Genomic DNA, 144,179 nt, shown 5'->3' with positions numbered 1-144,179 from the left:
TCACACCAATCTATCACAAATCTTGCAATTAACACTATGTCAATAGTCACGCCACCTCAAGGTCGTGCCACTCTAGACATAAGTGATACGTATTAATTTCCTCACTCATCCCACACTATGTTAGGGGCACACCATCCCTGTAGCATCACTTACCCAGGATCGTCTCATCCCTGGTCATATGTGTGAGGAACCACAATCACATCACAATCACAATCATTACAAATCTTACAATTAACACTATGCCAAGGCCACGCCACAACTGACATAAGTGATACGGTTAATTGCCTCACTCATCCCACACTATGCTAGGGGCACGCCGTCCTTGTAGCATCACTTACCCAAGGGTCGTCTCATCCCTGGTCATATGTGTGAGGAACCACAATCACATTCACAATCCACACAAATCTTACAATAACCTTATGCCAAGGCCACGCCACATCTAACATAAGTGATACGTGTTAATTGGCTCACTCATCTCACACTATGTCAGGGGCACGCCATCCCTGTAGCATCACTTACCCAAGGGTCGTCTCATCCCTAGTCATTAGTGTGAGAAACCACAATCACATCATATTCATATTCAATACAACATCCCATCTCATAACTCAAATTCCATATTACATACAGATAAGTCCACACAATACAATGATTCACATACCCCTCAAACAATTCACCATGAATACACATCTATAACAATAATATTTATAAATTAATATAAAACCCAATTAATTCACCAATTTAATACAATATTAAATCAAATAGTAAAACCCCCAATTTTTCCAAAACCTAACTCACATGCACTTTTCTACAATTTCGTTCTCTCTCCCAGATCATCATTTTCACAAATTAAATATATATTTCTAATCCTCAATACATACAGAATCTAATGGGATCATCAATTCCTCAAACAGAAACAATTATAAAATTACCCATAATTCTAAAGGACACTTTCTCTACCCAATTTTCTCATGTAACTTTACATATAAATCTCCCTTTTTTTCCCGTACCTCGATAAAAAGTAGCTGAAACTAGAGCAGGATCTGGTTGGTCTCCTCCTCTGGGTTCCCCTCGGTCTTCAGAGAATGTAGAAGGAAAAGAAGTCAAAACTGAAAGAAGTCAGAACTGAAAGGTGTTCTTTTTGGGAGTGCTAGAGCACTTTATTTATAGGCATCAGGAGTGGCCGGAATGGCCCGTTTCAAATCCGGAATGGCCCGTTCTGGACTCTTACGTTATGTGTGAAGTTCACAACCAGAACGACCCGTTCTCAAACCAGAACAACCCGTTCTGGGGTTGCATTTAACCCATAACGACCATATTTGGAACGGATCATTCCCAACTAGGGTTATAGGCCTTTTTGGTGGTTTGAAACGCCCTGTTCCAATTTGGAAACGCCCCGTTTTCATCTAAAATTTGTGGACAATTTTTGTATTTGGGAACAGCCAGTTCCAGTTTGGGAACGACCATTCTAGGCTACTAAATCACCCTCATGTTAGTAGTTTGGAAATGTCCGTTCCAATCTGGGAGCGACCCGTTCTGGGCTACTACATAACCCTTATTGGGCTTTAGGCCTTCGCACAATCCTTGAAAATTGGGCTGTTACAATTTCTACTAAAAGAGAGAAGTATATTTTATATTATTAATCTATTTTATATGAGCTTTTTTTAAAATATAAAACATGGATTTTAATTAGTATTTTGATTAATTGACATGGAATGTATATTTATGAAAATATATTTTTATTAAGAGTTATGTGTATGTTATTTATTAAAAAGGAGGAAATATATTTTAATTATTTTAATTGTTTTATGAGAAGGCAAGAAAGGATGTTGTGGTCATTTGTTAATGTAACGTAGTAAGTTATTTCAGAAGGCCCAAAAGTCCAATATGGTGATTTAGTAGCTCAGAACAGGCCGTTCCCAATCTGGAACCGGCGGTTCCAAACTACTAAATTGACCTGTAAATCATAGTTGAGAATGGATTGTTCTGGATGGAGTACGAGCCATTTTGAATGGAGTACGGGGCATTCTGGAGGGAGTACGTGCCATTCTGGATGGAGAACGAGCCGTTCTGGATGGAGAATAGGCCGTTCTGGATGAGTCCTAGAACGGGCTGTTCTGGTTTTAGAACGGGTCGTTTTGCATGTGATTTTTTACACATGATGAAGGGGTGCAGAACGGGCCGTTCCAGATTTGAAACGGGCCATTCTGGCCACTCTTGAACCTCTATAAATAGGCATTGAGGGGGGGAGAAAAGGGGAACTTAGAGATAAGTTTTAAAGAGAAGGACTCTGGGCCAGGAAGCTTGCTTTTGGAAGATGGAGGTTCCCGGGCTGAGCTTCGGAAGGAAATTCCACTTTTTCTCAGCTCTTGGCAATGCTGAGCGAATCTTCAAGTTAGGGAAGCTTCATGCATTATTTTCCTTGAAAATGGTTAAGTTGTTAGGTGTGGATTGAGTTAAAAAGTTGGGTTTTGTTGTTTGAAAGAGAAGAGATGATTGATTTAAATTATTAGTTGCATGTGGTTGTTCTTGTGTTTCAGAAGTTGTTTATAACGTGGTTAAGTTGCTAAGTTGCTTGATGAAGATAAGTTGAGTAGTTGTTGACTTACGTTGTTTATATGTTGTGTATTTGGTCAAATTAAGTGGTTTTTATGTTGTTAATTGTTGAATTATTAATAAGTTGAGATGTATAACTTGAAGTAGTTCATTATTGTAAAGTTGATATTGTGTTGACTATAGTTGTTTAAATTAAGTAGTATAAAGATGTCTATCGCTGTAAAGTTGAAAATTGTCTATCATTGTAAGATGTCTATTGTTGTATTGTTGTAAGTTGCCTATTGTTGTAAGATGTCTATAGTTGTATTGTTGTAAGTTGCCTATTGTTATAAGATGTCTATATTTGTATTGTTGTAAGTTACCTATTGTTGTAAGATGTCTATAGTTGTATTGTTGTAAGTTGCCTATTGTTGTAAGATGTCTATAGTTGTATTGTTGTAAGCAACTTATAGTTGTTAAGATTTCTATTGCTATAAAGTTGTTAAGATGCCTATTGCTGTAAAGTTGTTAAGATGCCTATTGTCGTAAAGTTGTAAAGCTGCCTATTGTTGTAAAGTTGGAAAGTTGGGGACATATGGTGAAGATATATATCCTATGTTGAGATACATAGTACTAAGGTGATAAGTTGAAAGTTGTTTTAAAGTTGAATCCCTTAGTACTGTGTGGGCAACATGGAAGTAGTCGATCCATGTCATGGTTGAATGACCAATTTGAGTAAGGTATCTAGTTAGAGATGTAGTCTTTGACTAGGTACTGGAGGGTGCGTGATGGAATCATGCCTAGGAAGGCAAGAGATGACAATCTAAAAGATCCAAGAGGAATGGGTTAGACAAGGAGGTTTGGGCCAGTCAAGGCCCAATGGGCCCGATGGGCTTGGAAGGCCCAAGTTGAGTGTCTCATGGGCCATATCTTGTGTTAGCTATTTTCTTTTATGTCTTGTATATATCATATTAGTGTAGGTTTCATATATTTTGGGTCTTGTATTTTGACCATTTTGGATAATATTTTAGGCTATAGGCTTATTGGGCCTAGTTTTGGGCTTCGTGGGCCTTTGGGCTTTTGGTACCCAATTTTGGGCTCATTTTCATTCTTGTAATTTTTCCTTTCCATTGTATTTGATTGACCATTGTAATTAGGTCATTAGAATAGGATTATGCAAGGATTACTTAAATAGGTAAATTAGATTAAAGTAGGTTTAATTTGGAAGTCATTTAAGTTACATTTGAGTCACATGTTTAGCACCATGGGTGGCTGAACATGTGCCATTCAAATTAACCCTAAATAACTCTCAAATCAAACCAAAATGCACCTTGGTACCTAAATTTTCGGAGTAGCACATGGGAGCCAAAATTTGAATTCAAATTTCAAGTTTGAATTCAAATTTTGGGCGCCACATGTAGCCTTTGATTTAGGCGCCCAAAGAGTGCACATTCGGAACCCTACTTAAGTCATTCTTCTACACTTTGTAATCACTTTTGAATATATTGAATTTCTGATTGAATCTTCAGAAATTCTTCAAGAGTCACCGAGTTTAGAGAGAGAGCAAGAGAGTGCCTTCAAACACCATAGGAATTCCTTAATTCCTTCTCTTTGAAGTGAGCAATCCTTTGCTCTTTAAACTTGGATGCTTCCATCCAAGGATTTGCCTCATTCCATCCGTGTTTCTTCATCCTTCTTTGGTTCATCACTTCGGTCCATATCTCCTTTGAAGAAGATCCGAGCCTAAGGAGAAGCTAAGGAGAGGTTCATCCATCACTTCTCCCTCCTTCTCCATCAGTGCGTGGTACTTGGAGGACACTGGATGGGCTAACTCCATATGTGGATTGGTGATGCTAGCCAAGGCCGTGGCAGACTCATACCCAAACCCTTCTGTCCTAACAGTAGTACTGGACCTCTGAGTCTAAGTGGCACACCTGAGCAATCACCTATTGTTGTCTATACCTGGTTCTCTTCAGAGTTTCTAACGCTGTTCTATACCTGACCTGGTTGAGATAGGTCAAACTAGGGATTCGGTAGGGTTTATGCCACCTAGACTGCTCAACCTCAGTTGTTGGAGATCTCCTAGTTGTATATGCGTGACGACACATTAGTTGATGTTGCATGGGTTGTTGTATTCAAGTTGTATATAATTTTGTATGAATGAGGATAGTTGAGCTATTGTGATAAATACTATGTGATTGTGTTGTGATGAGTTGTTGATCACTAGGACTAAAGGAGAAGTTTTTGAAGTTTCTCATCCCATTGTGCGGATTGAGATAGTTGTGGTGCTCTAAGAGCCCAATTTGTTTAAAAACCCTCCTTGGAAAGTTATTCCTTGGAGTGGATGATCTTTTGTTCTCCTCTAGGACTTGGTTGGTCCCGTGTGTGGGCAAGGTCGAGGCACACATGTATGAAGCGACCACGGTATAAGGGCCAGGCCGAGCTATACCGATTACAAGTGGCCAATTTGAATAAAGTGCGATGTGTTGAAAATGTTGTTGCTAGTAAATGATATTGTATATCTATTGTTGTAGATGGTGTGTTGCTTTAAGTTGCAAGTTGAAAGTAGAATTCTATTACTATTTATTATATGTTGATGCTATTTTTTTTATGTTTATTGTTGTGAGCTTACCCTAGTGTATTTTCCCTATGTGGTTGGGACTGCGATGACCACCCCTTGGTATGCGAGCAAAATAAGATAGGTGCTTTGCTGGAATGGGTGAGCTTCGAGACTCAGGAGGAAGGCTTAACACTGTAATTAGTTGATTGGTAGCTTTTGACTACCTAGTTGTTGTATAGGGTATTATTTCCCTACTTTCAGTTATATATATTATGAGACTTTTTAGTTGTGTATTCTCATTATATATATAATTGTTTAATAGTGAGATTTTATTTTTATACTTGTATTTGGACGCTATAGACAGTGTGAGACCTGGCGGGTCATTACACTTTTATGGTATCAGAGTAGGTCGAGCCTAGTGGAAACTCTGTGGGGGTGATCTCATTAGGCTTCCGTTGTGTAGTTCTTTGTGTTGTGTTGATAAGTTGTTGAGTGATGTGTTGGTTGTTCATTGGAGTTGGGTGATAGAAAGTATAAGGTAAATTTGATATATTTGCCTTTAGTCGATATTGACATGATCTTAGGGATGGATTGATTGTCTGTCAATTAGATTCTTATAGATTGTGCCAATAGGGAGTTGGTGAGAGCTAGCTAAGTTAAAGTTTTGTTGAAGGATGGAGCAGAGTGTTGTATGTCGTTTATTGTTGTGAATGTGGAAAATGAGAAGATTGTATGTTGTTTGGTTATATGTGAGTTTAGGAACTCATATGGAGTAAGAATGTTGAGAATCCATAGTTGGATTGGAGAAATTGTTCATTTGGAGTTTTGATGATTTCGATGCGTTTGATGAATGCATGTTGAATTTGACTTTGTTTTTGAGTTGTAGAGAGCCTATGCAATGTTTTTTTTTCTTCTCTTTGTTGCATGTGGCTGGTTTTACATACCTAATTTTCAGGTTTGGAGTACGTCGGGCACAAGGTGGGTGCTCTAAGCGTGGAGACTCTTATGAGTTTTTGTTCTAAGGACGTCAAGCGCGAGCTGAGCGCGCCGAGCGTGAATGAGTTTTAGAATTCTCGGGTTGGGATTAGGCCGGACGCGCTCAGGCTGCACAGGGCGTGAACATGTTTATTTGTGATAGTTGAAATGATGCTTCGACATGTTTAAAGTTGAAGTTTTAGATCATGTATGTATGATATATGATGTATGTTGAGGTGTGATTCATATGTATGCTTGGTAATGATATATATGAATGTTTAAATATGATATAACATGTGTATTTGTTCATATGGGTATGATTGTTAATCATGATGGTGGGCAGACCATGTATGATGTGTGATGCATAATTGCATGTGATGCCTTATGGCATGAGTCTAGCCTAGGACTTAAGGAGAGGAAAAATATTTTCAAACTGGAAGAGCTCACATAGAGTCTCTTGAGAGTGGTGCTTGGATAGGCCATTGATATATGAGAGTGGTGCTCAGGTAGGCCACTGGATTTGGGAGAGTGGTGCTCAGGTAGGCCACTAGGTTAGGTGAGTCTCCTCTAAGTCCTTAGCTAGTGTTGGAGCGGAGTTTGAGGTCGAGTGTATCTCCATGGGATGCTTTTGTGTTGTTGGTGAAAACAAAGATGGAGGTAGCTGGTTGTGTGTAGATTGTAGACAGTTGAATAAATTGACTATCAAGAATAGATATCTGCTTCCTAGGATAGATGACTTGATGGATCAACTTAAAGGAGCATCGGTATTTTCGAAGATTGACTTAAGGTCAAGATATCACCAGATCAGGGTGAAGGAGGATGACATACCTAAGACTGCATTCGGGACTAGGTATGGTTAGTATGAGTACGTTGTGATGCTGTTTGGGGTGACCAATGCCCCGGCAGTGTTCATGGATTACATGAATAGAATCTTTCAGTCTTTCTTGGATAAATTTGTGGTGGTGTTCATTGATGACATCCTTATTTATTCAAGAACCCCGGAGGAACATGGAAAGCACTTGAGGTTGGTGTTGGAAATTTTGAAAGAAAAATAGTTGTATGCAAAGTTGTCAAAATGTGAATTCTAGTTGGAAGAGGTGAAGTTCTTGGGTCATATTATTTCAGCAGAAGGAATTACAGTTGATCCGGCTAAGGTGGAGTCGGTGTTACAGTGGGAATGCTCAAGAACTGTCACGGATATTCGAAGCTTTGTGGGTTTAGTGGGTTATTATAGGAAGTTTATTGAGGGATTCTCCAAAATAGTAATGCCTTTAACCTAGTTGACTAGAAAGGATCAACCTTTCATTTAGACAGATGTATATGAGTAGAGTTTTGAAGAATTAAAGAAGAGGTTGACTACTTCTCCTATGTTGGTGTTGCCTGATCCTAGTGAGGTGTGTTGTGATACTTCTCACCAGGGATTGGGATGTGTGTTGATGTAGAACTGGAGAGTAGTGACATATGCTTTAAGATAATTGAAGAACCATGAGAGGAATTATCCTACTCATGAATTGGAGTTGGCAGCTATTTTTTTTTGCCTTGAAGATAGGGAGGCACTATCTTTATGGTGTTAGGTTCAGCATCTTCAATGATCATAAGAGCCTGAAGTACTTGTTCGATCAGAAGGAGTTGAACATAAGGTAGAGACAGTGGATGGAATTTCTGAAAGATTATGACTTTTAGTTGATGTATCACCAAGGGAAAGCCAATGTAGTGGCGGATGCTCTTAGTAGGAAATTCATCCACATGTCTAGTTTGATGGTGAAAGAGTTGGAGCTGGTTGAGAAATTCAAAGATTTGAATCTCTATGTAGAGTTGGCTCAAGACCACAATAGATGTGGAATGACTACCATAGCTAGTGAGCTCTTGAAGCAAGTTGGGTTGAAGCAGTTGCAAGATCCGGAATTTTGAAGGATTCTTAGTTTGTTGGATACAGAGAAAGCAGTTGGCTTTGAGATGGGTAAAGATGGGATTTGAGGTCTAAGGGCAGAATTTGCCTACCTCAAGATTCTGAGTGAAAAAGACAGTTTTGGAGGATGTCCTACTACTGGTGGAGTTCACGTACAATAATAGCTTTCATGCTAGTATTGAGATTTGAAGCATTGCATGGTAGGAAATGTGGGACTCCTTTGTGTTGGTATCAAAGATGGTGAGTTGGTAGTTGCGGAGCTAGAGTTAGTTTTACAAACTATTGAGGAGGGAGAAGTTGATTCAAGAAAGGATAAGGTTTGCCTATAGTAGGTAGAAATCATAAGTTGATAGAAGGTAGAGAGGCCTTTGGGTTTTTTTGAGATGGAACACGTGTTCATGTTTTCTAGTTGGGAAAGTAGGTTTATGATCCAAGTCATGTGGTAGAGATGTATGAGGTGCAAGTTAGAGAGAACTTGACTTGTGAGAAGAGATCGGTAGCTGTGGTTGATCACAAGTTGAAGGAGCTTAGGGGCAAATCCATCAGCTTGGTGAAAGTTCTTTGGGATACAACTATTGGTGAATGACCTGGGAGATGGAGAGTTAGTTCAAGGAACGGTATCCATTTCGTTTTTCAGGTAAGCCTATTTTCGGGGACGAAAATTCCTGTTTGTTGGGGGGTATTGTAACGTAGTAAGTTATTTCAGAAGGCCCAAAAGCCCAATATGGGTGATTTAGTAGCTCAGAACGGGTCGTTCCCAATCTGGAACGGGCCGTTCCAAACTACTAAATTGACCTGTAAATCGTAGTTGAGAACGCAATGTTCTGGACGGAGTACATGCCATTTTGGATGGAGCACGGGGCGTTCTAGAGGGAGTACGAGCCGTTCTGGATAGAGAACGGGCTGTTTTGGATGAGTCCCAGAACGGACTGTTCTGGTTTCAGAACGAGCCGTTCTGCATGTGATCTTTTACACATGATGAAGGGGTGCAGAACGGGCCGTTCTAGATTCGTAACAGACCGTTCTGTCCACTCCTGAACCTTTATAAATAGGCGTTCAGGGGGGGAGAAAAGGGGAACTTAGAAAGAAGTTTTAGAGAGAAGTTTTAGAGAGAAGGACTCTGGGCCAGGAAGCTTACTTTTGGAAGATGGAGGTTCCCGGGTTGAGCTTCGAAAGGAAATTCCACTTCTTCTCAGCTCTTGGCAATGCTGAGCCAATCTTCAGGTTAGGGAAGCTTCATGCATTGTTTTCCTTGAAAATGGTTAAGTTGTTGGGTGTGGATTGAGTTGAAAAGTTGAGTTTTGTTGTTTGAAAGAAAAGAGATGATTGATTTAAATTATTAGTTGCATGTAGTTGTTCTTGTGTTTCAGAAGTTGTTTATAACGTGGTTAAGTTGCTAAGTTGCCTGATGAAGATGACTTGAGTAGTTGTTGACTTACGTTGTTTATATGTTGTGTATTTGGTGAAACTAAGTGGTTTTTATGTTGTTAATTGTTGAATTATTAATAAGTTGTGATGTATAACTTGAAGTAGTTCATTGTTGTAAATTTGATATTATGTTGACTGTAGTTGTTTAAATTAAGTAGTATAAAGATGTCTATTGCTGTAAAGTTCAAAATTGTCTATCGTTGTAAGATGTCTATTGTTGTATTGTTGTAAATTGCCTATTGTTGTAAGATGTCTATAGTTGTATTGTTGTAAGTTGCCTATTATTGTAAGATGTCTATAGTTGTATTGTTGTAAGTTGCCTATTGTTGTAAGATGTCTATAGTTGTATTGTTGTAAGCAACTTATAGTTGTTAAGAAGTCTATTACTGTAAAGTTGTTAACATGCCTATTGCTGTAAAGTTGTTAAGATGCCTATTGTCGTAAACTTGTAAAGTTTCCTATTATTGTAAAGTTGGAAAGTTGGGGACATATGGTGAAGATATATGTCCTATGTTGAGATACATAGTACTAAGGTGATAAGTTGAAAGTTGTTTTAAAGTTGAATCTCTTAGTACTGTGTGGGCAACATGTGTAGACACCCAATTTCGTTTAGGGGGCATACAAACAAAGAAATGGACGTCTATTATCAAGGAAAGGACTCCCAAAGCATGAAAATAACAAGATAGGACATCAGAGGGTCGAAAGTCCGAAACAACTAGTTTTAGTGGCTCGAAATGGGCTGTTTCAAAACTGGAACGGGCCGTTCCCAAATCTGGAACGGGTCGTTCCTAAATTGGAACGGGCCGTTCTGAGCCACCTAAAAGGCTTAAAGACTCTTGGTTGGAATGGGTCATTCTAGACCAGAACGGTCCATTCCAAACCAATCGAAAGGCCTAAAAAAACTTGGTCTGGACAAGCAGTTCCTAAACCAGAACGGGTCGTTCCAAACTGTTAAAAAGGCCTAAAAACCTAGTTTGGAATGGGTCATTCTAAGCAAGGGAATATAGTGTTAATCTCAACTCCGGAACGGGCCGTTCTCAGTTCAGAACGGGTCGTTCCCAGGTGCGTGATTAACACACAACATTCGGATCCAGAATGGGCCGTTCTAGATTCGGAACGGGCCATTCTGGCCACTTTCTAATGCCTATAAATAGACAGCTTGGGCACAGTTCTCAGGGCCATAAAATTTCGTCCAGAACTCCTTAGAGCTCGAAATTTCTCTCTCTCTCCCTCCTATTGTATTTCTTGAGATTTGTGAGGCATTTGTGTAGTGTGAAAGGTTGCCACAAAGCACCTAGAATTTCCATATTGGAAGATCTAACAAAGCTTGGTACGAGGTATTTCAATTAATCTTTTTCTCTCTCTTTTATTTCTTATCTTTAATAAGTATTGTTATAATAAAAGCGATCATGTAGATTTTTAGAGTCAATTGTTTAATTTAAATTTCAAGCATGTAAATAGTCACCAATAAAAGGAGATTTAATATTTATATTATTATTGTTTATAATGTTAACTTCGTCATACAGTACTGATTAAGGGCGTTGTAGGGGTGCTTAATACCTTCCCTACAAGTAACTGACCCCCGAACCCAATTATGGTTATAAAGGCCATTATTGGACCTTTAAAAACCTTTTCTTTTTCCAATGTTTTGAGTAAAACATTGGTGGCGACTCCATGAACCTATTTTCAAAATCATTAATTAAGGATTAGTCTAGTGTTAGGACATTCCTTAATTGATGAGATCTTCAAAAGGATGTCTAAACCATAGGTCGCGAGATTGGAAATTTTCGGGTTACGACCGATGGCAACTCTACTGGGGAAGTTTTAAGAGGGTCGGGCCCAAATAAATGATGAAGTTAATAAAATAAGAATAATAATTTAAATATTTTTCCCCTTTATGTTGTTTGTTTTCTTTGTTTGGCTCTGATATTTGTTTGCTTATTTAAATTCCACACTTGTTTGAAATAAAATTGTACTCAAACCTTTGCACACAAAAGTTTCCCCTACACCCGGGGGCATGAGGGTATTAAATATAGGGAGTGGTTGACGTATGACCGGCCCAAGTTTGGCCTTGGAGCCTGCGAGCCTTGTCAAAAATCACACTCAAGGTGATAACCGGTTACTCTAGCCCGAAATACTGCGACAGACCTTAGAATTTGCCAGGTGACAGTGATAGAGATACTGGGTCCCTATAATGGGGGCACCTTGGGGGCCTTAAGACCAGTGAGATTAGAACTTTCCTATATAATGCACTTTTCTTGTAGGGACAACAGATCAAAGATTTAAACATGACTATTCGCGGGTGTATGTTGATTGAGCATGTGTGTGTGCATTTGTTTGCATTATTTGTTCTAATAAGAGGATTAAATTTTTAAAACAAGCAAACTGATAATAAAAATATAAAAAAAAATAAAGAAATTTATACCCCTTTTGTACATTCTTAGGTCATCATATCATAGCATCATATAAGTAGTTTCCTTTCCAAAAAAAAAATATATGTATAATAGCTTTAAAATATATATATATATATATATATATATATATATATATATATTCGTATCATGCATCATATCTCATAGTTAATCAAAACATGATAAAGTTTAGGCAAAAAAAAACTGGCATGCATTCTAGGTTAAGATTAGGTAGTAGCAACATATAGAGAAAGTTAAGAAAAGTGAATGCTCTAATATACGACAAAGTCCAAATCGATTTTATAAAAAAAAATACTATGGTTGGGCCCTTGCTTTGATATGTTAATACTGTCAAAATCTATTTGAGCATTCATAAATAAACAAATCAATGAGACTGATATTTATTATTCTCAACTTTCTCTTCATTCTGCATTGCATTCATTTAGAACATATCCTTCTTGAAAAAAGAATAAATGAGAATAAAAAGAGAAATCAACCTATGTGCGTTAGTCGGAAGTAATGGAAAGTGAGCCATACATAAAGAGTTTAGGACAAAGAACTCCACAATCATCAAGATGCTAACTCTTGCCCTAAAAGGATAAAGCCGTGTCGTACAACCGTGAAATCCAAGCGGAATAGAACTTGAGGAGGATGAATCCCTCAAACACTGAGTCAAAATGAATAGAGCTTTCTTGAAAGATGATTTTAACAAGAGAGAAGCATTGCTTGTTAAGAAACTACTAGAATGAAAACCCGCAAAGGACATTCTAGGCAAAAAAAAAAGAGAGCAATGTTTGTTCGAGCTAAAAATCGAGAGACAGCTTGAATGTTCCTCTTGAGAAACAAGACTCCATAGAAAGCTCTATCATCGCTTATACCCATTCCTACATCTCAGGAAAGATATGGGTTGAGAACACCTTCATGAGAGAAGAAGCCAAAGGCCCTCCCTCTACACGAGATCTTCTGAAGCGCCACATCCAAGCAAGTGGAGGACTAGCTCTACAGTTAGATGACCTAGGCCTCTCTAAGGGGCAACCTCTTTCTTTTTCTTTGCGTACGAATCACGAACTCGGGGCATGCCCGGGCCCTCGAGCTACATTAAATGGGCACCTGTAGATTGAAAATTCTATTTTAATGCCATACATTTTTCTACTTCGTTTCTCTTCTCCCTCTTATCTACTCTAAGCCTCATTAACGAACCTTAAATGAACAAGTAGATTTGAAATAAGGACGTCATTAGAAACAATAGCTTAATGCGCGATAAGGAACCCAAAGATCAATCAAATTTGACATGACTTGTGGATAAAAGTCCAAATGAAATCAGTGCAAAGGGCATCCCCCTTTAATGAAGGAATGAAAAATGATCACAAATGTTGCAAAAAATAAAAGCCTGGCAGGAAACCCACTAAGGGGGTTGTGCAAAAATTAGGGCAAGGTCCGCTAGGAGACTCACAAACAAAAAGGGTAACCTAGGCAAAAGTAAGGATCGAAAAGGAAATGTCTGCTAGGAAACATATCTCAAGTTACCTAGGCAAAAGTTAGGACAAAACAACATCCCGAAATGAAAATCGAGAGGCAGTTCGGGAAGATCATTTCATCAATACGCAATCTCAAGTCATCCTTTAACTTTGAAAGAATACTAAGCTAACACGGAAAATGGTTTCCTTACCTTGAATGTGCTTATTCATCAGCCTAAACACTAGCCAACCTTGGCCAGCCGTTCTTCTAAAATCAACAACAACAAAAATCCTTTCAAAAACAAATCCTCTGAAAAATAAAAAATATCCCTTTCTTTCTCTTTTCTTGACCGACATGGAATTAAGATAGTATTGAGAGATACACGGGATATGCACAGTGAACAGTCGCAAGGAAAAGTTAGAGGTGTCCTAGAACAAAGTCTAGGTACACCTGATCTAAGAGCTAAAATATCATATCTAGTACAGGCTAGAAGGCCGAACTACACAAACCTTAAGAAGCAACACTTGGAATGAATTCGACAGGGCTAAAGGTTGACAATCCACACCATCGATTAATGCGCATAGATCAATTTCTTGAAAGTAAAAAAAATAAATTTGCATTTTAAGCATTAGCATAGGGACATCATTACATAGCATGCATATGGCACAAGGATGCACAAAAAGGGTATATATAAAAATAAAAAAATAAAAAAATAAAAAAATCTGATCCATTCCTGCCTTGCATTTTCATGTGCATCCATGCATCCATACTCACCATGGGGCATCCACAACCATCCATCAACAGTCAAACAATCAATCATCAATGAATCAAAAGGACTCTGCAACAGGCGCCTGGAGAGGCATCGTAATACTCAGCATTTACTCCTTTTCCCACCATCACAAGGGCACCACCTACTAGCAATCCTTGTCTTCATCAGACGTCCTCCCAAAGAAAAGGGGAAATCACATCATCAGCATCAGCAGGCAGCTTGGAGAGGCCAGGCATAATAATACTCAGCATTTACTCATTTGCCCACCATCCGAAAGGCACCACCTACCATCAATCCTTGTCTTCATCAGACGTCCTCCCAAAGAAAAGAGGCAATCACATCATCAGCATTAGCAGGCAGCCTGGAGAGGCCATGCATAACAATACTCAGCATTCAGCAAGCAGCCCAGAGAGGCCAAGCATAACAATACTCACTGTTCAACAGGCAGCCTGGAGAGGCCAGACATAATAATACTCACCGTTCAGCAGGCAGCCTGGAGAGGCCAGCCATAATAATACTCCCTCTTAAACAAGCTACAAATAAAGGGACACATTATCACAAGAGAAACAATGGAGCTTCTACTCGAAGACTGAAGATTAGGTGTACAGTTTGTCAACCTTGTTACCCAATAGAGTATGCAACCAATGCTCAACTGCTCTACATGGTGAGGATACGAGCAAATACACCTATCCAAGGGAAACAACGCAGAAGCGCTAAAGAGATAAAGAGAAGACCCAGACAAAATGTCTATGTCTTTACTTGCCTTTGGAAAAGCAACACATTATTATTCCAAAGGAAAAGTAAAGAGGGGCAGTTGTAGACACCTAATTTCACCTGGGGGGCATACAAACAAAGAAATAGACATCTATTATCAAGGAAAGGAACTCCCAAAGCAGGAAAATAACAAGACAGGAGATCAGAGGGCCGAAAGCCCAAAACAACTAGTTTTAGTGGCTCAGAACGAGCTGTTCTAAAACCGGAACGGGTCGTTCCCAAATCTGGAACGGGTCGTTCCTAAATTGGAACGGGTCGTTCTGAGCCACCTAAAAGGCTTAAAGACTCTTGGTTGGAACTGCCGTTCTAGACCAGAACGGGCCGTTCCAGAATAGAACGGGCCGTTCCAAACCAATCAAAAGGCCTAAAAAAACATGGTCTAGAACGGGTCGTTCCTAAACTAGAACGGGTCGTTCCAAACTGTTAAAAAGGCCTAAAAACCTAGTTTGGAATGGGCCATTCTAAGCAAGGGAAGATAGTGTTAATCTCAACTCCGGAACGGGCTGTTCTTAGTTTAGAACGGGTCATTCCCAGGTGCGTGATTAACACATAACGTTCGGATCCAGAATGGGCCGTTCCAGATTTGGAACGGGCCGTTCTGGCCACTTTCTGATGCCTATAAATAGAGACAGCTTGGGCACAGTTCTCAAGGCCACAAAATTTCATCCAGAACTCCTTAGAGCTCAAAATTTCTCTCACTCTCTCTCTCCCTTCTATTGTATTTCTTGAGATTTGTGAGGCATTTGTGTAGTGTGAAAGGTTGCCACAAAGCACCTAGAATTTCCATATTGGAAGATCTAACAAAATTTGCTACGAGGTATTTCAATCAATGTTCTTCTCTCTCTTTTATTTCTTATCTTTAATAAGTATTGTTATAATAAAAGCAATCATGTAGATATTTTAGAGTTAATTGTTTAATTTAAATTTCAAGCATGTAAATAGTCACAAATAAAAGAGGATTTAATATTTATATTATTATTTTTTATAATGTTAACTTCGTCATAGGGTACCGATTAAGGGCGTTGTAGGGGTACTTAATACCTTCCCTACACGAAACTGACCCTCAAATCCAATTCTGGTTATCAAGGCCATTATTGGACCTTAAAAAACCTTTTCTTTTTCCAATGTTTTGAGTAAAACATTGGTGGAGACTCCATGAACCCATTTTCAAAACCATTAATTAAGGATTAGTCTGGTGTCCGGGCATTCCTTAATTGATGAGATCTTTAAAAGGATATCTAAACCATAGGTCGCGAGATCAGAAATTTTCGGGTTGCGACAACATGTAAGTAGTCGATCCATGTCATGGTTGAATGACCAATTTGAGTAAGGTATCTAGTTAGAGATATAGTCTTTGACTAGGTACTAGAGGGTGCGTGGTACTTGGAGGACAGTGGGTGGGATAACTCCATATGTGGATTGGTGATGCTAGCCAAGGCCGTCGTAGGCTCATACCCAAACCCTTCTGTCCTGACAGTAGTACTGGACCTTCGAGTTTAAGTGGCACACCTGAGCAATCACCTATTATTGTCTATACCTGGTTCTCTTCGGAGTTCCTAACGCTATTCTATACCTGACCTTGTTGAAATAGGTCAAACGCTAGATTTAGTAGGGTTTATGCCACCTAGACTGCTCAACCTCAGTTGTTGGAGATCTCCTAGTTATATATACGTGACGACGCTTTAGTTGATGTTGCATGGGTTGTTGTATTCAAGTTGTATATAATTTTGTATGAATGAGTTGATAGTTGAGCTATTGTGATAAATACTATGTGATTGTGTTGTGATGAGTTGTTGATCACTAGGACTAGAGGAGAAGTTTTCGAAGTTGCTCATCCCATTGTGCAGATTGAGATAGTTGTGGTGCTCTGAGAGCCCAATGTTTTTAAAAACCCTCCTTGGAAAGTTGTTCCTTGGAGTGGATGATGTGTTGTTCTCCTCTAGGACTTGGTTGGTCCCGTGTGTGGGCAAGGTTGAGGCACACGTGTATGAAGCGACCACGGTATAAGGGCCAGGCCGAGGTATACCAATTACAAGCGGCCAATTTGAATAAAGTGCGATGTATTGAAAATGTTGTTGCTAGTAGATGATATTGTATATCTATTATTATAGATGTTGTGTTGCTTTAAGTTGCAAGTTGAAAGTAGAATTCTATTTCTGTCTATTATATGTTGATGCTATTTTTTTTATGTTTATTGTTGTGAGCTTACCCTAGCGTGTTTTCCCTATGTGGTTGGGACTGCGATGGCCATACCTTGGTATGCGAGCAGATCAGGATAGGTGCTCTGCTGGAATTGGGTGAGCTTCGAGACTCAGGAGGAGGGCTAACGTTATAATTAGTTGATTGGTAGCTTTTGACTACCTAGTTGTTGTATAGGGTATTATTTCCCTACTTTCAGTTATATATATTATGAGACTTTTTAGTTGTGTATTCTCATTATATATATAATTTTTTAGTAGTGAGATTTTATTTTTATACTTGTATTTGGACGCTATAGACAGTGTGAGACCTGGCGGGTCGTTACAGTTAATTATTGTATTATTATTATTATTTAAGTAAAAAAGGAGGTGTCAGAGTTAGTTTCTATGCTTTTTCATTCCTAACCATATTCATTCCCTTTTTACGCTCTCTAAAGACCAAGGAGAAGGAGATCAACTGGAGATTGTTGTCGCTTCATCTTTTGCTCATCTAGGTAAGGAGGAGTGGGAAACCTCACTTGTGTGAGAATATCTGTTGGGTAGTCAGATTGGCCTCAATCCCTTGCCTGATGTATGCGACACTTTATAAAAGTTTTCTATTTTTCTTTCGAATTATTTTTTTTGCATTCCTTGTGTGATTTTGAGTGTGAATATGCATTCAATTTTTAGAATAGATAAGTTTTGATATGAATTAAAGTGCTCTATCCTACGAAAACTAACAAATTTTGATGTTTTCTATTTTGACTTTTGAATTTTTTATTGTGTTCCCTGAGGATTACTAAGCATGAATGTATGTTTAATTTTGAGTTTGAACATGTTTTGATATGAATTAGAGTGCTATGTGGATTCCTACAGGAAACCTTATGAGAAATTGGCAACTTTTGAATGTTTTTTTTATTTTGGCTTATGAGTTTTCTGTTGTATTCCTTGATGATTACTGAGCATGAATGTATGTTTAATTCTGAGCTTGAATGTTTTGATATGAATTAGAGTGCCCTATGGGTTCCTATAGGAAATCCTATGAGAAATAGATAAATTTTGAATGATTTCTATTTTGGCTTCTGAGATTTCTTTTGTGTTCCCTGATGATTACTGAGCATGAATGAATGTTTAATTTTGAGTTTGAATATATTTTAATAGGGATTAGAGTGCTCTATAGGTTCCTACGGGAAACCCTACGAGAAATAGGCACAATATGTATGTTTTATGTTTTGATGTTTGAGTTTTCTGTTGTGTTCTTTGATGTTTGTTGAGTGTGAATATGTGTTTAATTTCAAAAACATATAAGTTTTAAGTCATGTTTGAAGGTGCTAATAGTGTTAGAACTGCCTTATTATTGTGTTAATGCAAGTGATATGTTTCTATGAGCATGATGAGGATGAGAATCTCTTATGTGACCTTGTGACTATGAGTATGAGAAATGTGAAATGTGAACAAGTGACATGAGACTTGATGTGATATGATAAGTGAAATGTTGAGTTCATGAGTTTGTGAATGTGTGACATGCATCATATGCATTTATGTGAAAGGGTACGATATGGAGTACATCGTTTGGAAGGCCCTCTTAGTGTGAAACATCTTAGATGAGTCTTAGGGGATAACGCGGTTTGGAAGGCCCAGTTCTATCCGTTTGTATGCATGGGACGTATCTTGTGCAGCTTCACTATCCCTACGAGACCCTAACAGTACAACCTTCTAGTTGAGAGTGCATAGTTAAGCTGGCATGTACTCCTAGACTACTCCAAGTATGTTGCCGAAGCAACATACCATGTGATATGTGATTATGAGACACGTGATTGACACCACATGCATGCATTTATGAGTCGATTCCATGACATCATTGCATGATAAATGAATGTGTATGTGATAATGATTGTGTATGTGTATTTTTTATATGTGATTATGCTTGTGACTTGTATTATGTTTTGTGTGTGTGTTGTCTAGCATTTATTTCTGCACCTGAACCTGAGTGAGATGTTTCTCACTCCCCTGTTGCCCTTTGTATGTGTTTAAATTGTGTTGCAGGTGATCATCAGCATGAGGATGTTGGTGATGAGGCTTAGGCTTCTATTAGGTGTGCTCTGATACGATATGTAACATCGGGGCATAGCTAGGCTTAGTTTAGGATTTCATTATTGTTATTTTGTTTCTGAAAAACCCATGTTTCATTTTCTTGAAATTCCACATTTGACCATGATTTACCTTTACAAATTTGAATTCTCTACTCTTATGTTAGTGGAACCATTGTTTTAATTCAAAAGATTTTATTTGCTCTGAGAATATGTTTTTTTAATTATTGTATATGTATGTTGGGGTAGAAGGTGTCACATAAGGCGCCATTCAATTGACGTAGTGGCTAAGGCGCCATTTAGTTGGTGCAAGTGCCTAAGGTGCCATTCAGTTCCGGGTAGTTGGCACAACTCTGGGATGCGCCACTCAATCATTGTATGTACCCTACATTCAGTATCACGCCCTACAACGATTAGTGTGCCTGGCATGCAGTGAATCACTGTGCATGGCGTGTATCAATCATTGTGCATAGCTTAGCCCTAAACCCTAAGCCCTAAATTTGTAAATGTAACATGTAAAATTTTATATGTTGATTAAACTTAAAAATTTGTAAAAAAAAATAGTATTTAATTCGATATTATAAATGTGCCAGAAAATGTTGAATATGTGTGTATATGATTTAGTTATTTAATTGTTAAATTGATGACAAAATTTTTTATAATTGAATGTGTATATTAAAAAAAATAAAACAATGAAATGATTAAAAAAATATTTAATGATTAATAAATTATATTTTATCAGAAATGTCTCATAGAAGAGTTAATTATGTCCAAAATAGTGACGAGGAGGAATACATTGTTAGGTTAGAGGAAGAACTAACACATGATTGACGCATGTCACGATGGAGAAGGGCTATGGTAGCTCAACAATTTGCTGAAGCTAGAGAACAAGAGTCATTGTCTCCATTGTCATCCTTAAATCCTAATCTTAGAGATGACAACGACGATGAGGCAACGATCTCATGTAACATTGGCCATCTTATTCCTGGACTTGTTAGTGTGGTCGAAGCTACCATAAGGAACAAACAGTTTGATAGTCCCTTACCAATGCAACAATTTTTGTCTAATATTGATTGAGCCGCAAACATGGTATTCAATACTAAGCCATGGCATTGTGCACTTCATTATGTGAAATCTAGAGGTTTGTTGCCATATTAAGTTTCATGTGTTTTAAATTTATTCATGTAATTAATATAATGGTTTGCATGTTTTATTAACATTATGGCTACCTGAAGTCAAGCCATTGATTTATATATACAATAATTTTGAAAGAGTTCCAATTATTGTTGCTTTTGTGGACTTTGTGACCCCAATTGGCAACGAAAATTTTACTATGACCTTGAAGGTATGATTAGCTCATTTGTTATACATTCAAAGATAGTATTTTATAAATAATTTAAAATATTTATTTCAGGACCCAACTTGAACGATTGGTGCTAGCTTACATTACAAAGCTAAGAAGAACCCACAATATGGGAATGACATTGTTATCGGTTGTGTGTTAGTTTTGAAACAGGTATTATTTGTTGAAAAATATGTTTTATATGTTATATATTTGATGAATTGATTTTTTCCCTTCAGATTGTGGTGTTTGTCCCAGCCCGTATCTGTGATCCTTACTTGTTGAACATAACCAAAAATAATGTACAACAAGTAGGTATAGCCCGTCACATTTAATTTATGAAGCGATGATTATTTTTTAACAATTGTATTTTACATTTTTTTACAGGTTATTCCGAAGGATATTTGATTCAATGAGAAAAAAATTATTGTATTTGAGTTTTAATTTGTTTTGTAATTTGGAAGACTGTAATTTTATATTTTATTTGGATTGCAAAATTTTAAATTGGACAACTTCATTATGTTTTATTGGTAGAATTGTGAACTTAATTTTGTTACATGTATTTTTTGTTGTTGTTCTTTTTATTTTGTTATTTATAATCGATATATGGTGCTTGTATTATTTTTGAACAATTAGTAGAGGTCATATTATTATTTTGGTGTCTGACATCTGCATATTATTGTATTTGTAATTAAATTAGTGGACCTCATATTATTTTATTATTTTAGTGTTCCACATTTGCATATAAATATAGGAGTATGTTTGTGTATTGGGTTTAGATACTTGAGAAAGAATAACCTTCCAACTTACTTCCTTTTCAACTTAAGATAGAAATATTGTAGGAGTTTCTTTGAAGTATGGTTTCATCAACGGTGTTTGCACTTGTGTTTCAAGATGTTCAGATATTTGAAACTATGTACGGTCTTGATTAAGTGATGCAATGCCATCATGTATAAAGATGATCAAACTAAACCAAGACATGAAACTTGTTTATTTGTTTAATGAGATACATAGGAGGCTGATCAAAGGGGATAGTTGTAGACACCTGATTTCGTATGGGATGCTTATATCAAGAAGAAGGCTAAATAAACTAGTACATAGGACCTAGAAAGCCCACACCAATGTGTAAATAGGCCCATGATACACTAAAGCACTAAAAGGAATGGATGGTAGTTTTAGTAGCCCAGAACGGGCCGTTCTGAATCACTAAAAAAGTCTAGAAACCCTAGGTCAGAATGGATGGTAGTTTTGATGTCAAAATGGCCTATTCTGGTGGATTTTTGTGCCTATAAATAGGAGGCTCGTACACAGTGCTCAAGGATAAAAAAATGGATAGAAAAAATTGTCTATTGAAGTCCTTATAGTTGGGATTTCTCTTTCTTTCTCTTTCTTTCTCTCTCTCTCTCTCTCTCTCTCTCTTTCTTATTCTCCTTATATTTCTTAAGAGTTGTGAGGTATATTGTAGTTGAAAGGTTGCCAAAAAGCGCCTCAAGACCACAAAATTCAAAACATTTATAAAAGGTCGTTCAAAAAAGTATTTTCATCAAATCCCTTCTTCTTTATTTACTTCTTCTATCATAAATAATATTATAACTAAATGCAATCATGTAGAAATGTTAGGGTGAATCGTGTAAATTTAAATTTAGGTATGTAAATAATCGTTAATAAAGGGAACCAAATGCTTAAATCATTATTCTTCATTACGTTAATTTCATCATGAGGGTACCAATTTAAGGTGTTGTAGGATGCTTAATACATTCTCTACACGTAACCGACCCTCAAGCCTAATTCGGGTTATAAAGGCCAAGTTAGCATTTTTCAAAAACTCTTTCCTTTTTTTGATGTTTTGAGTAAAACATCGTGGCCACTCCCACGAACTACTGTTCAAAATTATTAATTAAAGATTAGTCTGGATTCCGGGCATTCCTTAATTGATGAAAATTTGAAATTTGGAAGTGAACCATCTGTGGGCAAGATCAAAATTTTTTGGGTTTCAAAAATGGTAAATGCATCAGTCAAGTTCATTATGGTTTCCTAGTTAAATGTGAGGATGGTTGAAAGCACTATACTCCATATCCTTTGATCTATGATGAAGATGTGAAATTCATGTTTCGCAGGTTTGTAGAAGACCCGAATGAGTTGCTATTGAATTTGTTTGCTATATTTAAAGATGCGAAAACTCAAGAATTCCATATGTGGAACATGACTAGTTCATTTGAAAGAAAATTAAACTTGATGTAGCTTTCCATATCTGTTAACTGTCAATGTTTAGTTTGTTAAGTGACAATTTTTAGTTGAAGGACGTTTGTGTTGTGTGCTTCATTGTTTTTATTGTAACCTAGTGTGTAATAAAGTATTGTTGAACAATACTTAAGTGTTTGCTAAAGTTTAAAGTTATTGCGCTATTTTCCATGTAATATTGAAGTGTTAAAGTTTGAATAATAATGAAGTGTTTTATTGAGAAATATGATTATTGAGTTATTGATGGAAATTAAAAAATGTAAACACAAACCCTCAAGTATAGGAAATGTACGATCTAGATCGCACCAACATGTAGATCATCCTGATCTAGTGAGGTGCACTGTTCATGCATCATAATTTTTGTCTTGTTGTGACAGGGGAAACGAATGGTCTAGATCGCACCGAAAAAATAAATGGTGTAGATCGTCCCAATATGGTGAGGTGCACTATTCATGTATAAGATATTTATCTTCTAGTGACAGGGGAAACGAGCAGCCTAGATCGCACTGACAAAATAAATGGTGTAGATTATCTCGATCTAGTGAGGTGCATTGTTCATGCGTTAGATATTTGTCTTCTAGCGACAAAGGAAATGAATAGCCCAGATCGCACCTACAAAATAAATAATGTAGATCTTCCCCATGCGTAGTGATAGAAGAAATGAAAAATCCAGATCACACCGACAAAATAAATGGTGTACGTAGATTTCCCTGATTTGTGAGGTACATTGTTCATGCGTAAGATATTTGTCTTCTAGTGATAGGGGAAACGAATGGCTCAGATCGTACTGACAAAATTAACGGTGTAGATCATCCTGATCGATTAGGTGCATTGTTCATGTGTCAGATACTTGTCTTCTAGTGATAGGGGAAACAAATGGCCCAAATCACACCAACAAAATAAACGGTGTAGATCGTCCCAATCTGGTGAGGTGCACTATTCGTGCATTAGATATTTGTGTTCTTGTGACAAGGGAAACGAACGACCCAGACCGCACTAACAAAATCAACGATGTAGATCGTCCCGATCTGATGAGGTGCACTGTTCATCTTGTCTATAAATATACTAATGTCATTGAAAAGAATTCATGAACCTAGCTGTTTGTTTGTGTTTTGTGTTGCAATTTGTTGATTACTTGCTTTGTTTGTCATTTAGTTTTAGTTAAATTTCGTTTAAATAATGTCATACATTTGTCTAGTCTATTACAATGGTAGGGTTAATCAAACTATTGATGGTTGTTCTTTTGTGGGTCAAAAAAAAACAATACGTATTAATTGAGGTATTGATGTTGAATATTTAAAGAAAAAAATCATACCAAGTTAAAACTTAATGCTAATCAAATCATTTCAAAGATATAATGTAGATATATGTGTTTTCTCATAATCTTATTTCGTATGAAAGTGGTGATGTATCTGACGATGAAGATTTTTAGTGTACGTTTGATAACTTTGAGAGACAACTTCAAATGAATATGATTGAATTGTATGCTCATGTAGATGTGGTTGGATCATCTTCTTTTTATTGTCTTGATTTAAATGCTACAACACAAGCACCAGAATTAACCTATGACAATGATGGTGAAAGGTTCAATGAAACTCATGCAACCACTAGTCGTCATGACTTGAAACAAACAGGATCTCCACCAACAATTGACATTCTTATTTTACCACCGACAATTGTTCCACTGTTGCCACCAAGAAATCATCCTGACTCAAACATTGATTTTGTGACAAACTTGAGTGATGATGATATCAATCCTTACCAAGATGATGAAGTTGGCAATGTCAGTTCATCTGATACAGTCGATGAAAGAGACGCCAATGCCATCAATAATGTTATGGTGCAATCACCATATGAAGTTGAACCTCCCCAACCAACTAAAACAGGTTTATATATGGAACTAGTGTTGTAACAATTTATTTAAGTGCTTATTTAACATTGATTTTATTTCCATGTAAGCCCCTAAAACACTCCATTTTGGGTAGAAACACCACAATACAATTACATTGACTAGAGTCATCCTGATCAAGAGACTTGATATTGTGGTTTAGATGCCCCTGATTCTCAGAGAGTTGGCAACGAGTTGTATGTTGGGCTTCATTTTCATACAAAGAATGATGTGCAAATGGTTGTTAAACATTATTCTATGAATGCACATCAAACTTTTGTTGTGGTTGAGTCTGGGCCAAGAGTTTTGTCTATCAGATGCCCTAACAACAATGAAGGCTGTCCTCGAAAACTAAGGGCAATAATGTCAACTAAAATGAACAAAAAATGTGTTATAAAGAAATGGGGAGGCAGACACACATGCATTAACCCAATGCTCTCTCAAGATCACAATAAACTGGACTCTGAGTTTATATGTTGTTGTATATTAGGTAACATTTAATTATAGGTATGGTTATGGAAGATGTTTCCATATCGATTTCACTCATTCAAGAAAAAATTAATGGACAATTCAACTATAAGGTATCGTACTGAAAGGCATGGAAAGCCAAACAAAAGATAATTGAGAGAGTTTATGGTGACTGGAGTGAGTCGTATGATCTTCTGCCAAGGTGGTTAGACAAGATGGTTGAATGTTGTCCTGGGTCTGCGTATAAACTTAAAAAACAATAGAGTACCTGTCAAACAATGTAGTGGTTCCTAATTTTTGTCAATTATATTGGGTGTTTTGGACATTTAAACCAGCCTTTGATGCCTTCAACTACACAAAACCCATTATACAAATAAATGGGACATTCTTGTTTGACAAATATCGAGGCACACTACTAATCGCAACCACAGAAGATGGAAATTCTCGCATCTTACCACTTGCATTTGCTATAGTTGAAGGAGAAATACTTAGCGATTGGTCATGGTTTTTGTATAACATTCGTTGTTATGTTACGAGAAAGCAAGGTATTTGTTTAATAAGTGATCGACACCAAAGCATAAAGTCAACAGTGGCAAATGCAACCCAAGGGTGGCAACCACCTCACGCATACCATGTATACTGCATTCGCCATATTGCCAACAACTTTAACCATCGATTCAAGAATACAAAACTCAAAAAAGAACTCATCCACATAGGTACTAAAGGATTCGATTCTTTTGATAGCATTTAATGTTCAATTAACTTTGATAAACATGATTACATTAACTTTAAAATTTACAGGGTACACACGAGCAAGCATAGATTCGATAAAAAAAGGTTGGAAAGGTTCCATGAAGTGAACCCTGGAATTTTTCGTTGGATCGATAGCATTTTGTTAGAAAAATGGGCTCTCGCACATGATGAACAAGGTCGTTGATATGGACACATGAGCACAAATTTGTCTAAGGTTGTGAACAAGGTCCTAAAGGGTGCATGAAACTTGCCTATAACTGCGTTAGTTAAACGCACATATGCTAGGTTGGTGGAATACTTTGTTCAAAGGCTAGGTCAAGAAAATGCTGTACAATGGTTAAACATTATTGTCAAAAATTAATGGATGCTATAGAAATAAATGAAGAACAGACAACCTTTCATTTTGTTCGCAAGTATGATTATGAGTGTATAAGATTTGAAGTTGAAGAAGTTTTCGATCCAGTAACACAAATAGGTGGCAAGGTTTGCAATGTTTTTTTAAATGAACGAAAATGCGAGTGTGGTGCTTTTAAGGCATATAGATATCCATGTTCACATGCAATAACAGCTTGTGCGCATGTTTGTATAGATTCATTAACTTATGTAGATGTTGCGTATACTAACGAATACATCAAAGTGGCATATTCTGGACAATGGTACCCATTGGGAAGTCATGAAAATATTCAACCTAATCATGGACCTCGCATAGTACCAAAAGGGACGCCTTAAATCCACCCGCATCAAAAATGAAATGCATTGAATTGAATCACAACGGAGACAACATTGCGGACATTGTAGGTTTGAAGGACATAATAGAACTAATTATCCTAGGTTGGCTGAAGAACTTGTAAATAACTCATGAAAAGGTGCTATTTGGGTATCAATGGTCTTAAGTAATTAGTAGTTTTTATAAATATATTTAAATTGTACTTACATATATTCATTAATAATTATTAATTAATAGTAAAATTTGGTTAAAATATGGGTTATTATAAATATACAAAATAATAAGCATTTAGTACGTATTATTACTTATATATTTATTCAATTTATATTAACTAATTAGAATTTTAAAAATTTGTTTAAATAATGCTTGCATATATTTTTAATAATTACTAATGAAGAAAATAATATAATTAAAATATGGGTTATAATAAAGAGGGGGTTATAATTACACCGGTGTAATTTTTATTATGTATTAGACTACTCCATAACTTTATATTAAAATAAAATAAAATAATAATACTACTTAATAAATGACCACAATATCCTTCCTTTCCTTCACATAAAATAATTAATATACTTAAACATATTTCCTCCTTTTTAATAACTAACATAAGCATATTTCTAAATAAAATACATTCCATAAAAATACTTTTATATCACTAAAAATAATAATTACAAATAATGCTTTATAAAAAAATAGTGTTCATATAAATAATTAAATATTACTCCTTCCATTTTTTTCATAGTCGTTTAAGGTTTTGCACGAGACTTAAAGAAATGATTGATATTTTAGTTTTCAAAAATATTTATTACTTACTTTCCTATTATACCCTTTATTATTAATTTTTTTTTTTTTGCATTCAAGTCTTGAGACTGTTGATTTATGTACATTTATTATTGTTATGCACCTTTTGAAAAGTTCATGAATTAATGCATTAACTATTAGAATACACATGTGAACTGTAACCTACTCCATTTAATCATATTTGTCCATGAATGAATGCATTAATTATTAGAATACACATGTGAACAGTAACCTATTCCATTTAATCACATTGGTAGTTGGAGAAAAAAAAGGTAGACATTAGAAAAAAATAAACACATTATTAAGTAAAAATACATTAATTATCAAAGGTAAAAATGAAAAAAAAAATTAATAAGTAATTGATTTTAGTAAAATAATAATAAAAAAATACTGACAAAATAATTATAAAAAAAAACAGAAAAGTATCAAAAATCTCTTAATAAATATATTGAAATATTTAAATAATTTTTAAAATATTATTATTATAAAGTATAAAAATTGGGGTGTTCCATAAAACTTTTGTGGGTAGCATTTTATAAGTGGCACCTCTGATAGACCACTTTAACAAGTGGTGCATGGTAAACCATTAGTTTTCATCATAAGATTCATCTAAAGTAATAACTTATAATACACCTTATCACACTGGATAAAAATTTTCGAATTTTCTACTGAAATATTTTTTTTTCAATTACCCAAAAAAAACACGTGTTACGATGCACTAACGCAGCTGCATTTCACTTTCGGAATGGGTCATTCTGAAATCAGAACGGGCCGTTCTAGATGAAACAATAAGACATAAATAATGGATCAAAACGGGTCGTTCCAGATGAAAAAAAAACGCATGAAGAATGGATCAGAACGGCCCGTTCCAAAATCAGAACGACCCGTTACAGATTCAAAAATAACACATGACTAGTTAAACCAGAACGGGTCATTCTGAAGTCAGAACGGGCCGTTCTAACTATATATTTGTCATAAGACTTTTTTTAAGCAAAATAATATTTTTTATTCATTCAACTAAATTACATTTAAAATTTAAGTATAGTTTTTCAATTGATAATGCTTTTCTATTAGAATTAGAGGTTTACATTAATTATATGCGTAAATTTCTAATTCTAATTAGAAAATAATACCAAACATAATTTTCTATTATAAATATAATTTTCTCTCATTTAAATCATTGCAAAAATTTGTTAGTTTTAATTATATATCTCGACATTTTTGTCTTATAAAAATGATGTTACCAAATATTTTTAAATTTGATTTACATTAGTTTATTAATTACTTTTAAGGTGCATAGACTTTCGTGGTTTTGTTGCCAATGCCACAAACATTAGGCGTTCATTAAATGTCATGATGGAAGAACCTTGGAGGAGGCCGGATTGATGTAGCTTCCTTCAAGTCTTTCCCTAGATCTTTGGCTCCTAGAATCCTTCCAATGCTTGTGTAAGGCTCCAATGGAGGGAGGAACCTCACGGCCACCTTAAGATGGTGGGGAAACCTCTCAAGAATGCGCCACTCTTGGTGAAGGGATAAGCATTCTTCAACCCGCCACACTTGTCTTTGGAAAAGTGATAAGAGATTGGTTTTGCACAAAGAGGTTTAGGACCTTTGGGAGGAGAGAAATCTGATCTCTAATCTGAATACTCAAATCTCATTAATGCCAAAAGTGTTATACAAGTGAAAATTTGAGGCTATATAGGCGTGGCCACCTAGGGGTTAAGCTAGACTAGACCATGGTTCACTAGGAACCATGGTTGGGTCCGTCCAACTTAGGGAGCAAGAAAAAACTAGACCATGGTTCACTAAGAACCATGGTTGAGCCTTCCTAAACCGCCCTTGTGTAGGAGAGAAAGGAGGTCCAAGCATTTGGCCAAGTGTGCACCAATGTGAACACAAGGTGTGAACACAAAGATGTGGACGGTTTTGATTGGTTCCATTTAACTCCACCCGGTTTGAAAATGGTTCATTTGGTTTAGTTAGGTTCATTCAATGTGAATGGTACCTAGCTAAATCAAATCTATGAAAAATTAGGAGTTAAATGAGTCCAATATGTAAAACCTTTATCCTAAGGCCACATTTGGCTAAAATGCTAGGAGCACACTTTAGTCTTCTAATGCCACTCCTATGCCTACCTCTAAAAAGAAAAAGGTGCCTCCAAAATACAAAGGCAAAACAATCCTATACAAAGTCTACTATATACAATATATACAAGGTACAAGAAAACAACTATACAAGTATGTACAATGGAAACTTAAGAGACTAATAAGAGGAACTATAATCAATGCTCATGATGAGCAAAGGTCTTTGAAGCACCTCCTTTTTAGAAGTCTCCTCTAGCTTCCTAACCATGGACCTAGTTAAAGGCCCAATGGTCTTCATGGGTGAGCCTCCTTGGATCAACCTTCGCCTTTCTTGGTCTTACCTCTTCCAAATGGATCCTTGGGGATTAGATTTCCATCATACCCTCCCCCTTCGAAAGGATTTGTCCTCAAATCCCGTGGCCCTTCCACAAGGATAGCATCACCTACAAAAATAAGAAGCAAAGCATTAGTAATAAAATATGCATATAATACATGTGGAAAGTGCACCCTATGAGGAATCCCTTCTATAGTCCTACCAAGGGTTCTTAGACTTGGATGGATGGGTTCTCTAAGCATAAGAATAGGATCCTCACTATAGTGTAGTCTAAGTGTAAAACTAAATCCTAAAAATGTTAAAATACTAAAACTATAAGAAACTAGTGAAGTACTCCTACATACTAAGGTATCTTGCCTAAAGTACCCTATGTAGTAACCTAGGCTTCTACAAGAAAACAAAGTGAATATAATAAGGAAACTACCTAGACAACCCTTGATCATATTATATGTTAGATACATCATGGAAGAGGGTGTAAAGAGTTTAGAAAAGTCATAGAATCTAATTTGGTCTTGAAGGGAAGTAGTAAAATTAAGTTCAAAGAAGTTTGAACTTCCCTTAAGATCAAAAATAGAAAATAAAACACCTTGAGATGTATCTAATAAACAATATAAACCAAAAGTTGGGTGCTTTATTAGAACAACTAAAGAAAGAGAAGTCCTAAATAAACAATGGTTGTCTACTTTGGGCACCACCAAAGTAGTAGCATAAGAAGTAGAACTAGGTGAAATCCACTCCTTCTTCACAAGACTAAGAACTTGAGATCCTTTATTTTCAAAAATGTTTAGGTTGTGGATCTTAAGCTCTAAGGTTGTGGCAGCATTAGAAAAAGAGCTAAAATCTTTGTGAAGAAGAAAAGTCTTTTTGCAATCATTTTTAATAGAAAAGTGACTTTCCTTTATCACAAGATTTTTGGAGGAGACACTATCCTCCTTACTCTTTTCCAAGATTAGTGTCTTTTTAACATAGAGAAGGAAAAGAGTTTGTTCAACTAGAAGACATTGTTTTATTGAATGATTTCTTGAAAATTGACTTCTAGGAACAACTTCCTTGGAAGGGACACTTCCTTCCAACTCTATAAACTTTTCTTCCTCCTTTTCAAGACTTAGGAGGTTTTTATTTTCTAATTTTTCTTTTTCTAGTGGTCTATCCTTTGAATATGAGGATTGACCCTCCTTCTTGAAGTCCTTCCTAGGGTATGAGGTAGATTCCTTCCTAAGGCTAGGATTTCTCCTAAGTTGTTGCTCTACCCTCACACAAAGTTGAACTAGTTCATTTAGGTCTCTATAGGGTAGTAGTTCAACCTTGTCCCTAATTTCTAGGTTTAGACCACTTTGAAACCTAGCAATGGTGGTTCTCTCTTTTTCCCTAATTCCAGCCCTAAGCATAAGAAACTCCATTTTTTGCCTATATTCCTCCACACTAAGGTTCCTTTGTTGGAGTCTTTGGAGCTTGTCCATTAACTCCCTCTCAAAATAAGGAGGAATGTGCCTTCTCCTTAAGGCACTCCTAAGTTCATTCCAATATTTAATGGAGGGCTCTCTCATAATTTGTTTTTCTCTCATTAGGGAAGTCCACCAATGCATGGCACTCCCTTGAAAACTAAGGGTGGCCATGGGAACCCTTCTTTCTTCACTCACATTGTGGCAAGTGAAGAGTTGTTCAACCTTCATCTCCCAATCTAAGTAGTCATCAACATTGTCTTTTCCATGGAAGGAAGGAAGGTCAAACCTAGGTTCTCTAGAAGAGGTTGTTTCATGCCTAGGCCTATGATGCCTAGGAGGTCTTTGATAGAAGCCATCATCATGGTGACTACTATAAAACCCTTCACTTGAGGATGGGTGAGTGTGTGATTGATGACTATTGGACCTAGATGTTTCTTCTTCATGTTTATGCCTATGAGACCTAGAAGGCCTTTCACCATCATGTCTTTTGGGCTTGGAAGGTTCATGACCCTTATTGCCATGGGGTTTGCTAGTCTTACCCCCCACCACAAGCTTATTCAACAACTCTCTTATTGTTTCATTATTCTTTTCATTTTCTATTTCTTTTCTCCTAATATATTTCCTAAGTTCTCTAAGTTCATCTTTAGTGCTTTTATGACTCTTAGGAGAATGATGACCATGCACACTACTCTTATGAGAATGATCACTCATTTTTGCAAGAGAAAGGTTTTCAAAAATCTTAAGAATTTTGTAAATGAGTGATAAAGAGTTTCACAAAAGATTTTCTCTTTTTGGTGCAATACTAAGTACTTGGAGGTCTAAGTATACAAGTTGCACTATCAAGGGAGGTGAGCTACAAGGAGCCACTTAATAACCAAGCCTTTTCAAGTGGAAATTACTAAACCCCCTTATACCTTTCTTACAAAACAAATTTTTCACACAAACAAGTTAAGTAGTTGTGTGTGTGTGCACGTAACCCCTAGTAGGCAAATGAAGCCTTCTAAAACGAACTTAGTAGCTAAACAAGTAAAAATGAAAGCAAGTAAAGCATATACTAGTCGTAGGGTCCTAATGTGGAAGTCCAAGTGGCACTTGAAGCTTTTTGGGACACTTCCACAAGTCTAAACGAATTATGAAAGCAATAAAGCTAGGCGTGTCCTAATGGAAGCCCAAATGGCACTTAAAGCCTTTGGGGACCCTTCCACATGTACTAACCGAGTATATTAGACTTTATTTAGAACTATTTAGGAAGTGGTGGAACTTAAACAATGTTCCAAACAACCACTCCTAAATGTAGGTTTGTATACAATAGCAAAATTAAACAAAACTAACCCAAGGTAGGGTTAATGAGTTACAAGACAAGGAAACTAAACAAAACAAAATCTTCTTGAAGAATTTTCCACCAAGGGCAGCTAGGACAGGTTTGGAACAGCCTTGAAGTCAAGGGGAAGCTTCCCAAATTGGTCTCCACCAAGCCTTCACCAAGTTAGCCAAATCCGTCACTAATGGCTTCAAATCCGTCACTAGTTTTGTTTCCAAATCCGTCTCTAATTTGTGACCTAAAATGAAAACAAGTCTTGGCTGCAAAATAACAAACAAATTAGCCTATCCAAAGGTGTTTCACTCAGGTTGGGTGTACCTCAATCTCCTTCAAGTATAAACTCCTTTGAGATGATCCAATATGTCTCAATTAAGCCTTCCTTCCAAGTGTGATGGCTTGAAGAAAAATTATGTCTCACAAGGAATAGCAACCAAACAAGAGAGAATAGAGGCCAATGAATGAAAAATGAAAAGCACAATTTTGAAAAGGCTATACTCTAATAGGAATTAGTGTGACAAAACAAAGAGAGCCAAGAAGACACAAAGCAACAAATAAAGGCAAATTTCAAAGGCTAGCACACAAAGGATTAAACCTAAGAATGGCACTAGAATGGATTACAAAAATTAAAATAAAATTTGTGCAATTGTTTTGAAGGTTTAAAGGTCTTTTTCCAACCACTGGACAGCAAGCAAACCTCACAAAAATTCACACAAAAATTCAAGGCCAAGTGCTACAAAATTTGTTTAGTTTTCACTTTGATTTTTCTAGAATTTTTCTTTTGTTTTTTTTGTTTTTGTTTTTTTTTTCTTTCTATTTTTGTCTCTTTTCTTTCTTTCTTTTCTTTCAATACAGTGAGTAAGCACTTCAAACAGAGGCCAAACACAAATTCAAAGGTTTCCAAGTGGTGGAGAAAAGAAGAGAAAGAAGAGGAGAAATTCCAAGTGCACTTAGGCAAAATTTTCAGCACTTTTTAGTACTAGTTTTGTTCCATTTTGTCACTTCTTTTAGCACACTTAAAGAATGTTTTCTAGGCACTTCTTTCTCTGTTTTCTTTAATCAAAGCAAGCACAAGACACACAAAAGAATTTCTGGTCAACAATTGCTATGAAACTAATAGCAAAGAATTTCACAAAAATTGACTCTAGAACATGTTAGGTCTAATAACATGCATAGGAATTAATTTGTGAGCACTCTAAGAATGATTTTAACATGCAACCAGCAATGACACAACTCAAGTTCAGAGATTAATATTTCAAGATTCAAAAAGAAAAAGGGACTACACGGATTTAATGACAAGCAAGAACTACACATGACAACTAGGACAAAACTAGTAGATTACAAAAAGAAAAAGCATGCATTCTTGTTTCTTTCTTGAATTTTCTTTTAAGACCGAAACTTGTAGGGACACAAAAGAAAATAAAGACAATCCTAATTCATATAGAAAGACAAACAAAGAGTACCTACAGCACATACCAAGATTGATTCACAAGAATTATCAAAAATGAACCAAGAAAAGCAAGACAATGTGAGTGAATTCTATAGATTTATAAATGTGACACAAGAATCACTCCAAGAACATACCAAGACTCAAAAAAGGAAAAGAAGACAAGGAGAACAGCAACAAGACTCTACCAAGATGATTCAAGACATGCAAAAGAAAAGAAAGAAAGCAATGGAATCGGATTACTTGGAGACCTAGCTCTTGATACCAAATGATGGAAGAACCTTGGAGGAGGCCGGATTGATGTAGCTTCCTTCAAGTCTTTCCCTAGATCTTTGGCTCCTAGAATCCTTCCAATGCTTGTGTAAGGCTCCAATGGAGGGAGGAACCTCACGGCCACCTTAAGATGGTGGGGAAACCTCTCAAGAATGCGCCACTCTTGGTGAAGGGATAAGCATTCTTCAACCCGCCACACTTGTCTTTGGAAAAGTGATAAGAGATTGGTTTTGCACAAAGAGGTTTAGGACCTTTGGGAGGAGAGAAATCTGATCTCTAATCTGAATACTCAAATCTCATTAATGCCAAAAGTGTTATACAAGTGAAAATTTGAGGCTATATAGGCGTGGCCACCTAGGGGTTAAGCTAGACTAGACCATGGTTCACTAGGAACCATGGTTGGGTCCGTCCAACTTAGGGAGCAAGAAAAAACTAGACCATGGTTCACTAAGAACCATGGTTGAGCCTTCCTAAACCGCCCTTGTGTAGGAGAGAAAGGAGGTCCAAGCATTTGGCCAAGTGTGCACCAATGTGAACACAAGGTGTGAACACAAAGATGTGGACGGTTTTGATTGGTTCCATTTAACTCCACCCGGTTTGAAAATGGTTCATTTGGTTTAGTTAGGTTCATTCAATGTGAATGGTACCTAGCTAAATCAAATCTATGAAAAATTAGGAGTTAAATGAGTCCAATATGTAAAACCTTTATCCTAAGGCCACATTTGGCTAAAATGCTAGGAGCACACTTTAGTCTTCTAATGCCACTCCTATGCCTACCTCTAAAAAGAAAAAGGTGCCTCCAAAATACAAAGGCAAAACAATCCTATACAAAGTCTACTATATACAATATATACAAGGTACAAGAAAACAACTATACAAGTATGTACAATGGAAACTTAAGAGACTAATAAGAGGAACTATAATCAATGCTCATGATGAGCAAAGGTCTTTGAAGCACCTCCTCTTTAGAAGTCTCCTCTAGCTTCCTAACCATGGACCTAGTTAAAGGCCCAATGGTCTTCATGGGTGAGCCTCCTTGGATCAACCTTCGCCTTTCTTGGTCTTACCTCTTCCAAATGGATCCTTGGGGATTAGATTTCCATCATGTCACCTTCATCAATGACATCAAGCATCCTATGAATGAAGCCCAAACTAGGCCTAATAAGTTTAAAATCCAAAAAGTCTTATACTCAGACCCATAATACAAGACCAAACAATATAAACTCCTATACTACCAAAAATATGAGAAAGGTGGTCATCCATGTAAAGCCCAAGTAAAGAGAACCCTAGGCCCACCAAACCCATTGGGCTCGCTAAGCTTAGAAGCAGTGAAAAGTCGAAAGACCCATGAAGTCCAAAACTAGGTCTAATAAGCTTAAAACCCAAAAAGTCTTATACTAAGGCCCATAATACAAGACCAAACAATATAAATTCCTGTACTACCAAATATATGAGAAAGGTGGTTATCCATATAAAGCCCAAGTAAAGAGAATCCTAGGCCCACCAAACCCATTGGGCTCACTAAGCTCAGAAGCAATCAAAAATCAAAAGGCCCATGAAGACCAAAACTAGGCCCAATAAGCTTAAAACCCAATAAGTCTTATACTAAGACCCATAATACAAGACCAAACAATATAAACTCCTATACTACCAAATATATGAGAAAGGTGGTCATCTATATAAAGCCCAAGTAAAGAGAACCTTAGGCCTACCAAACTCATTGGGCTCACTAAGCTCAGAAGCAATCAAAAGTCAAAAGGCCCATGAAGCCCAAAACTAGGCCCAATAAGCTTAAAACCCAAAAAGTCTTATACTAAAGTCTTATACGAAGGCCCATAATACAAGACCAAACAATATAAACTCTTATACTACCAAATATATGAGAAAGGTAGTCATCCATGTAAAGCCTAAGTAAAGAGAACCTTAGGCCCACCAAACCCATTGGGCTGACTAAGCTCAAAAGCAATCAAAAGCCAAAAGGCCCATGAAGCCCAAAACTAGGTCCAATAAGCTTAAAACTCAAAAAGTCTTATACTAAGGCCCATAATACAAGACCAAACAATATAAACTCCTATACTACCAAATATATGAGAAAGGTGGTCATCCATGTAAAGCTCAAGTAAAGAGAACCTTAGGTCCACCAAACCCATTGGGCTCACTAAGCTCAGAAGTAAACAAAAGCCCAAAGGCCCATGAAGCCCAAAACTAGGCCAAATAAGCTTAAAACTCAAAAAGTCTTATACTAAGGCCCATAATACAAGACTAAACAGTATAAACTCATGGGCCCGTTTTAATCCATTATTCATGTGTTATTGTTTCATCTGGAACGGCCCGTTCTGATTTCAGAACGGCCCGTTCCGAAAGTGAATAGCAGCTGCGTCAGTGCATCGTAACACATGCTTTTTTTGGATAATTTAAAAAATAATAATAATTTCAGTAAAAAAATCGGAAATTTGGATCCAGTGTGATAAAGTGTATAATGGTCTATTAGTTTAGATGTATCTAAGGGTCAAAACTCATGGTGCACCCATGGACCACTTGTGCTAGTGATCCATCATAGAAGTTACCCATTTTATATGTGTACCTGCTTAAGGATACACTCGTAGTCTTCTTGGTAAGAAGGGCCGAACGGATACTTCAAACGGATTCTTCAGAGGGGGGAGGTACCTGCAAAAGGCACTCCAACGCTCAAGTCAGGATAAGCACGATATTCTAGGATAATTAATGAACAGTGACATACCTTGTTATGTGTGACCTATTTATAGCACCTGACATGGGCCTGAGCGTGATGGGCCCTCTAAGATATTTACCAAATTAGGTAATACGGTACTAATTGGTTGTTAGGCTTTAATCATGTACTGATGGAATCATGCCTAGGAAGGCAAGAGGTGACATATTGAAGGAGCCAAGAGGAGTTGGCTAGACATGAAGGTTTGGGCCAGTCAGGGCCCAATGGGCCTGATGGGCCTGGGAAGGCCCAAGTTGAACTTTTCATGGGCCATATTTTGTTATAGCTATTTTCATATGTTTTGTATACATCATGTTAGTATAGGTATCATATATTTTGGTCTTGTATTTTGGACCACATAGAGTAGCATTTTAGGTTTTAGGCTTGTTGGCCTAGTTTTGGGCTTCATGGGCTTTTGGGCTTTTGGTACCCAATATTGGGCTCATTTTCATTCTTGTAATTTTTCCTTTCCATTTTAATTGTTTGACCAATGTAATTAGGTCATTAGAATAGGAAAATACAAGGAATACTAAAGTATGCTAATTAGGTTAAACTAGGTTTAATTTGGAAGCCATTTAAGTTACATTTGACTCACATGTTTTGCACCATTGGTGGTTGAACATGTGACACTCAAATTAACCCTAAATGACTCTCAAATCAGACCTAAATGCACCTTGGTACCTAAATTTTCGGACTTACACATGTGCACCAAAGTTTGAATTCAAATTTCAAATTTGAATTCAAACTTTAGGCGCCAATTTGTGTAGCTTTGGTTTAGGTGCCTATGTGCTTCATTTCCGTGCATACTTAAGTCCTCCCTTCACATTTTTGTATTCACTTTTGAGAATAATGAAATTTGAGAGCTTATTCAGCCAAATTTCGTTCAAGAGTCACCATGAGAGAAAGCTTCACCTTAGGAACCCTTCTAGGATTTCCTCCTCTTTGAAGTGAGCTTTCCCTTGCACCTTAAGCTTGGATGCTTCCATCCAAGGCTTAAGCCTTATTCCAACCGAGAATCATCCTTCTTCAAGTGTTCTTAGCTGCGGATTCAAGTCTCCTTTGAAGAGATCCAAGCCTAGGCAAATCCAAGGAGAAGAACATCCTTCACTTCTCCTAGTATTTCCATCATTTTTGGTATCAAAGCAAGGTCTTCAAGGAGATAAGTTCTTGAGTTTTTGGTCCGATTGTTTTTGTGTTCTTTGTGTTCTAAGTGTCTTGTTTGAGTTTCTTTTCGGATCTACATGCTTTATATCATATTTTGTTCCATAGATCCATTGGTTGATTGTTCTTGAATTTCTTCCTCAATCAACTTGTTTAGGACCTATTAGCTTGTGCTTGTTTTTGATTTTAATTTTGAGTCTCTCCATTCCTAATATGTGTCCGTGATTGGACTGCATGCATTTCATTTAGATTTTGGTTTTTAATCCATGTTTTGTCTTAGTGTGTTTGTGTAGTCTTTATATGTCTTAAAATTCCTTGAATAGCATGTTGACCTAAATTTCTTTGTGTCTTGTTCATCAATTTGTTGCTCTCGGTTTGCTTATTGTTCTTGCCTCCTGTAGACCCCTAAAATTGTCCGGGTCGGAAATAAAGCTTGAAGACTCTTGAGGACTGATGGAAAGTCAGCCAGAAGGACTCATGGAAGGCCCTAGGAGGATTCTCTGTAGGTCTAGAGGTCTTGTAATAGCTCAAAATAAGGAAGTGGAGGGAATGAAGCCCAATACGGCCTCCCAAAAGTTCAGTACGGCCGTATTGAACATTTTGAACTACAATACGGCCGCACTGAACTCAATACGGCCGTATTGAAGTTTCTGAACTTCACTACGGCCGCACTGAACTCAATACGGCCGGATTGAAGTTCACTACGGCCGCACTGAACTCAATACGGCCGTATAGAGGTTTTTTGAACTTCAATACGGCCGTACTGAATTCAATACGGCCGTATTGTAGTTCAAAAACTCAATACGGGCCGTATTGACCCCCAGAGGCCGTACTGTGCCTTGTAGACCCCTAAAATTGTCCGGGTCGGAAATAAAGCTTGAAGACTCTCGAAGACTGAAGGATAATCAGCCAGAAGGACTCCTCGAAGGCCCTAGGAGGGTTCTCTGTAGGTCCAGAGGTCTTAGAATAGCTCAAAATAAAGAAGTGGAGGGAAAAAGCCCAATACGGCCGTACTGAACTCAATACGGCCGTATTGAAGCTTCAATACGGCCATACTGAAGTCAGTACGACCGTATTGACACTTCAATACGACCACTGCGAACTCAATACGGGCGTATTGAAATTTCTGACTTTCAATACGACCGTATTGAACTCCAATACGACCGTATTGAAGTTCAAAAATTTCAATACGGCCGTATTGGCCCTGCAGGCCGTACTGCGCCTGTTCCCTATAAATATGACGTCAATTGGACGTCATTTCACACTTTTTCACTCAGTTTTGACTCCCTCCTTGAGTATTCTGGGGTTTTTGAGCAGTGTTCTGCCCTAGAAATCTCTCTGGGAGTCGATCCGACGAAGTTCTGGAATTCCGAGCACTTAGCTTGGAGATTCGAACCTAGTCGAAGGGAAATCCTCCGGATTTCCATAGTCAAAAGTTTTTAGGAAGGAGCGAGCGAGCTTGTAGAGCGAGGGAACGCCAAAAAGCTTCCCAGTTTTACTCAATATATAAAAAGCACGCTTCAAGAGGTTTCTTCTTAAATCCTTCCTTTTACTGCTTTCTGTGTGCATACTTAAACTGTCATCATGTAGATAGTTAATTTATAATCGCTTATAATAAATAGGGGTAATTTAGTAATTTTATACTGTTATTTTAGAATATAATCTGTCATAGGGAACCCGAAAGGGGCGCTGTGGGGTGCTAACACCTTCCCCACGCGTAACCGACTCCCTTACCCAACTCTGGTTGTAATGGCCAAAGTTGATTTATAAAATCAATTGCCTTATCCTTTTTTCCAATGTTTTGAGTAAAATATTGGTGGCGACTCCACGAACCCTCCTTTTACGAAAACCACTAATCCATGGAGGGTCCCGCTTGGGATTAATATGGATTAGTGAGACTTTTAATAAAATTGCTCGTTTGACGAGGTCTCAGTTTGAGAATAAGTCATTCTAGCAATCCACATTCTTAAACAAATAAACGAGTCCAACCATCCTTCGCGAATGCCGAAAGCCCGTCTCGGGCCGGTGGCGACAGATGGCGACTCCACTGGGGAAGCTTCGAGAGTCAGTCCCATTTAGTGACAGACTATTTTTAACAAATAATAGTTAAAATTACTTTATTACCCCTTGCTTGTATAAAAACATGATTTATTATATGGCTTTAAATAACTGTTGTATGTTTAAATTCCGCAATTGTTTGAAATAAAATTGCACACAAACCTTTGCACACAACAGTTCCCTCTATACCCGGGGGCATGAGTGATTAACCATAGGGAGTGGATGTTAGTACGGCCGGTTGTCGAATGGGTCTATAGGTGCCCGTAGACCGTTGTCGGAAAACATCACTCAAGGTGATAACCATGAACTTGAGTCCGACGGTGCGTTGGAACTTTCCATCGACCTACGACGAGAGGAATTGGGTCCCTATAATGGGGGCACCTTGGGGGCCTTTGACCAAGTGAGAACAGTTAGATCCTCCTTGAATATGCACTTTTCTGCAGGAGACCCCTACCTCGTGATTCGCTCGTGACTGTTCGTGGATGAGTGAATTGTTTGTGCATTTTTATGTGACATTGTATGAGCATACATTTGCACCTTTTAAACGTACAACATTCTTTTTTAAATAAAAAGAATAAATAGAAATAAAGATCTTCTAGTACATGGTGTTAACATCTACCTTTATTGCATTCATATAGGTAGTTTCCCTTTTCACCCAAAAAATACAAAAAATATATAAAATAAAAAATACCCAAAAAAAGGAAAAAAGGGTTATTTATCCAAACCAAGCAATATCATGCATCATCTTAGGAACATCCTAAAAACATGATAATGCTTAGTTGAATAAACACTATGCATGCATATTCAACCTCATCATCTCATATCATGCATATAGATCATGGAGAGATCTAGGAGTCATTCATACATCTCTCCTAGTAATCCATTAATAAACATTAATAAAAAGAAAGGATTAAATCGATGCGTATGTTCAAAAATGGATCGCACGCCGTTCGTCATCAAGTGTAAGCCAACAACCGCGCCAAGCGAGCGCACATCAACTCCGTTGTTGGTAATCAAGACGAATAAAGGGGAAGGTCCGACACCATTAAGGATCACCGCTCCAAGACCTTTCCCCTACGAATCAAATAAGGCTGTGCCGAGGATATACGACATCCACTCTTCTGCCGACAGCGATATCTCCAACATCGCTGGACTTGGGGGCATGACTAGGAGTGGTAGGATCTACACTCCCGATGATCTTCATAACAAAGCCCCCAAGAATAAAGAAAAAGAAGAAAAGAAAACCGAGGAAAAAGAATCCGAGGAGGAGACTGACAAGCTGTTAAAATTTATCCGACAGAGCGAGTACTCCATCGTGGATCAACTTCATAGGACGCCAGCAAAGATTACGCTGTTGTCGTTGATCCTATGCTCCGAACCGCATCGGCAAGCTCTGTTGAAAGTCTTGAACGAGGCATACGTGTCGCACACTATCTCCCAAGACGAGTTTGAGGGGATTGTTAGTCACATCAAGGCTAATGATCACCTCACCTTCATCGATGAAGAAATCCCCACCGAGGGATCAAACCACAACAAGCCCTTGCACATCTCTATAAAGTGCAAGGAGTATCACATCGCTAAAGTCTTGGTAGATAATGAATCTTCCTTGAACGTAATGCCAAAAAGAACGCTCGAGCAAGTGGCAATCAAGGGAGTCCAAATGCGCCCGAGCAACATGATCGTTCGAGCTTTCGACGGCTCTAAAAGAGAAGTGGTGGGAGAAGTCAATCTTCCAATCCAAATTGGACCCACCGTCTTTAAATGTCGAATTCCAAGTGATGGATATTACTCCTGCATACAGCTGTCTCCTCGGCCGACCTTGGATTCATGATGCGAAAGCTGTACCCTCTACGCTCCACCAGAAAGTCAAGTTCATAGTGGGTGACAAACTGGTGACTGTACAAGCTGAAGATGACATACTCATCAGCAAGCCATCCAACATACCTTATGTGGAGGCAGCAGAGGAAGCTTTGGAAACCGCCTTCCAAGCATTGGAAATTGCCAATGTTGAAACGTTTCCCCGAGAAATGAAGAAGGTAGCTCATATGCTCATAAAGAACGGATACTTGCCAAGACAAGAATTAGGCAAGGACTCCCAAGGAATCCCGGAGCTACCCATTATCAAAGACAATCCGGGGAAACAAGGGTTAAGATACAACCCTAACAAAGATCAAAGGACGAAGAGGAACCAAGATCCTTCTCGACGTTCTTTAAGCCAGATCTTTAGGAAGGCTGGTTTACAAACGTCAAGGCCAGCTGTTGTCATCAAGTGTCCTTCTCCTTCCGATAGGGATGTATAGACTCAGTGACTATTAGAGATCACTCCTCGGGGACAGCCCGACCCCCGAGCCTCGATAGGGCACATGTTTCCATTATGATTATAATAAAATCATTCTTCATTAATTCTTTATTGCTTCTTTTCTCGCTTGCAATAAAATTCTAGACCACATTATTTTAACCCTGTTTGAATAAACATGAATGAGGTTAAAATCATCTTAAACCCACATCATTTTTATGTGGAAGTATGTGTGTCAACTTGGAGCACCTTTTCTTGGCCTCAATAAGTGCCATCATGGATAAAAGAAATCCTAAAGACAAAAAGCTCGGCAGGAAACCCAAAAAAGGGACTGCGCAAAAATAAGAGCAAAAGACCCGCTAGGAATCCCACAAAAGGGTGACCTAGGCAAAAGTTAGGGTTACAAAATGAAGACAAAAACCCGCTAGGAATCCCACGAAAAGGGTGACCTAGGCAAAAGTTAGGGTTACAAAATGAATACAAAAGCCCGCTAAGACATCACAAAAGGGTGTTTTAGGCAAAAGTTAGGGCCGTCAAAAAAAAAAAGAAAAAAAAAAAAAATAAATCCATGATGGTACCATCAATTGAATTCAACAAGGGACTCAAGAAAAGCTATCCAAGTTGTCAAAGCACAATCATTAATAACAAAGATGTGCTTAACCTCATAAGTGTTTAATCGAACGAGCCTAAACACATAAGCCTACCATGGCCAGCCATTCTTACAAAAACAAATTTATCAAAATAAAAATAAATCCCCTCTAAAACACAAACTTTTGAAAATATATATCCTTTCCTTCTTTTCTCTCTTGTCCCAACGATTTTTGAATAATCTAGTGGAAACATGGAGATATAGTGGTCAATAGGAGGGTTGACACATCTTCTAAAGAAAGGGAAGAATCACTTGGTTGATGACACCAAAATCAAATATGCATCATTCCTCGGTAACAGAAATCGGCAGAGCACAGTCCGTCTGGAGGAATGGCAAAATCCAAACACAAAAACGCATCGATTAATTCTTTTGAAAAAAGAATCAAATAGAATTAGGTGCATCATACTGCATACATGCATACAGATGATAGGTGTACTGGAAGATCACTTATTCTCTGTTTATTAAAAATACAAAAAATAATAAAAAATATAAATTTCAGAAAAAACAATGCGCCCGTACCATGTTCAGTACACCCATGCTAAAATCAGGGTTATGAACAAAATTTCAACTCAACATGGGCGTACTGAAATGGATGCGGCCGTATTGGCCATAAAGAAATTTTCAAAGACCTCGTCATGAGGCAACCACACAAAAATAGAAAAATAGAAAATTGCTTGTGTATGACAGCAGCAAACAAAATGCAAAGATTCAGAAAATCAACAGCGTCATACAGAATAACTGAGCCTGGAGAGGCTTGCCGAAAGAATACTCTCAGAATAACTGAGCCTGGAGAGGCTTGCCGAAAGAATACTCTCAGAATAACTGAGCCTGGAGAGGCTTGCCGAAAAAATACTCTCAGAATAACTGAGCCTGGAGAGGCTTGCCGAAAAAATACTCTCAGAATAACTGAGCCTGGAGAGGCTTGCCGAAAAAATACTCTCAGAATAACTGAGCCTGGAGAGGCTTGCCGAAAAAATACTCTCAGAATAACTGAGCCTGGAGAGGCTTGCCGAAAAAATACTCTCAGAATAACTGAGCCTGGAGAGGCTTGCCGAAAAAATACTCTCAGAATAACTGAGCCTGGAGAGGCTTGCCGAAAAAATACTCTCAGAATAACTGAGCCTGGAGAGGCTTGCCGAAAAAATACTCTCAGAATAACTGAGCCTGGAGAGGCTTGCTGAAATAATACTCTTTAAGAATAACTGAGCCTGGAGAGGCTCGCCAAAATAATACTCTCAAAATAATTGAGCCTGGAGAGGCTCGCCGAAATAATACTCTCTCATAAAAACTGAGATATTTCTGTACAGAAAAAGCCGAAAAACAACAAAAAAGGCAAAAATACAGAAAAAGCCAAAAAATGACGAAAAAAGGCAAACATACAGAAAAAGTCAAAAGTCGACAAAAAAGACAAAGATTTCACATCTTTCAGAATAACTGAGCCTGGAAAGGCTCGCCGAAATAATACTCTTTCAGAATAATTGAGCCTGGAGAGGCTTGGAGAAATAATACTTCATCAGAATAAATGAGCCTGGAGAGGCTCGCAGAAATAATACTCCCCAAAGGGAACCTCAGCTCACGAAGCCAATATCCAACAAGAGCTTTCAAAGCAAGATCGTCAAAATCTCCCAAAGGAAGTACGATCATCCAAGTAATATATCCAAGTCAAAGGACTTCAGACTTCCTCAGTGGAAAATAGCTCTCCGACTCAGGCATTGAGTGAGGCTAAGCCTGTAGAGGCTTCCTAAATAATACTCTCCCGATCAGACAGAATAATTGAGCCTGGAGAGGCTAGCCGAAATAATACTCTTTCATCATAACTAAAGCCTGGAGAGGCTCGCAGAAAAAATACTCCCTCAGAATAATTGAGCCTGGAGAGGCTCGCAGAAACAATACTCTTCCTTCAGAATAGTTGGGCCTAGAAAGGCTCGATTCCCCAGAGATATCTCAAGCTTACACTCACGGGCCAAATCCCCCAGCGAGAGCTATCAAAGCAAAATCGACGCAACCCCCAATGGAAGTGCGATCATCCAAACAGTATATACTAGTCAAAGGACTTAACACTTCCTCAGTGGAAGATAGCTCTCCGACTCAAAGCGCTGAGTGAGGCTAAGCCTGCAGAGGCTTCCTAAATAATACTCTGGGATACATAAGATCCCTCATTCCCCAATCGCCTACTCAGAGGCATCCCTGCAAAAGGAGGAAAATCAAAAAATAGATCAATAAATATTCCCCAAGCGGAATCCGGCACTCAGCCGAACACTGGACTTCAAATCCCCAGTCGCCTACTCAAGAGGCACTCCTTCAAAAAGGAAAACCCAAAAAAGAAATCAATAACAATTCCCCAAGTGGAATTTGGCTTTTCAGCCAATCATCAAACATCAAGATAATTCGCCTACTCAGAGGCACTTCCTTCAAAAAGCAAATATCATAAAAAGATCAATAAGTATTCCCCAAGTGGAATCCGGCTCTTAGCCAAACATCGAACGTCAAGCCGATACGCCTAACAGAAGAGGCTAATCACAACCAATGACAAAATCCCCTAGCGGATAACAGCCTACACAGAGGCTACAAAATCAGAAAATCAAAAAGAGTCACCCGAATAAGGATAACCGGGATACTCCACCAACGTCGAAAGGACGTCAGCCAATCATAAGGCACCGCTCACATCAGAAAGAGCATCTTTGTGTCTATACCCCAAGGAGTCAGAAATTCCTCAAGGGTACCAACAATGCAATGCAAGTTGGGACACAAGAACCTATGAGTAACTGCACATCCCCTAGACGGATCCCTGCGTTATCCAGCCCCTAGTGGCACAAAATCAAAAAACAACCGTCGAAGCAGCATCGTGGACTGTGGAGACAAAATCATCACAAATCCCTGGAAAGGAGATATTCACGCTACCCCGTCGTCACAAACACGGAGGTATGCAGCTTCCGGCTCGGACAATGAGCGAAGCTATCTCTGGAAAAAGGGTACTCACCGCCTACCGTTGTCATAAAGGTACTTAGCTTCCGGCTCGAACAAAGAGTGAAGCTAAGCCTGGAGAGACGGTACTTACAGCTTCCAGCTTGGGCAACAAGCAAAGCAAGGCCTGGAGAGGCAAAACTCATACTGCTCACCGTCGTCACAAAGGTGCTCAGCTTCCGGCTCGAACAAAGAGTGAAGTTAAGCCTGGAGAGACGGTACTCACAGCTTCCAGCTTGGGCAACAAGCAAAGCAAGGCCTGGAGAGGCAAAACTCACATCGCTCACCGTCGTCACAAAGGTACTTAGCTTCCGGCTCGAACAAAGAGTGAAGCTAAGCCTGGAGAGGCGGTACTCAACCATCAGCGTCATCAGAGGCGCGTTGATGTCCAGCTTCCGGCTCGGGCGTCGAGTGAAGTTGGCCTTGAAGAAGGTAAACTCAGCTGCCGAGGATGTCAGAAGCGCCGAGGTATGCACCCACCTGGAGAGGCTACTCAACATTTTCCCACCGGAAGACGCTACAAGTCAGAAGGTCGGCACAATACCCGGACAATTGGGTCAACTCCTTTACTTGTCAGCCGATACACCAAGAGGCCGTCCGACTAAGTAAAGGGGGGGCAGCTGTAGACCCCTAAAATTGTCCGGGTCGGAAATAAAGCTTGAAGACTCTCGAAGACTGAAGGATAATCAGCCAGAAGGACTCCTCGAAGGCCCTAGGAGGGTTCTCTGTAGGTCCAGAGGTCTTAGAATAGCTCAAAATAAAGAAGTGGAGGGAAAAAGCCCAATACGGCCGTACTGAACTCAATACGGCCGTATTGAAGCTTCAATACGGCCATACTGAAGTCAGTACGACCGTATTGACACTTCAATACGACCACTGCGAACTCAATACGGGCGTATTGAAATTTCTGACTTTCAATACGACCGTATTGAACTCCAATACGACCGTATTGAAGTTCAAAAATTTCAATACGGCCGTATTGGCCCTGCAGGCCGTACTGCGCCTGTTCCCTATAAATATGACGTCAATTGGACGTCATTTCACACTTTTTCACTCAGTTTTGACTCCCTCCTTGAGTATTCTGGGGTTTTTGAGCAGTGTTCTGCCCTAGAAATCTCTCTGGGAGTCGATCCGACGAAGTTCTGGAATTCCGAGCACTTAGCTTGGAGATTCGAACCTAGTCGAAGGGAAATCCTCCGGATTTCCATAGTCAAAAGTTTTTAGGAAGGAGCGAGCGAGCTTGTAGAGCGAGGGAACGCCAAAAAGCTTCCCAGTTTTACTCAATATATAAAAAGCACGCTTCAAGAGGTTTCTTCTTAAATCCTTCCTTTTACTGCTTTCTGTGTGCATACTTAAACTGTCATCATGTAGATAGTTAATTTATAATCGCTTATAATAAATAGGGGTAATTTAGTAATTTTATACTGTTATTTTAGAATATAATCTGTCATAGGGAACCCGAAAGGGGCGCTGTGGGGTGCTAACACCTTCCCCACGCGTAACCGACTCCCTTACCCAACTCTGGTTGTAATGGCCAAAGTTGATTTATAAAATCAATTGCCTTATCCTTTTTTCCAATGTTTTGAGTAAAATATTGGTGGCGACTCCACGAACCCTCCTTTTACGAAAACCACTAATCCATGGAGGGTCCCGCTTGGGATTAATATGGATTAGTGAGACTTTTAATAAAATTGCTCGTTTGACGAGGTCTCAGTTTGAGAATAAGTCATTCTAGCAATCCACATTCTTAAACAAATAAACGAGTCCAACCATCCTTCGCGAATGCCGAAAGCCCGTCTCGGGCCGGTGGCGACATGCCTCATCCCTATAAATATGACGTCAATTGGACGTCATTTGACACTTTTACACTGAGTTTTAACCCTCTTCTTGAGTATTCTGGGTTTTTTTGAGCAGTGCTCTGCCTAGAAATCACTCGGAGAGTTGATCCGACAAAGTTCTCGAGTTCTGAGCTTTTTGCTTGAGTCTCGAACTGAGTCGAAGGGAAATCCTCCGGATTTCCATAGTTAAAATTTTCTAGGAGGGAGCGAGCGGGCTTGTAGAGCGAGGGAACGCCAAAAAGCTTCCCAGTTTTACTTGAATATAAAAGCACGCTTCAAAGGTTTCTTCTTAAGACCTTCCTTTTACTGTTTTCTGTGTGTATATTTAACTGTCATCATGTAGATAGTTAAGTTATAATTGTTTAGAATAAATAGGGGTAATTTAGTAATTTCGCACTATTATTTTTAGAAATAATCTGTCATAGGGAACCCGAAAGGGACGCTGTGGGGTGCTAACACCTTCCCCACGCGTAACCGACTCCCTTACCCGACTCTGGTTGTCATGGCCGAAGTCGATTTTTGAATCGATTGCCTTAAACTTCTTTTTCCAATGTTTTGAGTAAAACATTGGTGGCGACTCCATGAACCCTTCCTTTTTATGAAAACCGCTAATCCATGGAGGGTCCTGCTTGGGATTAACATGGATTGGTGAGCCTTTTAATAAAATTGCTCGTTTGACAAGGTCTCAGTTTGAGAATAAGTCATTCTAGCAATCCATATTTTTAAACAAATAAAAGAGTCTAACCATCCATCGCGAATGCCGAAAGCCCGTTTTGGGCCGGTGGCGACAGATGGCGACTCCACTGGGGAAGCCTCGAGAGTCAGTCCCATTTAGTGACATATTATTTTTAACAAATAATAGTTAAAATTACTTCATTACCCCTCACTTGTATGATAAAATGTTTTATCTATGTGGCTTTTAATAACTGTTGTATGTTTAAATTCTCGCAATTGTTTGAAATAAAAATTGCACACAACAGTTCCCTCTATACCCGGGGGCATGAGTGGTAAGCCATAGGGAGTGGATGTTAGTACGGCCGGTTGTCGAATGGGTCTATAGGTGCCCGTAGACCGTTGTCGGAAAGCATCACTCAAGGTGATAACCATGAACTCGAGTCCGACAGTGCGTTGGAACTTTCCATCGACTTATGACGAGAGGAATTGGGTCCCTATAATGGGGGCACCTTGGGGGCCTCAGACCGGTGAGAACAGTTAGAACCACCTTGAATATGCACTTTTCTGCAGGATACCCCTACCTCGTGATTCGCTCGTGACTGTTCATGGATGAGTGAATTGTTTGTGCATTGATTATGTGAAATTGTTTGAGCATACATTGCATTTCTTTAAACATACAACATTCCTATTCTTTTAAAAATAAGAATAAATAGGAATAAGAATCTTCCATTATACGGTGTTAACATCTACCTTCATCACATTCATATAGGTAGTTTCCCTTTTCACCCAAAAAATACAAAAAATACCCAAAAGAAAAATAAAGAAAAATATTATTTATCCAAACCAAGCAATATCATGCATCATCTTAGGGACATCCTAAAAACATGATAATGCTTAGTTGAATAAACACAATGCATGCATATTCAACGTCATCATCTCATATCATGCATTCTTATCAAAGATCATGGAGGGATCTAGGTTTACATTTCATACATCCCTCCTAGTAAATCATTAATAAACATTAATAAAAAGAAAGAATTAATCGATGCGTATGTTCAAAGAATGGATCGCACGCCGTTCGTTATCAAGTGTAAGCCAACAACCGTGCCAAGCGAACACACGTCAACTTCGTTGTTGGTAATCAAGACGAACAAAGGGGAAGGTCCAACACCGTTAAGGATCACTACTCCAAGACCTTTTCCCTACAAATCAAATAAGGCTGTGCCATGGATATACGACATCCATTCTTCTGCCGACAGCGATATCTCTAACATCGCTGGACTTGGGGGCATAACTAGGAGTGGCAGGATCTACACTCCCGAAGATCTTCATGATAAAGCTCCCAAGAATAAAGGGAAAGAAAAAGAAGAGAAAACCGAGGAAAATAAAGAATCCGAGGAGGAGACAGATAAGCTGTTAAAATATATCCGACAGAGCGAGTACTCCATCGTGGATCAACTTCATAAGACGCCAGCAAAGATTACTCTGTTGTCGTTGATCCTATGCTCCGAACCGCATCGACAAGCTCTGTTGAAAGTCTTGAACGAGGCATACGTGTCGCACACTATCTCCCAAGACAAGTTTGAGGGGATTGTTAGTCACATCACGGCTAATGATCACCTCACTTTCACCGATGAAGAAATCCCCGCTGAGGGACCGAACCACAACAAGCCCTTGCACATCTCTGTAAAGTGCAAGGAGTATCACATCGCTAAAGTCTTGGTAGACAATGGATCTTCCTTGAATGTGATGCCAAAAAGAACGCTCGAGCAAGTGGCAATCAAGGGAATCCAAATGCGCCCGAGCAACATGATCGTTCGAGCTTCCGACGGTTCTAAAAGAGAAGTGGTGGGAGAAGTCAATCTCCCAATCCAAATTGGACCCACCATCTTCAACGTCGAATTTCAAGTGATGGACATTACTCCCGCATACAGCTGTCTCCTCGGCCGACCTTGGATTCATGATGCGAAAGCTGTTCCCTCTACGCTCCACCAGAAAGTCAAATTCATAGTGGATGACAAACTGGTGACCGTACAAGCTGAAGATGACATACTCATCAGCAAGCCATCCACCATACCTTATGTGGATGCAGCAGAGGAAGCTTTGGAAACCGCCTTCCAAGCATTGGAAATTGCCAATGTTGAGACGTTTCCCCGAGAAATGAAGAAGGTAGCCCATATGCTCACTAAGAACGGATACTTGCCAGGACAAGGATTAGGCAAGGATTCCCAAGGAATTCCCGAGCTACCCGTTATCAAGGATAATCCGGGGAAACAAGGGTTAGGATACAACCCTAATAAAGATCAAAGGACGAAGAGGAACCAAGATCCTTCTCGACGTTCTTTAAGCCAAATCTTTAGGAAGGCCGGTTCACAAGCGTCAAGGCCGGTCGTCGTCATCAAGTGCTCTTCTCCTTCCAATAGGGATGTATAGACCTGATGACTATTAGAGATTACTCCTCGGGGACAGCCCGACCCCCGAGCCTCGATAGGGCACATGTTTCCACTATGATTATAATAAAATCATTCTTTATTATTTCTTATTGCTTCTTTTCTTGCTTGTAATAAATATCTAGACCACATTATTTTAACCCTGTTTGAATAAGCATGAATGAGGTTAAAATTGTCTTAATAACAATAATCCCGCATCATTTTTATGTGGAAGTGTGTGTGACAACTTGGAGCACCTTCCCTTGGCCTCGACAAGTGCCATCATGGATAAAAAGAAATCCTTTAAAATAAAAGAAGCTCGGCAGGAAACCCAAAAAGGGGGCTGCGCAAAAATAAGAGCAAAAGACCCGCTAGGAATCCCACGAAAGGGTGACCTAGGCAAAAGTTAGGGTTGCAAAAATGAACAAAAACAAAAGTCCGCTAAAACGCCACAAAAGGGTGTTTTAGGCAAAAATCAGGACAATCAAAAAAACAAAAGAAATCCATGATGGTACCACGAGCCGAATTCAAGAAAGGTTCAAGGGAAGCTATCTAAGTTGTCAAAATCACAACGTCAATAAACAAAGATTTTCTTAACTTCATAAGTGTTTAATCAAACAAGCCTAAACACAATAAGCCTACCTTGGCCAGCCATTCTTACAAAAACCATTTTTCAAAATAAAAATAAAACCCCTCTAAAACACAAACTTCAGAACAAAAAATATCTTTCCTTTCTTTTCTCTCTTGTCCCAAACGATTTTAAGATAATCTAGTGGAAACATGGAGATATAGTGGTCAATAGGAGGGTTGACATGTCTTCTAAAGGAAGGGAAGAATCACTGGGTTGATGACACCCATCTCAATATAACACGCATCATTCCTCGGTTACAGAAGTCGGCAGCGCACAGTCCGTCTTGAGGAATGGCAGAATCCAAACAAAAAACGCATCGGTTAATTCTTTTGAAAGATAAATCAAATAGAATTAGGTGCATCATACATCACATACATGCATACAGATGATAGGTGTAATGGAAGATCACTTATTCTCTGTTTATTCAAAAAAAAAAAAAAAAATCAAACTTCAGAAAAAACAAATGCGCCCGTATCATGTTCAGTACACCCGTACTAAAAATAGGGTTATGAACAAATTTTCAACTCAATACGGGCGTACTGAAATGGATATGGCCGTATTAGCCACAAAGAAATTTTCAAAGACCTCTTCATGAGGCAATTGCATAAAATAGAAAAATAGAAAAATTGCTTGTGTATGACAACAATCAACAGAAAAAGCCAAAAACATCGATAAAAGGCAAAATACAGAAAAAGCCAAAAACGACAAAAAAGGCAAAAGATTTAGAAAATCAATCGTATCAAATAACTGAGCCTGGAGAGGCTTGCCGAAATAATACTCGTACAGAATAATTGAGCCTAGAGAGGCTTGCCGAAATAATACTCGTACAGAATAATTGAGCCTGGAGAGGCTTGCCGAAATAATACTCGTACAGAATAACTGAGCCTGGAGAGGCTTGCCGAAATAATACTCCCACAGAATAACTGAGCCTGGAGAGGCTTGCCGAAATAATACTCCTTCAGAATAACTGAGCCTGGAGAGGCTTGCCGAAATAATACTCCTTCAGAATAATTGAGCCTGGAGAGGCTCGCTGAAATAATACTCTCTCAGAATAATTGAGCTTGGAGAGGCTTGCAGAAACAATACTCCCTCTTAGAATAATTGAGCCTGGAGAGGCTCGCCGAAATAATACTCTCTCAGAATAACTGAGCCTGGAGAGGCTTGCCGAAATAATACTCCCAGAGATACCTCAGCTTAAGCTCATGGAACAAATCCCCAGCGAGAGCTATCAAAGCAAAATCGTCAAAATCCCCAATGGAAGCGCGATCATCCAAGCAAAATATTCAGTCAAAGGACTTGAAACTTCCTCAGTGGAAGATAGCTCTCTGACTCAAGCGCTGAGTGAGGCTAAGCCTGTAGAGGCTTCCTAAATAATACTCTGGGATACATAAGATCCCCAAATCCCCAGTCGCCTACTCAAGAGGCACCCCTACAAAAGAAGAAAAATAAAAAATATCAATAAATATTCCCCAAGCGGAATTCGGCATCCAGCCAAACACCGAATATCAAGATGATTTGCCTAACAGAAGAGGCCAGTCAAGAATTGAATGACAGAATCCCCCAGCGGATAACAGCCTACACAGAGGCTACAAAAATCAAAAAAATCAAAAGAGACACCCGAATAAGGACAACCGGGATACTCCACCAACGTCAAAGGACGTTAGCCAAACATAAGGCATCGCTCAATTCAAGAAGAGCATCTGTGTCTACACCCCAAGGAGTCAGAAATTCCCCATGGGTACCAATTATGCAAATGCAAATTGGGGCACAAGAACCTATGAATGACTGCACATCCCCTAGACGGATCCCTGCGTTATCCAGCCCTCAGTGGCACAAAATCAGAAAAAACATCGAAGCAAAATAGTGGACTGTGGAGACAAAAAAAATCATCTCAGATCCCTGGAGAGGGTAAACTCGCATTGTCGAAGTGATCAGAAGACACAGACGCAGACCCTGGAGAGGGCAAACTCAGTTGCCTAGGTCGTCAGAGACAACCGAAGCAAAGTCTGGAGAGACGGTACTCAAAGTCTGGAGAGACGGTACTCAGAGTCTGGAGAGACGATACTCAGAGTCTGGAGAGATGGTACTCAAAGTCTGGAGAGACGGTACTCAAAGTCTGGAGAGACGGTACTCAAAGTCTGGAGAGACGGTACTCAAAGTCTGGAGAGACGGTACTCAAAGTCTGGAGAGACGGTACTCAAAGTCTGGAGAGACGGTACTCAAAGTCTGGAGAGACGGTACTCAAAGTCTGGAGAGACGGTACTCAAAGTCTGGAGAGACGGTACTCAAAGTCTGGAGAGACGGTACTCAAAGTCTGGAGAGACGGTACTCAAAGTCTGGATAGACGGTACTCAAAGTCTGGAGAGACGGTACTCAGAGTCTGGAGAGACGGTACTCAGAGTCTAGAGAGACGGTACTCAGAGTCTGGAGAGACGGTACTCAAAGTCTGGAGAGACGGTACTCAAAGTCTGGAGAGACGGTACTCAAAGTCTGGAGAGACGGTACTCAAAGTCTGGAGAGACGGTACTCAAAGTCTGGAGAGACGGTACTCAAAGTCTGGAGAGACGGTACTCAAAGTCTGGAGAGACGGTACTCAAAGTCTGGAGAGACGGTACTCAAAGTCTGGAGAGACGGTACTCAAAGTCTGGAGAGACGGTACTCAGAGTCTGGAGAGACGGTACTCAGAGTCTGGAGAGACGGTACTCAGAGTCTGGAGAGACGGTACTCAAGGTCTGGAGAGACGGTACTCAAAGTCTGGAGAGACGGTACTCAAGGTCTGGAGAGACAGTACTCAACCATCAGCGTCGTCAGAGGCACGTTGGTGTTCAACTTCCGGCTCGGGCGTCGAGTGAAGTTGACCCTGGAGAGGGTAAACTTAGCTACCGAGGTTGTCAGAAGCGCCGAGGTATGCAACAACCTGGAGAGGCTACTCAACAATTTTCCACCGGAAGACGCTACAAGTCAGAAGGTTGGCACATCACCCGGACAATTGGGTCAACTCCTTTACTTGTCAGCCGGTAGACCAAAAGGTCATCCGACTAAGTAAAGGGGGGGCAGCTGTAGACCCCTAAAATTGTCCGGGTCGGAAATAAAGCTTGAAGACTCTTGAGGACTGAAGGAAAGTCAGCCAGAAGGACTCATGGAAGGCCCTAGGAGGATTCTCTGTAGGTCTAGAGGTCTTGTAATAGCTCAAAATAAGGAAGTGGAGGGAATGAAGCCTAATACGGCCTCCCAAAAGTTCAGTACGGCCGTATTGAACATTTTGAACTACAATACGGCCGCACTGAACTCAATACGGCCGTATTGAAGTTTCTGAACTTCACTACGGCCGCACTGAACTCAATACGGCCGTATTGAGGTTTTTTGAACTTCAATACGGCCGTACTGAATTCAATACAGCCGTATTGTAGTTCAAAAACTCAATACGGGCCGTATTGACCCCCAGAGGCCGTACTGCGCCTCATCCCTATAAATATGACGTCAATTGGACGTCATTTGACACTTTTACACTGAGTTTTAACCCTCTTCTTGAGTATTCTGGGTTTTTTTGAGCAGTGCTCTGCCTAGAAATCACTCGAAGAGTTGATCCGACAAAGTTCTCGAGTTCTGAGCTTTTTGCTTGAGTCTCGAACTGAGTCGAAGGGAAATCCTCCGGATTTCCATAGTTAAAATTTTCTAGGAGGGAGCGAGCGGGCTTGTAGAGTGAGGGAACGCCAAAAAGCTTCCCAGTTTTACTTGAATATAAAAGCACGCTTCAAAGGTTTCTTCTTAAGACCTTCCTTTTACTGTTTTCTGTGTGTATATTTAACTGTCATCATGTAGATAGTTAAGTTATAATTGTTTAGAATAAATAGGGGTAATTTAGTAATTTCGCACTATTATTTTTAGAAATAATCTGTCATAGGGAACCCGAAAGGGACGCTGTGGGGTGCTAACACCTTCCCCACGCGTAACCGACTCCCTTACCCGACTTTGGTTGTCATGGCCGAAGTCGATTTTTGAATCGATTGCCTTAAACTTCTTTTTCCAATGTTTTGAGTAAAACATTGGTGGCGACTCCATGAACCCTTCCTTTTTATGAAAACCGCTAATCCATGGAGGGTCCTGCTTGGGATTAACATGGATTGGTGAGCCTTTTAATAAAATTGCTCGTTTGACAAGGTCTCAGTTTGAGAATAAGTCATTCTAGCAATCCATATTTTTAAACAAATAAAAGAGTCTAACCATCCATCGCGAATGTCGAAAGCCCGTTTCGGGCCGGTGGCGACACCTCCTATATGTGCTTTTTCTTTTACCTTATTGTGTTCATAACTTGCTATTAGTTCTAGTAAGTTTCTTTAGAGTTAGGTTTCCATTGTGTCTTAAGTTTTCAAATCACATTTCCATTGAAAAATCTTATAAAAATTTTTGTGACTCAAAATTTCAAGTGGTTAATCTTACTTCTAGTGCACTATCTTTTGGATTCAAATTTTAAAAAGTAAATAGGCTGAAAACAGAGACAAAAACAGAGCCTAAATCAAAAGAAAAGTACAAAGATTCAAAGAAGAAAAGTGTACAAAAGAATCCAAGACAAAACCTAAAAACTAGTGCACTAGTTTCCTTGTTTTCACTTGAATTTTTGTCTAACTTGTAGTCACGGTTTCTATAGCTTGGAATCTTAGAAAAATTTGAAACAAAAGGAAAATATACTCTCTGGACTCTTAACTTGAATATAGAAAAAGAAAGAATTAAAAAAAAATTAGAGAAAGCATTTTAAAGTGAAAAAGCCGAGAGGTGTACATTGGTGAAAAATCACTTGATTCCTTGTTATTGTTTTGACTACTACTTGTGCTATAGTTATCCAATTGCTTTCAAATTTTTTTTGTTTTGTTCATCTACTCTAGTACCTATCTAGGAACATTCCTAACTGAGTGCTAGCTTTATTTGGAGTCTTATTTTCCAGTTTTACTTGTTGAACCTCTTTGAGTCTTGTCATATATACATATTACTCTTAACTTTTGGTATAAGCTTTCCAAATTGTGCTTTATTGCTTGTCTAGTTTTATTTCAATAATTTCCCTGTGCTGGAAGTGGCCTCAAATCCTTGCTCAAGGATCAAGCATTGCTCAACAAAGAGTAGGAAAAGTTTGGACACTAAGACCTAAAAATTTGACCTAATGTAGTGACCAAAACTTCTCCTAAACTTCCTTCACTTGAGTGACCATTCCTTTCACCTTGTGAGGCAGCCACCATTAACCTCTTTGTTGTGTTTCTTTTACAGGTCCAGTAGCATCATATTGAAAGATTAGTGGCGGATTAAGACACTTAAACAAGTGTTAGAAAAGTTGAACACAAAAACCGTCACTAAATTGGTCACCAAAACCGCCATTTATTGCTTTCTAGGCTAGTTTAAATTTTGCAATCTCTCTTGTATTTTAAAATCAATTTGTAAAGCTTGGAGGGAGTATTAAGAAGCTGGTCAGGTATATCTAACTCCTTGTTAGCATCCTCACGTGTAGTGCTAGTGGAAGTGGCTTGGAAATTTCATATGTTTCAAGCTTCCACTTAGGATATCCGACTAGTTGCTTACATTGTTTCCTTTAAGTTCTTTGTCTTTTAATTGCTTTATTTTGCTGCCTTGAAACGTCTAGACTTGTGTAGATTTACTTGCTCACGTTTAGTTTAGTCTCAAAAAAAACAAACAATTTGTGAAAAAGCATTCAAAATTTTTGTGAAAAGTTTTGGGGAATTGGAGATACCACAAAGGAGTTTAGTGATTTCCACTTGAAAAGGCTTGGTTATTAAGTGGCTCTTTGTAGCTCACCTCCCTTGATAGTGCAACTTGTACACTTAGACTTCCAAGTGTTATTTTCATTCCTAGAAAATACCAAAAACATTTTATAACTTTTTGCATAGCATATACAAAAAAAATTCTTTTGTTTAATCATGAGAAAATATTTCTCAAGTGGTAGTGAATTAAGCTCTCCAAAAGGTTTTTCACATTCTACTCAAAGGCTTAAATCACTAACACCTTGGACAAAGCAAGAAGCTTTAAAAAAAGAAAAAGAAAAACTTGAAAAAAAAGCACAAATTGCAATTTTAGAGGAAGAAATTCACATTATTAAACAAAAGAGAGAAAAACTTTTAGCAAAAGAAAAATTGAGAAAAACAAGAGAAAAAGAAAGAAAAAAGGCATTGCTCTTAGGGAAGAGTAAGGAGGAAAATAATTCCTCTAAAGGACTTGTGAGTGAAGAGAGTTGTTCTACCACTAAAAATCATTTACAAAATACTCTCTTCATAAATAAAGACCTTAACTCTTACCCTAATCTTACCACTAGTCATGAAGTAGAGATTCATGAACAAATCATTCTAAAGAAAAATGAATCTCAACTTCAAGATGTAGTGAAGAAGGAGTGGACTACATTTAGTTCCACTTCTTGTGCTACTTCCTTGGAGGTGCCCAAGGAAGATAGCCTTCCTCTCTTTAGGAATCCTTCTACCATAGTTGTTCTAATAAAGCACCCAAATTTTGGAATCTATTGTTTGATAGATACATCTTGTCATATTTCATATTCTATTTTTGATCTTATGGGAAGTTCATCCTTATTTGAACTTAATTTGCACCCTTCCCTACAAGACAAAAAATAGTTTATATGAGTTTTCAAGATTTTCCAAGACATTTTATCTACCAAACAATATGATTCAAAATTGTTTAGGACGTTTTCTAGTATTCTTTTCTTTGTATTTTAGGAAAAGCCTAGGCTACCATTTAGGGTATTTTAGGCAAGATATTGTAGTGTTTAAAAATCATTCTTTTCATTGTCTTAGTCATAGTGTTATTACATTCTTAGGTTTTACTTCTAGGTTATGCTTAGGAGAGGAGCCTATTTCTACTTTTAGGGAGTCTAATTTTGATAGTTTATTTTTTATTAGGCTAGATATAAGGACTCCTCTTAGGATCCATAATCCATTTTCTCATCATAAACATGTCACCTCTTATACATGGTTTGTTGTGTATGTAGGTGATGTTTCTTATTCCATGCATCCTCATGATTTGAGGACAAATCCTTTTCAAGAGGGAGGGGATGATGGAATCATGCCTAGGAAGGCAAGAGGTGACATATTGAAGGAGCCAAGAGGAGTTGGCTAGACATGAAGGTTTGGGCCAGTCAGGGCCCAATGTGTCTGATGGGCCTGGGAAGGCCCAAGTTGAACTTTTCATGGGCCATATTTTGTTATAGCTATTTTCATATGTTTTGTATACATCATGTTAGTATAGGTATCATATATTTTGGTCTTGTATTTTGGACCACATAGAGTAGCATTTTAGGTTTTAGGCTTGTTGGCCTAGTTTTGGGCTTCATGGGCTTTTGGGCTTTTGGTACCCAATATTGGGCTCATTTTCATTCTTGTAATTTTTCCTTTCCATTTTAATTGTTTGACCAATGTAATTAGGTCATTAGAATAGGAAAATACAAGGAATACTAAAGTATGCTAATTAGGTTAAACTAGGTTTAATTTGGAAGCCATTTAAGTTACATTTGAGTCACATGTTTTGCACCATTGGTGGCTGAACATGTGACACTCAAATTAACCCTAAATGACTCTCAAATCAGACCTAAATGCACCTTGGTACCTAAATTTTCGGACTTACACATGTGCACCAAAGTTTGAATTCAAATTTCAAATTTGAATTCAAACTTTAGGCGCCAATTTGTGTAGCTTTGGTTTAGGTGCCTATGTGCTTCATTTCCGTGCATACTTAAGTCCTCCCTTCACATTTTTGTATTCACTTTTGAGAATAATGAAATTTGAGAGCTTATTCAGCCAAATTTCGTTCAAGAGTCACCATGAGAGAAAGCTTCACCTTAGGAACCCTTCTAGGATTTCCTCCTCTTTGAAGTGAGCTTTCCCTTGCACCTTAAGCTTGGATGCTTCCATCCAAGGCTTAAGCCTTATTCCAACCGAGAATCATCCTTCTTCAAGTGTTCTTAGCTGCGGATTCAAGTCTCCTTTGAAGAGATCCAAGCCTAGGCAAATCCAAGGAGAAGAACATCCTTCACTTCTCCTAGTATTTCCATCATGTACTTACCTTTCTTAATTGTGATTACCGTTTAACTTGTTTAACCCTTCGGCAAGAGGCCGACCTGACTATTCAATACTAGTCGGAACGGCAAATGACCGAGCCGTCTAGTCCGTATACGACAGCTTGTATACTTCCGGTTTGATCTATGTCGGAACGGTACTTGACCAAGCCGACTCGATGAGTGATGATGGTCCATATTGGCATTAACCAGACTGATGTCGGTTCTCGGCCTCATGCCGAGCCGACGTTGATGGTAATGCTTGTACGTGGCTTACTATGCATGAGTGCCTGACGAAATGGCACGTGTTGGCCCACGTGACCGATACAGTCTCTCCGGTACACAAGCCCCCCAGCCTTTGAGGAGTGAAGCGACGCGAAAGGTTAATGAAATTAAAACAGGATTTTTCAGTTGGTGTCTTGAAGAAGAAGCTAAGGGTTACAACTGATGGTGGGATATGAAGGGTTGTAACCGTTGGGCATTTGATGGCGTACGCGAGAAGTTATGGTGGGAAGCGAAGGGATATAACCGTTGGTCATTAATGACGCATGCGAAGAGTTGCGCGCCCTAGACCGTTGGATCTAAATGATCCAACGGTAGGCACGAGGGGGTGTCTCTTCAGTTGCTTATTAAGAACGCCTATAAATAGATGTGTTGGGGGAAGGGTTTCCACATGCAAACTGACTAGCTGCTCCGAGCCGAAGTTATTTGAGAGCGTTTTGAGTACTCAACAGCAATTGGTCAAGTTCAACCATCAGGTACGTAATGGCTAATCTGGACATTGTTCATGTTGACTCCTCTGGGGACGAAGAGGAATCTAGGTTAAGGACGACGCCGAACCAGGAGGTAGCGTCGGCTTCAGCTTCGAATGGGGGCGATTTCGCAGAGTCGGCTTCGGGGTCCGATCGGTCGCAAAGTGGGAATGATTCGGCATCGGCTGTGGGTTCTGAAGATCAGCCGAGTCGGGGTGGGGAATCGTCAAGAATTTTTCCTCCCATATCGACTCCCGGGTATTCGTGGGTGCATGGTGAAGTTGGTAGTGTATACTCTCGGTATACGAGCAAGAAGTCTCTTGTGGACTTCGTATCAGCCATAAAGTTTTTAAACTTTCCCGAAGATGAAGAACCCTCTGCTGTCTTTTTCCAACCATGCCGAGGTGACGGGGCTTCAAATCCAGACTTCGTTTATTTGAATCAAGGATCGTCCAAATACTCATTCTTTTACGTGTATGATTATATGTTCCGGGATCTGAAGATATCCCTCCCTTTTGACAATTATTTCATGAGTATACTTCGGCTTCTTAATGTGGCGCCGAGTCAACTTCACCCGAACACCTGGGCCGCTATGCAAGGGTTTAGGCATTTGTGTCTAGCCCTCGGTCTCCAACCCACTCCACATCTATTCCTGCACTTCTATACGTCTCGGCCGACGAAGAAGGCTAAGTGGCTGTCGTTGATTCGTCACAATGATTGCTTGCTGCAACCTTTTACCACCTCGTACAAAAAATTTAAAGTGGGATTTATGAAGGTGATGATTCGGCCAGAACCAGGAAAAAAGTATTTCTTTGATGCCGAAGGGAATCCATTATTTCCCTTGTATTGGACCTGGAAGCCGCGCAAGTACGACACGGTTTCCAAATCGCGCATGTCCCCGGAGGAGAGAATGAGTCTAAGTTTTTTAGACAAACTACCTCGGCCTCTACCATGTCGTCCTCTGATTCGGTTGTTTGAATCGGCCGATGTAGTCGAGGAACTAATTGGTATAGTACCTTTCTTATTTACTTAAATTTGTGTGTTATCATTGATTTTGACTAATAATGTGCAGGTATAATGGCTGCCCACGGAGATGACGATCTAGACATTCGTAACCTGATCCGGAATCAATTGGCGGCGACTACTGGAAACAAGACTCCAGCCCCCATGGGTGGGAATCAAGCTACCGTCCAAGCTGGTGGGGTAGGGTCGTCGGCTCGGAAAAAGAAACCCACTCGGCCCCAACCTGAAAAAAGAAGGCCGGATGCAAGGGCCGAGGAAGAAAGTCGCCGGGCCAAACAACGCCGAGTGGCTAGCCCCCCTGTTCCAGAAGGTCTATCTTCGCCAAGTTTTTTGGCCGGGAACGTCAACGCTCAGGATTTCCTGAGTCAAGACTTAACTTCTGAAGCTGGCCAAGGGATGCTGAGTCGCATGAGCTCGGCTCAAAAATGGAGCTTCTTCTGCGAGTTCCAAGTGCGGGCCGTGGCAATGGCCCAAAGCATAGTTATGTAGCCGAACGGCGAGGCTGATGGGCTGCGCCGGCAGCTTGCTGAGTAGGAGAAGTCTCTTCAAGAGACGCTGGCGGCTTTAACAGACGCCCAAACATCCAACAGCAAGTACCAGGCTGAAATGGATCGCAGAGGGCGGGTTGCCGACGACTTGGCCTTGAAGGTTCAGCGTCTCGAACTTGCTTTGAAGACCGAGACCGACAAGGTTACTGCTCTAGGGAAGGGGTTGGATGCTGAGAAGACCGCTTTCGAGGCCTATAAGGAGAAAACGCGTGCCAAGGTCCTTAGCCAGCATCAGGCCGGCTTTGCCCAAGCGGCTCGACAAGCCTGTCATTTTGGCGACTTTCCACCAGACTTCCATCTTGACATGACGAAAGATTTCTTTCAAGGGAAGCTGGTGGACCTCACTTCTATTCCTACTGATCAACAAGCCGACGAGGAAGCTCCGGCTCGGGCGAACGAGCCAAATGAGGATGTTACAATTTAGGAGGAAGAAGCGCCTGAGGCTGGTCCGATTCCTGGCGAGGCAGAGGTAGTTTCTTAGGTTTTTGCGTTGTAATTCCGGGCCAATAGTGCCCATTTTTTTTTTTTTTTTTGTTGCTAGGCCGATAGTGCCTTTTAATAAATTCGATTTTTCTCTTCGTATACTGCTTTGAATTCTTTTCGCAATGTTCTTCTCATTGGCCGAGAGTCATCTCGGGTTAGAAAATCTAAAACTAAAGCCGCATCCTTGGCCGAGAGACATCTCGGGAGGGAAGACTTGTAGGATTAGAAGTCACACCCTTAGCCGAGAGACATCTCGGGAGGGAAGACTTGTAGGATTGAAAGTCACATCCTTGGCCGAGAGACATCTCGGGAGGGAAGACTTGTAGGATTGAAAGTCACATCCTTGGCCGAGAGACATCTCGGGAGGGAAGACTTGTAGGATTGAAAGTCACATCCTTGGCCGAGAGACATCTCGAGAGGGAAGACTTGTAGGATTGAAAGTCACATCCTTGGCCGAGAGACATCTTGGGAGGGAAGACTTGTAGGAACTTTAATGTTAAAAATGTATACTAAGTCAAAGATAATTGAACTGTGTTGTTATTAATTGGATGCCTCATTAAAAACCTTGTCGGCCAAAACCTCTTTTCACGATTTTCTAAGAGGAGAAAAGACCGGTTCAAGGAAAAGAGTGCATCATTATACATGGTTGAAATGTAAATACATGATGTTGATTCAACTGTAATATGTCTTCAAATGAGTAGAATTCCATGTCCGAGGAACGACCTTGCCGGACAGCTCTTCTAACTTGTACGCTCCATTGTTGAGGACATGCCGTATCCGGAAAGGGCCATCCCAGTTGGCTGATAGCTTCCCTTCTGAAGAGTTGCGTCTGGCTGACCTGGTTGCTCTCCATACAAGATTGCCTTCGTGAAATGTTCTCGGCTTAACACTTGAATTGAAACGGCGTGTCATGCGTTGTTTACATGCCTCGGCCATAATCTGTGCTTTTTCCTGTGCTTCATCAAGGACATCAAGCTCGGCTCGGAGCGAAGCATTGTTAGACTCCTCATGGAAGTGCTGTCTTCGGAATGATGGCTCTCCGACTTCAACCGGGATCATGGCGTCCGCGCCGTAAGTCAGGCGAAAGGGTGTCTCTTTTGTTGCTGAGTGTGGTGTACATCGATACGCCCAAAGGACCTCTGGCAACTCTTTGGCCCATGCCCCTTTTGCCGAACCGAGCCGTTTCTTTAATTCGGTGAGGATAACCTTATTGGCCGCTTCGGCCTGGCCGTTCGACTGGGGGTGCTCAACTGATGTAAACCTATGCCGGATGCCAAGGTTTTCAAGGAAAGAGTTGAACTTTTTGTCCGTGAATTGTAGGCCGTTATCCGAGATGATGGCATATGGGATGCCGAAACGGGTAACTATGTTCTTCCAGACAAATTTCTGGACATTAGCGGCGGAGATGCAGGCAAGCGGCTCGGCCTCAATCCACTTTGTGAAGTAATCGACAGCTACGAGGAGAAACTTAACTTGTCCCTTTGCCACCGGAAATGGGCCGAGTACATCAATGCCCCATAAAGTAAACGGCCATGGAGAGCTGATACTATGCAGTTCAGCGGCTGAGGCATGAATGAGGTTCCCGTATTTTTGGCACTGAACACATTTCTTGACAAAGTTGGCGCAGTCCCCCTTCAGAGTTGGCCAATAATAACCGGCCCGCAAGACTTTAGCTGCTAAGGTTCGTCCTCCGGAATGAGAGCCACAAATACCCTCATGGACTTCCCTCATCACGTAATCTGCTTGGTGACTATCTATGCATTTGAGCAGCGGGGTGGAGAACCCCCGTCTGTAGAGGTCCTCGGCTATCATGGAGTACCGAGCCGCCTGTGTTCGCAACTTCTTAGCTTCCAACGGGTCGGCCGGTACTTTGCCGTTAGTGATATAGTTCCGAATGGGTGTAGTCCATGAGGGTGATTCATCTATTGCCATGCACCCGGTTGTTACGCTTGGGGAGGGAACTTCAAGATGAATAGTGGTGCGCAGCTGTCCCGGCTTCCGGCTGCTGGCGAGCCGAGCTAACTGATCAGCTCGTTCATTGTTGTTACGCAAAACATGCCGAACCTGAACCTCGCTGAATTCATCCTTCAATCTCTGGAATAGATGATAGTATTGTAATAGGTTCGCATCTTTAACTTGGAAATTATCATTGACCTGCTCGGCCACTATCTTTGAGTCGGTCCAGCATATGACTCGCTTCACATCCATCTCGGTTGCCAACCGCATCCCAGCTAGTAGGGCCTCGTATTCCGCTTGGTTATTCGAGGCACGAAAACCGAACCGAAGGGACTGCTCAATTGTGACGCCTGAGGGACTAGCCAGTATCACTCCTGCTCCGCTGCCTTGGGCGTTAGAAAACCCATTGACATGCAAGGTCCATGGTTCGTCTTCAAAACGCCCCGACATGCAAGGTCCATCGCAACGCTAATTGAGCTGTCGGAGACCGCTAAGTATATGATTATGTCAAGGTTGGCAACTGGTTTGGAAAGGACTGGGGGTGTACTAAGGCGCTCCTTGAAATGTTGGAATGATGTTTCAGACTCCTGGGTCCATTGGAACCGCTCGGTCTTCTTGAGCAAAAGGAGGATGGGTCTAGCTATCTCAGCTAGGCAAGGAAGAAAGCGGGAGAGCGAAGTGAGCCGGCCTGCCAACTTCTGAACTTCTTTCAGGGTACTTGGGCTTTTCATGCTTAAAATGGCTTGGCACTTGTCGGGATTTGCTTCAATGCCACGACTAGACAGCATAAACCCTAAAAACTTGTCGCCTGAGACCCCGAATACGCACTTGTCGGGGTTGAGTCTCATTTGGTGGTGCCGAAGCGCGTGAAACACATCGGTCAAGTCCTGTGCGTGTACAGATACGCTACTTGACTTTACTACCATGTCATCAACGTACACCTCCATACATCGGCCAATGTGGTCGCTGAAAATTTTGTTCATCAACCGTTGGTAAGTGGCTCCGGCATTTTTCAGGCCGAAGGGCATAACTCGGTAACAGTAATTGGCTGTTTCGGTGATGAACGCCGTTTTCTCTTCATCTTGAGGGTGCATTCGGATTTGGTTATATCCGGAATATGCGTCAAGGAATGACAGGAATTTATGGCCAGATGCCCCATCGACGAGCCGATCAATGTTTGGTAGCGGATAGGCATCCTTCGGACAGACTTTGTTCAAATTAGTGTAGTCAGTACACATGCGCCATTTCCCATTCAGTTTCTTGACCATTACTACATTAGTTAGCCAAGTTGTGTAGTGTACCTCCCGGATGAACTTGGCTTCTAGCAACTTACTCACCTCGGCCTCTATTGCCGCCTTCCTGTCCTCTCCAGCCTTTCGACGCCGTTGAGCGATCGGTCTTGCTTCTTTGCTTATGGACAACTTGTGACAAAGGAAACTAGGATCAATGCCGGGCATGTCAGAGGGATGCCAAGCAAATAGGTCACTATTTTTGAGGATCACTTGGCTGACAGCCAATTGTTCCCGCTCGGACAAGTTGGCTCCTATATAAGTGACTTGTGACTCCAACACCCCTACTTGAATCGGTTGCTTGTCATCAACAGGCTCGACTCTTTCGTCCTGATCGATCCGGGGATCAAGGTCCACAGTCGAATGATGGGACACCGAGTGAACCCCACTCGGCCTCCTAGGTACCTCGTCTTTTATTCTTGGCAGTCGCAAACTAGCGAAGTAACACTCCTGCGCCGTCTTTTGGTCGGCATGAACTGTGACGACTCGTCCTGACTCGGCCGGAAATTTCATGGCCAAATGAGGGGTAGATACAACTGCTCCGAGCCGATTCAGGGATGGTCGTCCAAGGAGAATGTTGTAAGATGTGCTGGCGTGTACCACCACATATTTAACTGAAAACATCTCGGTATTCGGCGCCTTCAAATCCGAACCGAGTCGACAACTTGATGTATCCCTTGGTCTTGACCCGTTCGCCAGAGAACCCGACCAAGGGTTCATCATACGGAACTAGCTCGGACTCCGGGATGCCCAACTGTTGAACGTATTCCAGTAGAGGATGTCGGCCGAACTTCCTTGGTCGACCAGCGTCTTGCGTACAATACAATTGTGAATTTCGACGCTGATTACCATTGGATCATCCTGGTCCGGATCGATGCCTTTAAAATCAGCTTCTGTGAAAGTTATAGTGGGAAGGCGGTGACGAGCGGATTCGATGGCATGAACATGCCGGACAGCTCGCAGGTGTCTTTTTTGTGCAGATGAAGACGAGCCACCTCCAGCGAATCCCCCGGCAATGGTATTGATGACTCGCCGAGGCTGTGCCGAAGGCTCATCCTCTCTTCTATCTCTAGACCGACTACGTTCTCTGCGAGAACGTGTTTCTGTCCTTTGTTCGAGTTGGTCGCGTCTCCGTGACCGATCTTCGTATCTCGATCGGTTTGGACGCTCAACGAAACCTTGCAGCTGTCCCTGTTTGACTAAATCTTCAATCTTATCCTTCAGAGCCAAACAATCATCAGTTGAATGCCCACGGTTGCGATGATATCTGCATGACTTGGTCGTATCGGCCCGGGGAGGGGTTGATGCTCGTTTTGGGATGACCAGTATATCCGAGGCCAGTGCTTGTTCTAATACTCTTGACCGGCTAGTATTGAGGGGCGTGTATTGTGAGTACCTTGGTCCCCGAGGAGGCTTCTCGCGGGGAACCAACTCTTTCGGTCGACTCCGAAAACTCGGCTCGGCCAGCTTGTCAGGTTTTGTTGACACTTCTACTCGGGCTTGGTTCCGGAACTCGGCCAATTCCTCCATCTGCATGTACTTGTCGGCTCGCCGATGCAAATCATCCATGTCTGTAGGGGGTTTCTTACAAATGCTGTTGGCAAAAGGCCCTGGCTTCAAGGCAGTGGTAAGGTGGTGTAGAGCTACAGCAGGGTTTAAGTCTCGAATTTCGAGCGCCGCTTTGTTGAATCGGCTCATGAATGTCCGAAGAGATTCCTTCTTCTCCTGACGAATGCTGATTAGTGCCAACGAGGTCAATTGGTGAGGCCGACTGGTAGCAAATTGAATTGTGAACTGGGAAGCTAACGTACTGAACGAATCAATCGAGTTGGCCGGAAGCCGAGTAAACCAACTCAGTGCTCGTCCCTTTAAGGATGTTGGGAAGATTCGGCATAGAGCAGCATCATCGTTTGTGCTTAGATTAACTTGAGTCAAGAACACATCCACGTGTTCGTCTGGATCGGTAGTGCCATCATACTTGTCTAAGGGCAAAGACTTCCAATGGTCAAGGAGTGCCATCTGCATGATGTTCGGGGTAAAAGGATGCCGATGTGCTTCGGCCGGCAAAGGCTGGACCGGTCGGCCGACCGAAGCATACGCAGCTGGAGCGGCGACAGAGGTGTGGGGAAGAGAAGTGTGAGGGCCCTGCGAGCGGAACGACCCCTGTGTGTGAGTTGTCTCAGATGGTTTCCATGTGGGATCCCGGTATTGATTTTTCAGCGCAGCATTCTCTTCTCTCAATGCAGCCATCTCGGCAGCATCTCTCTCTCGCTGTTGTTTCATGGCGATCATTTCTTCCTTCATCTGGCGCACCATATCGGTCAAGTTTGTCTCCTCAACCGTCTCGGCCCCGGACTGATGCTCGTCTTCAAACTGTTGCCCTTCAAAATTAGTATTCCTTGTCTTTACCATGATTCTTTTACTCGTAAACTTTCAGTGCTTCTGCAATGCTATCGGTTCGGCCCCACGGTGGGCGCCAAAATGTACCTGCTTAAGGATACACTCGTAGTCTTCTGGGTAAGAAGGGCCGAACGAATACTTCAAACGGATTCTTCAGAGGGGGGAGGTACCTGCAAAAGGCACTCCAACGCTCAAGTCAGGATAAGCACGATATTCTAAGATAATTAATGAACAGTGACATACCTTGTTATGTGTGACCTATTTATAGCACCTGACATGGGCCTGAGCGTGATGGGCCCTCTCAGATATTTACCAAATTAGGTAATACGGTACTAATTGGTTGTTAGGCTTTAATCATGTACTTACCTTTCTTAATTGTGATTACCGTTATAACTTGTTTAACCCTTCGGCAAGAGGCCGAGCTGACTATTCAATACTAGTCGGAACGACAAATGACCGAGTCGTCTAGTCCGTATACGGCAGCTTGTATACTTCCGGTTTGATCTATGTCGAAACGGTACTTGACCAAGCCGACTCGATGAGTGATAATGGTCCATATTGACATTAACCAGACTGATGTCGGTTCTCGGCCTCATGCCGAGCCGACGTTGATGGTAATGCTTGTACGTGGCTTACTATGCATGAGTGCCTGACGAAATGGCACGTGTTGGCCCACGTGACCGATACGGTCTCTCCGGTACAATATACATAATGTATTGACCCATCACCTTCAGACGTGGGCAGTGAATATGTAGGTAAACAAAAAGCGTCAGGGGGACATTTTCTATTTGAGTGATTCTACGCTATCCAAATCGTCATTCGAATCATTAAAATATTAATATTTTTAATAATTTTTTTATAAAATAATTATTTAATTTAATATTTTATAATTTAAATTATTATTTTAATCATTCAAAATGAATTTCGGCACAATCATTTTTCTTTCTATTCCCAAAATAGTCCCATCATTCACAAAATGTTGGGTACAAACTAAAGAAAAAATGTTCGGGTGTGGGAAGTTATTTGTTTAATTTTTATATATATATTAATAGTAAATATTGTTTATAAATATTTTGTTTATTGCTAATGATTTTTTTTGTTCGTCCCTAGAGTATCGAGGGCCGATAAGATAGTTGAGCCCAAGATTTAACACGACTACATACACAAGCAAGATTCGAACCCTGACCTTGCTTAAGCGTAGATCAACCCTACCGTTGAACAACACGTTTTGGGTTATTATTATTATTATTTTTTTTGAATACTTATAAATGTATTTTATATAAATTTATCATTTTATAAATCTGTTAATTTAATTTGGTTATTCTTTGTTATTTTTAATAAAAAAAGTATTATTTTATATTACAGGTTGGTGCAAATCAAATATCATCCGTTGCTCTTTTGAGATTTGTATTTCAAAATGAGGTTAGTTACAATATTTAATTTTAAAATATTTTTTTATTTCTTCATATTTTTTAAGTTGTAAAAAATTTGTAAGATGAATATTTGTGACAATGATTCTTTTATTATTTAGTAATTCACGTGTTAAATTGTGTATTTAGTTGATTACTTTATGCGTAGGAATAATGAAATATTTATAATTTTGTATTGTTTTAGTATTTAATATTATGATTTGGAAAAGTTTATTTTATTTTTTTAATTTTTTATTTATACTCTAAAGTATTATATTAGATGCATTTAATTAGTATAGTGGTTGAAGTTAATTCAAGGAAAATCAATTGTGTTATTATTTTTTAATTAGATAATTAAATTTCTTGTGATGTATTAATAATGCTTTAATTTGTGTTTAAATTAAATTTATAAATGAAAATATTTAAAGTTAAGTTAATTAATTTATTTTAAAATTTTAATTTAATTTATTATTTAGAATTAATTAATTTATATTTTTAAAGTCACATTAATAAATGTTATTGTGATGGAAGAGCATGGACCAAGAGTCCAACCACTAGAGCAATAGCTAGAAGACTACTTGAAGATTTGACTACTTCAGAGCTTAGTGGGCCTAATGGGCTTGGTGGGCCTAAGGTGCTTTTCACTTGGGCTTTACTTGAATGATCACCACTTTATTACATATTAGTAGTGTAGAAATTTACATTGTTTTAGTCTTGTATTATGGATCCTAAATTAGGATTTTGGGCTTTAGGCTTATTGGGTCTAGTTTTGGGCTTCATGGACCTTTGGGCTTTTGATACCCAATATTGGGCTCATTTTCATTCTTGTAATTTTTCCCTTTCATTGTATTTGATTGGTCATTGTATTTAGGCCATTAGAATAGGTTTATTCAAAGAAGTCATTAATAGGTGCATTAGGGTTAATTTACATGTTATTTAAGAGTCATTTGGAGTGAATTTGAGTCACATGGATTAGCATGGTGATGACCGACCATGTGCTGCCCAAATTCAAATCCAAATTACCCTTAAATTACATGAAGATATAGCATGATCCGGATTAGGCACATGGCTCACCAAATTTGAAATTCAAATTCAATTTTGAATTTTAAATTTGGCGCCAATATTGCTTGCCACGGATTGGTGCACCCTTAGTCATTTCCGTGCCTATAAATGCCTTTCATTACATTGTATTCTCACTTTTGAAATCAATGAGAATTTTTTGAAAAACCATTCAGCCAAATTGTCCCTCAAAGGTCACCGAGAGCCACACTTAGAATTAGGAAAAACCTATCTCATTTCCTACTTTTGAAAGTGATATTTCCTTTGCTTCTTGAGTTAGGGTGCTTCCTTCTCTAGTCTAGAAGTCTCAAGTCATCCATCCGAGTCTCTTATGCTTCATTCAATCGGTTCCAACTTCAAAGAAGACGATCTTGTGCTTGGTGAAGACTATGAGAGGCAATCCGTCCACTTCTTCATAGATTTCACCATCATTTTTGGTATCTAGAGCATGGTGACTTCTTTGAGATAAGTACATCATTTTGACCGATTGAAATTCTGTGTTCATGTGTTTAATTTGTCACAATTGAGTTTCCTTGTGGATCTACATTTTTCTTGAAATCAAATTCTCTATAGATCCAATTATTGATTGCATTTTGGTTTCAATCCGCAATCAATAGTGTCTAGGATTCAACTTGTGCCATTTCTTCTTTGATTTGAGTCATTCATTTTCTTGCTTATGTTGTTTCGGTCATTTGGAGTCATATGCATGTGTAGTCTTTTGATTTTTGAATCTTGAGTTTTGTCTAGTCATATGCATTGCTTAAAATGTCAAAATAATTCAAGATGTGCTTGTAATGTGTTGCTGAAAAATTTGAATTAAAATTTTGTTGAGTTTGGCCGAGACTCATTTCTACTAGATGTGCCTTGCTTGTGTGCTTTTATTTTACATCCTTGAGTTCATGTTCACTATTAGATCATTGGTGAACTCCTAGAGTTAGGTTTCCATTGTGTTTAAGAGTTTTCAAATTTTAAATTCCATTGAAAATCTTGCTTCCATAATTGTTACTTTGAATTTTAAAGTGATAAACCTAATTCTAGTGCATGATTGATTTTGGATCTAAATTCTGGAAAATTGGTTGATGAAGAGAAAAATACAGAGTAAACACTTCAAAATACTTTAAAAAAAAAAGTGCAAAAGGATCCAAAACATAATATTGAAAACTAGTAGATCTGAATTGTATTCATTTATTTTGAGGAATTTTGGTGTAAAAGGCAATTTAATTTCTCTGGAAATACATTTAAAATCCAAAAAAAAAAAATTAAAAAAAAGAAGAAGAAAACAAAAACAAAAGGAAAAGCCGATAATAGGAAAAAAAAAACCAAAAGTCAAGTGAATAATCTACTAGCTTTGCCTAAATTCTTTGGTGATTGATTCCATTTATTTTTAGTTTTGTTAATCCATTCTAGTGCTTATCTAGGAACATTCCACTTGAGTGCTAGCCTTCATTGGAGTCTTAATTTTTAGTTTTAATTTCTTGGTTTTCTTTGAGTCTTGTTTAAACACTTGAATTCTTCTAATTTTGGTATAAGCTTTCTAAAATTGTGTTTTTGTTGCTTTTCACTTGGGCTTTACTTGAATGATCACCACTTTATTGCATATTAGTAGTGTAGGAATTTACATTGTTTTGGTCTTGTATTATGGATCCTAAATTAGGACTTTTGCGCTTTAGGCTTATTGGGCCTAGTTTTGGGCTTCATGGGCCTTTGGGCTTTTGATACTCAATATTGGGCTCATTTTCATTCTTGTAATTTTTCCCTTTCATTGTATTTGATTGGCCATTGTATTTAGGTCATTAGAATAGGTTTATTCAAAGAAGTCATTAATAGGTGCATTAGGGTTAATCTACATGTTATTTAAGAGTCATTTGGAGTGAATTTGAGTCACATGGATTAGCATGGTGATGACCGGCCATGTGCTGCCCAAATTCAAATCCGAATTACCCTTAAATTACATGAAGATATAGCATGATCCGGACTAGGCACATGGCTCACCAAATTTGAAATTCAAATTCAATTTTAAATTTTAAATTTGGCGCCAATATTGCTTGCCACGGATTGGTGCACCCTTAGTCATTTCCGTGCCTATAAATGCCTTTCATTACATTGTATTCTCACTTTTGAAATCAATGAGAATTTTCTGAAAAACCATTCAGCCAAATTCTCCCTCAAAGGTCACCTAGAGCCACACTTAGAACTAGGAAAAACCTATCTGATTTCCTACTTTTGAAAGTGAGCTTTCCTATGCTTCTTGAGCTAGGGTGCTTCCTTCTCTAGTCTAGAAGTCTCAAGTCATCCATCCCTGATGGCATCCTTACTTGCATGGACATGAGATGATGGACAAGGAAGAGGACACCTACTCCAAGGATCAAGTTCTTCAAAGGCGGCACAAGGTTTTAGGGTGGATGATGATGGAATGGACGAAAATGGAGGTTGGGTAGAAGGTGTTTGAGGAAATGCTTGAGAAGGGTACTCTAGGGTTGGATCACTTCATGATGATGAAGGCCACTTCTAGGGTTGTTTCTCTCAAGGTGGAGATGGGAGGGAGGTGGCCGAATTAGCCAAGGGTGACTAAGGAAAGATATAAAGGCACAAAAGGCTCTCTTTATATTCAATATCCAAAGTATTTACAAGGTGTGGTGCCTAGGATATTTATAGGAGTGGGGGGCATCTAGGGTTGCATTTAAGGTGCCAAATGCACACCAAATGAAACCCAAATTAACCCTAGATGCAACTTAGTGGACAAGGATGGAATCTTTGGGTTTAGTTAGGCTACATCTAGGTGCATGATAAGACCATGCAACCTTTGCCCTCCACTTGGGCCTAAGCCTTTCTAAGTCCAAAAATAGGTCCAAACACCCCCAAAAATGTGTCTAGCTCCCTAATTAAATACCTTAGCCCAAAATTAAAAACCTATGATCTAAAACACCCCATAATACAAGGGTAAAATGGAAAATACAAAAGAAAATAAATCTTATGACTAGGATACCCCAAAATACAAGGGTAAAATAGGAAATTAAAGACAAGGGCAAAAATAGGAATAAAAATAAAGGCTATAAAAACTTAGGAGCTAAGGCCCAAAAGTAGGCTTACTCCTCCTATGGTTTTTCAACACTAACCCATTCATCTTGCCTCCTTCAATATATCACCTCTTGGACTTCTTGGCCTTAGTGTTATTCCATCATTCCCTCCCTCTTGAAAAGGATTTGACCTCAAATCAAGAGGTTCCTCATGGTGGGCATTATGACCAACAAAAACATAAAAATAAGCATTAGAGGTAATAATATATGATAGAAATGGAAAATGTATCCTAAGAGGAGTTCTACTAAAAATGCTAAAAAGATTGTCTAAATTAAAAGGACTAGACTCTCTAATGCAAAAGATAGGATCCTCCCCATGGTGAAGTCTAGATGTATGACCAAAACCTAAAAAGGTAAAAAGACTAAAACTATAGCACACTAATGCATTAGTCCTAAAAACTAAAATATCTTGTTGGAGGTACCTGTCGCCACCGGCCCGAAACGGGCTTTCGGCATTCGCGAAGGATGGTTGGACTCTTTTATTTGTTTAAAAATATGGATTGCTAGAATGACTTATTCTCAAACTGAGACCTTGTCAAACGAGCAATTTTATTAAAAGGCTCACCAATCCATGTTAATCCCAAGCGGGACCCTCCATGGATTAGCGGTTTTCATAAAAAGGAAGGGTTCGTGGAGTCGCCACCAATGTTTTACTCAAAACATTGGAAAAAGAAGTTTAAGGCAATCGATTCAAAAATCGACTTCGGCCATGACAACCAGAGTCGGGTAAGGGAGTTGGTTACGCGTGGGGAAGGTGTTAGCACCCCACAGCGCCCCTTTCGGGTTCCCTATGACAGATTATTTAAAAATAATAGTGCAAAATTACTAAATTACCCCTATTTATTCTAAGCAATTATAAATTAACTATCTACATGATGACAGTTTAAATATGTACACACAGAAAGCGGTAAAAGAAGGGACTTTAATGATATAAACCTTTGAAGCGTGCTTTCTTATATATCTTGACAGAAATTGGGAAGCGTTTTGGCGTTCCCTCCCTCTACAAGACCGCTCGCTCCCTCCTATAAAATTTTAACTATGGAAATCCGGAGGATTTCCCTTCGACTAGGTTTGAGACTCAAGCAAATGGCTCGTGACTCAAGAACTTCGTCGGATCAACTCTCCGAGTGGTTTCTAGGCAGAGCACTGCTCAAAAAAACCCAGAATACTCAAGAAGAGGGTTAAAACTCAGTGTGAAAGTGTCGAATGACGTCCCATTGACGTCATATTTATAGGGATGAGGCTCAATACGGTCTCTGGGGGTCAATACGGTCCGTATTGAAGTTTTGAACTACAATACGGCCGTATTGAATTCAATACGGCCGTATTGAAGTTCAAAAACCTCAATACGGCCGTATTGAAGTTCAGTGCAGCCGTATTGAAGTTCAGTGCAGCCGTATTGAATTCAATGCAGCCGTATTGAAGTTCAATGCAGCCGTATTAAATTCAATGCAGCCGTATTGAAGTTCAGAAACTTCAATACGGCCGTATTGAGTTCAGTGCGGCCGTATTGTAGTTCAAAATGTGCAGTACGGCCGTACTGAACTCCAAGGAGGCCGTATTGAGCTCCAAACCTCCCACTTTCTTATTTTTGGCTACTTTAAGACCTCTAAACCTAAAGATAGTCATCCTATGGTCTTCTGGGAGTCCTTCTGGCTGACTTTCCTTCGATCTTTGAGAGTCTTCGAGTCTTATTTCCGACCCGGACAATTTTAGGGGTCTACAGCTGCCCCCCCTTTACTTAGTCAAAAGGCCTTTTAGTGTACCGGTTGATAAGTAAAGGAGTTGACCCAATTGTCCGGGGAATAAGGCCATCCTTCCGACTTGTAGCGTCTTCCGGTGGAAAATTGTTGAGTAGCCTCTCCAGGTTGTTTGCATACCTCGGCGCTTCTGACAACCTCGGTAGCTAAGTTTACCCTCTCCAGGGTCAACTTCACTCGACGCCCGAGCTGGAAGTTGTGAGTATCGCCTCTCCAGGCTTAGCTTCGCTTGCCGCCCAAGCTGGAAGCTGTGAGTACCCCGCCTCTCCAGGCTCTGCTTCGGTGCTTCTGACATCCTAGGCAGTTGAGTTTGCCCTCTCCAGGGTTAGCTGCGCTTGCCGCCCAAGCTGGAAGCTGTGAGTACCCGCCTCTCCAGGCTCAACTTCACTCGACGCCCGAGCTGGAAGTTGTGAGTACCGCCTCTCCAGGCTTTGCTTCGCTCGCCGCCCGAGCTGGAAGCTGCATACCTCCGTGCTTCTGAACACTTTGGTAGCGTGAGTACCGCCTCTCCAGGCTTGTGCATACCTCGGTGCTCTGGACATCTGGGTAGCGTGAGTTTGCCCTCTCCAGGGTCTGCGGTTTGCCCTCCCCAGGGTCTGCGTACCTCCGTGCTTCTGATCACTTTGGTAGCGTGAGTTTGCCCTCTCCAGGGTCTGCGGTTTGCCCTCCCCAGGGTCTGCGTACCTCCGTGCTTCTGATCACTTTGGTAGCGTGAGTTTGCCCTCTCCAGGGTCTGCGGTTTGCCCTCCCCAGGGTCTGCGTACCTCCGTGCTTCTGATCACTTTGGTAGCGTGAGTTTGCCCTCTCCAGGGTCTGCCTCTGTGTTCTTGACGACATTGGCAATGTGAGTTTGCCCTCTCCAGGGATCTGTGATGGTTTTGTCTCCACAGTCCACGATGCTGCTTTGACAATTTGTTTTTGATTTTGTGCCACTAGGGGCTGGATAACGCAGGGATCCGTCTAGGGGATGTGCAGTCATTCATAGGTTCTTGTGCCCCAACTTGCATTTGCATAGTTGGTACCCATGGGGAATTTCTGACTCCTTGGGGTGTAGACACAGATGCTCTTCTTGAATTGAGCGATGCCTTATGTTTGGCCGACGTCCTTTTGACGGTGGTGGAGTATCCCGGTTATCCTTATTCGGGTGACTCTTTTGGATTTTCTGATTTTTGCTGCCTCTGTGTAGGCTGTTATCCGCTGGGGATTCTGGATGTTGATTTTTGATTAGCCTCTTCTGTTAGGCGGATCATCTTGACGCTTGATTTTTGGCTGAAAGCCGATTTCCACTTGGGGAATGGTTTATTGATTTTCTTTTTTTGGATTTTCCTTTTTGTAGGAATGCCTCTTGAGTAGGTGACTGGGGATTTAGGGATCTTATGTATCCCAGAGTATTATTTAGGAAGCCTCTACAGGCTTAGACTCACTCAATGCCTGAGTTGGAGAGCTATCTTCCACTGAGGAAGTTTTAAGTCCTTTGACTGAATATTTTGCTTTGGATGATCGCGCTTCCATTGGGGATTTTTGCTGATCTTGGTTTGATAGCTTTCACTGGGGAATTTGGCCCGTGAGTGGAAGCTGAGATACCTCTGGGGAGTATTATTTCTACGAGCCTCTCCAGGCTCAATTATTCTGTATGATGAATTGGTTTTTTGTTCAGCCCGAGAATGCGAGCTGAGACGTCTTTTGGAGAGTATTATTTCGGCAAGCCTCTCCAGGCTTAATTATTCTGTGGGAGTATTATTTCAGCAAGCCTCTCCAGGCTCAATTATTTTGTGAGAGTATTATTTTGGCAAGCCTCTCCAGGCTCAAGTATTCTGTATGATGAGAGAGTATTGTTTCGGCGAGCCTCTCCAGGCTCAGTTATTCTGAGAGTATTATTTCGGCAAGCCTCTCCAGGCTCAGTTATTCTGTATGATGCTGTTGATTTTCTGAATCTTTGCCTTTTTTGTCGAATTTTGGCTTTTTCTGTATTTTGCCTTTTTGTTTTTTGGCCTTTTCTGTTGACAATACACAAGCAATTTTTCTATTTTTTTTTCTATTTTATGCAATTGCCTCATGATAAGGTCTTTGAATGTGCAACTAATGTGTGTGTGATGCACAAATGCAAGTTTGATTATTTTATTAATGCTTTTTAGGAAAATGAATGGCTCTCCCTATCCTTCTCTTCTTGGAGGAGTTTCTGTCGTCGACGTGAGGGAATATTTTTGTGAGCCTTTTATGCAGGAGATTATGGATTTTATAGGAACCCCTCCAATTTTCTTTATTGACCGATTATTAAGGAATTTCATACAATTTTTTAGAAATACCAATTTAGAGGCATAATCACATGGTCAAGAGAGAAAAGAAATGAATAGATATTTTATTAATATTTGTAGGCTATTTACATTGGGCTTAACAATTATATCTGTAATTGTTGCTCCGTACGTTCTCCTAGTTGTCTTGGGTGATATGCCTGAGTCAGGAGTGTAGACACTGCAAGACGCTTGCTTCTAGAAGATAATCACATGAATCGCCTTTCGGTTTTCGATTCAAGTGATCGTCGCTTGCTTTATTTTTATGTCTTATTCTTTTGCCCCTAACTTTTGCCTAGGACGTATCCTAGCGGGGATAATTTTGCCTTTGTTTTGCCTAGTACCCTTGTACTGGCGGGCTTTTTGTTTTGCCCTAACTTTTGCCTAGGATGCCCTTTTTCGGGTTTTCATCCTAGCGGGCTTATGCAAGCAACGTCTTCAAGCATAATACTTCTTTACCACGTCGGCGTTGACTGGGTATCGAAGTTCTTCTCCATCTATGTCTGTGAGGATTAATGCTCCTCCGGAGAAGGCTCGCTTCACCACGTATGGTCCTTCGTAATTCGGGGCCCACTTTCCGATTTTGTCCTTTTGGGCTGGTAGTAATTTCTTCATTACCAGCTCTCCCTCATGATAGACTCGAGGGTGGACTTTCTTGTCAAAAGCCTTTTTGATCTTTCTTTGATAGGCTTGACCATGGCATATGGCGTTCAGCCGTTTTTCTTCAATAAGGTTTAACTGGTCATATCGGCTTTGAACCCATTCTGCCTCGGAAAGTTTCGCTTCCATGATTACCCTTAGAGAAGGTATCTCAACTTCAACAGGCAAGACCGCCTCCATCCCATAAACGAGGGAGAATGGAGTAGCTCCTGTGGATGTGCGCACTGAAGTCCTGTATCCATGGAGAGCGAAAGGTAGCATCTCATGCCAGTCTTTGAATGAGACAACCATCTTTTGCACTATCTTCTTGATATTTTTATTGGCTGCCTCGACTGCCCCATTCATCTTTGGTCGATAGGGGGAAGAGTTGTGGTGTTGGATTTTGAACTCTTGGCACAGTTCTTCCACCATCTTGTTATTTAGATTGGATCCATTATCAGTGATGATTTTATCAGGAATACCGTATCTGCATATCATATTCTTTTTGATGAAGGATGTTACCACCTTTCGGGTCACATGAGCATACGATGCCGCTTCTACCCATTTGGTGAAATAGTCAATGGCCACAAGAATGAATCTGTGCCCGTTGGATGCTTTCGGCTCAATGGGTCCAATAACATCCATGCCCCACATTGAGAATGGCCAAGGTGAAGCCAATACGTTGAGTGGGGTTGGTGGGATATGAATGTTGTCGGCGTATGCTTGACATTTATGGCATTTTCGCACATATTGGCAACAATCCTTTTCCATGGTCGACCAATAATATCCCGCCCTGAGGATCTTTTTAGCCATTGCGGGCCCGGGAATGTGGGTACCGAAAACCCCCTCATGAACTTCTTTGATCATGTTTTGGGCTTCGACTTGGTCTACACATCTCAACAAGACCGAGTCATAATTTTTCTTGTAGAGGGTTTCGCCGACTAGCAAAAATCCCATGGCCCTTCTTCGGATATGCTTCTTGTCATTATCACTGGCCATATCAGGATATTCCCCTTTTGTCAAATATTGCTTGATGTCATGGAACCATGAATGATCATCAACTACTTCATCTATCAGAAGGCAAAACGCTTGCTTATCATGCCTCCGGATATTGATGATGGGCATTTCATGCTCATTATCCAAGGCGAACATTGATGATAGTGTGGCAAGAGCGTCGGCAAACTGATTTTCCTCCCTTGGAATGTATTCAAAGATGACACTTTGGAAGAGTTGTGTCAAATCTTTGATGTGCTCAACATATGGTATCAATTTGGGATTTCGGACTTCCCATTCACCTCGTAATTGGTAGATGACTAGGGCCGAATCACCAAATACTTTGAGCTTTAGGATACCATTGTTGATGGCTGCTTGGATTCCCAACGCGCAAGCCTCGTATTCTGCCATATTGTTTGTACAATCGAAGTTGAGTCTTGCCGTTATGGGGATGTGTTTTCCTTGTGGAGAGATTAGCACTGTGCCAATCCCTCGTCCAAGCATGTTGGAGGCTCCATCAAAATACATGGTCCATGCATCATCTTTAAGCTCTTCATGTTGTAGATGCATTATATGCTCATCGGGGAAATCATCCTGAAGGGATTGGTAGTCGTTGGTCGGCCCGTGTGCTAGGTAATCAGCTAGGGTACTACCCTTGATGGCCTTTTGAGTGACATGTATGATGTCAAATTCTGATAACTGTACTTGCCATCGGGCAATCTTCCCAGTGATTATTGGTTTGTCGAACACGTACTTGATTGGGTCCATTTTGGAAACCAACCAAGTAGTATGCCTTATCATATACTGCCTGAGCCTTTGCGTTGCCCATGCTAACGCGCAGCACGTTTTTTCTAGCGGCGTATAGCGGGTTTCATAATCAAGAAATTTCTTGCTCAGGTAGTAGATGGCTTGTTCTTTCTTTCCTGTTTCATCTTGTTGTCCCAGCACAGCCCCCATAGACTCATCAAGCACCGTCAAGTAGAGGATTAATGGTCTTCCCTCGACAGGTGGCACCAATACCGGTGGATTGGCCAAGCACTGTTTGATCTTATCAAAAGCTTGTTGACAATTTTCATCCCAAACTTCGGAATGATTCTTGCGCAACAGCTTGAATATTGGCTTGCACGTGTCAGTCAACTGTGCGATGAACCTTGCAACGTAGTTCACCCTGCCGAGGAATCCTCTAATTTCTTTCTCAGTTTTAGGAGGAGGCATTTCCATTATTGCCTTTACTTTATCAGGGTCCACCTCTATGCCTTTTTCACTGACGATGAACCCGAGAAGCTTACCCGACCGGACTCCGAAAGTACACTTAGCCGGATTTAGCTTAAGCTGATACTTGCGAAGCCGATTGAATAATTTTCTCAAATATTGGACATGGTCCATCTCATCTTTTGACTTTGCGATCATGTCATCCACATATACTTCAATTTCTTTGTGGATCATATCATGGAATAACGTCACCATCGCTCGTTGATAGGTGGCACCCGCATTCTTGAGTCCAAAAGGCATTACCCTGTAGCAAAAAGTACCCCAGGGTGTAATGAAGGAAGTCTTCTCGCGGTCTTCCACATTCATCTTGATTTGGTTGTACCCAGAGTACCCATCCATGAAGGAATAGAGTGTGTTTGTGGCTGTATGATCCACCAATGTATCGATGTGTGGTAAGGGAAAATCGTCCTTTGGACTAGCACGATTAAGATCCCTGTAGTCAACACAAACTCTAACCTTTCCATTCTTTTTAATGACTGGCACAATGTTAGCCAGCCATTCGGGATACTGGGACACAACCAGGAACCCCGCGTCTAATTGTTTTTCTACCTCCTCCTTGATCTTTAAAGACCATTCGGGCTTGACTCGTTGGAGCTTTTGTTTGACGGGTCGAAACCCTTCTTTCAATGGTAATTTGTGCTCGACGATATTAGAGTCCAAACCGAGCATATCATGGTACGACCATGCAAATACATCTTTGTATTCCTTTAACAACTGGATCAATTGCTCCCTTATTTCATCACTGATATGGGTTCCAATATTGACCTCTTTTATTTCTTGGCCTTGCCCCAAATTCACGGTCTCCAATTTTTCTTGATGCGGTTGGAGTAGACGAGCCTCTTGATCTAGCAGTCTTTGCAAGTCCGGAGAAATGGTCTCCTCATCACTGTCCAACTCAACCCATTCATCCTCAACTTTCGGATCCCGGTCGGAGCAAACAATCACAGACATAATTGTTTTATTGGTTCTGTTTAGGTTTAGAATTTATTAATATTAATGAGAGAAAGAGAGAAAAGAACAAATGAGAGAATAATGTGTGAAAAATGCCTCTTTATTGATATGTATTAAAATTTGTACAAAGACCCTTATTTACATGAAAAGGTTCTCATGATCTCGGGTACTGATCATGAGTCCCAAAAAGAAAAAGAAAATTAAGGAGGGGCCCTATCGTGGCTTGTCATTCTCTACTCCTGCTTTGGTAGAGGATTCTTGCTCACGTCGGGTGCTTTCGAATCGAAGGTGACCCACCCGGCATCAATAAGGTCTTGGACCTTGTGTTTGAGAGCCCTACAGTTCTCCGTTGAATGTCCTGGTGCCCCCGAGTGGTATAGGCATTTATCTTGTGGTTTGTACCACTCGGGATAAGGTGGATCCATCTTCCTTGGTGGAATGTAAGCTAGAAGATGAGCTTCCACTAACTTCGGCAGGAGGTCGCTATATGTGGTCGGAAGTTTATCAAGCTTCCTCACAGGGTTATACTGCGACTTTCCTGACTTCGAAGTGGAAGAAGATGAAGAAATGGTTATAGCGTTGACTCCTCCTTCTTTCTTCTTCCCGAAGGCCTTCTTAGCTTCATATGGTTGGGAAGGCTTAGCCAGCTTCCCACTTTTGAGTCCTTGTTCCACCCTTTCTCCAATGGTGATGATGTCCGAGAAGAGTGTTGTCGTGTTCCCTATCATCTTGTCATAATAGGGACCAGTCAACGAATTGATGAACAAGGACACCGTCTCCTTATCCGACAGCGGGGGCTCTATCTGTGCCGCCAACTCCCTCCAACGTTGGGCGTACGCCTTGAAGGATTCATCGTTCTTTTTACTCAAGGCTTGAAGATCTGACCTATCGGGTGTTAGGTCGATGTTGTATTTGTAGCGCTTGAGAAAGGCGTCGGCCAACTGCCTCCATGTGTGTACTAGATTTCCATCTAGCTGCATATACCAGTTGAGCGCGGTATCAGCCAAGCTCTCTTGGAAGCAGTGGATCAAGAGCTTTTCGTTTGTGGCATATGCAGCCATTTTGCGACAGTACATGGTGAGATGACTCTTAGGGCAAGTCGATCCCACGTACTTTGGGAAATCCGGCACTTTAAATTTAGGAGGGAATTGGATGTCTCTCACTAAACACATGTCGGCGGCATCTTTAATATCGAAGTCATGCCCCTCCATAGCCCTTAGCCGATCCTCTAGGGCGTGGAATTGTTCCTTTGAAACCTCGGGCTCTTTAATTACAATTCCAGCCCCTATAGGTATAGCGTGTGGAGGCTCTTCCTCGTGCTCTTCCTCCTCATGATGATGGGACTCATGGTCACTGTGGTGAGCCCCATGTACATTATGATGACGCATGAGTTCCATCATTTGCGCCATTTGTTCTTTGAGCTGTGAGAGCTCGGCTGTGAGCTTCTTATTTTGCTCTTCCAGCGCCTCCATCTTCTTGATTTTCTGCGCGCGTGTGAGGACAGAGAGATGACCAGCCACTTTCTAAAAATGAATATTTAATTTAATTAATTTATGGAATGAATACACTCTCGATGTGAGCTTGATAAGACTCCATCTTTAAGGCGCTGCCTTTTTAAGATGAAGGTTTATCACCCTCCCTAGCCTATGATCTCTCCCCAACGGAGAATCTCAATAGTCATGGGTCCCTTTTACTCACATCGAGAGGGTATTGGTGATCCTAAAATGAATAATTGATGAGGATGCATGAGGTATTATTGATAATGATGCCTATGCTCCTTACTTTTATTATATTTTCACACATTGGTTTTTCCTCTCATGTCATGACATTTTCATGCATGGGGATTATTCTTTAGACCTTATCACGAGGTTATTTATTAATGCACAAACAATTGCACATAAGCATTTACACAAACAATTCACTCATCCACGAACAGTCACGAGCGAATCACGAGGTAGGGGTATCCTGCAGAAAAGTGCATATTCAAGGTGGTTCTAACTGTTCTCACCGGTCTGAGGCCCCCAAGGTGCCCCCATTATAGGGACCCAATTCCTCTCGTCGTAAGTCGATGGAAAGCTCCAACGCACTGTCGGACTCGAGTTCATGGTTATCACCTTGAGTGATGCTTTCCGACAACGGTCTACGGGCACCTATAGACCCATTCGACAACCGGCCGTACTAACATCCACTCCCTATGGCTTACCACTCATGCCCCCGGGTATAGAGGGAACTGTTGTGTGCAAAGGTTTGTGTGCAGTTTGTATTTCAAACAATTGCGAAAATTTAAACATACAACAGTTATTAAAGCCAAATAGGTAAAACGTGTTATTATACAAGCAAGGGGTAATGAAGTAATTTTAACTATTATTTGTTAAAAATAATCTGTCACTAAATGGGACTGACTCTCGAGGCTTCCCTAGTGGAGTCGCCATCTGTCGCCACCGGCCCGAAACGGGCTTTCGGCATTCGCGAAGGATGGTTGGACTCTTTTATTTGTTTAAAAATATGGATTGCTAGAATGACTTATTCTCAAACTGAGACCTTGTCAAACGAGCAATTTTATTAAAAGGCTCACCAATCCATGTTAATCCCAAGCGGGACCCTCCATGGATTAGCGGTTTTCATAAAAAGGAAGGGTTCGTGGAGTCGCCACCAATGTTTTACTCAAAACATTGGAAAAAGAAGTTTAAGGCAATCGATTCAAAAATCGACTTCGGCCATGACAACCAGAGTCGGGTAAGGGAGTCGGTTACGCGTGGGGAAGGTGTTAGCACCCCACAGCGCCCCTTTCGGGTTCCTTATGACAGATTATTTAAAAATAATAGTGCAAAATTACTAAATTACCCCTATTTATTCTAAGCAATTATAAATTAACTATCTACATGATGACAGTTTAAATATGTACACACAGAAAGCGGTAAAAGAAGGGACTTTAATGATATAAACCTTTGAAGCGTGCTTTCTTATATATCTTGACAGAAATTGGGAAGCGTTTTGGCGTTCCCTCCCTCTACAAGACCGCTCGCTCGCTCCTATAAAATTTTAACTATGGAAATCCGGAGGATTTCCCTTCGACTAGGTTCGAGACTCAAGCAAATGGCTCGTGACTCAAGAACTTCGTCAGATCAACTCTCCGAGTGATTTCTAGGCAGAGCACTGCTCAAAAAAACCCAGAATACTCAAGAAGAGGGTTAAAAGTCAGTGTGAAAGTGTCGAATGACGTCCCATTGACGTCATATTTATAGGGATGAGGCTCAATACGGTCTCTGGGGGTCAATACGGTCCGTATTGAAGTTTTGAACTACAATACGGCCGTATTGAATTCAATACGGCCGTATTGAAGTTCAAAAACCTCAATACGGCCGTATTGAAGTTCAGTGCAGCCGTATTGAAGTTCAGTGCAGCCGTATTGAATTCAATGCAGCCGTATTGAAGTTCAATGCAGCCGTATTAAATTCAATGCAGCCGTATTGAAGTTCAGAAACTTCAATACGGCCGTATTGAGTTCAGTGCGGCCGTATTGTAGTTCAAAATGTGCAGTACGGCCGTACTGAACTCCAAGGAGGCCGTATTGAGCTCCAAACCTCCCACTTTCTTATTTTTGGCTACTCTAGGACCTCTAAACCTAAAGATAGTCATCCTATGGTCTTCTGGGAGTCCTTCTGGCTGACTTTCCTTCGATCTTTGAGAGTCTTCGAGTCTTATTTCCGACCCGGACAATTTTAGGGGTCTACAGTACCCAATGTAGTGACCTAGGTATGTACTAGAAAATAAAGAAAACTTAACTAAACAATTACCTAAACAACTTTGTATTGCATTATTTGTTAGATACATATGAGAAAAAGGTGTTAAGAGGAGTCTAGAAAACTCATATAATCTAAGTTTGTCTTGTAGGGAAGTAACCAAGTTAAGTTCAAATAAGTTTGAACTTCCCTCAAGATCAAAAATAGAAAATAGGACACCATGAGATGTATCCAACAAATCAAACAAATCAAAAGTTGGGTGCTTTATGAGGACAACTAAAGTAGAAAGAGTATTAAAGAAAGAAGGCTTATCTTCCTTGGGCACCACCAAGGAAGTAGCACAAGAAGTGGGACTAAGTGAAGTCCACTTCTTCTTCACTAAATCTTGAAGTTGAGATTCTTTTTCTTTAAAAAGGATTTGTTTTTGAATCTCCACTTCATGCCTAGTGGCAAAGTGAGAGAAAGAGTTAAGGTCTTGATGAATGAAGAGAGTCTTTTTTAAATCTTTTTCAATGAGAAAGTGACTCTCTTCAAGCATAAGCCCTTTGGAAGAAACATTAACCTCTTTACTCTTCTTTAAGAGTGTTGGTTGTTGTTTTTCATTTTCTAACCACTCTTGAACTTTTTCTATACTTTTCTTTATTTTTTCTTTCTTTTCTTTTTCTTTTCTTCTAGGTACCTCTCTTGTTGTATTTTCTTCCTCATGCATACTCCTAGGGACTCTAACTTCTTTGCCTATTTGAGATCTAGTTGGAACAATCCTAGGTTTGGATCCACCAGTTTCTCTCCCCTCAACTAATTTTGCAAGTAATTGTTTTTTTTCCTCCTTATTCCTAGCATTTTCTTTTTCTCTTTTTCTAATTTCTTCCTCTCTTTTTATGTGTTCCTCTTATTTTTTTCTTAGGTACTCTTTTAGTTGCCTAAGTTCATCACTAACACTAGACCTAGAGTTATGACCACGGACACTAGAATGATCGCTCATCTTTGATCAAAATGGTTTTCACAAAGTTGTTTTCAAAAAGGTTGAAAAAGGTTTTCACAAAGAATGAGTGATAAAAAGGTTTTCACAAAAGATTTTCAAGGTTCAAGATAATTAGGAAAAGGCCTAAGTGTACAAAGTGAACTATCCAAGGGAGGTGGACTAAAACGATTCACTTAAAAACCAAGCCTTATCAAGTAGGAATCACTAAGCCCTTTCAAACTTTTCTTACAAAACAATTTTTTTGCACTAAAGTAAGGTGTGTGTGTGCACGACCCCCTAGTAGGCAAATTGAAGCCTTCTAAAATGAAAACAATTAAAGTAAAAGACCTAAACAATTATACTACCAAAGCACTAAAGCACGCAAAGAAAGCAACTAAAGCATGTGCTAGTCAGATTCCCTAGGGTGGGAGCTTGAAGTGACCTTGGTGGTATTCAAGCCACTCCCACAAGCACTACTCGAATTACCCTAAAAACTACTTGGTTTAAAGAGGCCAATTACAAACCAAAATCAATAAAAACAAAGGCCAAAAATACAAGTGGCCAAAAATTGCACAAGAGAAAAGCAATTTTTAGAAGAAAATCAAGTCTTCAAGTCTCCAACTTACTTCCCCTTGAAGAACCTTTGGCTCTAGATACCACTTGATGGCATCCTTACTTGCATGGACATGAGATGATGGACAAGGAAGAGGACGCCTACTCCAAGGATCAAGTTCTTCAAAGGCGACACAAGGTTTTAGGGTGAATGATGATGGAATGGACAAAAATGGAGGTTAGGTAGAAAGTGTTTGAGGAAATGCTTGAGAAGGGTACGCTAGGGTTGGCTCACTTCATGATGATGAAGGCCACTTCTAGGGTTGTTTCTCTCAAGGTGGAGATGGGAGGGAGGTGGCCGAATTAGCCAAGGGTGACTAAGGAAAGATATAAAGGCACAAAAGGCTCTCTTTATATTCAGTATCCAAAGTATTTACAAGGTGTGGTGCCTAGGATATTTATAGGAGTGGGAGGCATCTAGGGTTGCATTTAAGGTGCCAAATGCACACCAAATGAAACCCAAATTAACCCTAGATGCAACTTGGTGGCCAAGGATGGAATCTTTGGGTTTAGTTAGGCTACATCTAGGTGCATGATAAGACCATGCAACCTTTGCCCTCCACTTTGGCCTAAGCCTTTCTAAGTCCAAAAATAGGTCCAAACACCACCAAAAATGTGTCTAGCTCCCTAATTAAATACATTAGCCCAAAATACAAGGGTAAAATAGGAAATTAAAGACAAGGGCAAAAATAGGAATAAAAATAAAGGCTATAAAAACTTAGGAGCTAAGGCCCAAAAGTAGGCTTACTCCTCCTATGGTTTTTCAACAATAACCCATTCTTCTTACCTCCTTCAATATATCACCTCTTGGACTTCTTGGCCTTATTGTTATTCCATCAATCCCGGTCTCTTATGCTTCATTCAATCGGTTCCAACTTCAAAGAAGACGATCTTGTGCTTGGTGAATGCTATGAGAGGCAATTCGTCCACTTCTTCATAGATTTCACCATCATATTGTAATAAAGATTAAAAATGTTTGTCATGTTTGACCTTTTTAATTTTTATTTATTTATTTATTTATTATTTTAAAGTATTAAATAAAAACTTTAAAATAGACATAGATGTATTTACTTATATTGGTTGAAGTAAGTTTTAAGAAAAACCATGTGTTATTATTTTTATTGGATTATTAAATTTTTTGTGATCATTATTTAGATTAATTAATAAAATCATTAAAATTAATTATCATCATTTAATTTTGTATTGTAGACACCCAATTTCGTCCGGGAACATACAAACAAGGAAATGAACCTTTGTTATGAAGCGAAGAAGCTCCAGAAGCATGCAAACGACAAGATAGGACTTTAGAAGCCCAAAAAAGCTAATTTTGGAAGATCAGAACGGACTGTTCCAAAAATCGGAACGGGCCCTTCCCAATTTGGAACGGGCTGTTCCAAGTTTTTAAAAGGGCCAATAACCCTAATTTGGAACGGGCTATTCCTAAATTGGAATGGGCCGTTCCAAGATTGGAACGGGCCGTTCCAAGATTGGAACGGGCCGTTCCAAACTCTTCAGAAGAGGGCTAAAACTTTAACTGGAACGGGCCGTTCCCAAACTGGAACGGGCCGTTCCCAAACTGGAAGGCCGTTCCAAGTTATAAAAAAGGCCTAAAGATACTTGTTAGGAATGCCTGTTCCAGGCCACCAAAGGATGTGTTAATTTTATCTCCGGAACGGGCTGTTCCAATTCCAGAACGAGCCGTTCCAGTTATAAAATTTACACACAACGCCCGTGTCCAGAACGGGCCGTTCCGATTTTGGAATGGGCCGTTCTGGACCCTTTCTGAAGTCTATAAATAGACAGTTGGGGCTCATTTCTCAGGACTCCAAAATTTCGTCCAGACTCCTTAAAGCACGAAATTTCTCTCTTTTTCTCTCTCTCCCTCTCTTTTGTATTTCTTGAGATTTTTGTGAGGCATTGTAGTGTGAAGGGTTGCCACAAAGCACCTAAAATCTTCCTGTTTTGAAGATTCAATTCAATAGAGCTCATTCAAGAGGTATTTCAGTTAATCTTTTTCTCCTTTTTTATTTATTTCTTCTCTATAATAAATATTGTTATAATAAAAATAATCATGTAGACATTTTAGGATTAATTGTATAATTTAAATTTCAAGCATGTAAATAATTACTAATAAAAGGGGATTTAATATTTATATTATTATCATTTATAATGTTAACATCATCATAGGGTACGAATTAAGGGCGTTGTAGGGGTGCTTAATACCTTCCCTGCACGTAACCGACCCCCGAACCCAATTATGGTTATCAAGGCCATTATTGGACTTTTAAAAACCTTTTCTTTTTCCAATGTTTTGAGTAAAAATTGGTGGCGACTCCATGAACTCATTTTTCAAAACCATTAATCAAGGATTAGTCTAGTGTCCGGGCATTCCTTAATTGATGAGACTTTTAAAAGGATGTCTAAATCATTAGTCGCGAGATCGAAAATTTTTGGGTTGCGACAGATGGCGACTTCACTGGGGACGTTTAAAGAGGGTCAGGCCCATTTAATTGATGAAGTTAATAAAATAAAAATAATAATTTAAATATTTTTTCCCCTTTACTTTATTTGTTTTATTTGTTTGGCTTTAATATATGTTTGTTTGTTTATTTAAATTTTGCACCTGTTTGAATAAAACTGTACACAATCCTTTGCACACAACAGTTTTCCCTACACCCGGGGGCATGAGGGTAATAAACATAGGGAGTGGTTGACGTATGATCGGCCCAAGTTTGGCCTTGGAGCCTGCGAGCCTTGTCAGAAATCACACTCAAGGTGATAACCAGTTACTCTAGCCCGAAATACTGCGACAGACCTTAGAGTTTGCCAGGTGACGACAACAGAGATACTGGGTCCCTATAACGGGGGCACCTTGGGGGCCTTAAGACCAGTGAGATTAGAACTGTCCTATACAATGCACTTTTCTTGCAGGGACCACAGACCAAGGATTTAAATGTAACTGTTCGCAGCTTTACATTTGTTTGAGCATATGTGTGTTGCATTTGTTTGTGTTTATTTATTTCAAATGGATAAGAATTACAAACAAATAGATATTAATAAAAAGAATATGATAAAAATTTTAACTCCCTTCTGTATACCCTAACTCTAAAGCATCATATAGGGTAGTTTATTTCAAAAAAAAAAAAACAAGAAAAAAAAAGTATAGCAAAAACCATGCATCATTCCCCTTTAGTAACAAAAAAAAATGATAAAATTTAGGCAAAAACAAATATCATTCATCTTTTAGTTTAGCATATGCATTCATTAGAAAATGGAAGGCACATAGTACGTAAAGATTTTTGAGAAAGGAAAACATTCTTAAGTACAAGATTCGTGTGCCCTTATATTAAGGAGGCCTACTAGACTTTGGACTCTCGTCATCTTTTCAACAGAAGGCAAAGTCTACATCTTCTCAGACTTCTTCCAATCTAGAAAGATGTCATTCCTCAATTCTAATAGGAGATTATTTGAAATTTCGAAAAGGAGGCACGCAAAAAAAAGAAAGAGGAAATTGAAGCAATATAAAGAAAAAAAAAGAATTTGCTTCAAAAGAACATAGTTTGGGAAGCTAAAGAAAACTCCCCTGATGAACAAGAAATCATGAATCTAGGGAGTTTAAAAAAAAATTGATGATAAGCTCCATTACACCTCCAATTCGTTATCAAATCACTCCAAACTGCATCTTTCTTCTCTGACTCATTAACCTCGTCAACAAAGATGAAAATTTTGGCATCACCAAAATAGTGGGGAACCCGAAGATCTTATTGACGGTTACTTCTGATGGGAATAACAAGAAGAATCTGAGAAGGATCGAAGACTAATTGCAAATCAACGAACGAGCAAGCATGTCCATAGGGACATCATTCAAGCATAAGCTTCTGTAGCCTCAACATCATCAAAATGCGTCGAAAGATCTTGTACAAAGAATGTTCTCTAAACAAACAAATCAATGAGAATGATATTTTTTGAATTTCTCAATCATCTTTGCATCCTATTTTATGTTTCATATAGACAGCATGCCTTCCTTGTAAATAATAAATAAGAATAAAAAGAGAAACCTAACCTGTACGTGTTAATCAAATAATAAGATCACTAGTAATCAAGTGCAAACTCGATACATCAAATTGGAAGCACTTAAAAAACCAGTATTTGTGCAAGAAGACTGGGGGGCATAACATGCCCAAATTGATGATTCAAACACCGAGAGTTCCCCATGCGGAAATGACAACTGTTGGGATATAAGGAATGATCAAGAATGAATGAATCCTTGATTTTAGGGAATTACAACAAAACCCAATTGAAGAATAAAGGCATTGCAGGACAAAACCCGCTAGGACGAAAATCCGTAAAGGGCGTCCTAGGCAAAAATTAGGGTAAAGAAAAAAGAATCAAAATCCCGATAGGATACGTCCTATGCAAAAGTTAGGGATACATAAAAAAAGTAATGCCTGCTTGAGTTGAAAACCGAAAGGCGGCTTGAGTATTCCCTTTAGAAAGCAAGAATTCATAAAGGTTTCACTCCGAAGTCGAAACACCCACATTCAAGCAAGTGGGAATGCATTCCTAATGTAGTTCAACCAATCGTCAACCATGTCTCTCTAGGGGGTAACCTCGGTTAATCTCTCTGTGTACGAATCACGAACTCGGGGCATGCCCGGGCCTCCGAGCTTTGCTAAAGGGGCACGTGTAAATTGGAAGTACTGTTTTAAATGCCATGACATTCTTTCATTTCTCTTCTCCCTTTAAAATATTCACTCTAGGCCTCATCCATCAACCCTTAACAAACAAAATGTATTTGCAACAAAGATGTTACTCAATAATAACATGGAAAGGATAACAAAGGAACAATCAGGAATTCAAACATGACTAGGGTTTGATAAAATAAAGACACCCCATACCTCATGAGTGCTGCAAAAAAAAATGAAGGCCCGGCAGGAAACCCCCTAAGGGGGCTGCGCAAAAGTTAGGGCAAGATCTGCTAGGCAACCCACAAGTAAAAATGGGTAACCTAGGCAAAAGAAAAAGATCAAAGGAAAAAAATGTCCGCTAGGGAACACATCTCAAGTGACCTAGGCAAAAGTTAGGACGTTAAAGTAGCAACCTGAGTTGAAAACCGAAAGGCGGTTCAGAGGAATCATCCAATTAAAGTACGACCCCGAGTCATCACTTCACTTTCCAAAAAGGCTAAACACAATGATAGCTTCTTTGTAGCAAATACATTTTGTTTAATAACCCTGAATACCAAAGCCTACCTTGGCCAGCCTTTCTTCTAAAAAACCCTTTTTGAAAAATCCCTTCTAACAACCCTTTTGAAAAACAAAATAATAATAATAACATTCATTCCTTTCTCTTGACCCTTATGGCATTAAAATAGCACTAAAAAGATACACGGAAAATGCACAGTGAATACTCATAGAGGGAAGGCCGAGACGTCCCCGAATGGAGTTGGGAGACGCTTGACTACACATCGACTAGATAATCAAGGAGCCACTGAAACCTTGAGTTCAAAAGAACATATCCCGGCGATAATCACAAATGACATGGATAAACAGGAATCGTCAACATTAACCTTAACGCGCACAGGTTAATTTCCCAACAAAAAAAATTGAATTGCATGTTTAGGAACAAATACATGAGCATAAACTGCATCACATGCATATAAGTTAGGGGCATATGGAAGCGCGTTACACAAAAAAAAGGAATAAATAAAAGAATCATTCTTGTCTTGCATTTTTATTGCATCCTTGCATCCATGCATTCTACTTGCTATGGGTCAGAAGGACTCATCAGGATAAAGCATTCGTAAAAGCTCAATGACCAAACAAGCAAGCCTATAAGCATGAAGAGGCCATCGTGTCCTACTCCTCAACCGAATGAAGGATGACCTAAGAGAATGTCAAGACCAGGAATGACTTTCTAACCAAAGCCAGGAGTGGCTTCCGAAATAATACTCATCAATAAAGAATTGAGCAAATAACATCATGGGAATGGAGCCCTCCACCAATAATGACAATAAAGAGCAAAAGCAACAACATGAGAAAAAGGCAAGCTTCGTACATGTTGAAAAAGCCGAAACATTTAAGAAAATACCAGAAAAAGGCAAGCTTCGTACATGTTGAAAAAGTCGAAGCATTTAGAAAAATAGCAGAAAAAGGAAAGCTTCAAATATGAAAAAGCCAAAGCTAAATAAAGATACAAAATTAAAAAAAAAACCCTACCACAAGAATGCGCCTGGAGAGGCATCACAATACTCAAGTGGCAGGGGCAACATTGGAATCCCTGCCAGTCATCCACTTCTCTGCCCACCAACACAGGGGCACACCAAACCTCTCCTGCCCGTCCACCTAGGGGCAGTCTTTCATCCAACATTACCAACAAGAAGACATCAAGTACAAGAACAAAGTGGGTTACCTGACCTTAGTGAAAGGGTTGCTAGATCCCTAAAACTAGTACAAGAACAAAGTGGGTTACCTGACCTTAGAGGAGGCCGGCTGAAGCCTTAAATATCAGTCCAGCTTGGAGAGGCTGAGCTACGAAACTACTTCAACAACAAAGTGGGTTACCTGACCTTAGAGGAGGCCGACTGAAGCCTTAAATATCAGTCCATCTTGGAGAGGCTGAGCTACGAAACTACTTCAACAACAAACTGGGTTATCTGACCTTAGAGGAGGCCAGCTGAAGCCTTAAAATATCAGTCCAGCTTGGAGAGGCTGAGCTACAAAACTACTTCAACAAAAAAGTGGGTTACCTGACCTTAGAGAAGGCCGGCTGAAGCCTTAAAATATCAGTCCAGCTTGGAGAGGCTGAGCTACAAAACTACTTCAACAAAAAAATGGGTTACCTGACCTTAGAGGAGGCTGGTTGAAGCCTTAAAATATCAGTCCAGCTTGGAGAGGCTGAGCTACGAAACTACTTCAACAACAAAGTGGGTTACCTGACCTTAGTGAAAGGGTTGATAGATCCCCAAAACTAGTACAAAGTGGGTTACCTGACCTTAGTGAAAGGGTTGCTAGATCCCCAAAACTAGTACAAAATGGGTTACCTGACCTTAGTGAAAGGGTTGCTAGATCCTCAAAACTAGTACAAGATCGAAGAGGGTTACCTAACCTCGGAGCGAAAGAAGCTACACATTATCACAAGGGAAACAACGCATAAGCACCAAAGAGACGAAGAGAAGACCTGGATGAAATGTCTACGTCTTTTCTTGCCTTTGGAAAAACAACACATTGCTATTCCAAAGGATAAGCAAAGAGGGGCAGCTGTAGACACCCAATTTCATCCGGGAACATACAAACAAGGAAATGGACCTCTGTTATGAAGGGAAGGAGCTCCCGAAGCATGCAAACGACAAGATAGGACTTTAGAAGGCCCAAAAAAGATAATTTTGGAAGATCAGAACGGGCTGTTCCAAAAATCGGAATGGGTCGTTCCCAATTTGGAACGGGCCGTTCCAAGTTTTTAAAAGGGCCAATAACCCTAATTTGGAACGGGCTGTTCCTAAACTGGAACGGGCCGTTCCAAGATTGGAACGGGCCGTTCCAAACTCTTCAGAAGAGGGCTAAAACTTTAACTGGAACGGGCCGTTCCAAAACTGGAACGGGCCGTTCCAAAACTGGAACGGGCCGTTCCAAGTTATAAAAAAGGCCTAAAGATACTTGTTAGGAACGCCCGTTCCAGGCCACCAAAGGATGAGTTAATTTTATCTCCGGAACAGGCCGTTCCAATTTCAGAACGGGCCGTTCCAATTTCAGAACGGGCCGTTCTAATTTCAGAACGGGCCGTTCCAGTTACAAAATTTACACACAACGGCCGTGTCCAGAATGGGCCGTTCCGATTTTGGAACGGGCCGTTCTGGACCCTTTCTGAAGTCTATAAATAGACAGTAGGGGCTCATTTCTCAAGACTCCAAAATTTCGTTCAGACTCCTTAAAGCACGAAATTTCTCTATTTTTCTCTCTCTCCCTCTCTTTTGTATTTCTTGAGATTTTTGTGAGGCATTGTAGTGTGAAGGGTTGCCACAAAGCACCTAAAATCTTCATGTTTTGAAGATTCAATTCAATAGAGCTCATTCAAGAGGTATTTCAGTTAATCTTTTTCTCCTTTTTTATTTATTTCTTCTCTATAATAAATATTGCTATAATAAAAATAATCATGTAGACATTTTAGGATTAATTGTATAATTTAAATTTCAAGCATGTAAATAATTACTAATAAAAGGGGATTTAATATTTATATTATTATTTATAATGTTAGCTTCATCATAGGGTACCAATTAAGGGCGTTGTAGGGGTGCTTAATACCTTCCCTGCACGTAACCGACCCCCGAACCCAATTCTGGTTATCAAGGCCATTATTGGACTTTTAAAAACCTTTTTTTTTTCCAATAGTTTGAGTAAAACATTGGTGGCGACTCCATGAACTCATTTTTCAAAACCATTAATTAAGGATTAGTCTGGTGTCCGGGCATTCTTTAATTGATGAGACTTTTAAAAGGATGTCTAAACCATTAGTCGCGAGATCGAAAATTTTTGGGTTGCAACATGTATTATTTTGAAAATTTTGATTTGTTTAAATAATTATGTAGACATAGATTTATTTAATTAGTATAATGGTAGTAGTAAATTTTAATAAAATCAATATTTTTAATAATTTATATTGAATTATTAGATTTCTTGTGATTTCAATTTAAAATATATTCAAAGTTAAGTATTATTATTTAAATATAAATTTTTAAATAATTTTTTGGTTTTAAAGTTACATTAATAAATGTTAATGTAATAAAGATTATTAGTGTTAGTCATTTGTTAATTTTTTTTCTTTCAAAAGTTTAAAATTTTTATTTATTTTTATTTATACTTTCAAAGCATTATATTATAATTTTATAATTGATATACATGCATTTTATTAATATAGTGGTTGAAGTAAGTTTTAAGAAAAATCATGTGTTACTATTTTTTATTAGATTATTAATTTTCCTTTGATTCAATTATATTAATATAATTTATGTTTGCATTTAATTTTTTCTTTTATGATTACAGTCCATCTCGACAAATAGTATACCTTATTTTTCTTGATGACTCATTGTTGAAGTTGCAATCCTATCACGTGTCAAAACATATTTGCAATGGTGACGAAGATAGATGTTAAGGGTAAAAAGAGTCACAAAGAGTGAATTTCGTGATGGGACAATCCGAGATGAAATTTGACCAATTTTGCCATGAGCTAGCTTTTTAGGAGTGGCTTAAATGATGTATTTTTTGATTGGTCACCAATTAGTTTCTACCTTCGTTAAACGTTGGAGGCCTGAAACTCAAACCTTTCATATGACCTTTAGAGAATGTACAATTACTTTAGAGGACATTGTTAGGTTGAAGGTTGATGGGGAGTCTATCACTAGCTTGGCTAAATGTTAATGTGTTTATATTGTGAAACAGCTACTAGGAATTTCACCCGCATCAAATGTGTTGACTAGTGGTAGATTGATAATGTATCGGGTTAATTGTCATTTTTGAGACGTGTCTAATCATCTCCATATCCAAGAACAATTGAAACACTTTACTAAGTCTTATATTCTAAGAATTATTGGCGATTTCCTCTTTGTCGATCATTCTGGTACATATGTACCACTAAGATATTTGGCTATGCTTGTAGACATAGATAACTATGGGCGTATGAGTTGGAGATGTCGCCACCGGCCCGAAACGGGCTTTCGGCATTCGCGATGGATGGTTGGACTCTTTTATTTGTTTGAAAATATGGATTGCTAGAATGACTTATTCTCAAACTGAGACCTTGTCAGACGAGCAATTTTATTAAAAGGCTCACCAATCCATGTTAATCCCAAGCGGGACCCTCCATAGATTAGCGGTTTTCATAAAAAGGAAGGGTTCATGGAGTCGCCACCAATGTTTTACTCAAAACATTGGAAAAAGAAGTTTAAGGCAATCGATTCAAAAATCGACTTCGGCCATTACAACCAGAGTCGGGTAAGGGAGTCGGTTACGCGTGGGGAAGGTGTTAGCACCCCACAGCGCCCCTTTCGGGTTCCCTATGACAGATTATTTCTAAAAATAATAGTGCAAAATTACTAAATTACCCCTATTTATTCTAAGCAATTATAAATTAACTATCTACATGATGACAGTTTAATATGCACACAGAAAGCAGTAAAAGAAGGGATTTTTAGAAAAGAAACCTCTTGAAGCGTGCTTTTTATATATCAAGTAAAACTGGGAAGCTTTTTGGCGTTCCCTCGCTCTACAAGCCCGCTCACTCCTTCCTAAAAATAATTTTTGACTATGGAAATCCGGAGGATTTCCCTTCGACTAAGTTCGAATCTCCAAGCTAAATGCTCGGAATTCCAGAACTTTGTCGGATCGACTCCCAGAGAGATTTCTAGGGCAGAACACTGCTCAAAAACCCCAGAATACTCAAGGAGGGAGTCAAAACTGTGTGTAAAAGTGTCAAATGACGTCAAATTGACGTCATATTTATAGAAATGAGGCGCAGTACGGCCCCTGGGGTCAATACGGGCGTATTGAAGTTTTTGAACTTCAATACGGCCGTATTGAATTCAGTACGGTCGTATTGAAGTTCAAAGACTTCAATACGGGCGTACTGAGTTCGCCGCGGCCGTATTGCAGTTCAAAATACTCAATACGGCCGTAGTGAACCTCTGGGAGGCCGTATTGAGCTTCATTCCTCCCACTTTTCTTATTTTTGCTATCCTAAGACCTCTAGACCTACAGAGAACCCTCCTAGGGCCTTCCAGGAGTCCTTCTGGCTGATCTTCCTTCAGTCTTTGAGAGCCTTCTAGCTTGATTTCCGACCCGGACAATTTTAGGGGTCTACAGCTGCCCCCCCTTTACTTAGTCGGACGGCCTTTTGGTGTACCGGCTGACAAGTAAAGGAGTTGACCCAATTGTCCGGGTGATGTGCCAACCTTCTGACTTGTAGCGTCTTCCGGTGGAAAATTGTTGAGTAACCTCTCCAGGTTGTTGCATACCTCGGCGCTTCTGACAACCTCGGTAGCTAAGTTTACCCTCTCCAGGGTCAACTTCACTCGACGCCCGAGCCGGAAGTTGAACACCAACGTGCCTCTGACGACGCTGATGGTTGAGTACTGTCTCTCCAGACCTTGAGTACTGTCTCTCCAGACTTTGAGTATCGTCTCTCCAGACTTTGAGTACCGTCTCTCCAGACTTTGATTGAGTACCGTCTCTCCAGACCTTGTTTGAGTACCGTCTCTCCAGACCTTGTTTGAGTACCGTCTCTCCAGACCTTGTTTGAGTACCGTCTCTCCAGACCCTGTTTGAGTACCGTCTCTCCAGACCCTGTTTGAGTACCGTCTCTCCAGACCTTGTTTGAGTACCGTCTCTCCAGACCTTGTTTGAGTACCGTCTCTCCAGACCTTGTTTGAGTACCGTCTCTCCAGACCTTGTTTGAGTACCGTCTCTCCAGACCTTGTTTGAGTACCGTCTCTCCAGACCTTGTTTGAGTACCGTCTCTCCAGACCTTGTTTGAGTACCGTCTCTCCAGACCTTGTTTGAGTACCGTCTCTCCAGACCTTGTTTGAGTACCGTCTCTCCAGACTTTGTTTGAGTACCGTCTCTCCAGACCTTGTTTGAGTACCGTCTCTCCAGACCTTGTTTGAGTACCGTCTCTCCAGACCTTGTTTGAGTACCGTCTCTCCAGACTTTGTTTGAGTACCGTCTCTCCAGACCTTGTTTGAGTACCGTCTCTCTAGACTTTGTTTGGTCTCTGACGACCTAGGCAACTGAGTTTGCCCTCTCCAGGGTCTGCGTCCGTGTCTTCTGATCACTTCGGCAATGCGAGTTTACCCTCTCCAGGGATCTGAGATGATTTTTTTTCTCCACAGTCCACTATGCTGCTTCGACGTTTTTCTGATTTTGTGCCACTGAGGGCTGGATAACGCAGGGATCCGTCTAGGGGATGTGCATTCATTCATAGGTTCTTGTGCCCCAACTTGCATTTGCATAGTTGGTACCCATGGGGAATTTCTGACTCCTTGGGGTGTAGACACAGATGCTCTTCTTGATTTGAGCGATGCCTTATGTTTGGCTGACGTCCTTTTGACGTAAGTGGAGTATCCCGGTTATCCTTATTCGGGTGTCTCTCTTTGATTTTTCTAATTTTTGTAGCCTCTGTGTAGGCTATTATCCACTGAGGGTTCTGGATGTTGATTTTGATTTTGTCTCCACAGTCCACGATGCTGCTTTGACGATTGTTTTTGATTTTTGTGCCACTGAGGGCTGGATAACGCAGGGATCCGTCTAGGGGATGTGCAGTTACTCATAGGTTCTTGTGTCCCAACTTTCCTTTGCATAGTTGGTGCCCATTGAGGAATTTCTGTTTCCCTGGGGTGTAGACACGAAGATGCTCTTTCTGAGATGAGCGGTGCCTTATGATTGGCTGACGTCCTTTCGACGATGGTGGAGTATCCCGGTTATCCTTATTCGGGTGACTCTTTTTGTTTTTCTGGTTTTGTCGCCTCTGTGTAGGCTGTTATCCGCTGGGGGATTTTGTCATTGATTTTGATTAGCCTCTTCTGTCAGGCATATCATCTTGATGTTCAATGATTGGCTGAAAAAGCCAAATTCCGCTTGGGGAATTGTTATTGATCTTTTGATTTTTTTCCTTTTTGTAGGAATGCCTCTTGAGTAGGCGACTGGGGATTTGGGGATCTTATGTATCCCAGAGTATTATTTAGGAAGCCTCTACAGGCTTAGACTCACTCAACGCCTGAGTTGGAGAGCTATCTTCCACTGAGGAAGTTTTAAGTCCTTTGACTAGATATACTGCTTGGGTGATCGTGCTTCCATTGGGAATTTTCTCGATCTTGCTTTGATAGCTCTCGCTGGGGATTTGTTCCGTGAGCTTGAGTTGGGGTTTCTCTGGGGAGTATTATTTCTGCGAGCCTCTCCAGGCTCAATTATTCTGATGAGAGTATTATTTCGGCAAGCCTCTCCAGGCTCAGTTATTCTGCGAGAGTATTATTTCGGCAAGCCTCTCCAGGCTCAATTATTCTGAGAGAGTATTATTTCGGCGAGCCTCTCCAGGCTCAATTATTCTGAGAGAGTATTGTTTCGGCAAGCCTCTCCAGGCTCAGTTATTCTGCATGAGTATTGTTTTTTGTTCAGCCCGAGAATGCGAGCTGAGACGTCTTTTGGAGAGTATTATTTCGGCAAGCCTCTCCAGGCTTAATTATTTTGTGGGAGTATTTTTTCAGCAAGCCTCTCCAGGCTCAATTATTCTGTGGGAGTATTATTTCGGCAAGCCTCTCCAGGCTCAGTTATTCTGTGGGAGTATTGTTTCGGCAAGCCTCTCCAGGCTCAGTTATTCTGCATGATGAATTGGTTTTTTTTGTTCAGCCCAAGAATGCAAGCTGAGATGTCTTTTTGGAGAGTATTATTTTGGCAAGCCTCTCCAGGCTCAGTTATTCTGTATAATTTGTTGGATTTTCTGTATTTTTCCTTTTTGTTGATTTTGGCTTTTTCTGTGTTTTTGCCTTTTTTGTTGATTTCGGCTTTTTCTGTACAGAAATGTCTCTGAGGAGTATTATTTTGGCAAGCCTCTTCAGGCTCAGTTATTCTGAGAGAGTATTATTTCGGCGAGCCTCTCCAGGCTCAATTATTCTGTGAGAGTATTATTTCGGCGAGCCTCTCCAGGCTCAGTTATTTCTGAGAGAGTATTATTTCGGCAAGCCTCTCCAGGCTCGGTTATTCTGTATGGTGAGAGAGTATTGTTTCTGCAAGCCTCTCCAGGCTTAATTATTCTGAGGAAGTATTTTTTCAGCAAGCCTCTCCAGGCTCAATTATTCTGTACAAACTGAGGAGTATTGTTTGTATCCTTGCCTTTTTTCGTTTTCGGCTTTTGTTGACTGCTGTCATACACAAGCAATTTTCTATTTTTTCTATTTTATGCAATTGCCTCATGATGAGGTCTTTGAATGTGCAATTAATGTGCGTGATGCACAAAATGCAAGTTTAATTATTTTATTTTTGGAAAAAATGAATGGCTCCCCCTATCCTCTTCTTCTTGGAGGAATTTTGTCATTGATGTGAGGGAGGATTTCTGTTATTGCCAATACGGCCGTTATTCATTTCAGTATGCCCGTATTAAATTGAAAATTTGTTCATAACCCTAATTTTGGTACAGGCATACTGAACATGATACGGGCGTATTGTTTTTCTGAAGTTTATATATATTTTTTGTTTTTTTCAATAAACAGAGAATAAGTGATCTTCCATTACACCTATCATCTGTATGCATGTATGCAGTATGATGCACCTAATTCTATTTGATTCACTTTTCAAAAGAATTAACCGATGCGTTTCTCTGTTTGGATTTTTGCCATTCCTCTAGACGGGCTGTGTGCTGCCGATTTCTGTAACCGAGGAATGATGCATGTTATATTGAGATTTGGTGTCATCAACCAAATGATTTTCCTTTCCTTTAGAAGATGTGTCAACCCTCCTATTGACTACTATATCTCCATGTTTCCACTAGATTATTCAAAAATCGTTTGGGACAAGAGAGAAAAGAAGGAAAGGATATTTTTTTCGAAAGTTTGTGTTTTAGAGGGGATTATTTATTTTTGAAAAATGGATTTTGTAAGAATGGCTTGGCCAATGGTAGGCTTAAGTGTTTAGGCTTGTTTGATTAAACACTTATGAAGTTAAGCACGTCTTGGTTATTAACGTTTGTGATTTGACAACTTGGATAGCTTTTCTTGAGCCCCTTTGTTGAATTCAGTTGGTGGTACCATCATGGATTTATTCTGTTTTTCGATTGCCCTAACTTTTGCCTAAAACACCCATTTGTGGAGTTTTAGCGGGCTTTTGTTTTTGTTCATTATTTTGCAACCCTAATTTTTGCCTAGGTCACCCTTTCGTGGGATTCCTAGCGGGTCTTTTGCTCTTATTTTTGCGCAGCCCCTTTTTTGGGTTTCCTGCCGAGCTTTTTGTTTTTTAGGATTTTTGTCCTGAATGGATTTCTTTTTATCCATGACGGTACTTATTGAGGCCAAGGAGAGGTGCTCCAAGTTGTCACACACTTCCACATAAAAAAGATGCGGGTTTATTTTTATTAAGACGATTTTAACCTCATTTATGTTTATTCAAACAGGGTTAAATAACGCGGTCTAGAATTTTATTGCAAGCAAGAAAAGAAGCAATAAGAAATAATGAAGAATGATTTTATTATAATCATAGTGGAAACATGTGCCCTATCGAGGCTCGGGGGTCGGGCTGTCCCCGAGGAGTAATCTCTAATAGTCATCAGGTTTACACATCTCTATCGGAAGGAGGAGAACACTTGATGACGACGACCGGCCTTGACGCTTGTGAACCGGCCTTCCTAAAGATCTAGCTTAAAGAACGTCGAGAAGGATCTTGATTCCTCTTCGTTCTTTGATCTTTAACAGGGTTGTATCCTAACCCTTGTTTTCCCCGGATTATCCTTGATGATGGGTAGCTCGGGAATTCCTTGGGAATCCTTGCCAAGTCCTTGTCCTGGCAAGTATCCATTCTTGGTGAGCATGGAGGCTACCTTCTTCATTTCTCGGGGAAACGTTTCGACATTGGCGATTTCCAATGTTTGGAAGGCGGTTTCTAAAGCTTCCTCCGCTGCATCCACGTAAGGTATGGTGGATGGCTAACTGATGAGTATATCATCTTCAGCTTGTACAGTCACCAGCTTGTCACCCACAATGAATTTGACTTTCTGGTGGAGCGTAGAAGGTACAGCTTTCGCATTATGAATCCAAGGTCGGCCGAGGAGACAGCTGTATGCGGGAGTAATGTCCATCACTTGGAATTCGACATTAAAGATAGTGGGTCCAATTTGGATTGGAAGATTGATCTCTCCCACCACTTCTCTTTTAGAACCATCGAAGGCTCGAACGATCATGTTGCTCGGGCGCATTTGGACTCCCTTGATTGCCAATTGCTTGAGCGTTCTTTTTGGCATCACATTCAAGGAAGATCCATTATCTACCAAGACTTTAGCGATGTGATACTCCTTGCACTTTACAGAGATGTGCAAGGGCTTGTTATGATTCGGTCCCCCAGCGGGGATTTCTTCATCGGTGAAGGTGAGGTGATCACTAGCCGTGATGTGACTAACAATCCCCTCAAACTTGTCTTGGGAGATAGTGTGCGACACATATGCCTCGTTCAAGACTTTCGACAGAGCTTGCCGATGCGGTTCGGAACTTAGGATCAACGACAACAGCGTAATCTTTGCTGGCGTCCTATGAAGTTGATCCACGATGGGGTACTCGCTCTGTCGGATAAACTTTAACAGCTCGTCTGTCTCCTCCTCGGATTCTTTTTCCTCGGTTTTCTTTTCTTCTTTTTCTTTATTCTTGGGGGCTTTATCATGAAGATCTTCGGGAGTGTAGATCCTGCCACTCCTAGTCATGCCCCCAAGTCCAGCGATGTTAGAGATATCGCTGTCGGCAGAAAAATGGATGTCGTATATCCACGGCACAGCCTTATTCGATTCGTAGGGAAAAGGCCTTGGAGTAGTGATCCTTAACGGTGTCGGACCTTCCCCTTTATTCGTCTTAATTACCAACAACGGAGTTGACGTGTGTTCGCTTGGCGCGGTTGTTGGCTTACACTTGATAACGAACGGCGTGCGATCCATTCTTTTGAACATACGCATCGATTAATTCTTTCTTTTTATTAATGTTTATTAATGATTTACTAGGAGGGATGTATGAAATGTAAACCTAGATCCCTCCATGATCTTTGATAAGAATGCATGATATGAGATGATGACGATGAATATGCATGCATTGTGTTTATTCAACTAAGCATTATCATGTTTTTAGGATGTCCCTAAGATGATGCATGATATTGCTTGGTTTGGATAAATAACCCTTTTTTCCTTTTTTGGGTATTTTGTTTTTTGTATTTTTTTTTATATTTTTTGGGTGAAAAGGGAAACTACCTACATGAATGTGATGAAGGTAGATGTTAACACCATGCAATGGAAGATTCTTATTCCTATTTATTTTTAATTTTTTAAAAAGGAATGTTGTATGTTTAAAGAAATGCAATGTATGCTCAAACAATTTCACATAAACAATGCACAAACAATTCACTCATCCACGAACAGTCACGAGCGAATCACGAGGTAGGGGTATCCTGCAGAAAAGTGCATATTTCAAGGTGGATCTAACTGTTCTCACCGGTCTGAGGCCCCCAAGGTGCCCCCATTATAGGGACCCAATTCCTCTCATCGTAGGTCGATGGAAAGCTCCAACGCACCGTCGGACTCAAGTTCATGGTTATCACCTTGAGTGATGTTTTCCGACAACGGTCTACGGGCACCTATAGACCCATTCGACAACCGACCGTACTAACATCCACTCCCTATGGTTAATCACTCATGCCCCCGGGTATAGAGGGAACTGTTGTGTGCAAAGGTTTGTGTGCAGTTTGTATTTCAAACAATTGCGGAATTTAAACATACAACAGTTATTTAAAGCCATATAATAAATCATGTTATCATACAAGCAAGGGGTAACGAAGTAATTTTTAACTATTATTTGTTAAAAACAATCTGTCACTAAATGGGACTGACTCTCGAAGCTTCCCCAGTGGAGTCGCCATCTGTCGCCACCGGCCCGAAACGGGCTTTCGGCATTCGCGATGGATGGTTGGACTCTTTTATTTGTTTGAAAATATGGATTGCTAGAATGACTTATTCTCAAACTGAGACCTTGTCAGACGAGCAATTTTATTAAAAGGCTCACCAATCCATGTTAATCCCAAGCGGGACCCTCCATAGATTAGCGGTTTTCATAAAAAGGAAGGGTTCATGGAGTCGCCACCAATGTTTTACTCAAAACATTGGAAAAAGAAGTTTAAGGCAATCGATTCAAAAATCGACTTCGGCCATTACAACCAGAGTCGGGTAAGGGAGTCGGTTACGCGTGGGGAAGGTGTTAGCACCCCACAGCACCCCTTTCGGGTTCCCTATGACAGATTATTTCTAAAAATAATAGTGCAAAATTACTAAATTACCCCTATTTATTCTAAGCAATTATAAATTAACTATCTACATGATGACAGTTTAATATGCACACAGAAAGCAGTAAAAGAAGGGATTTTTAGAAAAGAAACCTCTTGAAGCGTGCTTTTTATATATCAAGTAAAACTGGGAAGCTTTTTGGCGTTCCCTCGCTCTACAAGCCCGCTCACTCCTTCCTAAAAATAATTTTTGACTATGGAAATCCGGAGGATTTCCCTTCGACTAAGTTCGAATCTCCAAGCTAAATGCTCGGAATTCCAGAACTTTGTCGGATCGACTCCCAGAGAGATTTCTAGGGCAGAACACTGCTCAAAAACCCCAGAATACTCAAGGAGGGAGTCAAAACTGTGTGCAAAAGTGTCAAATGACGTCAAATTGACGTCATATTTATAGAAATGAGGCGCAGTACGGCCCCTGGGGTCAATACGGGCGTATTGAAGTTTTTGAACTTCAATACGGCCGTATTGAATTCAGTACGGTCGTATTGAAGTTCAAAGACTTCAATACGGGCGTACTGAGTTCGCCGCGGCCGTATTGCAGTTCAAAATACTCAATACGGCCGTAGTGAACCTCTGGGAGGCCGTATTGAGCTTCATTCCTCCCACTTTTCTTATTTTTGCTATCCTAAGACCTCTAGACCTACAGAGAACCCTCCTAGGGCCTTCCAGGAGTCCTTCTGGCTGATCTTCCTTCAGTCTTTGAGAGCCTTCTAGCTTTATTTCCGACCCGGACAATTTTAGGGGTCTACAGGAGATCAACCATCTCAGCCAATTTATATAGAGAGTTGTGCTTGTCCACCAACTATAAGCACAAGGAAATAAGTGGTGCATGTTCCTTGATGTAGCTTTGGACATGGTATCGATTCTTAATCTTTGCACCTCCACATCCACCTCTACCTACTAATGGTGTTCCTTTCAGTCCAAGGTTAGTAACTATATGACTTTTTGTGTATGTTACATGTTCAACTTGCAAATTATATTTGTATATTACACTAACAATTTTTTTTTTTGATGTAATAGGTGGAATAATAATTTGCATAAACTTAGAGAATAAAAAAATTTGTCAAGTACTGAAAAGTATTTGACCAAATGAGTCAACATGATGTAAGAATTTGTTTATAATGTGAGATTTAATTTTAAGTAAATAATATCCATATTAATATAGTAATCATGTGTTTTTTTTGGTGCAAATTGTATGGCACCCTTATGTTCAATATTTGTCTTCATTACCATCTTATTGTTTACAAGACTCGTCAATTTAGATAGGGATGACAATCAGGTGGGACGAGTACGAGTTTCGATATTCTTGTGCATGTCCCCATCCCCATACCTAGCAAGTATGGAATTTTCATCCCCATTTCTATCCCTATCGGATATCGAGTATACTTGTACTTGCTTAAAAATTATTTTTTTTCAAAAAAATTATTTAATTTTTTTTAACGTAGAGTAACAATTATAAAATTACATTAATTAAGTTTCATTTAAAATAAATTTAAAATAGAATAATAATTATGTAAATGTCAAGTAACTTTTAAAAAAATAAATTAAGTTTATAGAAATTTAAAGCAGGTATAGGTACGAGGCAGGTATGTATATATCCATTTTTGTACCCGATTTAATAAATTGGGTATTACTCATATTGGTATCTAGTCAAATTGGGTATTCTCCATCAATGGCGGAGCAAGTTTAAATATTATCCATGGGTATGTGTTTACTTGCCATCCTTAGATTTGGAGGATAGTTGTACTGTTGATTGATTTCCACATTGTCGAGTATCATCAGCTAGACTATGTGATGTGATAATTTGACATGCTTCAACATATTCCTTGTACTCCACTTCACACCTAATCAGTTGCACAATCTTATATTACAGGGCAAGGATGAAATCGATTGGAGCATTACAAACTTTAATTTTGTTGAGGAATGACAATTAAGGTTGAACTACGTATGGACATAATATGTGTATGATACACCGGAGTTAAGTAGTAACTCTAAATATATGCTGTGGTAAAGAAAACACACTCAACGATAGATGACACATTGTACAACAAAGAATGCATATGTGGTTAATATATAAGTATTAAATGTAGGATTTAGTTTATTGATTTTTATAATAAATAATTTTTATTTTTATTTTTTACTTGTTCTTTCAAGCTAATGTAATAGAGCACATGTACCATGGTCTTAGCTCATAATGCAGGATGAAATTCTCACATGCTTCTAATAGCATTTACAATAGTTGAGGGAGAGACGTAAAGACATTAGTCATGGTTTTTGGCAAAGATTCATCAATATGACACCCATAAACAAGACATTTGTTTGATATTAAATCATCATCAATGCATTAAGTTAGTTATGGGGAATGCAAGCCTAGGTTGACAACCAATTAATGTATATCATGTCTATTGCATTCACCACATTGCTAGAAACTTCAACCATCATTTCAAAAATTTTAAGATGAAGGAAGAGTTAATTAACATAGGTACATCATTTATTGTTATTGAATTATATGCAATGTTAACAAAAAGAAACTATTGATAATAACCATTAGATTAAAATAGATAGCCCATATTAAAAGGCAACAAATAAAATTACCACTTACTATCATCATTGTATAATTGTCATCAAAACTTTCATCGTCATTAAAACCATCACCACTATTACTGCCACGACTATTATTGTCACCACCACCACCATTGTTGTTGTTGTCGCCGATACCACAACCAAAATTTCCACTAATAGTGGTGGAGATGGTTGTAGTGATGATAAGTTTTGATGACAATTATATAATGATGATACTATATGGTAATTTTGTTTGTTATCTTTTAATTTGAGTTGTCTATTTTAATCTAATGGATATAATTAATAGTTCTAATTTTTTATGTTAAAAAGTTTATTATTTGAAACAACCTTTATATATATATATATATATATATATATATATATATATATATATATATATATATATATATATATATATACAGGGGGAGAGAGAAAGAGAGAAAAAGTCAGGATCTATTGACACTAGGTATAAGTTTAAAAACATAAATGAAAACTTATACCTTCTATAACTTTTTATATAATGCAAATTTAATTGATCCAACTGTTGAATTATCTAATATTTGTGATCATGTATATTAAATTTCACATGATTCTAAAATTATTTAGTAGTTGTTGTAAATAAAAATATCTGAGGAGATTTGATATAATTTTAGGAGATTTAATATGATTTTTTCTCATTTCTTTTATATTTTTTTTATTTTCATAGTTACCTATTTTAGGGACAAATGTATCTTTATAATAGGGGGAAGAGAAGAATGTAATGAGAATGAAACAAATCAATAAAGATCCTCTCTTTCAACTTGGTATCAGAGCTCCCGATCTTGGGAGCTTGGTTTTCGCTTGATAGAAGAAGTAGGAGAAGTGAAGATTGAACTCCTCCTAAGCTCCTCCTAGGCACGGATCCACTTCAATGGAGATAACACCGAATTGATGAACACTTTAGAAGAAGAAGAACTTGCGGAATGAAGGCCTAAGCCTTAGAGGGAAGCATCCAAGCTCAAGCAATCAAGAGATTACTCACTTCAAAGGGAAGGAACTAGGGATTCCTAAGGTGTTTGAAGGCACTCTCTCTTGCTCTCTCTAGAACTCGGTGACTCTTGAGAATTGCTGAAAATTCAATTCAGAAATTCAATATCATCAAAAGTGTTTGTACAAGGCAAGGAATACACATTTATAGGTGGAAAATTAGGTTAACTTGGCGCCACTCCGTGTAAGCAAAATTGGCGCCAAGTTTAAATTTCAAATTTGAATTTGAAATTTAAACTTTGGCCAATTAAGTGACTCATCCGGTTGGTACCTCATCTGATGGGTTCCTTCTCCATGAAATGACGTAGAGATGAAGGAGAGGAAGCCTTGCCCTTGATCTAGGTTCAACAAGGAAGACAAAGGCAGGTACTTGGTGAAGGAAAGGAAGTTGACGTGAGAAGGGAGGTGTTTGGGCGGAAGCTATTTAGGAGATGGTGTTTGGTGATTTAGGTTGGCTCACTCCAAGGTAGGTGGAGGCCACTCTAGGTATCACTCTCCAAGGGTGGAGAATGAAGGTAGGCTAGCCGAATTTAGCTAGGGACTAAGGATAGGGACTTGAGGCATAAGAATGCTCACTCAAATTCATATACATCCAAAGTATTTACAAGTGGTGGGGGGTGGGGTATTTATAGGAGAAGTTGCATTTAGGGTTGCATTTAGGGTGTGCATGGCCGAAAATGCCAAGGCAAATGCACTCCAAATGCAATGCCAAATTAACCCTAGATGCAACTTGGTGGCCAAGTTTGGAATCTATGGGATTAGATTGGCTATTTCTAGGTGCATGATAAGTCCATGCAACCTTTGCCCTCCATTGGGCCTAAGCCTTTCTAATCACCAAAAATAGGTCCAAACTCACCAAACTAGGCGTCACCTCCTATGTAATACCCTAGCCCAAATTAAAAAAACCCTAATCATCTAAAGCACTCCATAATACAAGGGTAAAATAGGAAATACAAAGAAAATAAATCCTATGACTAAAATACCCCAAAATACAAGGGTAAAATTGGCAAATAAAATAAACCCTATACTAATGAGGCTTAAGAGGGTACTAATACTCTATGATCATGAGGAGAGTATCCCTAGGTGTGTGAACACCCTCCTCCTCTTCGACCCTCCTAGCCATGGACCTAGTGATGGGGCCCACATGTGTCTTCAAGGATGGTCCTCCATCATCCCCTCCTTCTTGAGAAGCATCTGTCCTCAGATTAATTTCTTCATCCAACTCCTCAGCTCCTAAAAATGGTGTGAGATCACAAACATTAAAAGATGAGCTAGTGCCATATTCAGAAGGAAGGTCTAATATATATGCATTGTCATTTATTTTGTGAAGAACTTGGAATGGTCCATCTCCCCTAGGGTTTAGTTTGGACATCCTTTGAGTAGGAAATCTATCCTTCCTCAAATGAAGCCAAACCCAATCCCCTACTTCAAAAGTGATTTTCTTTCTTCCTTTGTTGTTGTATTTGGCATATTTTTGAGTTTGTTGTTCAATTTGACTCTTGATCTTTTCATGGTATTTCTTAATGAAATATGCCCTAGATACTCCTTCTTTGTGAAACAAGGAAGGGGTATTAGGGAGGGGCAAAAGATCAAGAGGAGTGATTGGGTTAAAGCCATAGACAACTTCAAAGGGGGAAAGATTAGTAGTCTTATGGACTACTCTATTGTATGCAAATTCTATATGGGGGAGACAATCATCCCAAGTTTTCTTATTCCCTTTGAGGAGTACCCTCAACAAAGTGGATAGAGATCTATTTACTACTTCGGTTTGGCGATCGGTTTGAGGATGACAAGTAGTAGAATAGAGGAGCTTAGTTCCTAGTTTTTCCCATAAAACTTTCCAAAAATGACTAAGGAACTTGGCATCCCTATCGGACACAATTGTTTTGGGTAGACCATGCAAACGGACCACTTCTTTAAAGAAAAGTTTAGCTATATAGCTAGCATCATCCACTTTGTGGCATGGTATAAAATGAGCCATTTTGCTAAAACGGTCCACTACCACAAAGATGGAGTCAAATCCCCTTTGAGTTCTTGGAAGACCAAGCACAAAGTCCATGCTAATATCTACCCAAGGGGAGCTAGCTATAGGAAGGGGGGTATAGAGTCCATGAGGCATTACTCTTGATTTAGCCTTCAAACAAGTAATGCATTTGGAGCAATGCCTTTGGACATCTATTCTCATGTGTGGCCAATAAAATTTAGCTTTCAAGAAACTTAGGGTTTTATCAACCCCAACATGGCCCATGAGACCTCCTTCATGACTTTCTTTGACCAAAAGATTTCTAATGGATCCTTGGGGTATGCAAAGTTTGCCCATTCTAAAAAGATACCCCTCAAAAAGATAGAATCCATCAAAAGGCTTTTGGAGACATTTGGCATAAGTGGCTTGGAAGTCTAAATCAAGCTCATACAATTCCTTTACATCATCAAAGCCAAGTATTTGAGTTCCTAAGGTGGAGAGCAAGGTGTGCCTCCTTGAAAGGGCATCGGCTACCACATTGCTCTTTCCCTTCTTATATTTGATGATGTAGGGGAATTGTTCAAGATATTCCACCCACTTTGCATGCCTTTTATTCAACTTTCCTTGCCCTCTAAGATACTTGAGTGACTCATGGTCGGTGTGAATAACAAATTCTTTAGTCACCAAGTAGTGCTCCCAAACTTGGAGAGCTCTTATGAGGGCATAGAGTTCTTTGTCATAGGTGGGATAATTCAAGGTGGCCCCATGAAGTTTTTCACTAAAGTAAGCAATGGGGTGACCTCCTTGAAGTAACACATCACCTATGCCCAAACCGGATGCATCACATTCTAGCTCAAAGGTTTGATCAAAATTTGGTAGAGCTAGAATGGGTGCATTGGTGAGTTTCTCTTTTAGGTTTTTAAATGCTTTTTCTTGGGCTTCACCCCAAAGGAAGGGTACATCCTTCTTAACAAGCTCATTAAGAGGGGATGCAAGTGTGGAGAAGTCTTTTACAAATCTTCTATAGAAGCTAGCTAAGCCATGAAAACTTCTAACTTCTCCAACACTTTTTGGGGTGGGCCATTCTTGGATAGCCTTTATTTTCTCGGAGTCAACTTGCACTCCCTCTTTGCCAACAATGAAGCCCAAAAATTTAACTTGTTCTTGACAAAAAGTGCATTTTTCAAGGTTGGCATAGAGGTGGTTGACTCTAAGAATTATTAGGACTTGCCTTAGATGTCCAAGATGTTCATCTAAGGTCTTACTATACACAAGGATGTCATCAAAGTAGACAACCACAAATTTACCTATGCAATCCCTAAGAATATGATTCATTAGGCGCATGAAAGTACTAGGGGCATTAGTGAGGCCAAAAGGCATCACTAACCACTCATATAAGCCAAATTTGGTCTTAAAAGCAGTTTTCCACTCATCACCTTCTTTGATTCGAATTTGGTGATAACCACTTTTAAGGTCAATCTTGGAAAATATGATGGCCCCATGTAATTCATCTAACATATCATCTAACCTAGGAATTGGGTGCCTATACTTTATTGTAATGTTATTGATGGCCCTACAATCCGTGCACATCCTCCATTTGCCATCTTTCTTAGGCACCAAAAGAACGGGGACGGCACAAGGGCTAAGGCTCTTTTGAACCCAACCCTTCTTCAACAAGTCATCAACTTGAGCTTCTATCTCTTTGGTCTCTTGTGGGTTAGTCCTATAGGCGGGCCTATTAGGAAGACTAGAACCCGGTATGAGGTCTATTTGATGTTCTATTCCTCTTAAAGGTGGAAGTCCACTAGGGACTTCTTGAGGAAATAGATCATCAAACTCCTTTAAAAGTTTTTGAACCTCTTGAGGTAGAGACTCAAGCTCATGACTAGTGGCAGCAAGTGTCTCTTTGAAATAGAGAAGGTACAAAGGTTGTTCAATCAAAAGTGTGTTTTTGATATCATTTTTAAGGGATAAAACACTTTTATGAACAACTTCTTTAGAGGGGACACTTTCCTCTAAACTTGGCACCTCCTCTTTCCCTTCTTTATTCTTAAGGGAAAGGTCTTTTTTTTCTTTCTTTGGCTTTTTACTTTTTTTTCCTTCTTCCTCTCTTTTGATTTTCATCTTGAGTTGGTCCTCATACACTTGAAAAGGTGATAAAGGACACAACACAATCTTTTTACCTAAGTGATGGAAACTTATTTTGTTGGTTAGGCCATCATGAATAGTTTTTTTATCAAATTGCCAAGGCCTCCCAAGTAGAATATGACTAGCATCCAATGGCACTATATCACATAAAATTTCATCTTGGTATTTGCCAATGGAGATAGGTATATTCACTTGTTGATTAACTTCAATACCTCCCTCCTCATTGATCCATTGTAATTTGTAAGGCTTTGGGTGAGGCATCGTAGTTAAGGATAGCTTATCCACCAATCTAGTACTACAACAATTGCAACTAGATCCACTATCCACAATAAGAGAACAAGTGTTTTCTAAAACCTTGCACCTTGTATGAAACAAGTTCTCTCTTTGGGATTGGTCTAGGGTACTAGATTGGTTTCCAAGAAGCCTTCTAAGCATTAACAAGTCTCCTTCACAAGGGTGAGTTTCTTCCTCGGACTCTAAGTTTTCTTCATCACTTGAAGGTGAAGAAGTAGCTTCATCAAGGCTACTATAGTGGTCTTGGCCCTTTAAAATCATGGTTTTCTTTGTTGGGCATTGAGAGGCAATGTGCCCTCGACCAAGGCATTTAAAGCACTTGATGTCACTTGTCTTAGTGTCTTTGGAAGTTGTCTTTTGAGAGGTTTCTTTTTCTTTTTCTTTAGGGAAAGGATTGGAAGAGGGGCCCTCCTTCTTGAAGCTCTTGGAATAAGATGGAGTGGAGTCTTTTCTAAAAGTTTTTCTTTTGAGTTGGTGCTCCACTCTAGAACAAAGTTGAACAAGCTCATTCAAAACTCTATATGGTAAGAGCTCAACTTTGTCCCTTATTTCAAGGTTAAGACCACTTTGGAATCTTGAGATGGTGGTCCTCTCTTCTTCCCTTATCCCAGCCCTCATCATGAGTAACTCCATAGATTGCCTATATTCTTCCACACTAGAGGACCCTTGTTTTAATCTTTGAAGCTTATCCATAAGCTCTCGGTCATAGTATGGAGGAATATGCCTCCTTCTTAAGGCACTACGGAGCTCATTCCAATATTGAATTGGAGGCTCATGGTTTATTCTTTTTTCTTTTTCTAAGGAGGTCCACCAATACATAGCATGCCCTTGGAAGCTAAGGGTTGCTAAAGAAACCTTTCTATCCTCACTTATTCCATGGCAAGAGAAAAGTTGCTCCACTTTCATTTCCCAATCTAGATAAGTTTCAACATTATCTTTGCCATGAAATGAGGGAAGATTGATGTTGGGTTCCCTATTGGAAGACTCCCTATTTCTATAATGCCTTGGGGGTCTTTGATAGTAATCATTATTGTGATGACTACTATGGAAGATATCACTTAGAGGTTGGGTATGATGCCCTTCCTCCTCATGAACACTTGAATACATATGCCCCTTGCCTCTTGAAGGTTGAGGAGAAGTGACTCTTGGTTTTGAACCACTAGCCTCTCCTCCCACAACTAATCTTTCAAGTAATCTTTTTATTTCCTCATTGTTTCTTTCAAACTCTTTTTCTTTCCTTTTCAATTCTTCTTCTCTTTTTATATTTTCCTCTTCTTTTTTTCTTAGGTACTCTTTCAATTCCCTAAGTTCACCCCTAACACTAGACCTAGTACTACGAGAATTATGACCATGGACACTAGAATGATCACTCATCTTTGATCAAGAAAAGGTTTTCACAAATTGTTTTCAAAAAGGGATTGAAAATGGTTTTCACAAAGAGTGAGTGATAAAAGGTTTTCACAAAAAGGTTTTCAAGGTGCAAGATAGGTAGGAAAGGCCTAAGTGCACAAAGTGAACTTTCAAGGGGAGGTGGACTACAAGGAATCACTTAATAACCAAGCCCTATCAAGTAAAAATCACTAAGCCTTTTCTACTTTCTCTTACAAAAACGAATTGGCACAATCAAAGGTGAGTGTGTGCACGTTACCCCTAGTAGGCAAAACAAGCCTTCTAAACGTAATTGCACAAAGATAAAGTCCTAAGCAATTATACTACTAAAAGCTTTAAAACATGCAAAAGGAAAGCACTTAAAACATGTTCTAGTCGAGGTCCTAGGTGAAGGTTTTCAAATCACCTTCAACTACACGAACTAAAACCAAGTTGAAGAGGTTTAGAAATGGCCAAATTACAAACCAAAAGAATGAAACTAAGGCCAAAAACAACAAAGAGGCCGAGAGAGAAAAGTAAGCAAAAAAAATTAGACAAAAACAAGAATTTAAGTCTTCAAACTCCTCCAATGGGGTTCCTTCACAATGAACAAACGTGTTAGACCTCTCCAAGTGTTTGTTCACTCCTTTATGTGTGGTGTAAGTCCCTCCAAAGGCTAGGCTTGGATTCGGTTCACCCCTCCACTCAAATCCACCAAAGGTGCGAAAATTGACTAGAGTGGGTTTTGACCTACAATGAAATTAAAACCAACCCAAAGCAAGAGTCCAAGAAATAAAAACTGAAAAGCACAATTAAGAAAGGCTAAACTCAAAGAGAATTTAAGATGACAAAACAAAAGAGGCCAAGAAAGACAAGCAAAAAAAAAATTAAGACTCAATCAAAGAAAGGAAGCACACAAAGAATAATCCTAGAAAGGCACTAGAATTAGGTTAGTGTTTAGTCCACTTGATTAAGTCCTTTATGGTTTCGGTCCAGCCAAAGGAAAAGTCCCAAAATAAGGTCAAAATGTCATAAGTCCAACTCCCAAATGCATAGGTAATTGTCCAAGTCCACAAGTCTAGCAACAAGTCCTTTTTGGTCCAAGAATTTTTTTTTGTTCTATTCTTTTTTCTTTCTTTTCACGGCAATTCTTTTTTTAATATGTCTTGGGTCCGAATTTTTTTGTTAAATTAAGCCCATATGTTGCTTAGGTTTTGCACTTGTGGATGGTCAACAATTAGGTTAAAATTTAGGAGAAGAAGTGATGACAAGTGGCGGTTTCTTAGAGGGACCTTAAGGAATCTTTTAGTGGAAATGGTTTTGTACTAGTTAGTACAAGTTGTTTGCACAATCTTTTTTTTTTTTTTTTAGCCACCTCTTAGATTCTTTTAGGGTTCCTTTAAGCATACAAAATTAACCAAAACAAGTGGAATGCAAGGGAAAAAGTGGGCAGCAAATTATATGTATGTGCAAGGAATCATTTCACACATGGAAACTCAAAAATTACAAGGAACATGCTAGGACTATTTAGCATGCATGAATGACCTCTAAAAAGCTTCTAAATGTCACGCCCACTATCATGCAATATGGCATATATTTTGTTCATGTGTTTCATGCAAAGTGTTTGGCACATACATGGAATTTATGTAGACAAAATATAGGAAACAATAATGACAAAACTTAGGTGGATTCAAAAATCAAAAAGCATGTTTATGGCATTTTCATATGAGACTCAAGAAAAATGAAAAACATGGCAACCCTAAAAACATGGAAACCTAAAATGGCAAGGAAGGCTCACAAGGACAAGGTGTGAACCCTAAAGCTATTCGGCCACACAAAGAAAGCAAGGAGGAAGAAAATGACCGAAAGCAAAAAATAACAAAGAGAAGACTCAAAGAAGACACAAAAGTACTAGATGTTACCCTTGAAGAACCTTGGCTCTTGATATCACTTGATGGGTTCCTTCTCCATGAAATGACGTAGAGATGAAGGAGAGGAAGCCTTGCCCTTGATCTAGGTTCAACAAGGAAGACAAAGGTAGGTACTTGGTGAAGGAAAGGAAGTTGACGTGAGAAGGGAGGTGTTTGGGCGGAAGCTATTTAGGAGATGGTGTTTGGTGATTTAGGTTGGCTCACTCCAAGGTAGGTGGAGGCCACTCTAGGTATCACTCTCCAAGGGTGGAGAATGAAGGTAGGCTAGCCGAATTTAGCTAGGGACTAAGGATAGGGACTTGAGGCATAAGAATGCTCACTCAAATTCATATACATCCAAAGTATTTACAAGTGGTGGGGGGTGGGGTATTTATAGGAGAAGTTGCATTTAGGGTTGCATTTAGGGTGTGCATGGCCGAAAATGCCAAGGCAAATGCACTCCAAATGCAATGCCAAATTAACCCTAGATGCAACTTGGTGGCCAAGTTTGGAATCTATGGGATTAGATTGGCTATTTCTAGGTGCATGATAAGTCCATGCAACCTTTGCCCTCCATTGGGCCTAAGCCTTTCTAATCACCAAAAATAGGTCCAAACTCACCAAACTAGGCGTCACCTCCTATGTAATACCCTAGCCCAAATTAAAAAACCCTAATCATCTAAAGCACCCCATAATACAAGGGTAAAATAGGAAATACAAAGAAAATAAATCCTATGACTAAAATACCCCAAAATACAAGGGTAAAATTGGCAAATAAAATAAACCCTATACTAATGAGGCTTAGGAGGGTACTAATACTCTATGATCATGAGGAGAGTATCCCTAGGTGTGTGAACACCCTCCTCCTCTTCGACCCTCCTAGCCATGGACCTAGTGATGGGGCTGTAGACTCCTAAAATTGTCCGGGTCGGAAATAAAGCTTGAAGACTCTCGAAGACTGAAGGAAGATCAGCCAGAAGGACTCCTGGAAGGCCCTAGGAGGGTTCTCTGTAGGTCTAGAGGTCTTAGAATAGCTCAAAATAAGGAAGTGGAGGGAATGAAGCCCAATACGGCCGTACTGAACTTAATACAGCCGTATTGAAGCTTCAATACGGCCGCAGTGAACTCAATACGGCGTATTGAAGTTTCTGAAACTTCAATACGGCCGTACTGAAATCAATACGGCCGTATTGAAGCTTCAATACAGCCGTATTGAACTCAATACGGCCGTATTGAAATTTCTGAATTTCAATACGGCCGTATTGAACTCAATACGGCCGTATTGAAGTTCAAAAATTTCAATACGGCCGTATTGCTTCTGTAGGCCGTATTGCGCCTATTCCCTATAAATATGACGTCAATTGGACGTCATTCCACACTTTCACACTCAGTTTTGACTCCCTCCTTGAGTATTCTGGGGTTTTTGAGCAGTGTTCTGCCCTAGAAATCTCTCTGGGAGTCGATCCGACGAAGTTCTGGAATTCCGAGCACTTAGCTTGGAGATTCGAACCTAGTCGAAGGGAAATCCTCCGGATTTCCATAGTCAAAATTTTATAGGAGAGAGCGAGCGAGCTTGTAGAGCGAGGGAACGCCAAAAAGCTTCCCAGTTTTACTCAATATATAAAAGCACGCTTCAAGAGGTTTCTTCTTAAATCCTTCCTTTTACTGCTTTCTGTGTGCATATTTAAACTGTCATCATGTAGATAATTAATTTATAATCGCTTATAATAAATAGGGGTAATTTAGTAATTTTACGCTATTATTTTAGAAATAATCTGTCATAGGGAACCCGAAAGGGGCGCTGTGGGGTGCTAACACCTTCCCCACGCGTAACCGACTCCCTTACCCGACTCTGGTTGTAATGGCCAAAGTTGATTTATAAAATCAATTGCCTTATCCCTTTTTCCAATGTTTTGAGTAAAACATTGGTGGCGACTCCACGAACCCTCCTTTTGCGAAAACCACTAATCCATGGAGGGTCCCGCTTGGGATTAATATGGATTGGTGAGACTTTTAATAAATAAATTGGATAAGATCGACAAGGTCTCAGTTTGAGAACAAGTCGTTCTAATAATCCAATACACTTTCAAAACTAAAATAAAAGCGAGCTCGACCGTCTTCGCGACCGCCGAAAGCCCGTTCGGGCCGGTGGCGACAGATGGCGACTCCACTGGGGAAGCTTCGAGAGTCAGTCCCATTTAGTGACAGATTATTTTTAACAAATAATAGTTAAAATTACTTCATTACCCCTTGCTTGTATGATAACATGCTTTATATATTTGGCTTTAAATAACTGTTGTTTGTTTAAATTTCCGCAATTGTTTGAAATAAAAATTGCACACAAACCTTTGCACACAACAGTTCCCTCTATACCCGGGGGCATGAGTGGTAATCCATAGGGAGTGGATGTTAGTACGGCCGGTTGAATGGGTCTATAGGAGCCTACGAGACCGTTGTCGGAAAACATCACTCAAGGTGATAACCATGAACTTGAGTCCGACGGTGCGTTGGAGCTTTCCATCGACCTACGATAAGAGGAATTGGGTCCCTATAATGGGGGCACCTTGGGGGCCTTTGACCAAGTGAGAACAGTTAGATCCTCCTTGAATATGCACTTTTCTGCAGGAGACCCCTACCTCGTGATTCGCTCGTGACTGTTCGTGGATGAGTGAATTGTTTGTGCATTGTTTATGTGAAATTGTTTGAGCATACATTGCATTTCTTTAAACATACAACATTCCTATTCTTTTAAAAATAAGAATAAATAGGAATAAGAATCTTCCATTATACGGTGTTAACATCTACCTTCATTACATTCATATAGGTAGTTTCCCTTTTCACCCAAAAATACAAAAAATATAATAAATAAAAATACCCAAAAAAAGAAAAAAGGGTTATTTATCCAAACCAAGCAATATCATGCATCATCTTAGGGACATCCCGAAAACATGATAATGTTTAGTTCAATAAACACAATGCATGCATATTCATCGCCATCATCTCATATCATGCATATAGATCATGGAGGGATCTAGGAGTCATTCATACATCTCTCCTAGTAATCCATTAATAAACATTAATAAAAAGAAAGGATTAGTCGATGCGTATGTTCAAAGAATGGATCGCACGCCGTTCGTGTAAGCCAACAACCGTGCCAATCGAGCGCACATCAACTCCGTTGTTGGTAATCAAGACGAATAAAGGGGAAGGTCCGACACCATTAAGGATCACAGTCCCAAGGCCTTTCCCTTACAAATCAAATAAGGCTGTGCCGTGGATATACGACATCCACTCTTCTGTCGACAGCGATATCTCCAACATCGCTGGACTTGGGGGCATGACTAGGAGTGGCAGGATCTACACTCCCGAAGATCTTCATGACAAAGCTCCCAAGAATAAAGGGAAAGAAAAAGAGGAAAAAACCGAGGAAAATAAGGAATCCGAGGAGGAGACAGACAAGCTGTTAAAATATATCCGACAGAGCGAGTATTCCATCATGGATCAACTTCATAAGACGCCAGCAAAGATTACTCTGTTGTCGTTGATCCTATGCTCCGAACCGCATCGGCAAGCTCTGTTGAAAGTCTTGAACGAGGCATACGTGTCGCACACTATCTCCCAAGACAAATTTGAGGGGATTGTTAGTCATATCACGGCTAATGATCACCTCACCTTCATCGATGAAGAAATCCCCACCGAGGGATCAAACCACAACAAGCCCTTGCACATCTCTATAAAGTGCAAGGAGTATCACATCGCTAAAAGTCTTGGTAGATAATGGATCTTCCTTGGACGTAATGCCAAAAAGAACGCTCAAGCAATTGGCAATCAAGGGAATCCAAATGCGCCCGAGCAACATGATCGTCCGAGCTTTCGACGGTTCTAAAAGAGAAGTGGTGGGAGAGATCAATCTTCCAATCCAAATTGGACCCACTATCTTCAACGTCGAATTTCAAGTGATGGACATTACTCCAACATACAGCTGTCTCCTTGGCCGACCTTGGATTCATGATGCAAAAGCTATTCCTTCTACGCTCCACCAGAAAGTCAAGTTCATAGTGGGTGACAAACTGGTGACTGTACAAGCTGAAGATGACATACTCATCAGCAAGCCATCCAACATACCTTATGTGGATGCAGCAGAGGAAGCTTTGGAAACCGCCTTCCAAGCATTGGAAATTGCCAATGTTGAAACGTTTCCCCGAGAAATGAAGAAGGTAGCTCATATGCTCACAAAGAACGGATACTTGCCAGGACAAGGATTAGGCAAGTACTCCCAAGGAATCCTGGAGCTACCCATTATCAAGGACAATCCGGGGAAACAAGGGTTAGGATACAACCCTATTAAAGATCAAAGAACGAAGAGGAATCAAGATCCTTCTCGACGTTCTTTAAGCCAGATCTTTAGAAAGGCTGGTTCACAAACGTCAAGGCCAGCTGTCATCATCAAGTGTCCTTTTCCTTCTAATAGGGATGTGTAAATTCAGTGACTATTAGAGATCACTCCTCGGGGACAGCCCGACCCCCGAGCCTCGATAGGGCACATGTTTCCATCATGATTATAATAAAATCATTCTTCATTAATTCTTTATTGCTTCTTTTCTTGCTTGCAATAAAATTCTAAACCACGTCATTTAACCCTGTTTGAATAAACATAAGTGAGGTTAAAATCGTCTTAATAATCAATAAACCCGCATCATTTTTATGTGGAAGTGTGCATGAAAGCTTGGAGCACCTTTTCTTGGCATCAATAAGTGCCATCATGGATAAAAGAAATCCTAAAGATAATAAGCTCGGCAGGAAACCCAAAAAGGGGACTGCGCAAAAATAAGAGCAAAAGACCCGCTAGGAATCCCACAAAAGGGTGACCTAGGCAAAAGTTAGGGTTACAAAAATGAACAAAAAACAAAGGTCCGCTAAAACGCCACAAAAGGGGGTTTTAGGCAAAAATAAGGACAAACAGAAAAACAAAATAAATCCATGATGGTACCATCAAATGAATTCAACAAGGGGCTCAAGAAAAGCTATCCAAGTTGTCAAAGCACAATCATTAATAACAAAGATGTGCTTAACTTCATAAGTGTTTAATCAAACAAGCCTAAACACAATAAGCCTACCAATGGCCAGCCATTCTTACAAAATCCATTTTTCAAAAATAAAATAATCCCCTCTAAAACACAAACTTTTGAAAATATATATCCTTTCCTTCTTTTCTCTCTTGTCCCAACGATTTTTGAATAATCTAGTGGAAACATGGAGATATAGTGGTCAATAGGAGGGTTGACACATCTTCTAAAGAAAGGGAAGAATCATTTGGTTGATGACACCAAAATCAAATATGCATCATTCCTCGGTAACAGAAATCGGCAGAGCACAGTCCGTCTGGAGGAATGGCAAAATCCAAACACAAAAACGCATCGGTTAATTCTTTTGAAAAAAGAATCAAATAGAATTAGGTGCATCATACTGCATACATGCATACAGATGATAGGTGTACTGGAAGATCACTTATTCTCTGTTTATTGAAAAAACAAAAAATATATAAACTTCAGAAAAACAATACGCCCGTATCGTGTTCAGTATGCCCGTACCAAAATTAGGGTTATGAACAAATTTTCAATTCAATACGGGCATACTGAAATGAATAACGGCCGTATTGGCAATAACAGAAATCCTCCCTCACATCAATGACAAAATTCCTCCAAGAAGAAGAGGATAGGGGAAGCCATTCATTTTTTCCAAAAAATAAAATAAATTAAACTTGCATTTTGTGCATCGCGCACAATTAATTGCACATTCAAAGACCTCATCATGAGGCAATTGCATAAAATAGAAAAAATAGAAAAATTGCTTGTGTATGACAGCAGCAAACAAAATGCAAAGATTCAGAAAATCAACAGCGTCATACAGAATAACTGAGCCTGGAGAGGCTTGCCGAAAAAAATACTCTCAGAATAACTGAGCCTGGAGAGGCTTGCCGAAAGAATACTCTCAGAATAACTGAGCCTGGAGAGGCTTGCCGAAACAATACTCCCACAGAATAACTGAGCCTGGAGAGGCTTGTCGAAATAATACTCTTTCAGAATAACTGAGCCTGGAGAGGCTTGCCGAAAGAATACTCTCAGAATAACTGAGCCTGGAGAGGCTCGCCGAAATAATACTCCCTCGTCATACAGAATAACTGAGCCTGGAGAGGCTTGCCGAAATAATACTCCTACAAAATAACTGATCCTGGAGAGGCTTGCCGAAATAATACTCTCTCATAATAACTGAATTTAATTTCTTTGGCACTTTTAATTTCTGTACAGCAAAAGCCAAAAACATAAAAAAGGCAAAATACAGAAAAAGCCAAATCAGAAGAAAAGGCAAAATACAGAAAAAGCCGAAAATGAAAAAGGCAAGGATATAGAAAATCCAACAAAAAGATCCCGCAGAATAACCGAGCCTGGAGAGGCTTGCCGAAACAATACTCATCAGTTTGTACAGAATAACTGAGCCTGGAGAGGCTTACCAAAATACTCCTCATCCTCCACATCAAAGAATAAATGAGCCTGGAGAGGCTCGCAGAAATAATACTCCCCAGAGGGAACCTCAACTCATGCTCTTGGATTCAAAATCCCCAGCAAGAGCTATCAAGCAAGATCGTCAAAATCCCCAATGGAAGTACGATCTCCCAAGCAGAATATCCAAGTCAAAGGACTTAAACTTCCTCAGTGAAGATAGCTCTCCAACTCAAGTGACGAGTGAGGCTAAGCCTGTAGAGGCTTCCTAAATAATACTCTGGGATACATAAGATCCCTCATTCCCCAATCGCCTACTCAGAGGCATCCCTGCAAAAGGAGAAAAATCAAAAAAACATCAATAACCATTCCCCAAGCGGAATCCGGCACTCAGCCGAACGCTGAACCCTATTCCCCAATCGCCTACATAAGAGGCACTCCTTCAAACGGAAAAATCATAAAAAGATCAATAATCATTCCCCAAGTGGAATCTGGCTCTCAGCCAATCATTGAACATCAAGGTGATATGCCTAACAGAAGAGGCTAATCAAAATCAACATCCAGAATCCCCAGCGGATAACAGCCTACACAGAGGCAGCAAAAAATCAGAAAATCAAAAAGAGTTACCCGAACAAGGATAACCGGGATACTCCACCAACGTCGAAAGGACGTCAGCCAATCATAAGGCACCGCTCACATCAGAAAGAGCATCTTTGTGTCTGCATCCCTAAGGAATCAGAAATTCCCCAGTGGGCACCAACTACGCAATGGAAAGTTGGGACACAAAAAACCTATGAGTAACTGCACATCCCCTAGACGGATCCCTGCGTTATCCAGCCCTCAGTGGCACAAAAATCAAAAAACAACCGTCGAAGCAGCATCGTGGACTGTGGAGACAAAATCATCACAAATCCCTGGAAAGGAAATATTCACGCTACCCCCGTCGTCACAAAAACGGAGGTATGCAGCTTCCGGCTCGAGCAATGAGCGAAGCTATCTCTGGAAAGGAGGTACTCACTGCTTACCGTTGTCACAAGGGTACTTAGCTTCCGGCTCGAACAAAGAGTGAAGCTAAGCCTGGAGAGGCGGTACTCACAGCTTCCAGCTTGGGCAGCAAGCAAAGCAAAGCCTGGAGAGGCGAAACTCACACTGCTCACCGTCGTCACAAAGGTGCTTAGTTTCCGGCTCGAACAAAGAGCGAGACTAAGCCTGGAGAGGCGAAACTCACACTGCTCACCGTCGTCACAAAGGTGCTTAGTTTCCGGCTCGAACAAAGAGCGAGACTAAGCCTGGAGAGGCGAAACTCACACTGCTACCGTTGTCACAAGGGTACTTAGCTTCCGGCTCGAACAAAGAGTGAAGCTAAGCCTGGAGAGGCGGTACTCGCAGCTTCCAGCTTGGGCAGCAAGCAAAGCAAAACCTGGAGAGGCTACTCGACAATTTTCCACCGGAAGACGCTACAAGTCAGAAGGTCGGCGCATCACCCGGACAATTGGGTCAACTCCTTTACTTGTCAGCCGATACACCAAAAGGCCGTCCGACTAAGTAAAGGGGGGGCAGCTGTAGACTCCTAAAATTGTCCGGGTCGGAAATAAAGCTTGAAGACTCTCGAAGACTGAAGGAAGATCAGCCAGAAGGACTCCTGGAAGGCCCTAGGAGGGTTCTCTGTAGGTCTAGAGGTCTTAGAATAGCTCAAAATAAGGAAGTGGAGGGAATGAAGCCCAATACGGCCGTACTGAACTTAATACGGCCGTATTGAAGCTTCAATACGGCCGCAGTGAACTCAATACGGCGTATTGAAGTTTCTGAAACTTCAATACGGCCGTACTGAAATCAATACGGCCGTATTGAAGCTTCAATACAGCCGTATTGAACTCAATACGGCCGTATTGAAATTTCTGAATTTCAATACGGCCGTATTGAACTCAATACGGCCGTATTGAAGTTCAAAAATTTCAATACGGCCGTATTGCTTCTGTAGGCCGTATTGCGCCTATTCCCTATAAATATGACGTCAATTGGACGTCATTCCACACTTTCACACTCAGTTTTGACTCCCTCCTTGAGTATTCTGGGGTTTTTGAGCAGTGTTCTGCCCTAGAAATCTCTCTGGGAGTCGATCCGACGAAGTTCTGGAATTCCGAGCACTTAGCTTGGAGATTCGAACCTAGTCGAAGGGAAATCCTCCGGATTTCCATAGTCAAAATTTTATAGGAGAGAGCGAGCGAGCTTGTAGAGCGAGGGAACGCCAAAAAGCTTCCCAGTTTTACTCAATATATAAAAGCACGCTTCAAGAGGTTTCTTCTTAAATCCTTCCTTTTACTGCTTTCTGTGTGCATATTTAAACTGTCATCATGTAGATAATTAATTTATAATCGCTTATAATAAATAGGGGTAATTTAGTAATTTTACGCTATTATTTTAGAAATAATCTGTCATAGGGAACCCGAAAGGGGCGCTGTGGGGTGCTAACACCTTCCCCACGCGTAACCGACTCCCTTACCCGACTCTGGTTGTAATGGCCAAAGTTGATTTATAAAATCAATTGCCTTATCCCTTTTTCCAATGTTTTGAGTAAAACATTGGTGGCGACTCCACGAACCCTCCTTTTGCGAAAACCACTAATCCATGGAGGGTCCCGCTTGGGATTAATATGGATTGGTGAGACTTTTAATAAATAAATTGGATAAGATCGACAAGGTCTCAGTTTGAGAACAAGTCGTTCTAATAATCCAATACACTTTCAAAACTAAAATAAAAGCGAGCTCGACCGTCTTCGCGACCGCCGAAAGCCCGTTCGGGCCGGTGGCGACAGGGGCCCACATGTGTCTTCAAGGATGGTCCTCCATCATCATCTTAATGTCATTTGGGAGTTATTTGAGATGAATTTGGAGCTCACATGGCCGGATCCTCTCCATGCTTTCCATGTGACTCAAATTCAAATCAAATTACTTCTAAATGACATATGAATGAACCCTAATGCACCTATTAATGTATACTTCATATAAACCTAATCTAATGACCAAAATACATTGGTCTAATGAATACAATGAATAGAAAAAATTACAAGAAGAAGAATGAGCCTAATATTGGGTATCAAAAGCCCAAAGCTCAAGAAGCCCAAAAGTAAGCCCAAGTACAATAAACCTAATATATGGTCCAAAATACAAGACCAAAATCAAAGTAACTTCCTAAGCTAAGAAAATGCAATTAAACATGGTGTTTATTCAAGTAAGGTCCATCTGAGAAGCACCCTAGGCCCACCAAGCCCATTGGGCCCACTAAGCTCTGAAGCAGACAAGTCTTCAAGTAATCTCCTGGCCATAGCTCTAGTGGTTGGGCCTTTAGCCCATGCTCTTCCATCATCTCTACCCTATAAAGAGAAAATTCTAAGACGCTACCACTTCATCATCGATGTTGTCGCTGCTGCCATTGGAGTCAGCTTTGAGAAAAAAAGGAGTACCCATCATTGACGATAACAATTCCATGATTCTCATGGTCAGAGACCTACCCATGTGTCGCCATGCATCGCCACAACTTGCCCCTTTTCCCAGTGCGTGTAGGCCACAACCCATTTCCAACGAGACCCATTTGTTGGCGACCAACCAGAAAGGTTTGCCAGTGACCCCCAACCTATTCCAAGGGGGTGATGTCATCAAAATCCTTGTAGTTTGTTGCATATCTGTATTCTTTGTCCCTCTCCCATTATTTATTCTTTGAGTTCATCCATGGTGATGCAAATTCCCATTTCTTTCAATTAGAACAAGATATTACAACATGTAAGGTAGAGATTGATTGTCTAGAAATGATTATTGAATTTATGAGTAAGCCCTCTAACTCGTATACTTTGTTCATGAAGAGTAAGAGTACGTTTAATACTTTTGGCTTCGTTCCTTATAGCAATAGATCACATGACTCCTTTTAGTTCACTTTTTTCCTCATGTTTCAAAACAAATGCCAAACAATTGCTAATGGAGATAATATGCCCATTATTAGATCTAGCAACATTCAATTGAGCCTTCTATTATTTTGAATAATGTCTTACATGTCCCGAAATTGGCTAACAGTCTTATTTCCATACAAAAGCTCACTACATACATGAATTGTTCAATAAAATTTTCTCACTCTCATTGTTTTTTTTCTTCAGGATTTGGCCATAGGGAAAATGATTTTAATTGCTAAAGAATAGGGGGTTATACTTCCTAAAGCAAGAAAGGAATGATGACAAGAACAAGGAATCTAACTCATGCCACCATGAAAAGATTAATACTTTGGCCACTTCTCAAATATGGCTTCAACATAAGAAACTTGGACATCCTTCTTTTAGTCTTATTAAATCTCTATTTCCATATTTGTTTAAAAAAATTTCTTTTGAATCATTCAATTGTGATGTTTGTCAGTTATCTAAACACCATCAATCTTCTTTTTCAATTAATGGTAATAAGAGCTTTTTCCCATTTGATTTAATTCATTTTGATGTGTGGGGACTCGTGGTGGAATCTATCTCTGGTGCTAAATGGTTTGTGACATTTATTGATGACTATACATGAGTAACATGGACATACCTAATGAAAAACAAATTTGAGGTTGGTAAAGTATTTATCATCTTTTTCTATCTTGTTAAAAATCAGTTTGGTAAGTCCATAAAAATAATAAGATTTGACAATGGTACAAAATATGTGAATAATGATTTGTCTAAATTTATCATTGATAATGGTATTATACATGAACTTATGTATGTTAATAGTCCTCAACAAAATGAGGTTGCAAAAAGAAAGAATCGTCATCTCCTAGAAGTTACTAGAGCCTTACTCTTCCAAATGTTTATTCCTAGCACTTTCTGGGGAGTAGCTATCCTAACCTCTACTTATCTCATAAACAGGTTATCTACTCGGGTCCTTAATGGTGTTAGTCATATTGAATTGTTACAATCATTGGTTCCTTCTTCCTTATTGATGTTAGGTTTACCTTATCATGTTTTTGGTTATGTTGCTTTTGTCCATTCACATTGTTCTCATAGAGGTAAACTAGATTCGAGAGCAATCAAGTATGTGTTTGTTGGTTACCCTTCAAATAAAAAGGGGTACAAATGTTATCATCCTCAAAGTCCTAAATTCTTTGTTTCCATGGATGTTACCTTCAATGAAAATGAATCCTTCTTTTTTTGTCCTCAACTTTAGAGGGAGAAAATTTTAGAACCTAAAAATGAGTCTTTCTTAGAGCTATTACCATTTTTGTATCTATAGGATATCCAAAATGAAGAAGAAGAAGAAGATAAGTTCTTTGGCATAAAATATAAAAGGAAGAAAAAACCCACCTTAATTCCACATTAAGAGGAATTGTCTGACACGGAGGTAATTGATCTTGAAGGTAATTTGAAAGAAGTAAGTGTTAATGATGATACTCATATCCCTATTGCTTTGAGGAAAGGGAAAAGTTCTTGTGTTAAATATCCTATTTCATAGTAAGTCTGTACTAACCACTTGTTTGCTCAACATCAAAGTTTAATAGTTGTCATTGATTTAGTAAATATCCCAACTTAAGTCTAAGAAGCTATGAGAGAAGAACACGAGGTTCTAGCCATGAAAGAAGAAATAAAGGCATTGAAAAATGACTCAACAAGAGAGATTGTAGACAAACCTAGAGACAAGAAGGTTGTAGGAGGCAGATGGATATTTATAGTGAAGCATAGAGTTGATGGGAAAGTAGAAAGATATAAAGCAAGGTTGGTAGCAAAGAGGCACACACAAACTTATGGGATAGATTATAAGGAGACATTTGGACTAGCGAAAAAAATGAATACAGTACAAGTTATACTTTCCCTTGTAGCTCATTTAATTTGGTTGGGACTTGTAACAGTTTGATGTAAAGAATGCTTTCTCGCATGAAGATTTAGAAGAAGTTTACATTGGAGTCCCCTTGGATTTGGAGCTTCAACTAATGAAAATAAAGTATGTAGATTAAAAAAGGTCTTATATGGACTCAAGCAATCTCCACAAGCATGGTTTGGGAGATTTACCTAGATAATGATTTCTTTGGGATATAAATAGAGTTAAGGGGATCATACTTTGTTTATAAAACATTCCCCTAACAATAAACTGACAATACTTTTTGGTCTATCTAGACAACATGATCGATCATTATAGGTGATGATGAAGAAGAAAAATTGACCCTGATGAAAAATTGGCAACATAGCTTAAGATGAAAGACTTGGGAACATTAAAGTATTTCTTGGGAATTGAAGTTTCTAATTCCAAGAATGGCATATATATCTCTCAAAGATAAAATGTCCTTGATCTTCTTAAAGAAATAGAGAAGTTGGGATGCAGGACCTTAGGAGTTCCAATTGAACAAAATCACAGAATTGGAAGTGAAGAAAGTCCACCAGTGAAAAAATATCAATATCAAAAATTGGTAGGGAAAATAATTTACCTATCACACACTAGACCAAGCATTTCTTATGTTGTGAGTGTTGTTAGTCAATTCATGCATAAACCTTGTGAAAGGCATATGCAAGCAGTTGACAAGATCCTTCAATACTTAAAGTCAAGTCTAGGGAAGGGATTACTATTTAAAAGAGGATATACCATGTCTATGGAAATACATACTGATGCAGACTACGCAGAGTCATTACAGATAGGAGATCTACTTCTAGATATTGCGTGTTCTTGGGAGGAAATTTGGTGACTTTGAGGAGTAAGAAAAAAATGTAGTTGCTCGGTCTAGTGTAGAAGCTAAATTTTGAGCCTTGGCACATGGCATATGTGAAGGGCAATGGATGATGATTATTCTTGATGACCTTAGAATTAAATTTGAGCTACCTATGAAGATATTTTGTGACAACAAGTCAACCATCAACATTGCTCATAATCCACTTCAACATGAAAAGACCAAGCATATCAAGATAGATAGACACTTCATCAAAGAGAAGTTGGATAATGGTCTTATTGTTACAGCTCATGTCCCTATAGGACTTCAAGTGGCAGGTGTATTCACTAAGGGACTACCTACTAACAAATTTCAAGAGTTGATAGGCAAGTTAGGAATGATTGATATTCCTTTACCAACTTCAGGGGGAATGTTGTATATAAAAATATCCTAGAAGATTGGATACTATTTTAGGAGGTTTATATAATCTTTTCTTATTTCTTTTATATTTATTTATTTATTTTCATAGTTACTTGTTTTAGGGACAAATGTGTTTCTATAATATGGGAAGAGAAGAATGTAATGAGAATGAAACAAATCAATAAAGATCATCTCTTTCAACTATAATTCATAACAGATTTATTTTAATGTATAATATGATATTTGAAATATGTGTAAATATCCATTTTTTAGATAACATATCTAGAAAAGTTTAAATCATGTGAAATTTGATGTAAATGATCTTAAGTGTAATATCATATAATTCAACGGTTAGATAAATTAAACTTGCATTATACAAATTTATTAAAGGTATAAGATCTAATGTAAGTTTTTAAATTTACACATGGTGTCAACGAATCTTGACTCATATAAATTTGATATACATAATATTCTTTCAATCTTCTTGTAATATTGTAAGTCAATTGTCCACTAGGCAATCAATTTGTGAGCTAAACAATATACTCTTGCCTTAACAAGTCTTCTACACTAAGCTTAAACTTACATATCCTCTTGGTGAGAATTGTCATTGTAATCAATGTAACATCCCAAATAAGCTTGAAGAAACTTAAGTTATCAAATAATACTATTTGTAAACTAAGGTTAGATTACAGTTTATGCCAAAAGTGTCCTTGAGAATACTTTATAGCCATATATGGTAGCGGCTAATATTTATACCTAGTTTGGTTAATAGAACCCTTCTGTTGGAAGGTAATTGGATGTAACTTAGTTTAATTGAACTAGTATAAACATAATGTGTTCTTTATATATATATATATATATATATATATATATATATATATATATATATATATATTATGTTTTCTTGGATGATCATTTTTAAACTTATAATTGTCTTTATTTGTCCATGACGAGAAAAGTTACGAAAAATACATACACACATTCATCCTCTTTATGTGTGTTACTTTTCACCTTCAATTGATATTAAAGCTAAGTTTCTTGGGATTGAGCATCAAATTGTGCAGGGTAATAGATCCTTGACAATGGAAAAGAACTGAGAAGTTATGAATAGACCACCTTTCTTCAAGAGAGTCAAATACAATTACTAGAAGTAGATGATGATGACATTTTTCAATGTGAGAACATAGATATGTGAGATGTTATAGAAAATGGAAACTATATTCCTGTGGACAAGAACATGAACAAATTCCACGAGTTTGATGGAATGACAAACATAAACAACATCTTTTCAACTTTAAAGCTTACAACTCCACATGTGCACACTCTTTGAGGATGAATACCTAAGGTACATAGTTTTAACAATGCCAAATGTGTGGGAGGCTCTCACCTATGAGGGCTCCACAAAGGTAAAACTCAATTTACTTGCTCGCCAATATGAGTTGTTTACCATGAAGGATAATAAGAATAATCAGAATATGTTTGTACCTTTCCAAACTATCATAAATCAACTCTTCTTCCTCATTAGAATATATGATAATTTTTTTTTTATCATATTGATAAGTTATTACATAGTTTTCCTAGAAAATGGAGACTATAAATAACCGCCTTGAGAACATCCAAAGATTTGAACAATCTCTTAAAAAGTTGTTAGACTTGCTCAAAGTTCATGAGTTAAAGCTCTATCAGGACGAAGTGAATAATAAAAGGAAATTCTTAGTGCTCTATGTATAAAAGTTGAAGAGAGGATACCTTCTTCTAAAGCCCTCAAGGTTGAAGAATCCTCCAAAAGAGAAAGGCGAGAAGGAGGAAGGAGACATAAAGGAAGAGATATCCTCCATCTTTTAGAGCATACACTTCAAGCTAAATTAGAACGTTGGATCTAACTAGAGGAACTTAAACAAAAAAGTCTCTTGAGAGACAAAAGAAAAAGCATTTTTCATCTACTACATGTAAGAAACTTGCACATTTTAGGTCATAATGTCCTGAGCTTGAAAAGGATAAAAATAATAAGAAAGAATTTATGGTAACCTTGGAAGATCTTGATCACTCTTTGTTCGAGGAAGAAGTAGATGAAGAACCCAACATCTTTCTAATGGCCACCACAGAAGTAGAAGCAATTTTCCTAATGTTCATTAGGGGTGAGTATGTTTTTGATCGGACACTAGGAATGTGTCCAAGTCTTTCTCTTCTATCATTGCATCTGGCTTGTTCCTTTCTCTTTTATTCTCCCTTATCTTCTCCATTTTGTTCTTTTTCTCTTTTATTAGGTTTTAATGGACTATTCCTTTATTATGACAGATAATCACAAACATTTTATACATTTATTTGAATTAATGAAATTAAGTATTAAATGATTTTAAAATTTTTAAGAATGTGCAAACCTCATCTGTGCATTAAGAATTTTAAATTCGATGGTTTAATCATTAAAATTTAATGTAAAATATGAGTTATTGGATGAAGTAATTTAAGGTAATTTTACTCTTAGAGTAAACAAATCCCTCCTCATATATATATATATATATATATATATATTAAAGTGAAATAATTATTTCGAGATGTTAAGTTAAAATCTAGCTAGTATTACCTGTAACGCCTAATATATACTATTAAATATAATACTATATATATCTATAATTATTAACACAAGTATAGAATTAATAATATTTTACATAAATATAAAGAAGATTTTTGTGAACATATAGTTAGCTAATATTTACATTTCATAACATACTAAAAATATTTACAATACATACTTATTTATGTACTATCTATTTTCTACTTCTACTATAATATTTATATTGGTGGTGGAAATATATTTACAAGTGGATTAGCATGATTGGCGTGGGGTAAAAAGAAAGTTAATATTATAGGTCCATCTATAATAGTAGGGATTTCTTGATCGAGAAAGAAAACAAAAGAAGACAATCCTATGCCTTGAAATGTGACTGAGTTGGAAACAGCATCTGCACTCCAATTTCCCCAAGGAAGACTGCAGAAATAACAATTGTAAAGGGACCTGGAATTGCGGGAAGATCCATCTATTTTGTAATATATTTAATTTTAAACAGAGAAAAGTAAGGAGTGAGAACAATATCCAATAAATACAAATAATTCAATAAAATGTACAAAATCATTTATAACCAACATTAAATATATAAATATATATTTTAAATTTTTGTGTCATAAAAAAATTTGAATTATTCTAGTAGTGACTAGTCAGAATAAATGAGCATTACCATAATATCAACCAATTTACTCATTTAAATCCTCAAGGTTAAACCTCCAACTACAAATTAATTCAAACTTTATTCCTTATGGCCATTGAATAACATTTATCTTTACAATGTATGAAAAAACAACAACAAAATGAGCTTAGGATATTTTAACAAAACTATATTATATTTACTATTAATATAAAAACTATTAAGCTAAATATGTTGGAGTATTTTTTTATTTAAAATTTAATATAATATAGTTTACGTAAATGGAATGCATTAAAGAATATTAATCAAGTAAATGACAGTAATAAACATCATAAAATAATTAAATAACATAAACTAGCAACACCTTATTATTTATGAGTTAATCACTTATACATTGCCAGTGTAAAGTTTTTTTATATTGGTAACCAATTATATCTTTTAATTGTGCCATGTCACTATTAAAAGTAAATGTGTTTACAGTGACATGGCACAATTAAAAAATATAATTAGTTGTCAGTGTAAAAAAACTTTACACTAACAATATATAGGTAATTAACTCATTATTTATTTAGAGTAAAAAATATCATAGAGATCAAGTAAGTAAATAAGATTTGGGACACCTCACGAAATAAATATACATAAATATAACATAAATAAATAAACATAATAGTATATAAAATTTAAAATGATACAAATCTCCTCCCCCTTACCTTAGTAGAAAAATCGAAATGACTTGGAGGTACTCTAAGATTGTATATTTTTTTTCCTTCTCTCACTTTTCTTTTTCTCTCTTAATATTCTTTCTCTCTTGAAGTTATTTCTTTCTCTCTTTTCAAATTTTCCAGTTCAATGTTTCCCCACCCCATAACCTATTTATAGCAAAGTTTGTAATGATTACTTTTTTTTTTAAACTTAGTTAGAATAAAACTATACATTAAATCTTTAGTTACTAAGATCTTATCTTGAAAGATAAGATCCGTGCAACAGATTTTTATTTGTTGTAGAATTTTTTTAAAATTAATTTTTTTTTCTCTTTCTTTTACCCATTCATAATATATTTATATGTATAAAAAATTTAATATAATTACTTATATTAAACATTTAAATTTTAACAATTTTAAATATAATATATATATATATATATCATAATAATTAAAATATTATTCTGAAAGAAAAAAATTAATAAAATTGAATAGTAAATATTTCTATTTTAACTTGCTGGAAATATAAAAAAAAATTATAAGATATCAAAAATAAAACATATGTATTTATCTATTTATTTTAAATATAATAACAAAATTTAAAAATATTTTTTTTAAAAAATAAGATAATAATAAGAAAATTGATAATATTATATTAAAAGTATCAGAATATTACATTACCTGTAATTGTTATTGGAGAAATTCTTAATAACTCATAGAGAATAGGTGATTCGGCTATGCATGGGGCTTCATATATATATATATATATATATATATATATATATATATATATATATATATATATATATATATATATATATATATATATATTGCAGATTATTTGTTTGAATTGGCCGTTGCTGGATTAGTTGTGCAAGAAAGAGTGAGTCTTAAAATGTTTTATCCGCTTTCTGATTTTAATTTGATTGCTTGAGGAAAAAAGAAAACATATGAAGTTTGGGGGTGTTGATGATACCTTGGATTATTGATTGTTTTCCTACTCTTTTAAAGCGATTTATGCTATTTTTTTTTTTTATATTTTAAACTCATTTTGTCCTCAATAAAATTTATTTTAGAGTAGGACAAATTATTTCTCTAGTTAGATTTAATTTGAAATTTTGTTTCTTTTTCTTATATTTTGATCTTTTATTTTTAGGTAATAAAGAAGATAAATTGGATCTCAAATGGGTCAAGAAAATGTTACCTATGTTTGGCCCAAAATGTATAAGTCAAAGCATGAAGACGTTAGCCCTTTTTTCTCCATATTGGATATCCACACGCCATATATAGAAGGAATAAAGAAATATATATAGGAATATTTTCTCACATTTTTTGGGGACAATCATCATCTCTCTAAGAGCTTTAGATGTACGAGAAGGACGAAAAGAGTCGTAGTTCAGCTCTCTTCAAGGGTCTATGCATAGATTTTTCCTTTATTTGTTTATTTTTTTTCATTTCTAGCTAGGCTCCATTTTATTGGTTAGGTAAGTTTCAGTGTAATCTTTTGAACCTCTAAATAGGATTAGTAATAAAATTTAGTTTCTTTATCTTTGAGTTTATATGGCCTTTATAGATTACAATTAGGAATTTATTTTATATATTTAGTAGTGATGATTTTCTTTATGCAAGGGTTTTCGAGATATAAAACTTGCAATTCTTAAAGATAGATATAATCGTTATATACTCACTAATCACTATCCATCGTTAGTTAAAGCTTATTCTTCTTTAATTTTACCAAATACATTACAAGGTTTTTAATTAAGTGATGGAGAAGGTAAGGAGTGGAAGAAGTGCTTCTCCTAAACTTCTCTCTAGCTCGGATCTTCTTCAAGGAGCTTGGATCCGAATGGATTGAAGGCAAGAATGGAGGAGGAATCTCGGATGGAGAAGAGGCCTAAGCCTTGGAATGAAGCATCCAAGCTTAAGAGGTAAGGGAAAGCTCACTTCAAAGAGGAGATAACCTAGTAGGGTTCCTAAGGTGAAGCTCTCTTTCTCTCACGGTGACTTTGATTAGAAACTCGGCACAAGGCTCTCAAATTTCATAAAATGTCAAAGTAATGTTTACAAGGTGTAATGGAGGCATTTAAAGGATCTGGCACAAAGCACTTGGCGCCAATGTGAAAGCCTCACATGTGGCGCCAAGTTTTGAATTCAAATTTCAAAAATTTGAATTCAAAACTTAACTCACATGTGGTGACCGGTCACACTTAGAGCTAGGTGCATTTGGCTTTGATTTAGTATGCATTTAGGGTTAATTTTAAGTCACACATGTTCAGCCAAGGTGGCGTCAAACATGTGACTCAAAATGTAACTTAAATGCATCCTAAATTAAACCTAGTTTAACCTAATCCAATTAAACTACAAATCCTCCTTAAAACCTAACCTAATGACCTAAATACAATGGCCAAAAAAATACAATGAATAGGAAAAATTACAAGAAGAAGAATGAGCCCAATATTGGGTATCAAAAGCCCAAAGCCCATGAAGCGCAATTACAAGCCCAAATACACAAACCCTAGTCTATGGTCAAAATACAAGACCAAAATCAAAGTAACTTCCTATTCTAAGAATATGCAATAAAACATGGTGTTTAATCAAGTGTAGTCCAAGTGAAAAGCACCCTAGGCCCACCAAGCCCATTGGGCCCACTAAGCTCTGAAGCTGACAAGTCTTCAAGTAATCTCCTAGCCATAGCTCTAGTGGTTGGGCCTTTAGCCCATGCTCTTTCATCATTCCCTCCCTCTTGAGAAGGATTCGTCCTCGAATCTGAAGACTCTTCCTCATCATCACTAGCACCTACAAAAGGTTTGAGATCACTAACATTAAAAGTAGGGCTTACTCCATAATCAGAGGGTAAATCAAGCCTATAAGAGTTATCATTGATACGCTGTAAGACCTAAAAGGGGCTATCTCCTCTAGGACTGAGTTTGGACTTCCTCTATTTTGGAAAACGTTCTTTTCTTAAATGAAGCCAAACCCAATCACCTTTCTTGAAGATCATAGGTCTTTTGCCTTTATTTCCTTGTTGAGCATACTTCTTATTTTGGAGTTGGATATGAGTCTTAATCCTTTCATGAAGTTTCTTAACAAACTTAGCTCTTGAAGCCCCTTCCTTATGAATGAAATGTTCAACATTAGGAAGAGGTATCAAGTCTAAAGGAGTCAAAGGATTAAACCCATACACAACTTCAAAAAGAGAAATATTGGTATTTTTGTGGACTACCCTATTATAGGCAAATTCAATGTGAGGCAAATACTCATCCCAAGATTTGTGATTGCCCTTTAGGGCTGCCCTAAGCATAGTAGACAGAGACCTATTCATTACCTCAGTTTGGCCATCTGTTTGAGGATGACAAGTAGTAGAAAAGAGGAGTTTGGTTCCTAGTCTTGACCATAAGACACGCCAAAAGTGGCTTAGGAACTTAGTATCTCTATCTGAAACTATTGTCCTAGGAAGTCCATGGAGTTTAACCACATCTCTAAAGAAGAGTTTTGCAATGTTGCTTGTATCATCTACTTTGTGGTATGGAATGAAATGAGCCATTTTACTGAAACGGTCCACAACCACAAAGATAGAATCCATTCCCCTTTGGGTTCTAGGTAAACCTAGCACAAAGTCCATGCTAATATCTACCTAAGGGGAAGAAGCAACAGGCAAAGGTGTGTATGTACCATGAGGCATTACTTTAGACTTGGCTTGTAAACATGCCAAACATCTAAAACAATGCCTTTGGACATCCTTTCGCATATGGGGCCAATAAAATTTTTCTTTTAACAAACTAAGGGTTTTATCAACACCAAAGTGCCCCATAAGCCTACCTTTATGACTCTCTTTAATTAATAGTTTCCTAATGGATCCTTGGGGTATACATAACCTTCCTTCTTTGTACAAATACCCCTCAGCCATATAGAAACCATCAAAAGCTTTTTGTTGGCATTTTTTATAATTATCACCAAAATCAAGATCTCCTTCATACAATTCCCTAATATTATCAAATCCAAGAATCTGAGTACCTAAAGACATAAGCAAAGTATGCCTTCTAGATAACGCATCAGCTACAACATTTGATTTTCCTTTCTTGAATTTAATAATATATGGAAATTGTTCAAGGAATTCAAGCCATTTGGCATGCCTTTTATTTAACTTACCTTGACCTCTTAAATATTTAAGTGACTCATGGTCACTATGGATGACAACTCTTTGGACACTAAATAGTGTTCCCAAGTTTGTAAAGCCCTAACCAAAGCATATAACTCCTTGTCATAGGTGGGGTAATTGAGGGAGGAACCTTTTAGTTTTTTACTAAAATATGCAATGGGGTGTCCTCCTTGCAATAACACAGCCCCTATGCCAACTCCAGATGCATCACATTCTAGCTCAAAAGTCTTTTCAAAATTTGGCAAAGCTAGTATGGGTGCATTTGTAAGTTGGTCCTTAAGAAGTTGAAATGCTTGGTCATGCTTTGAAGTCCATTCAAATAAAATATCTTTTTTAACAAGCTCATTCAAGGGTGAAGCAATGCTAGAGAAGTTAGGAACAAATCTTCTATAAAAACTTGCAAGTCCATGAAAACTCCTAACTTCACTAACATTCTTAGGTTTGGGCCACTCTTGAATGGCTTTGATTTTCTCGGGGTCCACACGAACCCCTTCTTTACTCACAATGAACCCTAGGAAAACCACATGATCCACACAAAAAGTACATTTTTCAATATTTGCAAATAAGAGGTTTTCCCTAAGGATCATCAAAACTTCTCTAAGATGTCCTATGTGATCATCTTGAGACCTACTATAGATTAAAATATCATCAAAATAAACAACAACAAATTTTCCTATACACTCTCTCAAGACATGATTCATAAGCCTCATGAATGTACTTGGTGCATTAGTTAAACCAAAAGGCATAACTAGCCACTCATACAATCCAAATTTGGTCTTAAAAGCAGTCTTCCACTCATCACCCTCTTTGATTCTTATTTGGTGATAACCACTTTTAAGATCAATTTTAGAAAATATAGTAGCACCATGTAATTCATCAAGCATATCATCAAGTCTAGGGATTGGGTGCCTGTACTTGATTGTGATATTGTTCATGGCCCTACAATCACTACACATTCTCCATTTTCCATCTTTCTTGGGCACTAACAATACAGGCACAGCACAGGGACTCAAACTCTTTTGCACCCACCCCTTATTCAATAATTCTTGAACTTGGTTCTCTATCTCCTTAGTTTCTTGGGGATTTGTCCTATAGGCTGGTCTATTAGGTAGACTAGCCCCAGGCACAAAATCAATTTGATGTTCTATACCCCTAAAAGGAGGAAGGCCCTTAGGACCATCACTAGGGAATATATCATCAAATTCTTTTAGCAAATCAGAAACTTCAAGAGGTAAAGAACTAGGTTCAATACTTAAATTATGACAATTAATCATACCTCTACAAAGAAGAATGTAAGAAGGTTTTTCAACAAATAGAGTTTGTTTTAAAGTTTCTTGTTGAATTCCTTCTATTGGAAGAGATTTCTCTTCCTTCTTCTTCTTTGAAGATTTATGCTTCTTTTCCTTTTTTTTTATCAGGTTTTTTTTCCTTCTTCTCTTTTCATTTTCATTTGTACTTGATCCTCTATCACTTGTGAAGGAGACAAAGGATGAAGTACAAACTTCTTTTCTTTATGGGTGAAAGTAATTTCATTGGTAAGGCCATTATGCATGGTTTTCTTGTCAAATTGCCATGGCCTTCCCAACAAAATATGGCAAGCTTCCATTGGAACTATGTCACAAACCACTTGATCTTCATAATTACCAATAGAGAACTTGACTTTCACTTGTTTATCTACAATGATATCCCCATCTTCATTAGCCAATGAAGTTGATATGGTTTCAGATGGGGAATAGGAGTAAAATCAAGCTTCTCCACCAACCTTGTGCTACAACAATTGCAACAAGACCCACTATCCACAATGAGAGAACAAGCTTTATAAAAAATTTTACACCTTGTGTGGAAAATATTCTCTCTTTGTGAAAGGTGAGACTCATTAGGTTGGCTTCCTAAAAGCCTTCTAATCATTAGAAGTTGACCATCATAAGGATATGCTCTTTCAATTGGATGGTCTTCCTCACTTGTTTCACTGTCACTTGAAGTGGTAGAGCTAGATTCATCAACACTACTATAAATGTCTTGCCCTCTCAAAATCATCACCTTTTTAGTTGGGCATTGAGAAGCTATGTGGCCTCTCCCAAGACATTTAAAGCATTTGATGTCACTAGTCTTACTAGAAGTGACAACTTTCTTATTTTTATCTTTTTCATTTTCTTTTTCTTTTTCTAGACCTTTGCTAAATTTCTTAGAGGAATCATATTGACCCTCCCTCTTGTAGTCCTTCTTGATATATGAGCTAGATTGAGTTTTGCCTTTAAAAGAACTTTTTCTAAAATTTTGTTGTTCCACCCTTATACAAAGTTGGACCAAATCATCAAGGTCCCTATAAGGGAGTAACTCAACTCTATCTCTTATATCAAAATTTAGACCAGTCAAAAACCTAGCAATGGTCAATCTTTCTTCTTCCCTAATCCCAGCCCTCATGAGATACAACTCCATTTTTTGTCTATACTCCTCCACACTCATGTTCTTTTGTTGGAGTCTTTGGAGCTTATCCATAAGCTCCCTACTATAATAAGAAGGTATGTGCCTTCTTCTCATAGCACTCCTCAATTCATTCCAATAAGTGATAGGAGGGTCATTGTGAATTCTTCTCTCTCTCTCCAAGGATGTCCACCAATACATAGCTTGTCCTTGGAAAGCTAGGGTGGCTAGGGAAACTTTTCTCTCCTCACCTACTTTGTGACACGTGAAGATTTGCTCCACTTTCATCTCCCAATCCAAGTAGGCGTCAACATCCTCTTTACAATGAAAGTAAGGGAGATCAACCCTTGATTCCCTCACTTTGGGTTCCCTAATGACTCTTATAGGGTTGGGTTGGTAATAAGCATCAATATTCCTACTACCCTCATTCTCTTGGCTTAGAGAGTCATTGGAACTCTTGGTTGAGCTCCTTGAAGAACTTTTTTGACTTTTACTTTTTTTGATTTTTTTTAAAAGTTTTTTTTCTTGTTGCTTAATCTTGTTTATCTCTTCCTCAAGAGCAATAAGTTGTACTTCTCTTTCAATCTTTTCTTTTTCTTTTTGAAGTACCTCTTGTTGCTTCCAAATTTTTAGTGCTTCAACCTCCTTGACAATTCTTTTAAAACTTTTAGGAGATTCAAATTCACTTACTTTGAGAAGTATGACTCATGATTAAGCAATAAGAAGTTTATATGATATGCAAAAAAGATAAAATGTTTTTGGGATTTTCTAGGAACAAAAATAGCACTTGGAAGTCTAAGTGTACAAGTTGCACTATCAAGGGAGGTGAGCTACTAAGAGCCACTTAATAACCAAGCCTTTTCAAGTGGAAATCACTAAACTCCTTTGTGGTATTTTCAATTCCCCAAAACTTTTCACAAAATTTTTTATGATTATGCTTTTCACAATTTGTTTTTAAAACTAACTAAGCGTGACAAGTAAAAGCTACACAATGCTAGACGAATTAGGGCAGCAAAGTAAACAAATTAAAGACAAGCAACTTAAAGGAATCAAGGATAAGCAACTAGTCGGTTTGCCCTAAGTGGAAGCTTGAAACATATGAAATTTCCAAGCCACTTCCACTAGTACTACACATGAGTAGTCTACCAAGGGTTAGATATACCTGACCAGCTGTAGACCCCTAAAATTGTCCGGGTCAGAAATAAGACTCGAAGACTCTCAAAGATCGAAAGAAAGTCAGCCAGAAGGACTCCTAGAAGACCATAGGATGGCTATCTGTAGGTTTAGAGGTCTTAGAGTACCTAAAAATAAGGAAGTGGGAGGTTTGGAGCTCAATACGGCCTCCTTGGAGTTCAGTACGGCCGTACTGCACATTTTGTACTACAATACGGTCGTACTGAAACCAATACGGCCGTATTGAAGTTTCTGTATTTCAATACGGCCGTACTGAATTCAATACGGCCGTATTGAAGTACAAAAACTCAATACGGGCCGTATTGACCCCAGGGGCCGTACTGCGCCTCATCCCTATAAATAGGACGTCATTTGGACGTCATTTGACACTTTTCCACACAGTTTTGACTCTCTCCTTGAGTATTCTGGGGTTTTTGAGCAGTGTTCTACCCTAGAAATCGCTCTGAGAGTCAATCCGACGAAGTTCTTGAGTCACGAGCCATTTGCTTGAGTCTCGAACTTAGTCGAAGGGAAATCTTTTGGATTTCCATAGTAAAAATTATTTTTTAGGAAGGAGCGAGCGAGCTTGTAGAGGGAGGGAGCGCCAAAAAGCCTCCTAAACTTCATTGATATATAAAAAGCACGCTTCAAAGGTTTCTTTTCTAAAATCCCTTCTTTTACTGCTTTCTGATTGCTGCATATTTAAAATTGTCATCATGTAGATATTTAAGTTATAATCGTTTATAATAAATAGGGGTAATTTAGTAATTTTACACTGTTATTTATGAAATAATTCGTCATAGGGAACCCGAAAGGGGCGTTGTGGGGTGCTAACACCTTCCCCGCACGTAACCGACTCCCTTACCCAACTCTGGTTGTAATGGCCAAGGTTGATTTTTGAAATCAATTGCCTTATCCCTTTTTCCAATGTTTGTAGACCCCTAAAATTGTCCGGGTCGGAAATAAAGCTTGAAGACTCTCGAAGACTGAAGGAAGATCAGCCAGAAGGACTCCTGGAAGGCCCTAGGAGGGTTCTCTGTAGGTCTAGAGGTCTTAGAATAGCTCAAAATAAGGAAGTGGAGGGAATGAAGCCCAATACGGCCGTACTGAACTTAATACGGCCGTATTGAAGCTTCAATACGGCCGCCGTGAACTCAATACGGTGTATTGAAGTTTCTGAAACTTCAATACGGCCGTACTGAAATCAATACGGCCGTATTGAAGCTTCAATACAGCCGTATTGAAATTTCTGAATTTCAATACGGCCGTATTGAACTCAATACGGCCGTATTGAAGTTCAAAAATTTCAATACGGCCGTATTGCTTCTGTAGGCCGTATTGCGCCTATTCCCTATAAATATGACGTCAATTGGACGTCATTCCACACTTTGACACTCAGTTTTGACTCCCTCCTTGAGTATTCTGGGGTTTTTGAGCAGTGTTCTGCCCTAGGAATCTCTCTGGGAGTCGATCCGACGAAGTTCCGGAATTCCGAGCACTTAGCTTGGAGATTCGAACCTAGTCGAAGGGAAATCCTTCGGATTTCCATAGTCAAAAGTTTTTAGGAAGGAGCGAGCGAGCTTGTAGAGCGAGGGAACGCCAAAAAGCTTCCCAGTTTTACTCAATATATAAAAGCACGCTTCAAGAGGTTTCTTCTTAAGTCCTTCCTTTTACTGCTTTCTGTGTGCATATTTAAACTGTCATCATGTAGATAGTTAATTTATAATCGCTTATAATAAATAGGGGTAATTTAGTAATTTTACGCTGTTATTTTAGAAAATAATCTGTCATAGGGAACCCGAAAGGGGCGCTGTGGGGTGCTAACACCTTCCCCACGCGTAACCGACTCCCTTACCCAACTCTGGTTGTAATGGCCAAAGTTGATTTATAAAATCAATTGCCTTATCCCTTTTTCCAATGTTTTGAGTAAAACATTGGTGGCGACTCCACGAACCCTCCTTTTACGAAAACCACTAATCCATGGAGGGTCCCGCTTGGGATTAATATGGATTGGTGAGACATTTTAATAAATAAATTGGATAAGATCGACAAGGTCTCAGTTTGAGAACAAGTCGTTCTAATAATCCAATACATTTTCAAAACTAAAATAAAAGCGAGCTCGACCGTCTTCGCGACCGCCGAGGCCCGTTTGGGCCGGTGGCGACAGATGGCGACTCCACTGGGGAAGCCTCGAGAGTCAGTCCCATTTAGTGACAGATTATTTTTAACAAATAATAGTTAAAAATTACTTTATTACCCCTCACTTGTATGATAACATGTTTATCTATTTGGCTTTAATAAATGTTGTATTTTTAAATTTACGCAATTGTTTGAAATAAAAACTGCACACAAACCTTTGCACACAACAGTTCCCTCTATACCCGGGGGCATGAGTGATTAACCATAGGGAGTGGATGTTAGTACGGCCGGTTGTCGAATGGGTCTATAGGTGCCCGTAGACCATTGTCGGAAAACATCACTCAAGGTGATAACCATGAACTTGAGTCCGACGGTGCGTTGGAACTTTCCATCGACCTACGACGAGAGGAATTGGGTCCCTATAATGGGGGCACCTTGGGGGCCTTTGACCAAGTGAGAACAGTTAGATCCTCCTTGAATATGCACTTTTCTGCAGGAGACCCCTACCTCGTGATTCGCTCGTGACTGTTCGTGGATGAGTGAATTGTTTGTGTAAATGCTTA

At 39.1% G+C, this 144,179-nt stretch overlaps 1 protein-coding gene across 1 annotated transcript; it reads right to left on the bottom strand.

Moving 5' to 3' along the window:
• Positions 1-66,478: 66,478 nt before the first annotated feature.
• Positions 66,479-68,161, bottom strand: LOC145954895 (uncharacterized). Its single transcript, XM_083069583.1, has one exon. It carries the CDS (start codon positions 68,159-68,161, stop codon positions 66,479-66,481), a length of 1,683 nt encoding a protein of 560 aa, XP_082925709.1.
• Positions 68,162-144,179: the final 76,018 nt, after the last annotated feature.

The sequence above is a fragment of the Cajanus cajan genome, chromosome 2 (assembly GCF_000230855.2).
Source record: "Cajanus cajan strain Asha chromosome 2, NIPB_CcT2T_4, whole genome shotgun sequence".
Lineage (NCBI taxonomy): Eukaryota > Viridiplantae > Streptophyta > Magnoliopsida > Fabales > Fabaceae > Cajanus > Cajanus cajan.
This window is presented reverse-complemented; position numbering and strand designations above follow the sequence as displayed.

Excerpts from the sequence above, each read along its gene's own strand:
- LOC145954895 (XM_083069583.1), bottom strand. The coding sequence starts at position 68,161 with ATGGTAAAGACAAGGAATACTAATTTTGAAGGGCAACAGTTTGAAGAC.